This window comes from Ochotona princeps, chromosome 3, assembly GCF_030435755.1.
Source record: "Ochotona princeps isolate mOchPri1 chromosome 3, mOchPri1.hap1, whole genome shotgun sequence".
NCBI classification, from domain to species: Eukaryota; Metazoa; Chordata; class Mammalia; order Lagomorpha; family Ochotonidae; genus Ochotona; species Ochotona princeps.
This window is the reverse complement of record NC_080834.1, coordinates 50,721,308-50,838,572: the sequence shown is the minus strand read 5'-3', so window position 1 is coordinate 50,838,572 and position 117,265 is coordinate 50,721,308. Positions and strand designations below refer to the sequence as shown.

Here is a 117,265-nt window from a genome sequence, read left to right as displayed (position 1 = left end):
TAAAGGATATTAGAAGCTAAGTGATAAACTTCTGAGTGCATTTCAGGAGTATAGACAAGACTGAATCCTTACTGTGTAAATACTTAAAAGTGCCATTTCTAGTTCATTAAATTCACATACTTGGAAACGTGATTAACATTACTGAATAAAATTTCATGCCGTATGTGCACAAGTAAGTTTCCTCTAATGTTGCATCTGTCACATACATGCTGTGTTATTTTATGCACAAAGGAGATCAAGTTTTTCAATTTTTTAATACTTAATGTGGGATATCTGCTGAGAAAATGTATGCCAGGTATCAGAGTCTGCATTGCTCTGCTCATTTAGATGGAACCATTTTATATACTTTATTGTCACTTAAAACAATAAATCCATGCTGTTCTTAGACGAGAAGAGAGGCAAGCCTATGACACACCGGATTGGGATTCAGTGATTTCATGACCAATGCCATTAGTTATGTAGGCACTGGATATTTCCATTTTCCACATGCGTCTGTCAGACTACATGCAGAGAATAAGGAGGTAAATAATTCACAGAGGAGGATTTTTCTTTGCTTTCCAAAGATAAGTTGGTGCTGTTACCCGGCCTGTATTCTCCAAATCTCAAGTCCACTTGCCTATATTTGTGATCACCAAGAAGGTAAGCAAAGATAAGGACTGTTTTATGTTCCCTTAGCAGATCCTGCAACTTCTCTGTGATAAGGTATATATTTCCCTAAATTTTATCATAGGATGTCATCAATACCTTGAGCGTTCAGAGAGCTTCTTCAGCGACCATGCAGCCTATCACAGAGAGCGGAGCCATTCAAACTGTGTCAGCTGCAGGACAGGGTGCAAAGCACATCCAGAGCAAGCAGAAACTCTAGTCAAAACTGCATCTGCGAGTTGAGCAGATTTTATGGTGTGTGAGAGGCATGCCCTTAGTGTTTCATGTTGGAAAGCTATGGATAAGCAGTTCTTATGCATATTAATCATGGTTCCCCGGAGAAATGTATTTATAAATTGGACATGATGTTTCTCGCTTATTTTGAGTAATGCATACATAGCAAGGTGATTTGGAATTGTGAAAGCATCGTAAAACTAGCTTATACAGACCCGGTCTAGATGGAATAGACTGTCATACACCTAAGTTCTGTTGCTCCTAGGCTAACAACCTATAAAGCAGATTATTATATAAAATATAATAGGTGAACATATAAGGCTAAAAGCCTTTTAATCAGGCTATCATATAAAATACACTTAGTAATTGTATTGCAATGATATTTGTGTATCTAAGTCAAGCAGATACAGTAAAGGTATAGCATAAAATATTTTATGATGATCTACTTGTATATAGCATTTAACATAAATGGAGATTGCAGGACAAGAAGCTTTTCTGGGTCAGTATAATGAATAATTAGTAAATGGAAATGTCTAAGTCATGACTACAGACTACTCATCAATACTGCATACTATACTTAGGCTAATCTAAAGCTTTTCAAGATTTTATTATGTAAATGACAAATTAATTTGACCATAACTTTTCTACTCTATGAACATCATTTTTAAAATTTTTGGCATTTTTGTGATAATAATAAGCTGTGCAAAATATTTTCTTTTTTGATACCTTATTTATCAAGCACTTTGTAAACAATATATATTTTACATATTTATTACTATTAAAGAAAACTGATTTTTTTTGTATTTCATAGGTACAGTTCTAAGAAGATAATTGTATATAACTCCCTCAACTCCCTCCTTCCTTCTTTTTTATTTTAAAAGTTTTTTCAGTTGCCTGTTCACATTGCTGATGGAATAAATGAAGTGGGGAAACTGACCCACCAATTTGGGAGATATCTGAGGCTACTGCACACAAGCTCAAGTGTACTTGGTACTACAATCTTCAGAATGAGCAAGAAATCTTGACTATCCCATCCTTATTCTCACAAAGGCTTGGAAGGAATAGTTTTCTTACATCAAATTATTTGCAACCGGTCAGAAGGCTGCACATTGCTTAGCAGCAGATTAATTCACGCTATGTGTTAGGGTTCTCCAGAAACAACAAATAGAAGACCAATAGTGTGTGTGTGTGTGTGTGTGTGTGTGTGTGTGTATGCATGTATGTGTAGGGAGAAGGAATGATGAAGAGGGCAAAATAAAGAAAAAGAAATAACAGGGGATTGTCAGTTAGGAAGACTAACAAATCAAATCCCAGGAGCTGCCATTTGAAAACCCAGGAAATGTGATGGAGTGAAACCATCCATCCAGCCAGGAAGAATCCTGCCATGTATGAGGAATGATCAACCTTTGTTCCAATTTCACCTTCCCCCACTGATTAATGGCAGCTTAATTTACTCAGTTAATTTAAATATCAAATAGATCCCAGGATATTCTGACAGAACCAACTAGAAAATGTTTGACCAAGTGTCTGGATTCCATGTGGTCAAGTGAAGTGGCCGCAGATTTTGTCATCACACAGGATCAAAAGTTACTTCACTTATGTGTGGGGTCCTCCATGCAAAGTAGCTAGGAGAAAGGCTTCACTTGGCAACTCAACAAAAGGAAGGACAGGACAGGCCTCATTGGTGAGAGTTTTTAGTGGTCTTTGTTACACAGTTTTTGTCTCAGTACTGATGGGCACTATTCTCGGGCACAGGCTTCCCAAAAGACTGATTTATGGAATGTGAACTGTCATATCCCAGTGCTGAGAAAAGGAATTTAATAAACAAGAAAGTCCCTCGGAGGTTTATTTACAGCAGCTGTTGTGTTAGGAAGACTTGGCTTAAGCCAGAAAAGGAAAGTTAAGGTGTATTTGTATAACTGTTTCTTGTTCCAATCTTTTTTGTAGTATTCCTTCAGGAAGGCAGTCATTTGCTTTATTGGTTTTCATCACTTAGTATGCCCACATCCCGTATAGAGAGAAGCCTGGGTTCGCGTTCTACCTCAGCTTTCACTTCTAGCTTCCTGTTAATATGTACCTGAAGAGGCTGCAGGTGATTGCTGAAGAACTTGAATGCCTGTCACATACCTGAGAAACCTGGATTGAGTTTCTGGCTCCTTGATTTAGCCTATCCCACCCCTAGGTGTTGGAGATATTTGGAGACTGAACCATGGAATGGAAGAATGGAAGATTTGCCTCTCTTTTTTTCTTTTTCCGTATGTCTCACTGCTTTTCAAATGAATTTTTAAAATACTTAAAGGAATCAATGCTCCTGTTATTCTAGAACACTACAGGGCCCTTCAATAGCAAATATACTTGACGATTTATGCTTATGTAAATAATTTAGTAATAAATGTTGAATTAAAAAGATTTTTCTTCATTGGTTAAAAATTTACTGAACTTTCAGCTAGGAATATAAGCTAAAGCATTTTGCTTGAATTAACAATCACTGTATGCTGCATGTAGGCATATATCACACTTTTAAAAAAATGGTTCAATTGCCTGTACAATCCTTTTTTTTTTTTTTTTCCCAGAAAAACTACCCTGTCTCTTTAATCAGGGATTCTTACATTAGTAATTAGAATGCTTTGAAATTCATCTGGCATCAGCCTGGCCCTGTCCCAGTCAAAGTCAGCAGTGATGGGGTCTTCCTCTCTTTCTCTTTTTCCCCCCACTCCCTTGTCTCTGATTTTCCAATAAAAGAGAAAAAGAGCGTGGAATTTAAATTCCCTCTTGATAGATGCAGTTAGCCACTTCCTCATTGATGACTGGCAATGATATGCCACAATTTTAAAATTCCATCTTTTATTTTTGCTTGCATACATCTTACGAGATTTATTACAGAATGGATTAATGTAGACATGCACAGAAAAGCAGAAAGAGTAGTAAGCAGTTAAAGCATTTCTAAAACCTGGTACTTTTATAATAAATTACCACTTCTTTTCTTTTTTATTAATTTTACTTCTTCTTATTATTATTATCATTTTATGATATAGTTCTATAGGCCCTGGGATTTCCCTTATCCCCTCCCCAATTTCCTCTCCCCTTCCTGGGTTCCCCTATATTATTACTATAATATAGTTCTTCATAAATAGTCATATGTCCATCATTGCAGGCATAGACGATGGCAGAGTCCAGCATCCTATTGTCAAGATATACTAAACAGTTTTATTGGGAATCCATCTTTAGTCTGTAAGTAGAAATGCATACTGCATTGTGTCCTCACATCTCGATATGATACATCCCCTTAAATGATAAGCCACAAACCAAAATCACCAACAGGAAAAAAAAAAGAAATTAACAACACATAAAGTTAAATAACATGCTATTGAATGACTAATCTGTTGCTAAAGAAATGACAAAGAAAATCAAGAATCTTCTTGAAGAAAATGATGCTACTATATACCCTATAAGTCAGAGAAGAATTTAATGAGAAAAAGGTGTTTGAAGAGATGAAACTCACAAAAAATAATTAAAATCCATGAGATACAGTTTCCGTTGATCTTGGTTAGTGAAATATGTCTCCTGTAGGTGACAAATAGATTGATTTTTCTTTATTGCAGTCTACTAATATAGGAGGTTTAATTGATTTAAAGTTTAAGACATTTACATTCAGGGTTAATCTGTATGGGTGGTAATTTGGTCCTGTCATTTTAGCAATGTGTTATTTATTGATTTAGTCTTCTGTTGTTATTTTAATGGGATGTTCTTCGCATTTACTTTGGTTTTGGCGAGTGCTATTCCTCTTCTCTGCCAAGTATCATTTGTAGGGCCGGTTTGGAAGAGACATATTCTTTCAGCTTTTCTTTACTGTGGAATAATTTTATTTCATTTTCAAAGACAAAGGAAAGCTTTGGCTATGTTCTCCTGGGCCAATAATTCTTTTGTCTCTTAGAATCTGGAATATGTTACTCCATTGTCTTCTGGCCTGTAGAGTTTCCTGTGAGAGGTCTCCTGTGAGCTTAATTGCCATTCCTCTATATGTCACTTGATTTTTTTTCACATGCACATCTAAGGAGAATCAAGATGGTGGAATAGGGTAAGGACAAGCTTACACGGATGGAGGAACATTACCCAGTGTGAAGCAGAGAGGGCACATTCCAGGAATTAGGAGAAGACAGAACAACAGCAGAGGGGTACCTGGAGACTGACAGACACAGCAAAACATTTGACACAATGGTGTGGTGTTGCAGTGACGGATAACACAGCAGTATTCTGCTAGTGGCCATATGACCACTTTTTTTTTAATTTTTGATTTAAATTCTACACAATATATTCATTAAATCAGAACTTCTGTTATAAATAATGATCATCAGCCCAGCTGGTAATAATCTCTGGATTCTGTCCTAGCCAGTCTGCAAGCTTTTCTCTTCGGAAAGATCATAGTACTGGGAGCTGGCTTTTGGCACAGTAATGATTCTGCTTGGGATACCGCATCTCTTCTGTGGTTCATAGGTTCAAATCTACTTTAAATTCCACCTTCCTGCTAAGGTGAATTCTTGAAGGGAACAGAAGATGGCTCAAGTCCTTGCATGTCCATGGTTTGAGTTTTAAGTTTGTTACATCATGGGTTTTCTCCCTCTTTTTAAAGAACTTATTAATTTTGAAAAGCCAAGTGGCACACAGAGAGACTAAATGCCTAGAAGAAAGAGAAATGAAAGTTCTTCCATCTTCAGATTCATTCCTGAGCTGTTTGAGCAGCTAAGGCTATGCCAGGTTGCCAAAACCCTCGAAATCCACTCAGGTCTCCCACTTGGTTGGCAGGAACTCAACTAACTAACTAACTAACTAAGTTGACATCTCCCACTCCTCAGGTGCATGGAGAGGAAGCTGGATGGGCAGCTGAGCAGCCCAGATTCAAAGTGGCACTCTGAAGGAGATGATTGCATTCCAATTAGTGACTTAATACACTTTGCCACCATATCCAACCAGTTCTTCGAAAATTATACCAGAAGCATATAAGACAGTTCATTTTTCATCACTTACCCACAGCCTTACTAGGTATTAAAATGTCTCTAGTATTTATTGGTCAGCAATCCAATAAGCCAATAAGTTGTCTTGCTGGTATTTACATGTTTGTGCATTTTATAACAGAAACTTATAAGAGAAAAACTGCACATTTTCTTTTGTGTTGGTCATTTTATGATCCATGTGAGTTAACTCATTTGTCTATCTTCCTTTTCTATTTGAGACTAACACTTTTCAAAGTTTCATAGAATTTATTTGTAAGGCTGAGTGAAAGAGAGAGAGGGAAGTAAAAAATGAGACCGATCTTCCATCTTCTGTATTAGTCTGCAAATGATTGCAGTGGCTGAGTATGACTCACACTGAAGCTCAGAGCCAGAAACTCCGTACGGGTTTCTCTCACATGGAAGGCAGGAGCTCCCAGAGACTCCAGCTTTCCCAGATGTACAGGCAGGGAACCAAATCAAAATCTGAACATCTGGGACTTTAATCCATGCTCACATGGGATTCCAGCACCACAAACAATAGTTTAATGCACTGTGCCACAAGAGCAGCTCCTGAATTATTTTTAGGAATTATTTGTGCAGTCCAGCAAAACCACCTCGTGGTTAAAGTCCTTGCCTTGCACACACAAGGATTCCATAAGGGCATCAATTCATCTCCCAGTTGTTCCACTTCCCATCCAGCTCCCTGCTTGTAGCCTGGGAAAGCAGTTGAGGATGGGCCAAAGCCTTAGGTCCCTACACTCACATCGGAGACCCGGAAGAAGCTCCTGGTTCCTGGTTTTGGATTGGCTCAGCTCCAGCTGTTTTGGCTACTTGGAGAATAAGCCAGCTCATGGAATTGTTTTCTCTCTGTCTCTCCTTCTCTCCATAAATCTTCCTTTCCAATAGAAATAAAATATTAAAAAGGAAAAAAAAGTTATTTGTAGAGGAGTAACAACTCTGCCATTTGTATTCATTACAAATACTCTTTTCCTGTTTGCTATTTGCTGCCAATTTTATTTAGATATCTTTGATTTGGAGAATTTGGAGTTTGTACTCAAATATATTTCCTTCATTATTGTTTCTGTGTTACGTGATATCTTCAGAAGGCTTTGCAGTTATTAAATTATTTGATGATCTCTGGTTTTTCATACTGTCATTTACTGAACATTAAATATTTATATGCTTAATCTATTTAGAATAAATGTTATTGTGTGGTTTCAATTGTCATATTTTTTCTCTGAAAAATTTACTGCTAATGATTTCTTCACAATGTAATGAATGCTTGCTAATTAATTTCCAGTACTATTCCATTGAAGTCTCTGTAGTTAAAGCAATGCTGAACTGTTTTGATTATTCTGATTTTACAGTAAGATGCACTATTTCCAAAGACTGTAGCATCTGCTTAAATCACTTAAGGAAATGGAATTGCAATTAGAAATTTCTGCTAATTATTTCTTTTTTTTAAACAGAATAGCTTTCACTCAAAAAAGAATCTAAAAATAATCACCATGAGGGACCTTTTTTATTAAATTCTTTTTTAGAATTTGTAAACTAAAGTATCTACCGCATTGAATTACTCCTCACAATTTTTTTTAAATATGAAAAGGCTGCCCTCTTGTGACAGTTTAAGATATACTGTCCACAATAATATTACTTTTAAGTTAATGTTATTCAAGGTGAAGAAGATACAACAGAATTAATGTATTTGAAAATATGTATGGATAAATTATTAGAAATAAATATCAAGGAAAAGAGAACAACCTAGTTTTTTTAACTGATAGCTATGGTGACATGAAGAGTTATTTTTTTTTCTTACCAATTCTTTACCAGTTATAAAAACATGTCTACTCTATATACAGAAGAATTGACTATCATACTTTAAAAAATACCTGAATATACCTTAATCCTCAGAAGTCCATCTGTGCAAGAAGTGTTGTATCCTGGAGATAGCTGATGGGTGAAACCCTAGGGGACCCAGATTAAAAAAAACCCTACTGTGCCATGTGTATAATCAGACTTCTGGCTCAAGAGTAGAAATACTTAATGTTATTGAAGATATTCAGGTAGTAGTTAACATAGGTGAGTGTTTACAGACACTGTCTTGCAAGTGAACAAGTACATGAAAGTTACAGATTCAAAAATGCAGAAACTGGAGCAAACCAATGGGACAGTTATCTGTTCTCTCTAGGCTGCTGCGTGCATAGACAACAACCTCATCCACAAAGCTTCAACCACAAAATCTTTTCCAAGAAGGTTTTTCATATTACATAAACCCAACAATGCAGTTTTAACAATTGCTGCTTTGTACAGTTGTCTTTGAAATTAAAGGCAAAAAATGTTACAGCACCTTCTGTATTTACCTGTGTATTTTTAATTGGAGGTCTTTAATTCTTCATGTGGATTTGCGTGAGTCTAGAATCCTCTCATTTCAGCCAGCTGACATCTCAGCTGGAGATGATTTCTAGACTCCTGGTATGTGAGAATAGCTTAATCTCCACCTGAAAACACTTTTATCTTTATGATATATATTTAACACGAAGTTTGCCACTTTAACTATTTTCACATGTACAATTCACTGGTGTTATGTTGGCATTTTTGTTGCAACAATTACGACCAGGCATTTACAAAACTGTCTTGTCATTACACACAGACTTTCTGTGCATTGAAGAGTCAGTCTCCATTATCCTTGCATTCCCATACCTGGTAATCTCTAATCAATTTGGTGTATGAAGTTTCTTATTTTTTAGGTTCCTAGTGAGAGTAGAACAATATGGTATATATGCTTTTGTGTCTGGCTTATGTTGCTAGAATAATGATATCAAATTTCCACCACAGAGCCAGGCTTGATAGCTCAAATGTTGAATACTCTCCCTGAAAGTGCAGGGATCCCGTACGGGCGCAAGTTTGTGTCCCGGCTGCTCCACTTCTCATCCAGCTCCCTGCTTATGGCCTGGGAAAGCAGTAGAGGACAGCCCAAAGCCTTTGGAGCCTGCACCTACATGAAAGTTCAGAAGAAAGCTCCTGGTTCCTGGCTTTGCATAGGCTCAGCTCTAGCCATTGTGTCTATTTGGGGAGTGAACCAGCAGATGGAAGATCTTTCTTTCTGCCTCTCCTTTTCTCAGTAAATCTGATCTACCTTCCCAATAAAAATCAATGTATCTTATTTAAAAAGTTCAGCATCCTGAAACATGTAAAACAACATTGCTCTTTTCACGCTGAATGATATTTCATTGCTCTTATAAACACAATCTCTCGCTGAGAGACATTGTCTCTGGTTCTTTACACTGTGGCACTTAAGTAGCTGCTATGCCTCTCAGCATTGTGTGGGGTTAGAAAAACTTAATTCTTAATTCCCAGCTTACCAGATAGAGGGAAACCATGTCTAATGTAGTGTAAGAGTCTAAACTGGATGATGACTTATTGGAGCCAGCCTGCATACACTGCTACTATGTAGTGATAACTCAGAGCCCTGAGTGAGGATTGAGTATGTTGTGTGTTTGTGTATCATGAAAAGACCATGACACAGTAACAATGACAGTAGTCTCTCTGACATTCGTTTAAAGGAGTTTCGGGTTATGTGTCTCCTATTGGAACGGTCTCATTGAGTGCTTTGGCAGACAGAATACAGAAATTGATATTGCACAGGTCTCTGGATTCCAGCTATGAAAGAATAATATTTGTCTTTTTCACATTTCAGAACACAAATCTTTGAAATATTGAGGTTCTATGTTAGAGACTGAAGTGTCTGTGTATAGGGGTTCTCAAAATACATGGAGAGAAGGGAAGGTCCAGTTGAACCCCAGCATTCCAACAATCACTTCTAAGGTTAAAACTCTAAATACATTTATTTGAGGCCTCTGAATCTGCCTGCCACGTGTCACCAAATGACTCCACCAACACCAGAAGGAACAGAATCATGCAAAGTAGTGATTTGGGGAGAAATTATTACATTGTAATAAATAAGCTAAATGATATTTCATTACAATCGTGTTTGATCTACTACAATGTGATAGAGGCACCTGTATTGTTTTGTAGTGGGAAAGCAGAAGCATCAGGTGTGTTTGTCTTCAGCTGCAGGTATTCTCTGATGCACAATTATAAATCTCACCAGCATCATCTGTGTTAAGTTTGTGGAATTTTATCGTTTTGCAGTACAATAACTGCAAGTCATTCAGATCTCTTACCCAACTCTATTTCCTCCAAAATTTTATGTGTAACCATTGGCCTCCATCTGTCATTCGTTTTTCTTATTTTTTATTTAGGACTCAGGTAGAGATGAAGTTAGGAGAGAATTCGTTTCCATCATCCTCCAATCCACAATAAAGTGTTGCATTCTGCCAAGCCTCCTAATTTTCATGCAATCAAATTGGTTTAATTTGCTTTTACATACTTGTGCATTATCAAGGGAAAAAACAATGTGTCATGTTGCGTTAACCAACTCAAATTTCCATGTGGTTCTGGGACATTTTAAATGCACTCAGTGATCAACTTTTAATATTTTTCAAAACATAGTTATTAACTTGGAACTTTAGGTCAATATTGTACCTGTTTCTCCTTATGGCTGTAGTAGGTAAAATTATAGAATCTGAATCATTAAACTGTAAAATGTTTATCTCTGATTTTATTTAAAACATAATAGCATTCAATTTCATCATATGCTATATCCATAAACAAATGTATTTAGAATGTGGTCTGGAAAAATCTTATGAAATAGCTTGCATTAAAAATTTTAGGAAATAATTTGCATGCAAACTAATAAAAGAGTTCTTACATTCTCTTTTTAAAAGTTGCATTAAAAATTACATATCAATATGCATATTCTGCTTGTATTTACCTATTTGCCCCTGGCTGTGCCTCATAACTGCACTGTTGGTGGTGCTCTTTGTTTGAACTGAACACCCAAATCACTATCTCTTTAACATATTTGTGACAAAATTCTGTCATTTCAATGTATATCCAGCAATCCAGTTGCCTCAACTCTTTTTTTTAAAGGTTTATTTATTTTTATTAGAAAGACAGATATACAGAGAAGAGGAGAGACAGACAGAAATATCTCCCATCCGCTAATTCACTCTCCAAGTGACTTCAATGGCCAGAGCTGAGTTGTTCTGAAGCCAGGAACTAGGAGCTTTTTCCCCTTCTCCCATGCAGGTACAGGGTCCCAAGGCCTTAGGCCGTCCTCCACTGCTTTCCCAGGTCACAGACAGGGAGTTAGATGGGAAGTAGAGCCGCTGGGATTAGAACCTGCACCCATATGGGATTCCAGCGCATGCAAGCTGAGGACTTTAGCCATTGGAGTACTGCACTGGGCCCTCCTCAACTCTTCTAAGGATATCAACTCTCACCGTACTTCACTCACTTCTTCATATCTCTCCTCATAACCAAACACAACTCTCCTTATTTCAACTTCATGAAAACCACTTCTTACCCTCAATCCCCATTTTTCAAGTCATTAGAACAGGTATAAGAGAGAGATATAGGCTGTCAGAGTTTTATGTTTTAAAGTAAGCCAGCACAGGTGGAATGTATACTCCTAGAGCTATAAATATGAAGTAAATGCAATGGGATACTTTGATGTGAGTAAAAAAAAATAAACTACACATTTCATAATATCACTTTATTATTGTTAGGCATGTGAGCTGTATTTCACATTTATAGAGATGCTAGATAAACCTCGTTGCAAAACTACTGATTGCTAATAAATTACGTAACAGTACACATTTCCAAGAACTAAAATATTTAGAAAATCTGACTCTTTTGTTACAGTTAGTGTGTTGTTTGAAAGTGGTTTGCTTGCCTCAAAGGAGTCATGATGATGATTAGGGAACATAAAAGACTAATTGTGTTCTCTGTACTTCAGAATTGCTTGCATTTTTAAATAAAATTCAACATTGGTGAGTCAATTATGTGAATGATGTGAATGAAAGCATTTAGTTTGAAAAAATATAGCATATAACATCTGGGGACAGAGTGCCACGTGATTGTGGAGAGAAAAGTTCCAAAGGCGAATCTGAAACCAAGGTGAGTATTCTTTTATTCTCTAAGTGGATTAATTACTCTCTTATATTTTTTGGATTTCTCTGTTTATCATTCTGATTTTTAAAACCTTACAACAAATTAAATGTGCTTATAGATTTTCATCTGCACAACATTTAAGAAGCAATTTCCTTCTCATTAATCTTACACCAAATATGCTTCTCCTTCCTGTATTTTACTTTACATATGGGCTCCATAAAATCATCCCTTTCCTTGTTTGTCTGACTCTTAGTCAGATCTCACTTAATTTCATCCCAACCTGTGCTTTCTTTGGCATCTGCTGCCCATTTTTAATTAAGGTTGATACATCCTGTGTTCTAAAAAGTGTATAAACATGCTCATTGTCCCATTTCTTTTTTTTTAAAGATTTATTCATTTTTATTGGAATGCCAGATATACAGAGGAGGAGAGACAGAGAGGAAGATCTTCCATCCGATGATTCACTCCCCAATTGTCCCATTTCTTGCAGTGAGTGATCTCCACCCCTTTTGTAAAAGCCCATGATGATTTGCTCTCTGTTATCACACATTTTACTATATTCTCTTCTTAAAGACTGCTGTTATCATACATTTAATATATTCTCTTCTAGAAGATTATTCATTCTTACATGAGAACTTGCCCCAGTGTTTGCAAAGCTACACTGAATGAGCAATGAGCTATGCCCGTAGTCTGATGCTTCTTGCATCAGGTTGCTGTCAGGAGCATTTGTCGAGTGCATGTGTCTTTTGTTACCTCAATTTTGGATCTTTTTTGTACCTGCAGAAATGAAATGGAGTTGTCTGCATTTTCCAACCAGGTTTTTAACATTGATAACAAATAAAACACATGGCTCTTTAGCACTCTCAATGTTCACCATGATAGGAGGTCTCCCTGGTCCCAATTCTGTTTCCAATGCTTCGTTTGTATATATTATGACCTGCAGAAAATGATCACCCACCACCATCAGTTATTTTTAAGGTATCTTCATATTCTCTTCCATTTACATGATGGAAATCTGTATGTCTAATTTAATGCAAGGAAGGACGGCTTAGGATGGAGATGCTCACATGATAACATCTTGCAAATAGAGAAAGAGCTGCAAAGATTTCTATTTGATAAAAATCTGCAAGTTTCAAAATAGGAATAAAATAGCATAGCATGGAGGAAGCATGCCTTGCTTATACCCGAGGAAAATGTGATGAGTTGCTCACTTCCATCAGTCTAATGATTAGTAGAATTTTTCCCTGTTTCGGGCAAGTTGACTATGATGACTGCTATTTTACATTGTCAGGATCCACCATAGCAAATCAAATGAATTAGTCATTTAAAAAAAAGGCAAAGTGTTAGTAACTAATCAATTGTTATTCATGAAGTCTAAAAAGAAAATTAAAGCAAGCAGGTGGAGATGAAATCACATGCAGAGACTGATTTTGTTTCCAAATTATCCCTGAGGAGAATTTAAACTACTGATACATTCTGTCATTTAGGTAATCTCTTACAACAGAAAGCATTTAAATATGTACAATAGCACAATTAATTTAAGCAGAAAGAGTGAACATCTTGCAAAAATTACATTACCACTAATGACTTCTTTTAATTGCAGCCTTACATCCTAAAGAAAAGCTATCTTTTGGGTTACTGCTGTTTTGGGGGAGGACATACAGACCTTTAAATGAAATAGATGGGGTAGCTATTCTTTGTATCATTCATTTAGACCTATCATTGTTTATTAATATTTATTATCTAAGCCATGTGAGTAATGAAAAATAATTTGAGGGTAATAACAGGCATTTAAATAGACTTGTATTTTGAGTGTTTTCAAAACTTACTATGTGTGAGTTATCCTAAATTTCATAAAAAACAAATATTGTAACTCCTGGCTGTTAGTCCCCAATTTATTGTTCAGTTGGTCCTCTAATTCTCCACCTAAGTAAAAAAGTTTTAAACCCATGGCCAGAGAAGCCATGGGTTATCTCATGTTAATGCAGGCTTCTCCAGAAGAAGACATTGCGGACAGTAGGCACCAGGGTTAGAAGAATTTAGATCATTAGAGTATCAGTGAACAACAGCCTGAGTCAGGAGAGTACAATGTGCAAAACAGTGTGCTTGAATGGGCTTCTTCCAACTGCAGATAAGAATCCTCCAGGGATCTGAAATGCAGAAACTCGCTCTTGTGTGACCTAACACCCTAGCAATCTGTGCACCAAGGGGCATTGTAGAGGTGACCCATTTGCACACCAAGGGAAGATTCTGAGTTACTGCAACGGAAATCATGAGTCTCTTTCTTTCCTACAGATGCAGAGCAGTGCATCCAGCGCCCAGAACATAAGTACCCAAACAGAGAGAGAACTCATTGCCTCCCCAAGCTGGCGTCCTCCCTGGACTTTCGGGATTCCCTGGGGATAGCACTGACCTGCATGGCTCTGACCTTCTCTGTGCTCACAGCTGCAGTCTTGGGGATCTTTGTGAAGCATCATGACACGCCATCGTCGAAGCCAATAACCGGAACCTCAGCTACATCCTGCTCATTTCACTCTTTCTCTGTGTCCTCTGCCTCTCTCTCTTCATTGGTCATCCCAACACAGCCACATGCCTCCTAAGACAAATCACATTTGAATTTGTGTTCACAGTGGCTGTTTCTGCTGTGCTGGTCAAAACCATCAGTGTTGTTCTGGTATTCAAGGCCATGGAACCGGGAAGGACCATGAGGTGATTGCTGGTGTCAGGAGCACCAAACGCTGTCATTCCCATCTGCTTCTTGATCAACTGACTCTCTGTGGCTTCTTTCTGGGAGTCTCTCCTCCCTTTGTTTCGCAATGATTTTTAACTTAAACGTGCACATACATCCTTCAATTACTGAAAAAAGTTTAACAGATGTTGCGGGCTAAGGAGTTGATTAGCACTCGTTAAGCTGAGCACCACAGGGAATGGGCTTGGGGCTAAATGCACCTGGTCTAATTGGACTCATTTGTACCCAATATTCTGCTAATGAGGGTATGGGGGAAGGAGTGTACAAGGAGAGGTGAAAGGGCGATAAAGAGAGACTTCGGAGAGACTTCCACCATCACGGGTCTCCTGTGGGTGCCTCATCCCCAGATCCTCGCCATGTCCACGTTACTGGCTCTGCTGGCCGGAACAAACAGAGATGAAGCGATTGATGGTTTACAGTGATAGAGGAAGCAGTTTTGACAGGTGAGTTGCCACACCTAACTACTAGAGTAGCGATCCAGTACAGGGAGTCTTCAAAAAGTTTATGATAAGTTAGCAATAGAACTCTTCCCAAAAACAGGTTTGAGTTCATGCTGCTGTAAACAATAAGCCAAAATCAATATTGGGATAGTGAGAAGTCGATATTTGTTGTGATGCCAGAGCAAGAAGTTGGGCAGCTACTAGTTTATCCCCATAGTGAAGGCAGTGAATCTTTGAATCCAGATTTAGTGGTGACGAGTACATGGCAAGTTCATGTGTGAACCACAATACATGATATGGAGCCAGCAGATTTCCTTTGGCAGAAATGATAAAGATGTCACAGTTGAGCAACTAATTCTAGCTATGTATCACTGGTGAGGGGATTCATTTCTACCAGAGGATATTGGATATTGATAGCACTATTCACGGACAATATAAAATTATCCTCTGAAAAACTATCCTTATCTGGATGGGTTGAATTTCAAGTCCCACCTGAAGTTGATTTGGCAGGGTCAGACCAAGTGATTTTGAGGGCATTTGGGCTGCAAGGCTGGACACTCCCCGCTCCTAACTCTAGAAGAAGCAGATTACTACTCCACAAGGGGTAAAATATAAGCAGGTTTAGAAAGCTGAAGTTCCCCTCCAGAACCTCAGCATTCAAGCACACAGCGAATTGGCTGTTACTTAAAGTGTCCAGTAGATGGCGATGAGGTAACATGCGTAGCTATCCTGGGCTTTCCTGGCTGATCCAAGACAGCTTTGTTAACACTGACAGCCACCCTTCACCTGGGGAAATCAAGCCTGCGTTTCCAATTGTTAATGTTAACTTCACAGTGACCGGCGTATATATTGAAGCGAAATGTTATTGTTTGTTTCGATTTGTATATAGAAATAACAAGGTTTAGGCCTTACATTATCTTAGATTATATACATATATATTATACATGTGTGTGTGTATTTGCTGAAAATAGCGAATGGAATCATAAAAACATTTGTATAAAGAAAGTGATTGATAAATATTTTAATGAAATCAATAATCTGCTATAAATCCTTTTTCTTTGAAAGTTATATTTGAAATACTATCTATGCATTCTATTTCATTCTAGATTTAACTTTTATTCGTAGACAAGCACGTTGGCAAGTCCCATTTGATCTTTTGTAGGGAATCCCTTATCAGCTGAAATAAACAATTGATATGCTATGAAAAGCTTTTTTTAAAGATTTATATACTTTTATTGAAAAATCAGATACACAGAGACGAGGAGAGACAGAGAAGAAGGTCTTCATGATTCACTCTACAAGTGGTTCAACTGCTGGAGCTCAGCCTGGAGCTTCCTCTGGGTCTCCCACACAAGTGCAGCGTCCCAAGGCTTTGGGTCATCCTCCACTGCTTTCCTAGGTCACAAACAGGGGGCTGGATGGGAAGTGGGGCGGCTAGGATTAGAACCAGTGTCCATATGGGATCCCAGTACGTGCAAGGCAAGGACTTTAGCCACTAGGCTACCATGCTGGGCCCAGTTTTAACTGACACTTTCATATTTAAAAATCATGTTAAAAGCAAACATATGTTGCTATGAAATTAGAAAGCAGTATGTTTTAAATACATGAACTTATCTCAACTTTTTCTTGAGTTCTTACACTATTTACCTTATCCCTAAATTATTTCATTGTCACTGATACAGAAAATATATATATAAGAATGTCTCTAGGCTACCATGCCGGACGTATGAAAAGTTTTGATTTAAATTTATAAGGTTACAGATAATCACCAGCATTTGATCTGTGAAGCTGATGAGAGATTATAATATAAAAGGGTTTAATTGTGTCTAGCAAAATGGTTGAGGAAAAAGATCCAGAGACAGACAAGCCAGGTTTCAACACTGATGCTGTGTGATCTGCAGGAAGGTTGATTAGGCTTTGTTTCAGAATCTGTAAAAAGGGGTTAAGGGTTTCTTCCTGATAGGTTTCTGTGAGATAACCTGAGTGTAAACAAAGCTTTTAAGCCGTATCTACCCCATGGGAAGTGCTAAATCCCTGCTAATACTATGTATTAGTTAAATTTTTATTTCATACATTTAAAACATTGTAAACATATGTGAAATAGTTATGTTGTCTCTTTTTTCTTAATTTAAATCTTTATATAAACCAATTTTTAAAAATATTTATTATGCTTTTATTGGAAATACAGATTTGCAGAGAGAAGGGGAGAAAAGGAGCATCCATCTGCTGGTTCACTCCCCAAATGACCCCCAGCGCAGGAGCTGAACTGGTCTGAAGCTAAGAGCCAGGAGCTTCCTCCAGGTCTCCCACACGGGTACAAGGTTCCAAGGCCTTGGGCCGTCCTCCTCTCCCCTCCCAGGCATGAGTAGGCAGCCTGATGAGAAGCAGAACAGCCAGAGGCACCAGCACCCACATGGGATCCTGGTACTTGCACGTGGAGCATTAGCCAGTGAGCTATCTCACTGGCCCCTACAAATCTTCTTTCAAAACAAAATATAATGTGTTTTTAACACTTAGGACATTTTAATTGGAGTGAAATGGATTACAATGAAATCAGAATTTAATTAATTAGACTTCATCACTAACTCTTTTCGATGAATGACATACTTGTTTAACAAAGCAATATTTCTATCCTCTTAATTAAAATGAAATTGTAGGGATAACATTTAGGGATAACAAGTAGTTCAGAACCATAGTTCTATAAATAAAGAGTCTTGTAAACTTTTGTGGAAAATGAATATTCTGAAGGACCTATGCAAGGGTTTCAAGGGGTTTTTTTTGTCACCAAAAAACTCCTTATTTTAATTCTATTATTCCATGAACCTTGTGAAAGATTTAGATATTTGAAATGAGCTATCAAACGTAACAAATTCAATTGATTCTATGGCTACAATTGCAAGTGTACTTCTAGTTAAGAAAGATTTTTGCAGTTGGCTGTATGGGGGGACTAAAAAGTAATCTTCCCAGTAGTCTTATCGGTGAAGGTTGCTGTACCTTAAGCATAGATCAACAGAGGTTTAAAAATCTGATTTTATTATACTGAAAAAATCACCCTCCACTGAAATTCATATCCATATTTAACATAATCCCACAGTCAACAATTTTTAGATTTTCTAATAAAAATAAACTTGCAAGACTGTGAAATAATATTGTATGACAAATATAAAGCCCATGAATTTAATGATGAAAGTATAGTCTTTCCAATTGTAAGACATATTTTTATGCAATAATCACTAAATATTGATTATAATCCCATGAATACACGTAATAATAGTCTTCATAAAGAAAGACAGACTAGAATAACTTGACGACGATTATTTGGAACATATGGCAGTGCATATTCCTACAGTAGTGGTGAATGGGATGTTTAGTAAGTCATGTTGTAGAGGGTGACATTTTGGCACAGATGGCCAAGCCACCTCTTGCAATACTAGCATCCCCTAGCAGAATGCCATGAATTTTGGCTATTCTACTTCTGTCTCGCTTACAATGCACCTTGGAAAGCAGCAGAAAAAAGCTAAGCTTCCTAGGACTCTGCATCCATTAGCGAGATGATGGATAGGATCCCAGGTTCCTGGACTTGCCCAGACCCAGGTCTAGTTACTGAAATCATTTGGAGTGTGAACCAGTGATTGAAAAGTCTCTTAATCTTTTCCTCTTTAACACTCTGCCTTTCAAATACAGGAAACAAAATTTTAAAAATAAACAAAAATAGATACTGTTGAGATAAAATCAATGATATAGAGAAGATTATACTAGCATTCATTTAAAAATATTACTAAATATACCAGATTTATTTGATCAAATTCAAAATAATGTATTTTAATTATTGTTTCACTTATTACAAAGAGAAATATGTTAGATGATATCTCTTCTTATTTTTATTCCTTTTTGTCCATTTTGAAAGATTTTTTTTAATGTCTGAATTAGTTTCTAATTAAGAATTATTTGGAGGAGAAACTGTCAATATTTTTAATAAAAGTCTACTGCAATTAATGCTGGATAACTATGTTGGCAGTTTGAAGATCTAAGGACTTTTCTAACTTTTCTCTGTTCATTAATCTGTCATTTGTAAGACCAAAGGAGCAATACTAGTCCTTGCAAAGCTCCTGCTTTTCCTATCAGTTCATCATAATTAATGCTAATTGGCAGATAATGACTACATTCTTGTGCTATAACTACCACCCTTTCGTTAACAGAAATAGATTGATGATGGTTCCGAGTATAAGGATACTTCAAGTGGTGCAAAAATATTTTGAAATCTTGCATACATTTTCCGTTCAAATGTGGAGGCACTTAATATATCTATAAAGTGGAGACACTTAATATATCTGTAATGTTGGGGCAGGAAAGAGAAATGGTATACCAATTAATTGTGATCTGTATTCAAAGCTTTAAAATACACATATTATTATGTCTGCTTCTGGCTGTTGGGAAGGCATGCTTCATTATAAATGAGAATATTCCTTCGCACAACTTCCTCCTGCATTGAATTCCAGTGTCTGTTGTTCTTAATATGATAATACTGGATTTATGTCAGTGATTGTAAGCCTCACTATGTCTTACCACCAAGGGAATAAAAATATTATCAACAAAAGTGTCAAAGTATGCTTTAGCTAGGAGATAAATTACTTTATCCTTAGACCTCTTGTTAAGACTTCAGGCAGAAATTATATTGTGTCATGAATATGTTTACTTAAGAAAAACATATCTAAGTAAAACCAATCAATCAACATGTTTCAGCAACTTTCTTCCTTTAACACCCAACCTTCGGAATCTATTTTGAAGTCATCTTTGTTCGCACAAGTCATCCTCTCTGCTGTGAAGGACCTCAGCCAAGCCGAATGAAAGGGCTCCTGCTATTGTTTTCCTGGGTTTGTTCCAAATTAGTCACATCTGTTCTATAAGTTTTGATGCCAGGGCTTTCTTGAGCATTATCAGACAATCACGCATTTCTTGCTCCTTTTCTCAATCATTGTTTGACAGTAAAGATCCTGGAGGGATTGAGGCATGGCAACCTGGAATATGCTGCTTTGATTTGTGTGACTTGAGGTATTTGAAAAATGTTTAAAATAAATGAAGAGTGAGGTGTTGCTTCATTTCCTTTTTCTGGCTAAAGTCAGAGTCCCCCAGTTGCATCTACCAGGAATAACTGACTCATAGGAGAGGAAATTAGAAGGTAACACCACACCCAAACTTTGTCACAAACTATCACCTCTCTCACTGTTTCTTCTAGAGGGTTACTCATCTTAAGAAAAAACAAAACAAAACAAACAAACAAAAAACCTCCCCTAAGTTCTTCCGTAGATTTTCTCCATCCCCTATTAAGGTTCATAAAGCTTGAAAAGTCATTGATTGCCTTGGCTAGTCACACTGTTTTCTCCATACTGCTCATGCACATATTGTTGAAAGCTTATAAATTTTGATATTTATTTTTCGCATTGATCATAGACCAAACTTGTTGAAGGGCAAGTCTTCCCGTCCTCCAACCCTATTTCATACAGTCTTTCTTGTCCAAAAGTTGTAGCAATATTATCTGTATTGTTAATATCCTTCCAGTCATTAGTATTTTCCATAGCATTTGTTATCATCTTGCTTGAAAATGTCATTTTTTGTGTATGTGCTGTGTGTACACTAAACTGTAAGTTTCATGTAAGCAGCTATTTCCTTGTCTGTTTTTCCCCCATATCTTGTAAATTGCTTACCCTACATAGGAGCTCAATAACCATTGGATGAGTGAATAAATTATTGTTCATTTAAATGATTGGGAGTTCACAAAATATTCCAAATCCACAGGAATCTCTGTCCCTTTAAGATATGAAATTCACATTGAGAATATGCACTGCTCACCTCAACAAGCCCACCACTTTTAGTTGGCACAATGTTTCAGTAGCTGCATTAGTCCTTATATATACACAACACGCAGGCATTTGGCCGAGCAGTTTACGTGCCTACACCTCATGTAAGAGTACCTGGGATTAAAGGCAAGCTCTGACGCCTAATTGCAGTTTCCTGCAGATCCTGTGAGAAAGTGGTCATGACTCAAGTAGTTGTACCCACAGAGTACAAAAACCTACAAGGGAGACCTAGATTAACTTCCAGGTTATAGATTTTTATCTGGTCCAACCCTGACTATTGTGTATGCTTGGAGAGTAAACTAGGAAATGGGAACTAACTCTCTGTCTCTGGCTTTCTCTCAAATAACACCCACCCACCCACACACCAACACACACACACACACACACACACACACACACACACACTGGCTCCTACCTTAACATTAGCTAAAATTGCTTCTAGTCAGTTATTTAATTATCAGCCACATAATTCTCTTCAGGCTATTTAATTGTCCCTCAATTCAAAGGTTTCATGATGAAACTCAATTCAATATTAAATATAAATAAGTTAATACACCATCTGGCACACAATAGATGCGCTAAACACATTAGCTACTACTGAGTTTTCGTCTTAAGACACTCAGGGCATCTTACCTTAGTTTGGCCCAAAAGTACTGAAATCCATTTGAAGTTCATGACATACAAAAAGAGACTCACACGGATTCTTAGGATGCAGTCCAACAGAATGCATTTATATAGGAAATAATATCAACATTATCATATATGTCTCATGACACAACAATGATTCAGAAGATGGTGGGGAAAAATAGATGGAGAAATAAAACAGTATGCAACTATGCAAGTTTAGTACCATTGAATCATGGAAAAATAGGTTGCATCATAAAATGAATTTTTACAAAATTGACATCAAGAGAAGTGTTCAGGCTTCTGCCTACATTACTGCTATGCCTGAAATTGTCGTCAACTGCTTTGGCGGCTGGTTGTAGTCTGTCATGTTCTTCCCTGTTCAGTGGAACTTCCCCTACTAATCTGGAAGATGATACCTTCAAAATAATCTTATTGGCTAATACTGTATCAGTGTGTATTTATAACACCATGCTCTTTGCAGTTCCCACCAGTGTATTACTCAATAAGGACAGGAATAAGATCGTTACATTTTCAGCACCCACTTAAAGGCATGGCATACGAAGATAATCTACTGGAAGATATCTCTCTTTCTCTCTTTCTCTTCCTCTCTGTCTCTCTCTGTCTCTCCTTTCTCTCTCTTTCACCCCATATCCTGTAGCTTTCATATGAATAAATATATTTTTTACAAAGCTAGTCCAATGATAATTGGATAATTAATCAAATAAAGAGAAGCATACAGCAAAGATAAAATAAATAAAATAAGATAAAATAGCAGGAATTAAAAAAAATTCCTTGAAGAACATTTGGAAATTTCCATTTGCTCAGGGCCCAGCACAGTGACGTAGTGGTTAAGGTCCTCGTCTTGCATACCCGGGATCCCATATGGGCACCAGTTCTAATCCCAACAGCCCTGCTTTCCACCCAGCTCCTTGCTTGCGGCCTGGGAAAGCAGTCAAAGACGGCCCAAAGCTTTGGAACCCTGCACCTGCATGGGAGACCTGGAAGAAGCTCCTGGTTCCTGGCTTTGGATTGGCTCAGCTCCAGAAGTTGCGGCTGCTTGGGGAGTGAATCATCAGAGGGAAGATCTTCCTCTCTGTCTCTCCTCTCTCTGTATATCTGACTTTCCAATAAAAATACATAAATCTTTTTTAAAAATTACATTTGCTCAATCAGGTACACGTAACTATGAGGTCACAGCAAAATTTTAAATAAATTGTTTCCCATTACTAATGTAAGGACAAGTTGATTTTTATTGTCTTTCACATTTGGAAATCTGTAGCTATCTGAGATAAAAGGAAACTGTTTTGGACAGTGGAAACCAAACTCAAAAAATCTTAGATTAAAGGGAATCTGATGTTTTTCTCTGGCTTTCCTTCTCACTGTAATGTTAGATATATTGTTGAAGTCTCTTGGCCCCATCTTTCCCTTGTGACAGGCTAGATTTGGAATAAGTCCTATGAACTTTGTCATCCTTTCTAATAATGTTTAGCTTTAAATTTTCACCATGCTTTCAACTTTTGTAAAATAGTCCTCAACAGTGCAAGTTGTATTTGATTTTTTTCTTATTAAGGATTTATTTATTTTTATTGCAAAGTCAGAGAGGAGGGGAGACAGAGAGGGAGATCTTCCATCCAATGACTCACTCCCCAAGTGGCTGCAACGACTGGAGCTCAGCTGATCTGAAGCCAGGAGCCAGGAACCTACTTGAGGTCTCCCACACAGGTACAGGACCCCAAGGCTTTGGGCCGTCTTTGACTGCTTTCCCAGGTCACAAGCAGGGAGCTAGATGGGAAGCGGGGCTGCTGGGATTAGAACTGGCACCCATATGGGATCCCACGCATTTAAGGTGAGGACTTCAGTGGCTAGGCTACCATGCCAGGCCCTTTTATTTGCTTTTGTAGTGAGCAGAACCATAAGTAAGCAGTATGGCACTGTTTCTACCTTTATTTTACTTGCGGTCTTCATCTCAGTAGAATCGAAGGGTAAAGGGCAGGAGATTTTGCCAAGGCTATAAGATCCTGAGGTCTAAAATTCAGAGATGAGCCTTTGCTTACTTCGTGGACATAAACCCAGAATTTCCCACTTAAAGCATTTGATTCTTTCTGGAGAAAATAACATGCATCTTTTTGCTACTAAAAACTATTATTCTGCTTAGTTTTGAAGTTCTAAGTCATTCAGCTATGCTAGCCATGTTCAGTAAAGGATAAAGCCGCAGACCCTAAACAGCAGGTCTATTTCACATTGTTATACCCTATAAAAGAAAATCAGATTCACCTTTACCCAGCCACACTCTGTTGGTACAGACAGTAGCGTAGTGCTAGACCTGTTGTGGCAAGGAAATATTTAGAATCACCAGCTGGTGACTGATTTTCTAAACAAAACTTAGCTTTATCCTCCTCGAGGCACTCAGCACTTTGACCTCCTGTCTCCAGTTCCTTATAACTTTCAGCTTCATCTTCTCTTCTGTTCAGACCAAACAAATTTGTGACACCTGGATTCCTGTGACCACTCTTGATTCTTGGCATTCTTCCGATACTTCCCAGCTCCCCTATGTGGAGTCAATTCAGTTACTCCCTTTGCTTTCCTGCCCGGTTCTAATTGTATTTATGAAAGCAGCTTTGTAGTTGTGCCCTCACATTGTTCAGCAGTGTCAGCTGAGCCTATTAACCTTTAGACTTTCTAAGATATAGCTATAAATGTAAAAATGATTGCAACATTTCCTGAGTGCCCCTGCTATGCTACATTCAGTGTCTAGTTTAGTACTTACAGTGTTGTGCGAGGTCAAAATAAAGCTGAAGAGACTAAGGCTAAGAAACAAGAGGATCAAGCAATTTGTCTTGTTTGGCATGGTCAGCAAATGCCACTGATATTCACCCTCTTTGCCTCCTTGGCACTCGAGGCCTTGTTTTCAACCGTGACCCCTGAATTTCCTCCCTTCTTGTGTTGTTAACACTTGGTAAAGTATGGAGGGTGGTGAGGCATGAACAAAGGATTTCCAAACCAGGTGTTGAAGAAAGAAGAACTTATCAGAAGCATTAGGAAGCTAATGAAGAAAACTCAGCTAATACATATTTTATTTGCTTTTTAAAACTAATGTTTGGTTTCTGGGGACCGACGCGTTGGCTTAGTGGCTGAAGTCCTCGCCTTGAACGCACCACGATCTCGTATGGGCACCAATTCTGATCCTGACAGCCCCATTTCCCATCCAGCTCCCTGCTTGTGGCCTGGGAAGGCAGGCAAGGACTGCCCAAAGCCTTGGTATCCTGCACCTGTGTGGGAAACGTGGAGGAGGTTCCTGGTTCCTGGCTTCAGATGGGCTCAGCTCCAGTCACTGCCGTCACTTGGGGAGTGAGTCATCAACAGAAGATCTTCCTCTCTGTCTCTCCTCCTCTCTGTATATCTGACTTTGCGATAAAAATAAATACATCTTTAAAAAAACTAATGTATGTGTTCTGTTCCAAAATAGGTAAATAAGAAGAAAAAAAATCATTCACAATCCCACTGTCTAAGGGCAGCAACTGTTGACTTCTAATAGCTTGTGTGATGGGATAGGCAGTGCACACAAAGTGCTTTATACTGTTTCATAAAGTGTAATACTAGCCTTTGGCAAAACACTTCTATTGTTGTTTGAACACTGGATATTGTGGTATAAGGTATTTACCAACCATTACTAAACACAATTTTGTCACACCTCACATGGGTTAGTTTTGCTGGAAAATAAAAGTAATTGTTTTTACAATCTAGCTTGCATGAAAAATCAGTGAGTCACAATGTCAACATTGTGCTAAGGTTCTACTCCCACCAAATCCTTTCATTCTATACTGTCTATTCCCTACCTAAACAAATCTGATTAATTTACCCAGTTTTCCTTAGATAAGCCTCGAAAATGAAGTTTTGTGTGTGTGTGTGTGTGTGTGTGTGTTTGCTGACAAGCATTCACACCTTCCCTCTCATTTGCACACACTGATCCTCCATGTCCCACAACCTAAAGAAACTTGGCATTGTAAGGTAACCTTTGTTACTCACTGTGGTGTTCTAGGGATCTTCTTCCAATTCCATGGTGTGATGTGTCCTTGAAGGCCTATCATCCTCCTCAACTTTTACTCAGTAACCTTGGATATCCCTCCTCTCCCCATCAGAGTCATATTGCATCTATAAAACTGTGCAACAGTAAAAATATTTCTGCTTCCACTGATTAGAACAGACTTCCTGAGAGGGTTGACAACCAAAGCAGGAAAGTAATTGTAGCCTTTAGAGAATGAGCTGTTTTTAGTCTTCCTTTTATTAAAGAGCCTTCCTCTTCAATAGTGCAGGTTCAAAGTTTCTGTTTGCCATGTGACTATGTTTGATCATGAGAAGACCTAGTGATTTTACCATAGAATTCATAGGATGTGTAGAATGAAAGTACAGCAAGGGTGTGAGGCCCCTGGAGCTGAGGCTGTGGAGCAAACAAGAGATGGCCCCAAATGAGGGTGTGGATTTGTGGGAAAACTGAAAGGAAGTGAAACAATGCTTTCAAACCCTACAAACTCTCGATTCCTTGCATATACGCAGTTATTTTAAAGGTAAACTTACGCTTTTTGTCTGAAAAATAGACTGTAAGAAATAAGAAAATCGGTGTTCAAAGCATCCCTTGGGTCGTTAATTTCATGAGTGTAACATGCTCCAGTTTCATTTAGAAGGCTGCTTTTTGCAGTTGGACCCAACTTTCGTCAAGTCCAAATTCTCAGGTATAATCTTTGAGCTGCTAACTCAGCTGGACTTCTTGGGTCCAACATCTTCAGCTCTCCCTGTCGACCTATAACATCAAGCCTAAGCAGTAGGCAGAATGTTACTTCGTTATGAAATTTAATAACCACCATATTAAAATATTAGTGCCCTATCTTTATTTCTATTACATATTTGGAAGTCCTAAGATTCTTCCCCCCTGCTGTTTTGGATGCTAAAGGAAACAAAACAGTCAGTCCAATGGCACCTGTCTCAGTGCTTGAGAGTAACTGTACAGTATGCCAATACTACCCTACAGAAGGTTCACGAAATCTAAATATTCACAACATTAACATTCAAGCTGTCATCTATTTATTCTCACATTCCTCTTTCCTCATGTTTCAGCTTTGATTCTTTGTTAATCCTTGTTTCTATTAAATTTTCCCGCATATCTAGCTTGATACCTAAATTATAAAGTGATACTTATATAGAACATATTGTAAAATTATGGAAATTACAATATTCAGAACTCCCTACCTCTCTAATATTAAGGTAAATTTTATTCAATGTATTTTTAAGGTGTTTTTTTTCTTTTTTGAACAAACTTTTTAAATGAACCAATGAATGTGTAGTGATAATAATTAGAGGTTTTAACATATGGAAAATTTGGTTTTAAGCTTTCTAAGTCATAGTGACTTCACTGAAAACCATCAGTTTTCATTCCATTCGGTAAAATAAAATGATATTTTGGCTGGAACATTGCACTGACAAGGCAGAAGGTCATGCCACTGTGATGATGGTCAGACAGTAACCAAAAAAAGTTTCCATTCTGTAAGAAATTCGCTCCCTCAAATTCCACTTATTGTCGTTTACAGTTTCCTGTAGGACACAGGTACAAGATTCGACTTGCAGACAAATGGCACCACAGGAAGAGGGGGCTTTGCACCTCCTTTATAAGTGAAACGGGGATTTTCCCCATATAGCAGCCCAGGAAATGTGAAAGCAAAGAACTGCTGAAACAAGTGTAAACTTCCCACTAGGGAGGCGTTCTCTGATTCTGGGCAGGTACTCCGTCATCGCAAACACACCCAATGCCACCCACACCCGGCCTGGGAGGGGCAGGCAGCTGGCAGGGCACACGTGACCAGTGCCTCCTCCCACATTCCCAGCTCGGGGAGGATGATTCCCCTGCCGGGAAAAGTGACTGTACCTAGCAGCAGCTCTCTCTTGTCCTAGCCTTTTCTGGAGCCCAGCAGAACATGTTTTCCAGCCTGCTGAGGTGGGGCTCCCGTCGCTTCTATCAGCGGGTGCCGGTGGGACTGAATACTCAGGTAAAACTCCTTCACTATTTCTGCTGGGGAGAGGCGGGGCAAATTTCCCGCCCCTCTGGGTCAGGGAGTGGAATCTGGGAACCTGGAGGTGCTCTAATGTTTTAGACTTTTAGCAGAAATCTCTCTCTCTCTCTCTCTCCCTCTCTCTCTCTCTCTCTCTCTCTCTCTCACACACACACACACACACACACACACGCGTCGCAAGGATTATGTGAAACCTGGTGTTGGCTGGATGTGAGAATACATCATCTTTCAAGATATAACTCATTCCAGGTAACAAGAAATAAGAAATTAAACAAGAGAACTGTCATCGCTGAAGAGGTGAAGGTTGGAGGAGAATTCTGCAAGTGTTAGATCTGGTTGAAATTTCCTGAGTGATTCGTATTAAAATGACTGTGTCAACGGACATGGATTTTGGGACCGTGAGATCTGGGGCAATTCAAGAACTGAAGACAATCGCATCACTCTGCGGGGTGATTACGTGTGATTCTTCGACAACCGGAGTCATGTGTTAACTTAGCGGTCAGCAAAGTGAACCCTCAGTTGGCTGTTAGGAGCAATTTTCTTTAACAAAAGTTTCATTTGTCTCACTTACTACTTACACATGGCATGGTTTAACACTTGTAGCTCTGTAGTCCTAGTAAATAAATACGTCAGATTCAGAGGATGTTGCTCTAATTCTGGCTTATGTTGATGATTTCAAGTGTAAAAACGTGATAGCTGTTTTTCTGATACTATCTACAGAAAAACTATATATTACTTAATAATAAATTGCTGATCACCAATAATGAATTGAAGCTAAGTCCTTGAAGCTGTAAAAAGCCCCTCAAGGTTATCTTCCTTATATACATACACTGGTGATGCCTGGCAGGGGCAAGTACTGGTTTAATATCACGAGTATAATGGCCAAAGTGACTGAAAGCAGAACATGGAGCTTAGAAAGTGATAAAACTCCAACCACTTCCTCATCCCAAGATTTCCTGTGTTCTTCCTTGACGATTTGAACCAGGTGTATTTCCTTTGCTGTTATTCAACGTTGAGAGCCTCCATAGGTCAGAAATCCATTTAGGATTGAACATATTTCTGTTAAATGGATTTTCTTGGTTTCTTTTCTTTTTTTTGAATTTGTATTACAAATTTTTAAAAATCTTGATGGATCCAAAGCACATTGCAAAACTTACATGATTGCATTTTTGTGTTGGAAATTATGTTATTAACATAATAGATCTCAGGTAAAAATTCCCATCTAATCCATTTCCAAAGATAGCATGGTGATCTGCAAATAGAATATTTCTAAACATTTTTCTTGTGAGTGGTGAACATCCCATCTGTTCATTTAGTCATTTATCCAAAACATCTTTAAAATGAGCCAAGCTCTGAAATGAAATTGGAAGAGGAATCAACTATAGATTAGAAAAATCATGAATGCATTTTTTGTGTTAGTCAGGATTGATTTCCTTCACCAGATATTTTAGCTGGCTGCAGCTTCTAAAATGGCAAAATATAATGGGAATTTCCTGTGATGAAATCAGCATAAGATGCTTGATCTAAATCTGAGAGACTGTTTACAAGGACTCAAAGATCTCACATAGTATAAAATACAACACTGGATTATCTTTCTACTGAAGTAGACATATGCATTAGATTTATATGATTTCAGTACTTAAAGGGCAAACATTTCCCTCAGTTCACGATCTCCGATCAGTTGGATTATGTCTTGGATTGGATCAGCTTTGCTGCTATATATGAGGCATCTTTTGCATCTACAACTAGCTGTCAGGCTGGCTGGCAGGTGGATAACCTACTACCCTCCTACTTATGGCTGACAGTTGAGCATTATGACAAACTGTCCTATAAATGCCTGGGTTCTCCCTCATGTGGTTTGTCATTCCATAGCAAGCTAGCTTGAACTCAGTCATATGGCGGGTGCTTGAGTTCTCAGCAAGCATTCAGAAAGCCCCAAGGAGCACAATGAACGTCACTCCTATTGCATTTTTATTAATTAGAAAAAATAAAATTTGTTTTTTTTTAAGGATCTTAACATGTTTATTTTACTGCTATTTGACACTATGATACAAAAATAAGAGGATTTACTTGACATTTTTAATAAATATCTCATGGGCTGTTGAGTGCCTTACTGGTGAAAAGATTTAACTGGCTAATCTCATCAATCCATTTTGTACATTTAGTAAGCATCATCTCTGCCCTACATAACTCTTAATGCAATTCACAGCACACAAATGGTTATCATATTAAATACATAATCAACTCGGACTTCTCAACAACAAGGAAATTAGTAAACCATCAAATGGACTGCTTACCATACACTTTCCTCATAACTAAATAACACACAAAAAAATCAAAATAATATTTGTCATCACTCTAAACTATTGCCAGCAACTGACAGAAACTGCCAATTTGCCATATTCATGTTCACAACATGCTAAATATACTCTGCCGTTACTTCATCCATGAAATGCCAACATGCCTAGAACAGAGAATTTTCACCATCTCTTGCCGTGGGACCTGACTTGCAGCAATCTATATTTAGATCAGAACTCCATGGGCACTTGATGAACTCTACCTTTCCATGTTGGCTTTCTTATATGAGAGAGAATATATGGTATTTATTCTTTTGTGATTGACTCATTTCACTGAGCATAATAGTTTCTAGTTGGGACCACCTGGTTTTGAATAGAATAATATCGTTCAATTAGAAAAAATAAAATTTGTTATATATTTGGGAGGGAGGGGAGACCGAGCAAACGAGAGATAGAGAAAGAGAACTCATTTTTTGGTTCACTCCTGTAACAGAGCTAGCAGTTGAGACTGGGCAAAGTCTGGAGCCCAGAACACAAGGTAGTGCTTCTGCGGGACCCAGGAGCTCGTGCCATCACTTTCTTCCTCCCAGAGAACTCATTAACAGGAAGTCGAAATCAAATGCTAAGCTGAGACTCAAACCCAAGGGCTCCGATTTTAACTGCTGGGTCAAATGACTGTCTCTGGATTGCACAACTTGGTGCGAAAAGCTGCTGTGAGTCTGTAACCAATTTCAGTGTGCCACAAAAGAATAGTGTGTTTGGGATGGAAAAAGAAACTTTCATTGGTGGCAAGTTATCAAATTGTCAACGTTCTGTGAAATTTGAATACACATTGTAAGATATGTTACCCAGGTTAGAGAATGTTCACAACATCTTCCCTAATTATAACAGTAGTAATAATAACATCATAGTATATACATCAAAGTGTTTGTGTTGGGTAACAATTTAATAAATATCTTACATTTGTCATTGTATTTAGTTCATGCAGAATCTATGAAAGCAGATTCCATTTAATGTAATGTTTGGATTTCAATTGATTCAAATGGCATTTGGCATCAAAAAGAGAAAGATCTCAGATAAAAACTCCTGCTTTCTCTTGTGTACTTAAGGACATTGTCCTGTGTAGGATGGAATTTACTTTGTCTAGATTTAGAACTTTTTTAATGTATTAAGCAGTTTTCAACTTTGAATACAGATCCAGCCTTGGGTTAGGGAGGATCAATACAAAAGCTACTAAAAGTGAGACAGCTCTAATAAGCAAATTAACTAAGTGATCAATTTTGTATTTAAAATCAGAGATTGATGGTGACTCTTTAAAGCAAAAGGATTAATTTTAGACTTTTCCTTTTTAAAACCCCTTCCTGAACTCATTTGTACCAAGCCAAAGGGAAAAATTTCTAGAACTGTTATCATTATATAATTATAAAAATAGGTAGGTAAATATTTATGTGTAAATACACCAAATTTCTATTAAAAGTCTCTTCTCTTTTATAACAAATAAGACTAATTAAAGATATTTAATTATCAAATAAAATAAATATATTTAAATATCAAATAAAGTATTAATTAAATGTGTTTAATTAAGCAATTGATTTGTTTTACATGTAATGCATATGTATGTGCCAAATATGTGCTATTGTATGTATGTAAATATGTGTTTACAGAGTGCTTCAAAAACGTCAAGAAAGAATTTCAAAATAATATTATTTTGTTCAAAAAATTTAAACCACGAATGTATGAGGAATCTTCCAAAAATGCATGGAAAATTACATTGTGAGAAAACTGCTCACAGATTTCAATATTTTTGCATCTAAATGAGCCTGTGTTTTAATTCTAGTTCCATTTAATTCTGTTTCTATTAACTTTGTGAATGAGCATATCATTTAATTCCATTGTGTGATGAACTCTCACATAATTGTACTAACTGTAAATGCCTGGCATGTGCTAATAAGTTCAAGGAAATAGAGATTTCATGAAAAGTGGGGCGAAAAGGGGCTTTTAGAAGTGGTTTTATTATCCAACATGATTTATTACTATGTAATCAGTCATAATGTTGGAAGAAAAGTTAAAATTCCTCTAGTTCAACTACCATTCAAGAATTTCTCCACTTACTCTCTTCCTTAAGGATTATGATATCCACATATTTATAACTATTGTAATAAATTATATTGCATTTTCATCTACAGATTTTTCAACTGTAAAGAGGTTTACTTCCATGTCCTACTTGACGTATTTTTCTTTTTAGAAAGAAAATCCAGAGAAAACTGCTTCACTTTTCAGTAGGCTGACATACTCCTGGTTTACCAGGTAGGATTTTTATGAATTTACTTGTAGTACAGTATGTTGAGGAAGAGATCCAGAGAAATGACACCTGAACATAATTTATTTAATATAAGTATGTAGATTTTTACAGTGTAACTTGGTTAAGATTTTTTGTTTATTACTTACTAGAAAGAAATTATAGGCAATAAAACTCCAAAATAGTTCCATAGGTAACAGTGCTGTAAGTTTCTAAGATTTGTGCTTTGTTTGCACCACAGAGGGACAGAACAAGTAAACTTCTTCTACATAATTTACATTTTCAGATGAGAAAATGAGAAAATTAGAGCTTGGGGAGAAGACTTTCTTCTTTTTCCTCTTCTTTTTTTTTTTCATTTGAGGGGAAGTAAAGAGAGAACGAGAGAGAGAAGAGGAGATATCTTCCATCTGCTGGCTCATTTTCAAATGCCTGCAACAGCTAGGGTTGGGCCAGACTGAAGCCAGGAGCACAGAACTCAATCTATGTTTCATCTGAGTCAGCATCTGCTATCTCCCAGGGTGTGTGTTAGCAAGAGGCTAGGATTAGAAAGAGAGCCAGGACTCAAACGACAATGTTCCAACGTAAGTTACAGCCATATCAAGCAATGTCTTTTTTTTTCTAAGATTTGTTTGTTTATTTTTTTATTGGAAAGGCAGATATACAGAGAGGAGGAGACACAGAGAGGAAGATTTTTTGGCTATGGATTCATTCCCCAAGTGGCCACAAGGGCCAGAGCTGAACTGATCTGAAGCCAGGAGCCAGGAGCCTCTTCCAGGTCTCCCACAGATGTGCAGGATCCCAAGGCTTTGGTTCCATCCACTACTGCTTTCCCATGCCACAAGCAGGGAGCTGGATGGGAAGTAGGGCCGCTGGGATTAGAATAGACACCCATATGGGATCCTGACACATGCAAGGCAAGGACTTCAGCTGCTAGGCTATGGCACTGGGCCCCAAGCAATGGTCTTAATGGTGATTCTGAACATCCACACCAAGAGGATACTCATAGATAATCATATCTAGATTTGAATCCCAGTCACAGTTTTAATCCATATTCCTGCTAACACACACTCTCAGTGGCAGAAGACTAAATTTCCATTACCTAGTACCTTGCCACCTACATGGAGACCTTTGTTAAATTCTTGGCTTCTTGTTTTGGCCTAATCCTTCTCAGCTGATAGGTTCTAGTCCTGGCTCTGCTCCCAATTCAATTCCAGCTTCCCAATCACCTGTACTTCAGGAGGCAGGAGATGTTATTTCATCTGCTTGGGTTTCTTCTACCAACATGGGAGTTGGATCCAGCGTCTGCCTGCTGATTTCAGACTGGCCTAACCCTAGTTTAACATATGTTGGAGTGGACCAGGTAGCATTCCTCATCCAGGGACAGAGGTAAGACAGGTCTGATCTCTCACACACTCGAGTGTTACAGTGGCAAGAGATTAAGGTGGACAGAGAGATGATGAGGCATTTCTAGGACACACTGCAGACAGTGGGAAATCACTGAACAAGTGTCAACAGAGTGACGTGTGGTCATAGTGTATTTACTCAAAGGGTCTTTTCATTATTTTCTCAATCTCCATTTTTGTCTTTAAAATCCCATCTTAACCAGATTACAAAGATGATTTTCTGAACTACACCATGAGCACATCTCTCCTCTATTAACACTTCTTCAGTTTTTATTTAACTTACTCTTTTTGGCCAAACAAATCAATTTGTTTTCCATTTTGTTTGTTTGTTTCTCTTCCTTGAGCTGCTTGCTGTGTGTGTCCCTTACATTCTGAGTATCTTAATGTAACCTTCTTTGAGCTCCCACTCTGCTCCACCATTTAAATACTAAGGAGTCCTAATGTTTAATTTGTCCTTTTTTTCTAATCTCTTAGTGGATCAGTTCATTCATCCCCATGATTTAACTACTGACATTTATTGTCAGCGGTTCCCAAATCTGTATTCTTGGGTCAGAGTTTTATCACTGGCTGAACACCACCTATCTAAACACTATTCCTGTGATGCTTCACTTAATCTTAACATTTAAGCCTTTACTTTCTATCTGTTCGATTTCTTCATCCAATCAGCTCTCATCTAAACAGTACTTTCCGTTCACCATTTCTTCGTTATCATAGATCACTTTGTGACCTGACTTTTTCAGGAAAATGAAGTGTTTTGTATAGACATGTTTTTTTAAAAAGGAGTAAATTAAATGAGAACTGAATATTCTACTCAAACCTGAGCAATTTATTGATTAATAAGACAGTTTAAGGTACAAAGATACACATATGTACATCTATACAACTTAAGTTGAATCAAAAGGATTAAAAGCTAAACTGAACAATCAATGTAGCAAAATAAAAAAAATTGCACTAATATAATACCATTAGGCAACACACAAGGCAAAAGAATGGTGAGAGAGACATTGCATAAATGTGAGCGTGGCACAACACCTCAATTAACTATTTCTCTCCCTGCAAGCACCAAGATCACGTATGACTGTCGGTTCATGTAACAGCCATCCAGCTCCTTGCTCCTTGCTGTGGTCCGGGATGGCAGCAGAGGATGGCCCAAGTATTTAGGACCCTACTCCTATGTGGGAGACCCCAAAGAAGCTCCTGCTTCCTGGGTTTGGATCCACTTAGCTCTGATTGTTGTGGTCACTTGGGAAGTGAACCAGCAAATGGAATATCTTTCCCTTTCTCTGTCTCTGCTCACTGTAAATCTGCCTTTCCAGTAAAAGTAAATAAATCTTTTAAAAAAAGAACTATAAATGTCAAGTATTTACTGTTAATGATTTTCACTATATAGATTTTTACATCTGACTTGTGTTTAATCTATCTGACTTATGTTTTATCTAACAGTAAAAAGAATAAAATTTACTCCAATTACTAAAATATTCAATGTCATTAAAACATTGTAGGTAGAGGAGTCTAAATAACACAAATAAAATATACCTGAAAATATAGTTTTTTTTAAAGATAAATTTATTTTTATTACAAAGTCAGATATACAGAGAGGAGAGACAGAGAGGAAGATCTTCCATCTGATGATTCACTCCCCAGGTGAGCCACAATGGGCAGGTGCGCGCTGATCCGATGCGGGGAACCAGGAACCTCTTCCAGGTCTCCCACACGGGTGCAGGGTCCCAGTGCACTGGGCCGTCCTCAACTGCTTTCCCAGGCCACAAGCAGAGAGCTGGATGGGAAGTGGAGCTGCCAGGATTAGAACCAGTGCCCATGTGGGATCCCGGGGCTCTCAACGCGAGGACTTTAGCCGCTAGGTCACGCCGCCGGGCCCTGAAAATACAGTTTTGAAAGTATACCACACTATAAAAACTAATAGACATTGAAAACAGTCCTCTGCTGAAATACAAAACAAAGTAAATTTGATAAGCAAAGAGCAAATTTTAAAATATGACAGTTTCTTATCTTAAACGGTTGTGTCTTACTTTGTTCAGGCAAATGAACAAGCTACAATTATTGAATACCACATTTTCTTACTGTTTAAATGTAGCATCTGAAACTAGATAGGAAATATTTTTGTGACATAATGTTATTTGAAACTGACATTGTCCTGAGTCTAATTTTGAGTTCTTATCTGGTGATTGAATGACAGCAGTGGAAGTAGCAGTATTGTTCAAGAGAATGTTCCTTTGAAGAAAATAGTAAATTATATTCTGGAATCTGCTTTTAGAATTACAGACCTAGTCAAAAGTTACTTTCTCAGCCAAATTTAAGGTCTAAAATTGAATGAATAATTCAATTAAAATGTTCTCAGATGATACAATAATTAAGAACTTGCTTATGAGTCTTAATTCCTAAGGCAGTAGCTGTCGAAATAATTTCAATGCTCAAATAATTACCAAGCCATCAGCAGCAAATAAAATCTGTCATCAGTGTATAAGAATCATGGTAATAAAACAATTCTATATACATATATATATATATATATGGAAAATCAAATTAAAAATTTTTCAGTCACAATCGGGTCATTACTTTAACCAAGTATACACTATTCAGTATGTCCTAACTTTTGACATACGTTAACAAAATACATGCATTAGCTTGTCCCATTGTATAATTTTTGGATTGGCTGATTTTTTTTTTCATAGTACAATTACTCCTTTCAAGAAATATTTTGACTCACTAATAGTAATAAAATTATCATTTTTAGGTGCTCAAATATAACTTATCGACAAAAGTATGTATTTTGCCTCCTTATTTTTCAAGAGCACTACTCTTTGCTCCTTGAAAAATATTGATTAATATTTGTCAATGCTAAATATACCCAAAATTCTTTCTACGTTAACACAATTAAAACCAGAATGGCAATATTTCTTTTCAGGGCACTGTCTGTCATTTGCTAAATTGACATTGCTTAAGTGACCCATCTCTGGATATTTTATGTTCAAAAATGCGTGTGAAAAGAACAAATTCACACTGATTTGCCTCAGTGGGGAATTGTGAGGATCCAACCAACTGGAATGAATTCCTTTGAAAAGATGAAAAACAAGAGATGCATGTATGAACCTTATGATTGCTTCCAGAATGTAGCACAATATTGACCTTTCTGTTGCATGTTGCTTGTCACTCATGATCAAGACCTGTTTTTGGAGCTAGTTGCTCCCCCCAAAATAGCTTTAATGTCCAATAAAACAAAAAACAAATTAACAAAAATGCTGCATCTTTGCCTTTGTCCCGAATTATCATTTGGGAAGAGCAGACAAATCCATATAATGCAATTGTGCTACAAGACAGCAAGAGATGGGGAAGAAGTTCCTACGTGGAAGAAGGGAAGTCAAGGTAGCTGAAGAACTGAGCCATAAGGATCACAATCGATGCAGCTGAGGTGTCATGTCTGCACACTGCATTATTTGGAGACTCAGCATGAAAGCCGGGTCACTTATCCCTGAACCCAAACTGCTGAGTTTTGCACAGTTCTAACTCAAGATGCTGAGGCAGTAAATGTTATTAAAAATGCTTTTGTGAAAATCAATACAATCTTATTTTGAAAGTGAATATGCATTTTATAGAATGAAAGAGAACAACTTAATATGGCATGAAAGGAGTTTATCGCTTAATATGTTTTTAAAAGTACACTGGGGAAAAGTGTTCAGTGTAGAGTCAATAGAACTATTATCATTGGAAGTCCTTTCCTTTTACACATAAGCTTTTTGTTACATATGAATGGGGGTATCATATGACAATAGTGAAATTAAAGTAGGATGCAGACTGCGCCTACTATAGGGTTTTAATTAACCCAAGAATCAATCATTTAAGAGTGTAGAGTAACAATGACAATGAAAGCAGTTCCATTTTGAAGTGGAGTACACTTGGTTATGCTAATGTACTAGTCTGCAAACAATTCAGTCTACAAAATCAGAGTACTTAATTTCTTTTGAAGATTTATTGATTTATTTATGTGGAAGTTAGTGTGATAGAGGCATGGAAAAAAGAGTCTTCTGTCCACTGATTCACTACCAAATGACCACGACAGCTATTTGGGCCTAGAGGAAGTCAGGAGTCACATACTGCACATAGATGTCCCACAGTTGACAGAGACCCAAGAACTTGGATAATCATCTGTTGCCTTCCCAGACAAGGGAAAGCAGAGGTCAGGCTCAAAGTGGAGCAATCAGGACTTCAATTGGTATGCTGATTTGGGATGGTGGTATTGCAAGTGTTTTAACCATCTCTTCCAATATTGGTCACACATCATACAAAAACACATGTTAGTTACAAACAGCAATGTATGCTTGTGTATACTGTGGGAGACAATGCTCAGTCACTGAATGGCAAGAAAAATATGACATATTTTCAGTGGTTTGAAAGAATTTTTGGATTAAATTTGAAGCAACCTTACATGACAATGCTGTCCCCATAATTTTTCTTTTATAAAAGAATGTGTATGTTTACTTAAATAACAGAGAGAGAGAGAGAGAGAGAGAGAGAGAGAGAGAGAGAGAGAGCGCCTCATTGGTCTGAGCTGAATCACATGGAAGAAAAAAGCCTAGGATTCCAACTGGACCTCCCTTGTGAATGACAGGGTCCCATGCACTTGGCTCATCATCAACTGCTTTTCCCAAACACAATAGTTAGGAGTGAGATCAAAACTAGCACTGTAATGTGGGATTCAGGCATAAACACCCTAGCCTTAACCCTAACCATATCACAATGCTAAATAGAGGAAACAACACCAAGTACATTTCTCTCCCTGATACTCTCTGCTAACCAGAGCATTCCAGTAATAGCAGATTGATTTATTTTTTTAATGAGAACCTTCTTGGCATCTCTTAAAGATCCTACTTTTTTATTTTTTTATTTTTTAATGATTTGGTTTCATAGACTCAGGGATTTCCCCTTCCACCCTTTCCATTCCCCCTCCCCTCAACTGTTTTTCTTTTAAATTATTACAATAGCATAGTCCTTCTGCAACACTCATAAGTCTGTCATTCTGCCATTTAAGTGTATGAAGATTAGATATAGATAATAGTAGAAACCCCAGTATCCTATTGTAAAGATATATTTAACAATTTCATTGGAAGTTCTTCTTTTATTTGGGAGTAGAGACACATACTACGATGTATCTTCACTTCTCAGTATGCTATTTTCCATTATATAATTCCTTAATGCTGTTAACAATGACAAATCACATTAGTTTTGGAGGGAGCATTCAAACCTCAGTACATGGCTTTTGTATCTCTCAGCACCCATGTCTTCATTTCATTAGAAAGAGGAATAGGAAGACAAAGTGAGGTAAAACATTTCCCCTCTTAATGTTTTAGCTATAAACAAAGTTTTCCCCCAAGCAAATTTAAGTTATATTATTAACCCCAAAACAGGAGCAATGGAGTTATTATGACTGGTATAGCCCAAACATAATTCATGGCCCTGTGGCTGGAGAAGAGCTTATGCTAAGTTCAAGACATTTTCTGTTGAGTAAATAAAAAATCCATTTGGTTAAGTTGATGGGGCAGGAATGACTCTGGGCAAGTATGCTTCCTTATCCCCCACAATAGCTCTTTTGCTGTAACTAAATTCTGCATCTTAGTTTGCTTCTGAATTTAGATCCATGATTCTTGCATGATTATTCACAGTGACCCCAAGGCCAAGTTCTTTGAATGATAAGAAGTGGAAACACCAGAACATAGCAGAAAACCACCATGTTTCTTAAGAAATAATCTCAGGAATGGTACTTCTCACATTCTATTCATCAGAAGAAGCCATGTGGCCAAAACTGACCGGGTGGAAACATACTCTACACCTAGTTGGCTGGTCTATAACATTTAGTGACAAAAGGTATATAAAGTCTCAGAAGAACAAAGGAAAGTGGCAAGTTGAAAGGTTGTTTCCATTTCTCCTTTGATAAAAAGCTAAAAAGCAAAGATAAATTCTCAAGTGCTTGAATGAATAGCTTACTGTAAGCAATTGCTATTCAAACTTCAGTAAGGGATGGAGGAGGGGAGTGATACATTTTCAAAATTTGAGATGAGTAAGTGGAGTTGGTATATCAATAAAAATGTAGCCATCTAAGCAGCCCTTAAAAACTGCAATGATCATGGCTTATTATTGAATTCTAAAATATAATTGCATGCTTTTCAAAATGTACAATTTAGTCCTTGAAATGTTCCACACAATAATTTAGATATCAAGGAATGAAGTTAGTGCATAAAAATATTTTAACTGGTTATTGATCTTGATCAATTGTTCACCTTATTCTTCCATTTTTCAGAATAATTACCTTAGGCTATAAAAAACCTTTGGAAAGAGAAGATCTTGTTGAACTAAATGAGAGTGATTCCTCTTACACTGTGTGTCCCATCTTTGAAAAACAATGGAAGAAGGAGGTTTTTAGACATCAAGAAAGGCAAAAAGGATGGGTAAGTAATTATTAAATCTTAATATACATAGGTACTACTTACAATTAGATAAAAAACTTTTTTTCAAATATGAGTTATGATTGGTATTAATGTAAGTGATGATTCCAGCAGACCATTTCTGTTGTCAAACCATGCAGCATGGCTTACCTTTAATATTCAGGAACAAATGTGCTGATCTTGGCATTCATACATATCTTGGCACTGGTGGTACCAATGCCTTCTGTATCTCAGAGCATTCTGTGCAGGTCAAAGCCAATCAAATTTTTAGGAAAGCCAGGTTTCCTCAGCTGGTGTCATGTGTTCAAACATACAAATCTTTCAGATTTTCAAAGAAAGTTTTATTTTAAAACTTCATTAATATCAAGTAAATAGTTTTAATACTCAGCAAAGTGATAGCTACTACTCTTATACTTTAAGCATTTCCATTTTATGACATGTGAAATAACTAATAAAAATTAGTCTGGATATTTTTAGTGATATGGGTTATATTTTCAAGTTTAACTGAATTTGTTCTATTTTTGTTATGTATTGTCTTGAAGTTTAAAAGCACTGATCATTTTACAATTAATCTGCATGCATGTTGCTTTTATTCACTGTAATTTGGTCAACCTTTCTCATGGTTTCTTTTTTCTTTAATTATGAAGGGATCTTTTCACAAAGAGACACATGCCAAGAAGCCATCTCTACTTCATGCTTTGTGGAACACCTTTAAGTCTGTCTTGATTCAAGTTGCTTTATTCAAAGTGTTTGCTGATATTTTGTCCTTCACCAGCCCACTTGTAATGAAGTAAGTTGATTTTTTAAAACATTTTCTTCCCCACAATTAAACAATGAATAGATACTCTATAGTAAAAATTCTATTACAAAAGAATAGAGAAGTTTTGTATTGAAAATTGTGTTTAGCATGTGAACATTTCGTTTGGGTTATCTATGAGACAGGTCATAACAATATATAAATAACACAGATTAGTATATCATTAATACATAAAACAATATTTAATGATACCAACCATGTACCAGTCACTGTCATGGCATTTTTACATTAATTGTATTTAGTCAGGATTCCCCAGAGAAAACCTATCAGGAGAGAATGCGAAGGAAAGAGAAAGAGGGAAAAAAAAAATTCATTCTGCAAATTGACTCATGAGGGTATGGAGGCCAAGAAGTGCCATAGTCGGCCATGTGCAAACTGCAGACCCAGGAAGCTAGATGCCCAAACCCCAAAAGTGGGAGCTCTAATATCAAAGGGCAGGAGAAGGAGGGTGCCTCAGCAAGGAGAGGGAACTCACTCTTCCTCCACCTGTTTGATGGATGAGTCCCTGTACCCTCAGATCTTCTTTCCTCAGTGAACTGGCTCGCATGCTGATCTCTCTGGAAATCCTCTAACAAACACAGTTAGAAATAATGCTTTACCACCTAATTGGTATCCCTTTGTTGACTCGGGTTGGCACATAGCATTCATCGCATTATTTATCTCATTTAACCTTTAACAAAAATTCCAGTACAATTAGTACTGGAGATAATTTCCAGTGTTTTAGCATTTTAATAACTGTTTAATTGAAGAAAATATGATTAAGCCTGAATTATGTGAACTGTAAATAGCATCAGGAAAGCATTCATCTAACTTTTAGTGAACACCTACTATATGGTAAATATTGTTGTAGAGGGCTGTGGGGGAATATCTCAAAAGTCAAGGTAAAGTCCCTGCTCTGATGACACTAACAAAGAAGAGATGATAATAAATGGGTAAATTCAAGCAAGATAAAAGATCATCAATGCTTAGGAGCTAAGTAGAGCAAGATGAGGGAATGCCAGATTGAACAATTGAAAGTTGTTTCTTTATGGCAACTGATAGGGAAGAGATTGGTGATAACTGACCTATAAGTCAAGGTCCAAAGAAGGGTCAAAGGAAGCCAAGGTGATAGTTGGTGCAGATACAGGAAAGAGGAAGGGCAGCAGCCACCAGTTAGGAGTTTTCATGGTATCTTTTAAGGCCTACACTGAACCAGATGAGGTTATCACAGAGCAACTGAGCTGAGTGTCAGAAAGATTAGAGCGAGTGAGCAAGTTATTGGACGGCCTTATAGAATCTGATGAGGATATTACACATTTTATTCTGAATTATCAAGGAAGTCCTTAGAAAATTCTAGGCAGACAAGGATATAATTAAACTCTGATTTAAAGGTAGCACTGTATGGAGAATCACTCAACAGGCTAATCCCTTGCCTGATGTGCTGGCATCCCGCTTAGGCACTGGTTCTAGTCGCAGCTTCTCCACCTTTGACCCAGCTCCCTACTTATGACCTGGGAAAGCTTGAGAGGATGACTCAGGTCTTTGGAACATTGAACCCAGGTGAGACCTGTAAGAAGTTTCTGGTTCCCAAATTCAGATTGGCTGAGCTCCAGCTGTTGTGAACACTTGGGGAGTAAACCAGCAGTTGGAAGATATCTCTGTCCCTCCTTTTCTCTATAAATTTGCTTTTCAAATAAAAATAAATATATCTTTCTGAAACAGAAGAAAAAATACCAGTTAGAAATCTACCAGGATGCTCCAGCCAAAATCAATGATCTTAAGTGAAGTTACTGTGATGAAGATGATAGGAGATTGTCATATTCTGACTCTGTTTTACAAGAGAGAAAGCGGGAACGGGCATTGTGGTACAGCACGTTATTTTGCCATTGCCTAATTCAAGTATTGGCTATGCCACTTCTGCTCTAGCTTTTTGATAATGCACACCCTTAAAGGCAGAGAATGATGGTTCAAAATACTTGAGCCCCCTGCCACCTATGTGGGAGATCCTGATTGACTCCTGGGCTCCTGCCTTTGGACTAGTTCAGCCACTGCTGTTGTGGGCATTAAGAATAGAAACCAAATCTGGCTTTCAAATAAAAATGAAAAAAAAATAATAAATAACACACACACACAGAAAACAGAAACACTGATGGACAGAGAGAATTTGAGAGAGGAAGAAAGGAGTCATGGAATTCCTTCAGAGTTTTCTTGCTTTTAGTTAACGAGGTAAATGAATCGGTGTATATTGTGACATTAAAACTCAGGAAAGGCTAGAAGAGGTAATGGAATTTGCTTGCTCAATTCGAAAGCATCCTTTTTTGAGGGTCCTTCAAAAAGTTTAGGAAACAATAGAAATAACTGTACACATTTTCAGTGAACTTTCTGAAAATCCCTTATATATAACCTTATATAGTGCAATATAAAAAATGATTATCACTGCAGACCTGACTGAATTTTACAAGGCCTTTTACAAGACATCTACTACTTCAATTTCAAGACAGTTGATGTTACACTGATAGCCTGGCTCAGTCTCTCAGAATTGTTCATACACACAGCAGGGTTAAGGCTGAACATTTGATTTGCTGCTGGGAATGTGGCATTTTGATATATGCTAAGAAGGTACCTATCAGAGCAGCCTTCAACAAAACTTCTGTATGCTGAGCTTGGAATGAGGTTGCCAGTGAGACAACATATCGCATATGTTTCTGCCTATTGTTGAAGTGGTGAAGCATATTCTGTGTGACTCCAGTGCAAGGGGATTAGTATTTCTGGAACCTTCCATGTGTCTCCCTTCAGACTTCACCCATGTATCTCCTCTTTTGATGATTTTCCTATGTATCCCTTCACCATATTAAGTGATTGTCAGAGGTATGATCATATGTCAAGTCCTATGGAGTGACCACAGGGTCACTGATACAAGAATAGGTTTTTTTTTTTAAGTTGAATAAATATTGCCTATGTACTTCTCGAGTTAGGGAAGATAAAGGCTAGAATTTGAATTGCTCTGAATTTTACTAGATATGTCAAGTCATTGTTTTGAAAGAGATCACTTTAGTGTAAGTAAAGAGAAATAAAATTCCATAGAAGATATCAGTTATTCCAATGTTACACGTGCTGCAGACAGGAAAATCTATTAGATGATATTAAAGAGGAGTGGATAATGCAGGAAGAATTCATCAAGAGAGACTGGTATCATGAAAGAACAAGACAAGATATGTATTCTTGTTAGAATAATAAAAAGGGACTTGTGACTGTTGTGAAAGGATTATTATATTTTTACAGGGGAAAACAGTGAGAGGAGGGGAAAAGAAGAAATCTCTAAAGGTTATTTTCACTCCAATTTCAGTTAGGCTTCCTTGTCCATAGAACTATAAATCAGCTCTCTCTTAGATTAACCCCTCCAACTCCAGATAACAGATATTTTCTTTTGCTTCAATCCCTCATGTCATTGTCTTATGTGTTAGCAGAAATCTCAGTAACAGTAGCAATGACCAGCATTTTCCTTTCTTGCTCTGTTCTGGTATCTAATGTTGCAGAGTGAACTATGTCAAAGCTTAGTTACATCAAACAGCAAGAGATTCATTTATGGTTTGAGGCATCAAACAGGAATGGATTTTTCTTTTCACAATGTTTGGGACCTTATTTCAGTAGCTTAAATAGCTGGATACAGTGGGAGCAACTCCAATGAAACCATGGGTCTTGTTACTTGGCTTTGGTTGTTGGCTGGATTAACTTAGTTAGCCACAGCGGCTTGTGCTGGAATTTTCAGAATTGCTTCTTGGCTTAACTGCCTTGTGCCTAAGTAAGACTGGTAGAAATGGTCTAACATCATCCCCTATCTCTTCCAAGAATCTCTGTAAATGTTTTTATTGGGCATAGAACTCTCCAGGTAGTTGGACTTATATAGCAACCAAATTTCCTTAGGTTGAATATTCATGAATGCTCAGAAAAGTCTTTTGCTGCAGAAACTAGGTTGTTTATTCATGTAAATCCCTAGTTCAGTCCACATTAGTCCAAACTAAGAAAATGTAATTCAGTTTCTCAACTAGTAGAGTAGTAAGGGTTCCTCAATCATTTTTAGAGACGTTCTGATTTGCATTGACCAATGCCAATGCTCAAGAAATTGGAAAATTCTACTGTTACAACAGTCATTCTTAAAATAGCAGCGTCATAGTGATTCAGTATCTCTGTTTCCCTCAAATTTGCAATATCTGGATAAGGCAGAACATCTGAGGCTTGGAGAATGATGTCCTTATATTGTGAAATATTTTTGCAACACCTTGTTTGGTCAGACTTGCAAAACAGTGAGTCAGTTGATATGTCTCTTCTCCTTGCCTAGATAACTAACAAAATACTCTTCCAGAAAAAGCCCCTGTTTTATTCAGTTCTAGTACCCAAGCTGCCAAACTCATAGAACTCAAATACATTTCACCTTATGAAGTTTTTGTTCATACAATGTAGAAGATTGAATAAATGAAAGATGGACTTATCCAAAGCTATGTTTTTCTAAGAGACTCACCAGAGCACATGAATAACCTAAAAAGTTTTATGCTAAGAAACGCTTCAGCAATCTGAAGGGATTTTATGAGTTTATATGGACGAATTTGGGCCTGGGCCAGTTAACTTTATATGGTAGTTTGGAGACATATTTTTTTATATAAAAAGGAAATGCTTTGGAGAGGAATATATCTTGAGAGGACATCATTTCATTATTACAACTCAGATGTAATCATATATATGTAATAATCTCTTTTATCTGCAAAGGATACATTTCAGTACCCCATTTCAATACCATCAAATCATGGATAGTGCTAAACATTTTATGTATTTTTCCTCTACACGCATACCATTAAAAACCCTCATTTATAAATTAAGCACAGTAAGAAGTTAGCAAGCAAATCCAATTTAAAAAGAACAACCATAACAATGTGCTATAAGAAAATTATTTTAACCTTATAGATGTTTCTTTATGAAATTTCCCACTAAGTGCTTTCAGACTGTAGTTGTATATACATACCTAAAATACAGAAAGTGAAACCGTAGATAAAAGGAGACTATTGTGAAAATATAGCCTTCATTAATTTCCTAGCAGAAGAGGCATGGTCCTATTTGATTGCTGTGTTTGCTCTTCCCTCTCCCAACTTTATGTCATTCAAACAAAACAGAATCTATGTCTAATTCATCAACCTAGTTTTACTGTTCCTTTCTATAAATGAAACATAGTCTATTTTTAGTATTTCCTGATTTAGTTTTGTAGAAACACGCAGATACCTGCTAACAGGCACTGAGTTTCTTGCTTTTCTGAGGAAATCAAATGGCTAATGATAGATATTTTCACAATAGTGTGACTAGTACTCCTCTTTCAGGAAATTTAACTCTTAGGCACTTAGTAAGTTGCTTTTGTGAAGATGATTTTGTGTTCCGAAGGATAGCATCTCCTAAAAACCCTTTTAGCAGCACAGAACTGGCGTTGGCAAGGAAGATCCACGTAGGATCCTGTTCAGTCCTTGTGCCTACCCTCGCCCACAGTTCCAATCTCTGCATATGATGTCCAAGTTCCTGAAACCCTGCCACCCACAACAGAGAACCCGAAGTGCCTGGCTCCTGCCCTTAGGAGTGAGCCAGTGGATGGAAGATCTCTCTGTGTCTCTTAACCCTCTGTCACCTGCCTTCCAACTATAGTAAATAAACCTTTATGGAATCTCCTGTTGCTAAAATATCCACACCAGGTATGGAATAAATTGAGTCACCTACAATATTCAATGTTTCAATTAATTCTCAGTAAATAGAGACCTTCATATTAGTTTGAAAACACTGGCATACTTGATTCTAAAGTCTGATTTTAATAAAATATTTTTGAAGAATTCTTAAAAATTTTGCCTGCTTGAAAATTTGCCAGTCAACATAGCTTTTGATTGCTTACATGTTACCTATGTGTTCAAACCTTCAACAAAAGATAGAAAATAATAGAAATTTACTTTAAATGCTCTCTTTAAAAATAAGAATATATATATAAAGAATGAGCTTTACAATTCAATATTCATCAAGAAAAATTTACATAAATAGCCTTACTCAATATGATTTCCTTTTGGTTCTGATAAACTGATGATTTACTCACAAATGGCTATTTATAATAATTATTATAATTTTTTATTTATTATTTTTATAGCTATTTATAATGGCAAAGGTATTTTTATTATCTCTTGAGTTCATGAGAAGAAGCTATATATATTTTTTAAGATTTATTTATTTTTTTATTGGAAAGTCAGGTATACAGAGAGGAGGAGAGACAGAGAGGAAGATCTTCCCTCCGATGGTTCACTCCCCAAGCAGCTGCAACTTCTAGAGCTGAGTCAATCCAAAGCCAGGAACCAGGAGCTTCTCTCCCATGCAGGTGCAGGGTCCCAAAGCTTTGGGCCGTCCTCGACTGCTTTCCCAGGCCACAAGCAGGGAGCTGGATGGAAAGCGGGGCTGCTGGGATTAGAACCAGTGCCCATGTGGGATCCCGGGTATGCAAGGCGAGGACCTTAACCATTACGCTATCGTGCTGGGCCCAAGAAGCTATATTTACAAAATAGCTTACATTATTCCTCTTATCTAGGAAATAAATGAAATAGTTAAATAAACTAAGAGTGGCAAAATATTAACATACGATATCTGAATATAAGCTAAAATATATTCACCATTAGGTGAAATAATGAAACTGCAGATATGCAGAATTGTATTGTTTTCAATTACATAAATGCAGTTTTAAAAGTGAGATCACATGTAAAATTTCAATATAATGTGGATATCATAGGGCACAGCACAGTGGCCTAGCAGCTATAGTCCTCGCGTTGAGAGTGTTAGGATCCCATATGAGTGCTGGTTCTAATCCAGGGAGCCCCGTTACTCATCCAGCTCCCTGGATCCTGTACCTGCATGGGAGACCTAGAAGAAGTTCCTGGCTCCTGGCTTCAGATCAGCACAGTCCAGCAGTTGCAGTCACCTGGGGAGGGAATATTCGGAAGGAAAATCTTCTTCTCTATCTCTACTCCTCTTTGTGTATCTGGCTTTCCAATAATTTTTTTAAGGTGGTTATCATAAATTCTGTATTTTAATCATCATTTTAGCTGAGATTCAGAAGAAACCAAGAGAATTATAATGAGAACCATCTTCATTTGGGTACTCACACTAGGTCCTAATCAGAGTGAACATGGCATCTGTAAACTTAAGAGTAAATCAGGAAAGCAGAAGAGAGAAATTAGACAAGCTTAAAGTAATGCCTTGGGCTCCTGCCATCCACCTCCTTGAATTGCATGCTGGGGTCCCTGACTTCCAGCCTCAATCCTCTTTCTTGCTCTTTCTCTCTCTCTCTCACCTCTCTTCACCCCATCTTCACCCTGACAATATCTCTCTCCTCAAATTAAAAAAAAATCCAAACTTAAACTATAAATTAAACCATCAAAAACACTGAATACATGTTCCATCATTAATGGTCAACCTCTTTAAATTCTGATTGTCATATCTGGAAGAATGAATCACTTTCAAAAAGAAGAAGCTTTAAATGTCTCTGTCTCAAATTTTCTCACATTAGATTAGAGCAATTATTTAATAAGATGAACATAATTATAGATTTCATTCATTGTCTAATGCCTGAATTTTAACAAAAGGAAAAGATGAAAGATGCTAAATTCAGCAAATAATTTTAAAAAGAACCTACAGGAAACTCTGTGTGTGTGTGTGTGTGTGTGATTGCATAATGTTTTTACAGTAGTTATCATTCACTAAGATTTAATTATTTCAAATGCTTGACATTTCTTTCTATTTCTTAATTTTTCTGACATTCAGGCAAATGATCATTTTCTGTGAACAGAGCTCAGAATCTGGCTGGAGTGGATATGGTTATGCAGTGGCACTTTTTGTTGTAGTGTTTTTGCAAAGTCTGATTCTTCAGCAATATCAGCGTTTTAACTTGCTCACCTCTGCAAAAATAAGAACAGCTGTAATTGGATTGATCTACAAAAAGGTAAAGAACCTAATGAATTTCCAATTTATAAATGGACTGCTCCCTTATACATGCATAAAGTGATTAGAAAAAATAGAACACTGTAGTTTAACATCCTTATTCTTTGTACATGCATTTGTCTTTCTTTACAAGAAGTTTGACTCAACAATATTCAAATTTCTCTGTTGCTACTTTTTCCTTTGGTCTTTATGCCTTCTATTTAACCCTAATCTATTAAATTGAATGATAACCATTGTCTAACATTATATCACTTAACAAGTTAATGGCTACATAATATTTTTACATTGTAGCTCTCATCCTAATTTATTAATTCCTCATAAAGTATGTTGTACTATATGTATATATACACATTTGTCACAAAAATATATCTGTGCTTTGGTCTCAGCAATGAGCTATGTGAATTTAAAGATAAATGGACTTAATTTTAATAGATTTAAGATATTATTCAAATTTCTAGAACAATGTTTATTTTCATTGGTTAGATATTTAAATACCCTCTCACAGACCCCAGGTTCCACTGTTACCATTCTTCCTACCAATTTGAAGGTGTGACAGAGGGGAAACCACACTTCCATCATCACCATCTCATGATGACCTGTCCTATTCAGATTACTTTTCTTGTTTGGGTGATTTTCAGGATGTCTATTTATCCTTATAATTAATAAATTTGACCAAGATAACAGCAAGTGATTTTTAAAATTAGTTTAGCAAGTACTTTCAAGACTCTTAGAAAATTTCTTTCATTCACAGAAAACATTTACTATTTTTCTGTAATGATTTCTCAGCATTCTTGTAAAATGTGTGTGGGTGTGTGCACATGTATTATTTTGGATTTCTTTATTTTTACATGATACTTTAAAATATGGTATTTATGGATATCATCTGAGCTTTGATACATGCACATATTTTGCATATGTTCAAATCAGGATAGACATTAATTTTGTTCTTTGTGGTTAAAACATGCAGAGTCTTTTCTTCTATAAAAATACACAGTACAATATCATTTTCTATGGTTATACATTTTATACATAAGCACATATTTCTGTGTATTATTTTAAACACTTTTATGTTCATAGAGTTGTATTTAGTTCTAGCTGTAGCTATAATGTCAATATATATAAAAAATAACTTCCACTGAGGGCAATTGAGCTGCCTATGGTCAATAAAAGTCATTAAAATGTAGAGATGGAGCTTGCATGTTGTGGCCTTTTGTTCTAGAGACTGTGTCTTCATTGTTCTAAATGTTAAAGAATTGTAAATTGGAATAAATATGTGTATATTCATATAGATACAGTATTATATAAATATCCTTATATCCTTATGTGCACACATACGTGTGTGTGAAGGTGAATGCATGTGCTAGACCTTGAAACTTATCTGTATTCCTTGAACTTTTTTTCATCATTTCACTTTCTGAAATGCATTTTTTTCTAATTTGGGAGAAAGTTTTTTTCTAAACTTCCAATTCCACACAGATATATATTTCTTAAGTATACTGCAATTTTGTGTACAGTTGTGAGCAGAAATTGAGCTATAGGCATCCCTTTGTATTGTTAAAAAATGTATTTTTAATGGAAAATTATTGCTTGACATACCCCACATACCAGAGACTGGAGGTATTTACTAGTCCAGGATTCTGTAATGTTTTTGACACATTCAGTTTTGAAATGATAAACAATTGCGATTTTCTTATTAAAATTAGAAACAGCACTTAGATTTCTCTTGTTTAATTTGCAATATTAGCTTGTCATCAACCTCCAAGGGAAAGTTACTGAGCTCTATTTGGAGGAGATATTGATGAACTCGTAACTATTGAAGTTGGCTAGCTTTTCTCATGTCTCATATAGCAGTTTTATTCTTTTTTTTTTACATTTCATTTTTCATAATACAGCTGCATAGGTTCAGGGGTTTCTGTTTTGTCATACACAACTTCCCCTGACTAGTTAGTAGCAGAAATGTCTGTGCTTTACTGTGTCAAACATGAAAACAAGGATTGAATATTACCCTAGCCGTGAAGTTCCACATTTGTGGGGATGCCGTTATACAACAACTCTCAAAGCTATACCACCACCACTCTGCTTGGTGCTGTGGCCCATCTTGGTTTAAGCCCTTTTGCTACTAGTTAGACAATGTTAAAAAGGAGTTCCACTGAGGATCCTTGATAATTATTTTCCATCTAGGCTTCTCCTCTCTGCTATTCATTCACTTAATAAACAAAATTCGAGTCTCGTATCTCATTTATGATTGCTATCCCCAGCTTCATCAAATCAATGCAATGGAAACTGCCAAAAGGTTTTGCTATATGAATGACTGCTTGCCTCATTGCCCAGTATAGGTATGATTTCCTCAGTACGTGGGTGTTCACTGGCAATGCTATACGGGCAGAGAATCAAACTAACGGATTTCTATCAGAACTCTTAGTTCCAGGTTAGCATTAGTTATGCTTAAGGATGTTGGATTCAGCACACAGGCACAAAATAGTCATAATATACACAGGTGGAAAGGTAAGCTCCACAAAGCTTTTTCAGCTTTCCATGGCTATTTCGAGCCGGTTTTACACTGAAAATCCACCTATGTGTGTATATGTGCGGTGGGTGTTTTTCACTACACAAGCACGCAGTCTCTACCTTGAAAACTGAGATTCTGTTTTAAAGTTCTGCACCTTTTAGAAAAGTGCATTCATCAGTACTCATTGATTGGTTGGTATGCTTTAATACTCAAGGCATTTGAACGGTGTGGCATTACAGAGGGGCTATCAATGGAGAGGTTCACTATAGAAATCACCAGAGGTTTGTAACTTAACAACTTATTGAGGGCGTTTAATCACTTGGGAAGAAATCTTGACCGCAAGATTTAGCTAAATGTGACTCTGTGAACACACTCAGTAGATTCCAGTGCTGTAAATTTTGGTCAGTAATTTTATCTCCTTGGTTTGTTGTCTGTTTACATATGATCCCAGTACTTTAATATTTGTGCATATTTTCTAAATATATAAAATGTATATTAAAAATTTTCATTCCTTGATTATAAACATGCCTCACAATCTGCAGAATTCTCAAATATTTTGATTTTTATTTTATCAGGCCCTTGTTTTATCAAACGCTTCTCGGCAAAAAAACTCCACAGGGGAAATTATTAACTTAATGTCATCAGATGCCCAGCAGCTCATGGATTTCACAGCTAGCTTCAATCTCCTTTGGTCAGCTCCATTTCAAATCCTGCTGACCATATTACTACTCTGGCAGGAGCTGGGTCCAGCAGTGTTAGCAGGCATGGCAATCCTGGTGCTTGTTATACCAATAAATGTTTTCGTGGCTATTAGAATAAAAAAGCTAAAGGTAAGGAACTGGCTGTCTCATTACACATGTCAAACAAGCTGGATTTCTGGTTTGAGTTGAAAACAACCATCTAGCTAACTATATGTGTGTGTGTGTGTGTGTGTGTGTGTGTGTGTGTGTATGAATTCTGTACTTATATATTATATGGAAAATAAAAGTTCTAAATGGAAACTTTCCAAAATTACTCACTCATTCAAGCAATATGGGAAAGATATTTATCCTTAAGTCAAATCCCAGCTCCTATAGGGCTGAAGGGTCCGATGGACATCAAACAAGTAAAAAAAAGAAAAAGAAAGGAACTAGATCCATACAGAGGTGGACATTGTGGCTACAGCTTAGGACATCTACTTCTCATATCAGACTGCCTGGTTCCAGGCCTGCTACTTCCATGCTAACAACTCAGTTTCCTGCTAATGATCTTGGGAGGCAGTGGATTACAGCCCAAATTCTAGGCTTCCTGCTGCCAATGCGAGAGATCCAGATGGAGTTCTAGGATCCTTGATTTAGTCAGGCTTAACCATGATCATCACAAGCACTTGAGGAATGAAATAGCACATTGAAATCTCTTCCTCTGTGTCTTCCATAGAGGTAGTTGTGGTAGTTTCTTTATGAAGAAATGTAGCAAGGTATTAGGGGAAACAAGCATGCCATATTACTTACAGCAGCAGGAAGGTTCTGGGAAGAAAATGATCTATCACTAGGGCAGGGGAGTAATCTAAGTGAGCATCTGAGCCAAAGATACATGAAGCAGTGGGTTCAGAATATGCACAGCCTTGGATCAGACATGTGGGGTTGTCTGAAGGTGGGGACCCGTGGCTTGCAGAGAGCAAAGGGTGACACATGCAGAAGGTTCATTGCAGTCCTTCACAGGATTAATTCATTTTATCATTCACCTTACTGTCAACAAATGTTTTGATATTCTACCATATGTCAGGCACAGGGCACTATGCTATAGGAATAGAGACATCACAACTCACTGTGATGAAGTTAATTTAAGAAACATACACATGTGGATACCAGGCCTTCCTTAGTTGCCAGGATTTTCTGACAAAAGGATGATTCAAATCCCAATACAAATGAAGTGGATCATCAGTTTTCATGACAATACTCAGAAGAGCACAGAATTTAATGTTTCCCAAGCATTGATTCGTGGAATTTTAATTTCTCATTTTTAGGCCATGGTTGATCATGGGTAACTGAAATGACAGAAAGTGCAACCCTAGCGTAAGGAAGGACTCCACTAAAAAACTAACTCACACATCCACAAATGTGTCATGAATATAAATAAACATATCATTAGTCTAGTTTTTAAAATGTGTTTCCTATGCACAGGTGTGTAATGAATAATAAATGAAGATAAATACCAGAAAACTATGTGTATCAGCACAGAAGTACTCTAGAAATAAAGGAGCAATAGTGGAATTATATGGAAGGAGAAGATTTTGGTTTACAATTTAAATATGTTTAAAGGGTGAAAATTTACATTGCATTTCAACAGTTCTTTGAAATTTTCAAACAAATTACAGCTTGTCAGTAAAGATGAAACCTAAAAGCAATAAGTATAAACAAGAAGTATTAAGCACTAGTACTTAGAATGGCAGGTTTGCTTTTAATTAAAATGAACATGTTTTAATTAGTTTTTACAAATATATATCTCATTTTAAGCAATAACATTTAAATCTGTTTATTAGAAATGGAAATACGTTATTGGGATGATCTAGAGCTTTAAAATGGTCATGGAATCTAGTGTTATGTGCAAAGATACTTAAGAGTATGCTTTTAAATAGCAAAAGCAGTATTATTAGAGTACTGACTTGTAAATGGGGCCTTTGGAAGATACAGCCATTTGTATTATAATACAAAGTGTCTATGTTACTGCAGGGGATCCTTATAAGAAATACATATAAAATTAAAATATTGTGATTTGGTAACTACACATTCATACAGAATTGGCATAAATAAAAAGTTGACATTGGCAAATGTACATTCTGAAAATGTTGGGCATTTAGTACAGTCATTGAGACACTGCTTGGCCCATCGCATCCCATTAGGACTCCCTGAATCCAACCCTGACTCTGCTTTGGATTACACCCTTACAAGAATGTTCACTCTGAGGGACCACAGGCGGCAGCTTAAATACTCAGGCCCTTGTCATCCAATCAGGAGGCTCAAAATGAGTTTTGGACACTTGAGTTCAGAATGTCTCAGCCCTAGTACTGAAGACAATTGGTAGTGAGCCAGGGAATACGCAATGAATCTCTTACTCTCCTTCCCTGTCTCCAAGAAAAAGAAATAGATAAATAAAATACGCATTTTAATTGCTTAATTGACAAAGAACTAATGAAAGATTTAGAAATTTTTAGTTTTGTGTCATTTCTGTTACAGAAAAATATTGATCTATTTAGATTATATGGAGGTTTTTGGAAATTTAGGCCATTTTAGTAGAACATGAACATTATTTTGATTATCCATTGCAAGCAACTGCTTTTACCTTGAGTTCAATGTAACTACTGCTACTTTTAAGTTACCTGTTTATAAATATTTTTTAACATGGTCAAAGAATAACAATGTTTAAATATTAAAATGCTTTTCCAAACTAAGTCTTATATAAAAAAACTTGACTGTATTTTGAAAATATGTGAATATTAAGTACAAAATTTACTCCACAATATGATTTTCCTTTTTTTCCATTAAATAGAAAAGCCAAACGAAGAACAAAGATAAACAGATAAAACTACTCAAAGAAATCTTTCATGGAATTAAGGTAATAACAAAAGATAGTTTTGATTTTACTATTCAGAGTATGGCAATAAAGTATTCAGTATGTGAAGTTCACACTGATCTCACAATAATAGCCAAGAGATTATTTAAAAGGTGATGTTAAATACATATTGTGAAATAAATGCAAAGGTTTCAGATTTTGCAACAAAGTGAATTAATCATTTGGTGTCATTTTCCATGAGCTTTTGATGCCTCCTAATGTATGTCACTGTTGAGGACGGATTTTGGATTAAAGGGAGTCTTTTACTAAAATATGATTTAAATGCAAAGCTAAGTAGAAATGCAGCCATTTTCTTTTTATGTCACTCAGCCAAATATGTATATCCTATAAGATAAAAAATCTTGCTCATTTTAAGAAAATATGTGGAAAAGAGGAAATGAAGTGTATAAGAGTGGCAATAACATTGTTATCAGTGTGAAGGCAGATTTATAAATGGGATATGTTATGTATTATTAGAATTCTTTTATATCAGGTAGAAATAATCTTACAGATGAAATTCCACAAAAGCTACATTGCAAATTAATTTTGTTCAGGAAAGCTGCCCAATTTACTTGTCTAACCTAAAATGAATGAAACTTCACAAATGTTTCCTTTAATTATATGTATCATTTCAAATTCTGTTGCACCGGTATCATAAACTTAAAATATACTGTCTTCTTTTCATGGGGCAAAATCTGCATTGAAAATTGCGTAAGAATTCCCTCTTTATGGCACTTACATTATTTAATGCACAAGATATAATTTACACATACATACACACACAGATTTGCTGGAATTTCTAAATGCTCTGTGTACTGTACTTCAGAATTTTCATCAATGTATGAATTAATGAGCTAAAATTTACTGTTAGATCAAAGGTGCCATGAAAGGGAAGTCATGCATCCTTGAGAAATTAAGTGTAACCTTAAGCTGCTCTGAAATTTTGCTGATTATTTAGGATGGTTCTACATCCCAGTTCTAAATGTGTCTCTTGGTAGGTTAGCTAGTCCAAAAACCTATATCACAGTGTATATGTGTACATGTTAAATACTGATATTCTCAAAGCCAAATTTTGCATTATCAGCTAGACTAGATCATGTAGACAAAAAAGAAAAATATTTCCCCAAGAGTTGATCAAACTCCAACACTTCAGATAGAAACTCCGGCTTTATTAGCCTAGAAAATCATTCCAAATGCCAATCAATTATGATAGCTTAAAAGTGGAAGCAGCAGGCTAGACACCGTAGCCCAGTGTTTAAATTCCTGGCCTTTCACATGCCTGCGTCCCATATGGGTGCCGGTTCCTATCCCAATTGCTTCATTTCCTGCCCAGCTCCCTGCTTGTGGCCTGGGAAAGCAGTAGACACTGGCCCAAAGCCGAGGAACCCTGCACCTGCATGGGAGACTCTAGAAGAAACTCCTGGCTCCTGACTTCAGATTGACTCAGTTGGTCCTTGTGGCAACTTGGAGTGAGAGCCAACAGATGAAAGATGTTTCTCTAAGTCTCTTCTTTCTGTAAATCTGCCTTTCCAATACAAAATAATACATCTTTAAAAGTGGAAGAAGCCAGAAATCCCTGAGGTCTGATAACAAGTGTCCCAAATCCCTCTCTGAAAAGATTGATAATAGCTACCATTTATGGAACATTTTCTATTTGCCAGACATTATGTTTATCACTTTATGTTTGCTGAAATATATATCATATACCCCAATACTGAGCTTTTAAAGTGACATCTCAATGTTTACAAAGCCAATGAAAGCCAGAGTGCAAATGAGATTTATCTGAAAGAATTGATACATGTGTTTCAGGAGACTGATTAATCTGACATCCGTAGAACATTCTGGTAACACTTGCTGCTGCCATCTTGAGTCTGAATGCTTTGTCTGGAGCTTGATTTCCTTCTCATTAAGGAACTTCTGCTTTTCTTACTAGACCTTTGACTGATAGCATGGGCAGTGATGTGCTTTACTCAAAGACTGCCAAGTTAAATATTAAAAACATCCCAAAAATGCCTGAGGGTCAACTCTAGACTAATGTCTGACCAAACAGCTGGACATTGCAGCTCAATCAGATTCATGAAGTGAAAAACAGTTGCAATGTGAATGTGTGCCTATCTCACTCCACAATATACACAATGTGCCAGTGAGAGATCCCACTTCCCCAAAGATGACAGAAAATACCTCACTATCTCAAAACACCAGTCCTCATGGGAGCATCAGTTGAACTCTCCAAACATCATTTGTAGGGAAATTGCAAAGACAATGAGCTTAGCTAGAAAGAATAAAGGAGTAGACAGAGGTGAGAAGTAGGCCGGCCACCAGGGGGATAGATTTAGCCAGACAGAAACTGCTCTGGACTAACAGCCTGAAGCTGGGAAGTTGCCAGAGTGTATCAGAAATAAGTTGTTGATGAGTAGTAACAGGGTCAAAGTGATTCCCTTCCCTCCCACCCTTCAAAAAAATCTGTAATTTAAGGAAACGTTTTGATTCAGCTAAAAGTAAAAGCGTTTTTCTTTTCTGTACATACCATCTTTAGTACTTTCACAATTGTGTGTGTCTGGTGTATTGTGTTTGTTTGTTTGTTTTCTCTTCTGTGATGTTGACTGCCAAATGGTGACTGATTCCTTTACAGATCTTGAAACTTTATGCGTGGGAACCTGCCTACAGAAAAAAGGTTGTAGAAATTCGAGATGATGAACTGAAGTTTCAAAAATCAACTAGGTATCTTGCTGTGTTTACTATGCTGGCATTAACTTTCATGCCCTTCTTGGTAAGTGTACATAATATCGCCTATTTTAATTTCAAAATTTAATGTACAAATTGATCCCAAAATTATCTATAATTAAGGTGAATATGATAAAAGTTATCTAAGCCTGAATTAAAAATTTCAAGAAATACAGTGTTGGAGAATGGAAAAATATCATTTGCAATCTCATTGTTTTATAGTTTTCATATGTAGGATTTCATCTATTTACACGTTTCTCACAAATTGAGCATATATCTTCCTCATTCTCAAAAATATAATCTGTGTTTCAGAGTTTCATTCCAGTTTGATTATGAAATCCAGCTTTATTTCATTCCAGTTTATTTTGATTTAAAGTTTGATTTGTAAGCGGTATTCAAAGGCACATAATGTAGAGGTGGAAAGTAGCATCAATTAAACATTTTTATTGTGTACCAGACAAATTATATACATTACTCTTATTCATTCTCAGAATAATATGGCATTGGTTTTATGACTACAAAAGAGGAAATGGAATTTGATAGCTATTGGAACACCCTGAGTGGCCTGGAGTTAGTATTTGTGGGTGAATCCATATGTGATAAGGCCGTACTCCTTCTACTATAACCTGTAAACCTCAGAGAACTATGTTGTTAAAATTAGGGGTTGAAACAATGGGGGAAGAGCCACAGAATAACCAATGCATCTGTAACTGGGGCATCAGTTTTTATCTGAATTATTATTCAGGGTGCAGGAGAAATAAAGGAGAGTCCGAAGTGTCACCATTATTGACAAATTTAAAATGTTTTTGTTTAAATAAGCAGGTGAGTATTATGAATAAGAAAGCAATATCCATATTTGAAACATTTTGGTCAAAGGACAAAGTGGCATTAACTTTAGCCTGTACTATGTATGTGATATATTCTGATGTATAAATGAATGTTGGTTTTCTTTTCCAAAAGAGCAAATTAAAAATTAAAAGAATAAATATTCATCTTGACATATCTTAACATGTTATTGCTTTATATGTTTTTCAGTTAATTCAATATTCAACATAAACATTATTGCATACAAGTTATAATACACACATGCAATGTGGAAATATGTGTATATAAAACTATTTTAGAGACAATACAAATTTGTATATCTATTTAGCAATATTATTATTTATTTCTTTTATTTGAAAGAAAGAGAGAGAGGGAGATTCTATTTGGTTCCTTCCCTAAATGCCCTAAGCCAGGAGCCTAAAGTCAATCCTGGCTCTCCTATGCAAGTTGCAGGGACCCAAATGCTTGAGCCATGGTGTGCATTACCAGAAAGATGGATGTCCACAGGTATATACAAGCCTCCAACCAGGCACTCTAATATGAGATGTGGACATCCCAAACAGCAATGGAATCACTACTTCAAATTCCCACACATGGTGCATATTTTAAATGATAGTATTTCTTTCAGTAAAATATGTCATGTCTGAAAAGAGCTGAGTCATGTGGTGTCAAGGGTATCCTCGTCTAAGATCCATGATTTCATGATGTGTCCTAAATCTGTGTATTTTGCTCAGCTATAGTATCATGTTTCAGTAAACAAACGAAAAGATCAATTTTTAATGACTAATTCAATGTTATTAGCAACACATATGTGAGAAAAAATAACATTTGCCTTTTTTAGGTATCTCTGTCTACCTTTGGTATCTATTTCTTACTGGATGAAGGAAACATTTTAACAGCCACTAAAGTGTTCACATCTGTGTCTTTGTTTAATATTTTGAGGATTCCTCTGTTTGATTTGCCAGAAGTAATTTCGGCTGTGGTCCAGGTATAGTCAGAGTATCATTACTAAGAACCATCCTTCTATTGAATTCTACAAACTTTCTTTCTTTAAATGTTCATTGTATCTTTTAGTTGGGGTTTTAGTAAATACCCTAATACATGTATATAATATGTGATGGATCAATCAGTAATGGTTAATATATCCATACATAGACATAATTTTTTGATTAACATAAATTGTGTTTTCTCCCTCAGTCTGATTTCATTTGTGATTGTTTAATGCAACTGTCAAAATCAGTATCCCTATATCTGGGGCACAAGATGCAATAGAAAGAATTATCTCTTCCTTCCTTACGTTCCCCCCATAAAAATAACTTTTAAATATTTTATTATATAACATTCCTTAAATGTTATTTTCTTTTGCTTAGCTTTTTGAAAACTGGTGTTAGCCACTATGCCATCACAAGGTTCATTTTTTGCTTGCACCTGTGAATTTCTAAGCAGATGCTTTGCAGGAAACTAGATTTGAATGTTGTCTCAGGGTTCAGAACAATCCATCTGTAATGAATGAAAAAGCAGGGAGAAAAGTGTGCTGATAATAATAGTCTGTCAACAGCCGGACTGCAAGATACTGGGTTATCTTCCATCTCTGGAGTCTATTTAGATACCACAATGAGCAGGAGACTGGTAAGAACACAGGGAATCCAGAACTGTGAGTGCCTTGACTGTTTTGTAATAAAAATATTTATTGTACATACTTCACTGAATGCTTTTCCCTCAAACCTTGGTTCAAAGAAAGAAAGAAAGTAAAAGAGAGAAAAGAAAGAAGACAGAGAGAAAGAAAGAAAGAAAGAAAGAAAGAAAGAAAGAAAGAAAGAAAGAAAGAAAGAAAGAAAGAAAGAGGGAAAGAAAAGAAAGGAAGGAAGAATTTGCTTATTGGCATCAACTCTTTGGCCTAAGAATTTGTCTTCAAATTATTGTGTTGTTATTTGAATAAAGCAAAACAACTCAAGAGTAAATAACAACTAAGTCATGTCTGTGTTGTTAAACCCTATTTTTTCATATTACATTTACATTTACATGTAATAGCCAACAGAAGGCATGGAAGTGCTACCAATGTGATACTTTTGACGTCTGTTTTCACAACAGATTTCTCTTTTAAAAATATGCCAGTTGTTAATTCCATAATGCTGTAAATTGTTGTTGATGTTATGCGGGGGCTTCTAATTGATCGGGATGATATTCTGCCAGCTCTGCCTTCAGACCAGAGATGGTCTTCCCAAGAAACTGTTGAATTTATCTGGACAATAAGATGCTGGACTCTATGCTTGGTATATGTTTGCAATGAAAGAATCTTGACTAAATTCGAACTGTAATACTGCAACAAGGTGGAGGAATCCACCATGGGGGAGGGTACGGGGAGGGTTGGGGCAATCCCAGAGCCTATGAAACTGTGTTAAGTGACTTTTTAAAATTAGAATCTGGTTAAAGTATACAATTCTAAACTGTTGCTTAGTTCCTAGCAATAGTCTGCCACCTTCAGTTAATAAATAAGGAGAACCGAAACATCAGAGAAGAAAAAACTAAGCATGAGTACTGAGTGACACATGGTAAAAAAAAAAAAAAACTTAGTTCTGTTACAAACCGAAGTCTCCTAGCACAGCATAAACAAAAATGTACTTATAATTTTATTTAAATAACTTCCAGGGAAAAATGCTGTTTCACTTATGTTAATAGTAACTACATTTTTCTTTTTTTTAGCTATATTGGACATTTATTATTATTAAACCAAACAACAGTTTGATTTATTGTTAGATTTCATTCAACAATTTCAAGGTTGTTATTAAAACCTTATCTGATTTATCCCAAAGAAATATCACATCATACCTCTTAATTATGATAGTTATTATCAAAAACATCAGAAGCAAGCAAGTGTTGGTGAAAAGGAGTAAAAAAGGAGCTTTCACTTGCTAGTGTCAGGAGAGCGAACTGTCACAGCCATAATGGAAGACAGGGTATATTTTCCTGAAAAGGTTGAAAATAGGCATAAATATGTCCCATGAATCTCACATCTAAGCCTATCTCCAAATAAAATAAAATAATGACCGTGAAAATATAGCTCTCCCATGTTTATCACAGCTTTATTAACAGTAGCTGATTTTTAAGCAGAACATAAGTGTTCATTGATAAATAAATAGACCCAGAAAATGCATATTGTATATAAGTATATGGATAAAATAAAATATACATAATTCATATGCAATATAATGCATATATATGTGTGCATGTATGTCTTCCTTATTGCTATTATATATGTACATACATATATACACACATGCAAATATTTCCTAGTCTTATAAAAATGATATGCTATCACTTCCGGCTACTTAGCACTATGTTATGCTCAGCAGAATAAGTCAGACGCAAATTGACGGCTACTGCATGATCTCACATACAGCATCTGAAAAGTCTTGTTGGGAAGTGTGGGAAAATGAGAAGTTAGTGGATGGATACAAGTTTTCAGTTTTAAAGTGAGTAAGTTGTGGAAGCCTAATGTTGAGCAGGTTAATGCTGTTAAAAAAGTGCTTTACTCAATGTTTCTTAAGAAAGTACATGTTAAGTTTTCTCACTACCCATAGAAAAGGTAATACATATGTGAATTATCATGTGACTCCTGTGATCATTAAAAAGCTAAGTATATGTAAACACATCACACTGTGTACCTTAAGTACAATTTTGATTTTTCAGCTACCTCCGTAAAGCTGGAGAAAAGCTAATCTTTCTATCATTAAACAGTTAAGATGGGTTTTCTAAAACAGTAAGGAAATTCTGCTTCTTCACATGCCTTCCTTAATAGGTGGCATAACAGTTTCTGTCGTCCAACCTCAAAGCCCCCTTTTCGTTTAGGAAACATGATGCCTGCAGCACGGAAACAATTCAAGCCATGCTTTCCATGGCACATGAACATCTTCAGTTTTCATCAGATATCTTATTCAGGCTCTAAATTATAACAAATGCTTTGTAGTTTCCATTCTACTTGAACTTCAAATAAATTCTATGTGCTTATTTTCTTAGACTAAGATATCATTGGGTCGGTTGGAAGACTTTCTCAACACTGAGGAGTTTCTTCCTCAGAATATTGAAACAAGCTATGCAGGAGGTCAGCATTTTCTCTTCACAGTCAATATGTATTTGACTTTTGGGATAGGATAAATACTTCTAAAATCCATTCTTGTCCTTTTTCTTCTTCTTCTTCATAGACTATGCCATTGGATTCACAAATGCATCCTTCTCTTGGGATAACACAGGGATTCCAGTATTAAAACAGTAAGTGATGTTCTCCAGAATAGATTTCTTAGAATATTTAATGTTGGGTTCTGTAATATCCACAACTTTTATTTATTAAAGTGTAAGAAGACAAATTTATGGAAATTAATATAACAGTGGCCTAGCAGTTAAAGTTAAAGTCCTCGCCTTAAAAGTGCCGGGATCCCATATGGGTGCCGGTTCTAATCCCGGCAGCTCCCTGCTGTGGCCTGGGAAAGCAGTTGATGACAGCCCAAAGCCTTGGGACCCTGCATCCATGTGGGAGACCTGGAGGAGGTTCTTGGCTCCTAGCTTCGGATTGGCATAGCACCGACCATTGTGGTCACTTGGAGAGTGAATCATCGGACAGAAGATCTTCCTCTCTGTCTCTCCTCCTCTCTGTATATCTGACTTTGCATTAAAAATAAATAGAAATCTTTTAAAAAATCACTATAAGTTTCAATTTCGTGGTATGTACCACCCTTTTCTTTTTATTTCTCTACTTGCAGCATTTTATTGCTTATGCATGGTTTGCATTTTGGAAGCCTGTTTTTTTTTTTTTTCTTTCTTTTAAAGAACCAGAAGCTGTGAGCACTTTCCTTTATCTAAAGACTTTTTCAAACACCGTAACAGAGAGTTTCAATGTCATCTTTTTCCTTTTCTTGTTTTGCAGTTTGAATATGAAGATTCCAGAGGGAGCTTTGGTGGCTGTGGTCGGGCAGGTTGGGTCTGGAAAGTCTTCTGTGCTTTCTGCCATTCTAGGGGAAATGGAGAAACTTACAGGAGTCGTCCAAAGAAAGGTAGAGATAATGTTGCATTCTATCATCATCTTCTAGACTAAGAGGCTAATGAGAGCATGTCATCGGTAGCATTTGTCAAATTGAATTGATGCAAATATTTAATGGGCATTTCTAATTTACAACCAATATTTCTGTTTCCATTGAAATTTAATAACCATGGTTGGATTAGTTACAATTCTGAACTCCAAATACCTTAGCAAATCAGTTATGAATGCTTGTAGTAACTGAAGGTCTTGGCTGAATTGCAGCCAATCATACAGAAATAATGGTGAGTTATACTGTGCTTTGATCAGGTTTACAAATGTTACTCATTGCACAATTCTGTAAGTAAGCAGGGCCATTTCATTTCTGTGCCACCTCCTAGATGCTCCTGGGTAGAATTTTTGCCATGAAAGAATCTCAAAAACAACAATATTAACGATCAATTTAAAATTCAGTCTTTGTTCCACGGTGAGATCCATTACCAATCATATGTTCTATTTTTAAAGGTCTTTGATAAGCAGGAAATAAGCTCTTTATCTATTCTTTCTCTTTTGAAACACTGGACTAGCATCCAATGAGCATTTCTCCAGTCTTAATTAATTCACATAAAACTGCTCAGTAGCTCCTTTCCATCTCTCATAAGATGTGGAATGTTTATACCTAAGATTACCTTAAAAAAACTTTTTGAACAGATATCAATTTTAGCTTCTTTTTTATTTCTTTGCAATGTATCATTCTTCCTATCCTTTTGTCTTTCATGATCCCAAAACTGTCATGAAAGGCTAATTTTTAATATTACTTTTCTCTCAACATGCCTCTCATCTAACATAGACTTTTTCTGATAATATCAGACAATGAGCAGAATTGCTTTTTAATGTATAATATCTTCATAGCCTTGCATACTTTGTAATTTTTGCTATCCAGTATTTTTCTATAAATCATCAGTCTTCACTTTTCCTCTACCACTGAATATTCTTTTAAAAATATAATACCCTATTATATTCTGATAGGTTTTTTTTAGCTGCTCTCATCATGTAATTACTATGCACATACTATGCACCTAGTACTTACAACCAAGAACACAGGATTGCAGCCTGTATAAGATATTGCCTTCCTTCTTTCACAGTTCATAGTCTGATGAGCAAAATATAAAAGAAATGTGTATGGCAAGCCTTAGATCAAATACACAACATGAAATAGAACATTAACAACCAGTAAATTTTACTTTGAAAGAGTTAGAAAAACAATTAGAGATGAACTGACCTTTTATCTGGAAATAGCTAAGAATTAATTAAAATGATGTAAATTCTAGCTTACACTTTTATACATTAATAGTGGCAATGAGTTGAAAAGTCTGGGGTGAACACTGAATATGATTGCATAGACATAACCTAGTTGCTGCCACAGAACCTTCCAGTTCCCTATAAATTATTGTGCTTATCAGTATTTTCTTTGTGATAATTGAGACTGTCATAGTAAGATTTAGGGATTATCTTCTGTCTCTTTGAGAATCTATAATTAAGAAAGTGCTCATACTGGTAAAAAGGAACCTAACAATGCATTGCTAATGATAAAGCTGAGAACACACTTTATCTAAATCACACATGTTCATGTCAGAGGAAATCATCTGTCTTATACCTGGCCACTTTGGCTTTCAGGAGGTCTCTGATCTCTGAAATACTATGCCAGATATCTCTGTGCTGAATTTACAAGTCAAATCTTTGTTATCTTGATTCTGTCTAGTTAAGTGATCGTTATGATGATTTGACCAACTTAACCTTTAGAGCTTAGAGATTTTTTTTGAGTGTATCTTTCTGATTTTTTTGTGTTTCACTTGACCACATTAGTAGGTATTTTTTAACCACAAAATTTTTAATGATTTATTTATTTTTATTGGAAAGTCAGATATGCAGAGATGAGGAGAGACAGAGAGGAACTGGAACTGCCAGGATTAGAATGGGCACCTATATGGGATTCCAGCATGTGCTAGGCGTGAACGTTAGCCACTAGGCTACTATGCCAGACCCTTTAATCACAATTTTTTTAATTCTAAGACTACCGAATTCAAAATCTATTGCCTAGATTTATAAGACCCATTCTCTTTTTTTCCTTCTGTTTTATTTTTTATTTTATGATACAATTCCATAAGCTCTGGGATTTTTCTTATACCCTTGCCAAAATGTCCCTCCCTTCCGCTGATATCCCCCATATTATTACCACAGTATAGACATTCTTAAGCAGTCATAAGTCCATCTTTCTGCTGTATAAGTGTATCCTGACCTTGCAGAAGATCCATATTCTTGTTAACATCAAAAGTCCACAGTGGACACCATTCATACAAAGTGTTCAGTATTTATTGCTATTTTTTAGAACATCAGAGTTTAGGAGACCGTTAGCTAGTTAGCAAAATTCCTATTGTAATCTCATTATTTAGAAAGAAACAAAAATGTATTTCCTTTGTGAAAAGCAAACCATAGTCATAATAATAATAAAGGAAAAATCTGCATCTCTTTGGGAATTAATTAACTATTTTTCCTCACAATAATACCGATACAAGGTTACACTTTCCAATGCGATGTTTAGAATCTATTTAATATTATATTCCATTGTCATGATCATCAGTTTCTGTTCTTGTATTATTTAACTCTTTAACTTTTTTTAAATATGTAGCAGGTATTCACATTCTCTTTCAGCTGTGAACTAAATTAATGTGCTATTGTATTCAAAAGCTACACCACTCCACAAAACAATTCAAGAGCAATTTTTTTGTGTGCATGATCAGGGCAGATTAAAACTATATTATCTTTTGATCAAAGATCGTTCATTGTGTTACATGCTCAACAACAACGAAAAAAAGAATTAAATATCAAACCTTGATCTGGAGATCTTGCATAGTTGGAAGAAATCAAAAGGCTAATAGTTACAAACATGTCTACTTCAGAAAGTGCTTTAAATGTCTCATATTGTTGTAGAGTGTGAAGTAGTCAAAATGCTCTAAAATCAGTGTTCAGATAGTTTATACCGCAGGTTGAAAGATAAGTCTCCACCTCAAATACTGTAACTTCTTTTCCAGAAGGAAAAAGCTACTCACGGGACTATCTTCCCTAGCAATTTTCAACCCATAAAGTTGTCAAAAACACAGTGGGGATGTGTGCTGTTCAGATTCTCCTTTTGGGAGGAGCTTGCCTCTCACCCACTGGAGTTCTTTCAACACATCATTTCCTTCCATTTGGCCTTGACTGCACTGTGGTCCCCGCTCTTCCCAGCCTAGCACGAGAACTCTGAGTCTGATCCGCCTCAGTAGCTCTCTGGAGGGCTGCCCAGGGCTCAGTCAGGTCTGCACTGCAGTGTGATTTTCTCTCTTTATCTAATCTCTCTTCATTCTTGCACAATGGTTGGTCCCAAATATGCATTTGAAAATCTGTCTTGGTGACATGAACTGGACTGTGTTCTTTTTAAATTCATATAGTGAAGTTTTCACTCCCAGGACCTTATACTAGAACTCTTTTTTTGAGATGGTATATCCAAAGAATTAATTAGCATCCTAAGATGGGCCCTAAACTAGTAGAGGACTATTGTCCATATGAAAAGAGACTATTATTAGGACACACGTGCATACACGGAGGAGAGATCTTATGAAACACAGACAGAAGGCAGTCATTTACAAACCAGAGTGAGGCCGCCAAAGAAATCAGACCTGTGATACCTTCCTCTCAAATCTACAGCCTCTAGAACTGCGAGGAAATTTGTATTGTCTAAGTAACGCAGTCATGGTATCTTGTTCTTGCAGTCCCAGCAAACAAACACACTGAGTTTCTTTCAGAAAACCCTGCCTAGGACAGACAACTTTGATACAACTTACAGAAAAAGTAAAAACCTCACGTTACCATTGAAAAGGAGCTCCTGTTAGCATGTGCAGCATTAGGACACTATGATCTGTGAATCGACACTTAAAAGTAACCTACAGGATTTTAAAAATGAAATTCTAAAGATAATTGGCAAAATCATGTGTTTTTTCCTTTTTGTAGATGTATGTAACTTCTCCTGTTCCCGTGTTAATAATACTCTTTAAAAAATACTATTTTACTTCTTCCTTTTTTTTTTTTCAGGGCTCTGTGGCTTATGTTTCCCAGCAGGCATGGATTCAGAATTGCATTTTGCAAGAAAACATCCTCTTTGGCTCCACAATGCAGAAGCAATTTTACGAGCAAATTTTGGAAGCCTGTGCTCTCCTTCCTGATTTGGAGCAGTTACCAAATGGAGATCAAACTGAAGTTGGAGAAAGAGTAAGGAAAGTATAATCTGTTATATGCAGGAATGAACCTTACTCAGCTCTGCTAATCAAAGATATCTTATTTTACTGACAGTTGAAGACCTCTGAAAATACACATTTCAGAAAATACTGAAGTACTCCTGTGAAAGAGATGGCACTATTCATAATAACATAATTATTTACAATTGACTATCTGGAAGTCAGGGTCAAGGGCAATAGGAAACTGTTGTTTGTATCCATATGGAGGTGTGAAAATCCTTCTGATTAGATCAGTGCCCTTTTGTTTTAATTGCTGGCACAATGTTGACCTTTTTCTAGTAAGTGGACAAAGTTAAGGCAAGGGTGAGCTCAATAGGACACCTGTCTCCAGGGCTGGCACCTAGCTCAGGTTCTGCAGAGGCCCCAAGAAGTTGCTTTTAGAAATGTGTCTTGGCTTGGTTCTGACTTAAAAAGAACTTGTTTACCAATTGACTCACTCTTTGGCCTATATTTCATTCACATTGCAGTAATAATTTAATGTCTCTCAGTGAAAACAAAATAAGAGAGGACCCAGTGAGTGAACCTTGAGAGATTACTCCAACCCATGACAAAAAAAATCTGATTTAATTAGCAGTAAATACAAAAGTATATTATATGTATAACTTCTGTGTGCTGTATAGATTGACAAATAATTTTCACAGAGTAATTTTACTTCTGGGAAGAAAGCAAGCATAACCCATTATATTGATTGATTGATGAAAGATATGCAATAAAATTCTAAAAAGTAAGAATATAGGAAATGCAAAAACTTACCTTGTAGCTTGGCTTACTTTATTCAAACCCCATTACTTTGCAGATGTACCTTATCAATAGTATCGTGTGAACTTTTCTTCCTCTCCCTGAATATTTTCTGACATTTTGTGACTCTCTAAGCAAAGTTGTGCCATAACTAGAATTATACAAAAATGTGACTTCTTCAAACATTTTCTCAATACATTGAATAATATGTTAATAAAACAATCTATAAAAATATGTGATGTCACATAGTATATAACTACAAACAACAGGAAAAATGTCTAACACGAAATAATTCAGTGTAGGTATTAAGTACTATTTCCATTTATAGCTTTTATTTTTATAATTAAATTCTTTCTCATATAATGTACTTAGAGGAAACACGTAACTTAATATTTTAAAGCAAAATTAATGTAGAGTTTTGTATGAGACAACCAAGACAGTGAGGAGTTATTTTCTGTTTTATTTGAATTTCCACTTGATAGCCATTAATGACCACACACATTTTATTGTATGTTACACACATACTTCATTATATGTCCTTGTTCTGCTGTGGGGTCCACAACAATGAGTGAGATTATCTGTCACTCTGCCTCCAAGGGACTTGCCGTCCATTGGGTCTCTGCCAATGAGATTAGTCAGTAATTGTCAGATGCACAATATTGAGTGTAGAAGGATGACTCAGCAGCTCATAGACTGGTGAGTGCTTGATCTAGGTATTGTCAGTTCTACCAATGGGGCAAATAAGACAGGTTGGGAAGAGTGAAAATTATATCCTATGTTGGGATATTTCAAGGAATATGACTTTCAAAGGGGATTTCACAGCTTGAGTAGATTTTAAGTTGGAAAAGTGGGGTTGTGGGATCCACAACAGCATGGGTAGTTTAAAAGGACTAGACACCTACAAACAAGAACATTTGACTTATACTCAGAAATTTTTACTGCTCATGAATTATGAGAAAAAGAGAGAGGGGTGGGAATCCAAGGTTCTTAAGCAAAATGATGGCATCATGATAAGACAGGTGATGACAAAGGAGAGGAAGAATTGGGGAAGGGGGTGACAGCATGATAATTGCTAACATTCATCTTCCTTAGAACTGGATTTGTTCACAATATCTTTGCCTTTATTGACTATTCCATGAGTTGAAGACTAACAATCACACACAAACACATACCTTGTACATTGCTGTGTGATTTTTCTTTCCTATATTCCATATCAAACTATGAATTCTCATGATAGAAATTCTGCTTCATTTATCTTTAAATTCCAAATATAAGCCTAGCACCATGAATAAAAACAAACTTAGGATAAGAAATGTGAAGAAGCCGTGATATTTTACAATTACAGGTGATTCGGTAAGTCCTCTGCTCTACTGAGAACTTACACTAAATATGTGAATAATAAGTAAAATAAATCAAGTAAATTAGGCCTTGCCTCATAATTCTCCATACATGGTCATACATGTCAAATGTAATTCTCACATGCTATGATATATATTCCCCAATTTTGCTTCTTAGAGTTGTACTTTTACCAACAAGACTTGTACTAATCTTTCTCCAAGAGAAAACAGGATATGTTGATGACGGTTTTCATAATTTAGTTATTATTCTTAATTTCCTAAATGCCAATTTTAAAATGATCACCGGTGTCAGTATACAGGTGGCAGCCAACAAACCTGTTTAATATTCCACTGGCATAACTTTTCCAAGTGAGGGATTTGAAAATTCTTTTTCTCTTCATTTTTAGCCTCTCTCCTTTGGAGAATAAGCAGTTAAGAAAAAGCAGAATTACCTATTTTGTGCAAACCAGGAATACTAGGAATAGGATGGAATAGACCTAGAGATCCATGGGTACATTAAGAGTTGAATTTCCTGGATGGATTATCATCTGTCATGCTACAAACGAGGGTTTGGATGCAGCTGTGTGTACTCTGAGATGTCCACATGTTTGTCTGATTTGGTTTTGTTGCTGCTCTGTTTTTAGGGTGTAACTCTCAGTGGAGGCCAGAAGCAGCGAGTCAGTCTGGCTAGAGCTGTTTATAGCAGGGCTGATGTCTATCTCCTGGACGATCCCTTGTCTGCTGTGGATGTTTACGTCGGAAAGCAGCTCTTTGAAAACGTGATAGGATCTTCAGGCCTGCTGAGAAACAAGGTCGCCATCATGGCATTTATGCTTTTCTTCGGGGAGGCAAGGAGCAGAATGTGTCTAAAGATCCAATTATTTTGCTTGTGACTTTAAGTGGACAAATCTCACAGGGAACTAAACAGGATGCATGTATCACTACTTTGCACACACTTTTTTAAGAGCTTTACTTGATTTTTATTTCATTTGCTTTTTTAACTTAAAGGGTTTATTAACATATTAAATCCCAGGGGTTACAGCAAATGCATAATTATTACAACGTAAGTCTCATGAATTCTTGTGATAGAGTGATATTAACACGAAGAGATTCGATGTAATTCATAGATACAATTCTACCACTACAATAATACTTTCTCCTTTCTTTCCTTCCTTTATCCTTTCTTTCCTTCCTTTCTTGCTTCCTTTCTTAATTTTTCAAAAACAACATACTCAAAATTTTTTCCAGATAATTTATAACTTCCACCTTTTACACTAATTTTTAAAGCTTGACTTGTGAATTTTCTCTGGTGACAATATATGTGCTTCTTATGTCATCAACTAACACAATATCCTAAGGAGATTCATGCTTCCAAGAGTTGTTTCAAAATTGGTTGAAAATTTTTTGAAAAATTATAGTTGTCTCCATGCTATTTTTTAAAAAAGATTTATTTTTATTGGAAAGTCAGATATACAGAGAGAGAAAGAGAGACAAAGAGAAAGGTATTCTGTCTGATGATTCACTCCCCAAGCAGCCGCAATGGCCAAAGCTGTGCTGATCTGAAGCCAGGAGCCAGGAACTTCTTCCAGGTCTCCCATGCACGTGCAGGGTCCCAAGGCTTTGGGCCATCTTCGACTGCCTTCCCAGGGTATAAACAAGGAGCTTGATAAGAAGTGGAGCTGCTGGGATTAGAAGCGGTACCCATATGGGATCCTGGAGCGTTCAAGGCGAGGACTTTAGCCGCTAGGTTACTGCTTCGGGTCCTGCATGCTACTTTTTAAATTTTTTTTCATTGGCTATTTAGACTTAAGATTTGGTAGTGTTAACATGGCATTGTACCAATTCAAGTATTTTTTCAAAGGGACTAAGGAAACAGGAATTTGTATTATCAAGCTTGTTCCATGCTTGACACTTTAAATCAGTTCCTGTAATTATTATAGCAAATGTCTAAATCTAGGAGATAATACTATTCCTATTGTAAATATATAGGAACCTTTCATGTGTCCAAATAATGTGAAAATGTCTTACTGAGTTATGCCCAAGATAAGAACGTCTCATTCACTCCTGTTCATGTGTGTATGTATATTATGTGTGTGTGTGAAATATGAATAATTTAAAACAAAGAACATGAATTTTGATTTGTGTCAAAGTCTCTTTGGTAACAGAGACATACATTTTAAAAAACAAGCAAGGTTTACATCTATTGCATTGTTTTGAATTTTCTATGAAATTGGTTCATTCGTAATGAATGGAAATTACCTGAACCAAAGTGTTAAAGTCCCATTTGCAAGCTATTTCTTTTTCTTGCTGTCTGCCATCATTAAATGTGAAGTGTATAGATGTAGTCTTAAACTAACAATGAATAAAAATTGTATGTTGAGATAGTACAAAATTACTGTAGTTTTCTTTGAAATAGGTAATTCATGCCATTTTTTGGTAAACATGGAATAAAATATTTTCTTTTTCAGACTCGTATTTTAGTGACACACAACCTCACACTTTTGCCTCAGATGGATCTTATTGTTGTCTTGGAAAATGGCCAAATTACACAAATGGGAACATACCAGGAGCTGCTATCTAAAAATACAATTAATCTGCTCCAGGTCTGCAGCGAAGAAAATGGTAAGGATATGAAGAAAAATAAACCTGGGACACAATTTGTCTACTCATTGTAGAAGTTCATTACTTGACTTCTGCTGTACATTTTTCCTTATCCATTCTGTTGGGAAATGGGCACCTTCTTTCTATATTTGTACACATCAATTAAATTTCAATTCATTTATGATTTTTCAGAAAAATTTCACTCTCCCAAAGTCTCTTCTTTCTTCTATGAACTATGAAATCGGAAATCTACAAATAACATTTCAAATCTAGATAATAATAGTTGTAAAAATTCCATTTCCTTTGAATTTTTTTTTAATTTTCATGATATAGTTCCTTAGACTCAGGGATTTCTCTTTTCATTTCTCCATTCATCCACTGTTTTCCCCTATACTGTTCCAGTAATATAGTGTAACAACAGTCACAATTCCACCATTCTTCTATTTAAGAGTATCCTGATACTGTAGATAAAGAAACTTCCTTTGAAATTTGTAACAGGAAATATAAGTTTGTGTGAAATAAATATTTGAACACCTGAGTGTTATTATCTAACACAGACAGGGGAAGAAACAAAATTAAATAATCTATGGCAAGACAGAAGACAAGGATATTTGCTCAATATATTTTTCAAAGATCTATGTATTTTAATTGGAAAGGCAGACTTATAGAGAGAAGACAAACAGAAAGATCTTCAGCCTGCTGGTTCACTCTCCAGCAACCAGAGCTGAGCTGCTCCGAAGCTTGGAGCTTTTTCCAGGTCTCCCATGTGGGCACAGGGTCCTAAGTCTTTTGCCCAATATTTTTTAAGATTTATTTTATTTGAAAGTCAGAGTAGCAGACAGAAAGTGAAAGCAGAGAGAGAGAGATTGAGAGAGAGTGTAGGGTGGCGTGCTGGTTCATTCTCCAAGGGACCACAATTGTCAAGTACAAACTAGGCTAAAGCCAGGGATAGGAACTCCATCCCAATCTTCCAGAAGTTAGCAGACCAAGCACTTGAGCAATGTTCTGTTGCCTTCCTCGGCACATTAACAGGAAGCTGTATCAGAAGTGGAGTAGATAGGAACTAGACCTGGCACTATGATATGGAATGACTGTATCATAAATGATTGATTAATCCACTGTGTTAAAATGCTGGCCCTATTTCTTCGGCTTTTACAACTGATGATTGTTTTCTATTTATTAATGTTTGTCACTGCAGTCCTGGACCTGAAATTTCATATCTGTGTATATTTTAAAACAAATTGAGTGGTTTGTTCTTTATATAATGTTTAGGATGTGGTGCTGTTTGAAATCCAATGTAATTGTAAAACTGTTGAGAGATCCACTCTGTTCATGATTACTGTTCATTTACAGCTATAGAGGGTTCTTACGTAGACTTTTGTGTCATGATCCTTTCCCAAATACAACACCACCGACTAACTCTACAATTGGCTATCTTGAAATTTGAGGCTTGAAGAAGGAATGCAAAGCTATGTCTCATTGTTTTCTGCATCAGTTGATATTTAGTAACTCTATTTACCCTTACCTAGACTTAAGACATTAACAAGACCAGTGCAATTTATTATTTTATTTTACTATCATGAAATCTAAAGTCAAAATTATTCTTCTGACATATTCTTCTTTTGAGGCTAAGCTAAGCTAATACACAAGTTGTATAGTGCTATTTCTTACTCCTTGTTTTTACTCCATTTTCAAATTGCAAATATTCTACTTATAGGTACATTCAATGTTTTGATGCAGCCTCCCATGACTGTAGCTGTTCTTCGTAAAAGAAACAGCTCTCATTTCCTTTATGGGTGGTGGGAGTGCTTCCTTGTCTTCTCAGGCTAACATTAATTTATTTTATGTGTTGGACAGAGATGGCAACAAGTACCTTTCAGAACTAGATTCAGATAGTACTATATTAATTTCTCATTTTTCAGAACTCACATAGTCTCATGTTAGGCAAACACTAAATGTACACTTGATCTTTGTTTAAAAGTTGAATCCATAAATAAAATTTCCTCAGGAATTAACAGGAAGGCTTGGAATGCTATGAGTGAATATCTTTTTTTTTTTTTTGAAAAATTACTCATACATAGATACATCCCATAGACACAATTCCAAGGTAACCACACTTCCTTCAATCCCCTGCTACACCTGACACCACAAACCCTTCCAAATGTAAGGGTGTTTCAAAAAGTTCATAAAAACGTAAAGTAAAATATAAGCTTATTTTTGTGCACTTTTTTTGAAATTCACATATAATGTTTTTTAATACATATTTCCCATGGATGTTTTAGAGACCCCTCTATGCATGAATTTCAATTTTTTTCTACCCAAATAAATTGTTCTTTGAAGTTCATTGTCCACACACTCTTTGCAGTACCTTGAGTAATTTGCATTGTTTCAAAAAGTACATCTCTAATATCAGACGGTGTGTAAATTTTAAAATTTGATCTGAGTCTCTGTTAATGTGCCTGGGAGAGCACCCTCTAAACCCACACAGGAGACCTGGAAGAAGAACTGCTGATCCTGGCTCCTGGCATCAGCCTTGCACAGCCCTGATAATTGAGGCCACCTGAGGAATCAGTCAATGCATTTTTTTTTCTCTCCCTCTCTCAACTCTGCCATTAAAATAAATAAAATATTTTTAAACATAGAATAAACTAAATAAAGTTTGTAAAAAACTGAGAAAAAATATTCACTATGCAAATAGGGCCATAGCTAAACGCCAATTGCATTGTTTGATGCTCCTGCAGTATTTCCATTGGCCCGGGGTCCATCTGACTGCATTCTGTGTTCATTACAGTGTCTGTTATAACTTTGTCTGCTTGGCTCTCTATCTGAAAGACCAAGAGATTGTGTCCCCAAGAGGATTTTCTCTATCCATTCCTTTTGGCTGCATCAAATGCTCAAGTCCTAGAACTCTAAATAACAAAAGCTTGCTTCTGGACCCGGCTACCAGGGAAAGTACCCCACAGGCAGATTGCTCTGCTGGAATGCACAGCTCTTTAGAACAAGGATATATATATATATATATATATATATATATATATATATATATATATATATATATATTATAATATAATATATAATATATATAATTATAATATAATATATAAATTATTTTTATATGTATAAATAATTTTATATATATATAAATAATTTTTTTTTCTTGAGAGTAAGTTTGGGTGGAGCACAGGATCTGGACATGTGCCCACAGGTGCATAGGGGCAAGTTCTGGTTACACAGAATAAAGACTGTTTGGAGAGTTGCTGTTTCCAATACGAAGTCTCAGAAATCCAGGTGCCCCACCTGGACCATGCAGAGAGTTGGGAAGCTTCTTTTATGGCCAAAAATAGGATCTGTTGTTGGCTCCAAATTAATATTTTAAAAAAAGAAATTCTAATTTGTGTATGTGGCACAACATTGTAAGGGAAACAAGTGGATCAATTGTGAAAACCTGGGAGTCAGTGTTCACATGAATGGTAATGTCAGCCTTGATGGAAACGACTGGACGCTCTGGTTCTTCCCATTCATGAAATACTGCCCTTGAGCTGGTGCTGGGTTACCTCATGTTTCACATAGAACCAAAATGCACATCTTAATCCTTCCTTTTCCTCAAAATAGTTCATTTTTGTGCCACTCTTCCAATTTCCAGGTTATTCTGAATATCAATGATGATATCAGTTATAAATAACTCATCAAGTAATCAAATGTATTTTAGTTTGGGCTTGTATTCAAACCGGGTCTAAAAAATCTGTAAGTCTAATTTTATGGACTAATTCTTCACATAATCAGGGATAAGAAATAGGTTTATGAAAAAAGATGTAAGAGAACTGGTCAAGTTTACACATTTTTTGGCCTAGTTTTGCCCAATTCTTGTTTTGTTTAAAAATATTAACTAGATTTAATTTTGATTCTAGATTTGAATATTTTATTCTATGAAATCAAAAAAGTATCACCTTGGCAAATTCTTGTTGGCACTGCTGCGATTCATGGAAGCAACTTTGCCTTGGCTATTTTTTTTTATAAAGATTTATTTTTATTACAAAGTCAGATATACAGAGGAGGAGAGACAGAGCGGGAGATCTTCCATCTGATGATTCACTCCCCAAGTGAGCCGCAACGGGCCGGTGCGCACCGATCCAATGCCGGGAACCAGGAACCTCTTCCGGGTCTCCCACACGGGTGCAGTGTCCCAATGCATTGGGCCGTCCTGGACTGCTTTCCCAGGCCACAAGCAGGGAGCTGGATGGGAAGTGGAGCTGCCGGGATTAGAACAGGCACCCATATGGGATCCCAGCAAGTTCAAGGTGAGGACTTTAGCCGCTAGGCCACGCTGCCGGGCCCTGCCTTGGCTATTAATTACTCCTGCATATTCATGTATGTGACATTTAGTTAAGCACCTCCAAAACAACTAAAATTGCGTGGTCTTCATTTTGACAGCAACAACAAAGATTAGTTTCTCGAACAAACTAATATAGATTCTAAGTGAGAAAATTAGATCATGATGCTTCTTTTCTTTCATGCTTTTGATCACTTAAACTTTGAAATATTGTACCTTACAGTTTGGAGCAACCACAATGATTTAGGATGAAAAGTCGGTGGTACATAGGGAGACCCAGCTCCTACTTGCTTGGCCTGTTTCCCCTCTTTTGTGTTTCTCTTTCAAACTCTGGCTTTCAAGCAAACCTTTTTTTTTTTTTTTTTTTTTTTTGAGATTTATTTATTTTTATTGGAAAGTCAGATTTACAGGGCCCGGTGGCGTGGCCTAGCGGCTAAAAGTCCTCGCTGTGAACGCTCTGGGATCCCATATGGGCGCCGGTTCTAATCCCGGCAGCTCCACTTCCCATCCAGCTCCCTGCTTGTGGCCTGGGAAAGCAGTCGAGGATGACCCAAAACTTTGGGACCCTGCACCCGTGTGGGAGACCTGGAAGAGGTTTCTGGTTCCCGGCATTGGATCGGCACGCTCTGGCCTGTTGCAGCTCACTTGGGGAGTGAAACATCGGATGGAAAATCTCCCTCTCTCTGTCTCTCCTCCTCTCTGTATATCCTGGCTTTCCAGTAATAATAAAAATCTTTAAAAAAAAAAAAACTAAAGGAAAGTCAGATTTACAAAGTGAAGGAGTGACAGAGACAAAGATCTTCCAACTGCTGGCTCACTCCCCAAGTGGCTACAAAAGTCAGAGCCGAACCAGTTCAAAGTCAAGAACCAGGAGCTTCTTCCACATCTCCCACAGTGGTAATGGTCCCAAGGCTTTGAGCCATCCTCTACTGTTTTCCCAGGTCACAAGCAGGGAGCTGGATGGGAAGTAGAGCAGACAGGATACGAACTGGTGTCTATATGAGATCCCAGGTGTGTAAGGTGAGGGTTTTAGCCAATATGCTACCATGCCAGGCCCTCAGGCAAATTTTTTAATCTTTAACTTTTTTCTCCTATAAAGTACAGGTTAACTTTTCTGATTGTTTTTTGTTGTATTGATCCATTTTAGTCCTTAGTTGGTGGAGAGTCTGTAAAATACCCTATAGATTGTAAGGGTGCATTGAAATATTCATGGCAGCTGTGGAAATGAGAGTGCATCCTAGGAGGAGAGACTGAGACAGCTTGACACTGAAATGTCCATTCCCTGAACCTGGAATTTTTTGTGCTGGGAACGGCTGTAAATTAGATTCTCCCTTTGAGGGTTAAGGGTATAGAATTTATGTAAGACACCTTAGAAACCTCAGAGTTGAATTCCTTCCTTTTGGAGATAAGAGATCTGAAATTCAAGGAGTTAGCATCATATCTGGGAAACACACACACACACAGACACACACACACAGACACACACACACAGACACACAGTTCTGCCTAACTCTGAGGTGTTGGCTAGCAAAGTTACAAACAGTGGCTTAAACCTCAGTCTCTGACAGTGCCAACTATGTGATCTTGATTAGCTGCGTCTACTTAAACTAATTAAGTTATATCCCTTCTCTGAAGTCCAAAAAGAGATTTCTCTCAGCTGTTTCACGGTAGAATCTCATTTTCACCAAGATGTCATCAGCTATCATAGATGATGCTGAAGTAGTATGAATAATCAAAGACTTCCCAGGATATCTGTGGAACACTCAAACATGTCTCCAACAAGTGTCATCCTTCAGTGTTTGTCTCTGCAATTGTGAATCATATCTTTGCATTAACATGCAAGCACTGACCATCTTCTTCTCCAGCACACACTTTAAGGCAAATTGATGTAATCGACTGCAAGACTATACCAAAAGATCAAGATCTGGAGCACAATTGTAGGTAAGTATCAGGACAAAACCAGTTCTAGTATTTCAGAACAATTAATTACATTTCTTAACACTTAAAAAATTCATTCTGTATATAGGTTTCATAATAAAAAATGTTCAGTATGTGTATTTGGTGTTCTCCAATTCCAAACTATAAATTAAATGAATGTGTCTACATATTTAAGTGAGATGGATGTGGTTCAGTTGTGGAAACATATGCTCATTAGACACCTGTCTATTTCTAGCCAAATTCACAGTGGAAATCTAATCCAATTGTTTCTGTGCCAAACACACCTTTACCCATGGTGTTTATATGCTCTACAGATGTGATCGTGCAATGGGCTTTAGACATGGGGGGAAAAAGTTGCACCATAGATTAGAATGATTCTCAGGCCAGGATAGTGACCAAGAGCAAGGCCTTAGGGTAGCATCTAAAGAGTCTGCTTAGAAAAGCAAGAGGAATGAAATGGGAAGATAAAGAGAAAAGAGGAGAGGAGGGAGGAAAATTAGGAAAGACCGGGAGAAGACAGAGTAAAACTTCGGTGCTAGAATTCGTATCGTATTATGCTTCATTTTGCTATTGTTGTTCTGGTAAGTAAAATGAACAGTGGCTGAGGTAGATTATCCGAAGTCCTTTTCCTCAACATTTACGCCAATAGTTGACAAATTAGGAGACTGAAAATAATTGTAAATAACAGGAATGCAGAATTTAAATATCAGTGGCTAAGTTATAGGAAGCAGCTGTGGATCAAACTGCTAAAATGGAAAATATTGAATAGATAAAAGGATAGGACATATTTTAGGATCCTGTAACTCAGAAATTGATAGATTTGACTTTGATTAAAAGAACAAACCTTGAATTCATTATTTTTGTAAGGGCTTGGATATGTCTTAAAGTATGTGCGTGACATGGATGTGCAAGTGGCCTGATGGAGCTTGGTGAGTGTGCTAGAGATTTAGGTGACTCAAGTGCTCAATTAAATTGGTTCTTGTTGATTTATAAAGACCTTAAAGATCATAAAGTTTCTTTTGTTTATCTACTGTCCTGATGTTGTCTGTCTATGGTCATCCAATCTCATGACTCTCCTTTTATGTTTAAATGACACTTCCAACTTGCATGTCAAAATGGAAATCACACTCTTCCTATAACCTGTGCAAACCTGGTCTGCATACTGTCTTTTCTGTCTCAGCTATGGCAACACTGCTGTGCCAGTTGGTCAGGTAACTACATCTTACAGACATCCTTGGTCTCCCTAACTCTACATCTGCTCCATCACCAAATTCCATTGAGCTTGTCTTCAAAATGTGTCCAGTAAAGTGCAAATCAACTTCTACTCATCACCTTCGTAACTATCACGTTTGTTCAAATCATTACCATTTATCACAAATATTTTCATATTTTTCTTTTTACATTTCTTCCTTTTTCTTATCCCAAACACACTGCTTGTTACACAATGTTTGGGTGTTTTTTTTTTTACAGTTATTATGAACCAGGCACATCATTTTTAATATCAGAGCTTTCAAAAGATTCACATATCAGAGTAAATCACAGGTTCTTGCACTGATTAAGTAAAGTCCTCTGGGACCTGAGCCTGTTTTTCCAGGTAAACACATGGTTCCGTCATCCCCCTTCTATTGTGTCCTCATTAAAATGTCACACCATTATTAAAAACCTAGTTAGCCATCCTATTTCAAGTCCATCTTCCTACCACATTTCCAACTTTATATTTTTAAGCTTTTTGAAGAAGACTTATTTTATTTTGATTGGATAGAAATATCTACAGAGAGGAGAAACAGAAAGATTTTCTATCCACTGGTTCACTTCCCAAGTGGCCACAAGGGCCAAAGCTGAGCCAATCCAAAGCCAGGAACCAGCATCTTCCTCCACGTCTGCCACATGGTTGTAGTGTTCCAAAGCTTTGGACCATCCTCCACTGCTCTCCCAGGCCACAAGCAGGGTGCTGAATGGGAAGTGGAGTAGCCAGGACACAAACAAGGTGAGAATCCAGCCACTGAACCATCACACTGGGTCCAATACTTTTAAGTTTTTAGCTATTTTTCAAAAGCCATCTTCATTTCCAACGAACTGGAAATCTGTCTCACAGACTTTTAGTTTGTATTTTTTGCAAGAAAGGCTAGATACTGTATGCAGAAATAAGAAAATAGAGAGAGTCCAGCACAGTAGGCAGATCTTTCTGTCTCTCCTCCTCTCCATAAATCTGACTTTCCAATAAAAATAAATAAGTCTTAAAAAGAAGGATTCAATTCATGGAGGATATTTTAGAAATCTCTACATCTCCTGTGTCCCATCCCTTCCTTTGTGAATTAGAAATGAGAACACTGTTGATCATAATTTCTGGAATATAAGTATTATAATGGCAAGTAGTAAGATGTTGAAAGTTTTGTTCAGGGGGGTACTCACACCTCTAAATCATAAGTACCAATTTTCACTTATCTGTGGTCTCATATGCACTTAGCAAATGGTCTGACAAAAACTTAAGTTAAAAGACATTACATACTGTAATAAATAGAATCATACATTATATATAAATAATTTTTCCTGATTTATAATTTTGCTGTCCAAAGAGAACTCCTGGAGCTTTTATGTACCACTCTGAAGAAATTATTCCCCTTCTTTTTTCTAGGAAAAAAAAAAAAGATTCATTTACAGACTTGATTTCTAAACATTTCTTATTTTGCAGAGACTCAAACAGAACCTTCATTCTAACTTCCTTTTTCAATTAATGCTTAAGGAAGTTTTCCTCTTCCAATATGGTATGTCCTTATCAACAAGCCTCAGAATCTTGCTTTTCTTTTAAGAAATTTGTAAAAACCCCTTGGTTTTAGCCTGGTGCACATCTGTGAAATCTCACCTGCCCATCTCTCCTCCTTTGCAGACAGGCTATTGCATCATTTTTATCTCATGTTTTAAACATCTACTTTATTTTTTTTTCCTGATTATTTGTTACTCTAGTTCATTACTTTCTATGCTATCTTCCATGATCACTTTGGTTGTCATTTTTATTATCACTTTTGTCTTTATCTGCTTGACTCTTTGATAACATGATAACGTATCAAGAGAATCTCTCAGAATTGCTCAGTTATTTCCAGTGAGTGCAGATTTGAGATGAACTAGGATTTGGAAAATACCTGCAGACAAGAACATTTCAGTTACCGGGAGTTCTCCACAGTGGGACAAGCTGAGGTAAATTAACATGAGTCTTCCTCATGCAAAGGTTTCCAAGGAAATTGGCTAACTTTTCATTAGGAGCAGAGCAGAACAGGAGTGAGGTTGAAATAATCCCTACAAATTCCTCACTTATCAGTTCAAAAATTAGAGCTGTTTAACGACAATAGTTAAGTTTTCTAATAAGAATCGAAATATTTTGAACTGCAACCACAACTTTTTGTCTAAATGGAGCTTATGCATATTCGCTATTTCCTTAGAATTCTATTACTATGTTCTCTAAATGAAATGTATTGGGTCTCTTAACATTTATACAACTCCTTTGTGCTTTTCATGCCAAACATTGTTACTCTAATCCTGCCATATAGGCTCTACCTTTGTGACGAAGTGCTCAGTTTTGTAATAGTGGCTTCAAAGTGTTAGTTTTATAGGTTTGTACAAAAATATATAGTGACTCGTGACAAATTTTTTTAAGAATACCTGAAGAACAGACAAGCCTCAATTTCAAAGCTTAACAGCATGAAAATTTGCCTGCCTATATAAACATCTCACATAAAACCTATTTAGAATAAAGTGTCAAAAAGGTACTGCAAAGCTTGTCTGAAAAAAAGAATAACACTTCATTTTAGGAAAGCAATAGTTTCCTATATTGTATCTAATAAATTAGTGCTCTTTGTTATGTCTAATTAGGAAGCTTTAATTTCCTTTTAACAGTAGGATTTCATAGCATTTTATGTCCAGCTACATTAGGGATTAATTTTTTTGGCTTGACACCAGTGCTAAATTTGCTTATCCAAACAGAAGCCATGCCAAAAGGGTTGAAAGATGATGACAGCAATTAACCCAAATCGTATGCCAGGAACTAGTCCAATGAAAGTGTCTGTTAAATGGTGTATCTTCTCCTGTTGCTGAGGCTGACCCTACAAAGGGCATGTACTGCAGTCTCCCACAGAATGTTTCTTAACAATACTGCTAGAGTCAGGTGTATTTGTTGTTCTGAGAGACAGAATGGAAAACAGAGATAGAGAAGTTCTCAAGATCTTCCGAGGATGGCATGCATCAGTTCCGTATTGTCTAGGGGGCCAGCTGATAGTAGATATATCAATCAACCATGTGATTTTATTACAGGTTTCAGAGATCTGTGTAAAGCATGAATAGTACAGAAACAGTTAAAATATGTTAAAAACACATTTAGATAATTATTGACATTAAATAAAATTCATACATGATAGAACATTATAGATTATACTGCTATAATACAGCAATGTTATAGAATAATTGATCCCTTTACCTGTAAAACTGTATTGTGAAAATAATAAAAAAGGAGAAGATTTGATCATATATGGAGTCTTCATAAAGTTCATGGAAAGTATATATTAAAGAAAAAAACAGTCCATGCATTTCTGAATTTTTCTGTGCCACAATAAACATATCATTTAATTCATTTTCTATGAACTTTATGATGATATCTTATATATACTGAGTTGCAAAATTATGTATACATTTAACAAAAATCTCAGTTATAGATCAACATTTATACAACACTGCATACATGCAAAGAAAAGAATACAACAGCGTGCATCAGTGTGTTCTCACATATAGCCTATGATATAGGCTTGTAAATTGCTTTTCCTTTCTCTTCTTATTCTTAAGATTTATTCAATTTGAAAGACAGATTGTTATAGAGAAAGAAGGAAACATAAACGGACTTCCATCCTCTGGTTCACTCTCTAAATGGCAGCAATGGCCAGAGCTGAGCTGACTCAAAGCTAGGAGCCAGCGGTTTTTTGTGGGACTCCCATTGGGGTCTAGAGTCCCAAGGCCTTTGCCATTATCTGCTGCTTTTCTAGGGCATAAGCAGAGAGTTGGATCACAAGTGGAACTGGTAGGACATGGACTGGTGCACATACAGGATGCCAGTGCCACACGGTAGAGGATTAACATGCAGCGCCACCATGCCAGCCATACTCTGGCATCTTTTTTTTTTTTTAAGATTTATTTATTTTTATTGGAAAGGAAGATTTACAGAAAGAAAAAAAGACAGTGGATAAGAGTTTCTATCTACTGGTTGACTTCCCGAGTGGCTGTGGCCAGAGCTGAGCCAATCTGAAGACAGGAGTCAGGAGCTTCTTCCAGGTCTCCCACATGAGGGCAGGGTCCCTTCTGCTCTCCCAGGCCACAAGCAGGGAGCTGTATGGGAAGTGGAGCAGCCGGGACACAAGTATGAGCTCATATTGGACTCCGGGTTATGCAAGGAAAGGATTTAATCACTGAGCCAATTCACTAGGCCCTCACTTCATTTTTTTTTTTATTCTCTGCCTCCTTCCCCCCCCCCCTTTTCCCTCTTGTTCATGCTGATTGGTGTTTCATAATTATTTCCCTCAAAACAAATACAGAGTTATTTAGAAAATTGAGTTGGCAGTTAGTGATTCATTAGAAATATGCTGTGACTGAAATGGAGGAAGGTTTTGTTTTGTTTTGTTTTGTTTTGTTTTGTTTTGTTTTGTTTTGTCTTGCTTTGTCTTGCTTTGCTTTGCTTTTTAGTTCTTTGCACAAAGAAGAAAACTAACAGGTTCAGTTTCTTTGGTAAACAATGAAAAAAAGTAGATGAAAATAGAAGTTTTTCATATGAAATTAGAATTCAGGGAAAGGTTTCAGAGTAGACATACTAAGTTAATTGTGATATGCAAAGAATTTTAATGAAACTGTGAGTGTGAATTGCATTGCATAGGGACATGCAAAGGTGACAAAGCAAATAATGGCTAGATTTAATTTTGAGGACATGCACTTTTAAGAAAGCAGAAAGAGTAGCCTAACAGAAATCAATGCAGGATAATACAAGAGCAAGGGAAATACAAAATTTGGTGGCATAAAAATTTAAAGGGAAGAATGCTCAAACATGAATGGACTCATCAAGGTCAAATGCCTTAAAGACGTTAAGTGGAGGAATTTTCAGGGTATCCAATGGATATGTCAGTAAGAGTTTATTTGTGTCCTTTCTGAAAAAAATTTTGCCAGATGCTGGAAAATTTGGGAAGGAAAAGGTGGTTTGAAGGGAAAAAAACTTCACTACAAAACAAGAACAGTAGCACAGGTGGGCAGGAAGAGTTACATAAAGTTGACAGTATGGTTATTTTTATGGTGATGATATTGGTTTATAATGAGAAGATTGTGCTTTTCCCTATGGGTTGATGGGAGGGAGTCTGTATAAAGGAAATAGAGATTGTAGGATTTCCAGGAGCAGAGGTATTTCCTAAAATGTGGAACAGGCAATGCTAAAGAAAGAAAAAAATCCTTGGTAAACCAGGACCATTGATCATGTAAGTGAACAAAAATGACAGAAAGTTGGATTTGGGCTCAGGGAATCTAGTTGGAATAACATGAGCTGGGAGTTAGTGGATTTAAAACTGAGCTATATCAGTTATGACCAAAGTTTCAAATATCTAGTCTTGTGCACAGGTGGGTGCACACTCCTGGTGATAACACTGATGATTGTAGGTCATGAGCATAGCTTGCCAAAGCAGAATGCAGATAAATGGCCCTGGGTATGTGGAGATCATAAAGTTAGTGGAATTTGAGTTTAACACAGTTGTCTGTGTAAGTTATGGCATTATCCAGGATTATGGCAGAATGAAATAGAAAAGCAGAGTTTGAATCTGATTTATTGATATACCAGGAAACAAGTACAGTATCGTATAGTTTCATGGCATTACTAAAATGATCCCCCAACTTGCCTTGACTCTGATGGACAGTTATTAATAAGAAACTGAAAAATCAGATAATAATGTCCTGACTTTAAATTATTTGAGGGATGAAGCAATTACTAGTTTCTTTTCAATAATACTCAAGTAACAACATTCCCAACTGAGCAAACTAGGGTTTTTTTTTTGTTTGTTTTTTTAAGGTAAGGAAGTAGAATTCACAATAAAATTCTTGGGACCGTATAACTTTAAAAAATATTTGGTTCATTTAAAATCTAAAATACAAATGTTGTATTGCTTTATAAGACCCTCATTGGATCAAAGGAAACAGTTCTCAATGAAAAAAGAAAAGATCCCTGTTGGCGGTGTAAGTATCACAAGAATTAACATTGCTTATTATTAATCATTGAAATACAAAATATTACATAATTGATAAGTCATGGATTTTTTAATTTGAGGGAAGTTACTATAAAAAGTTTGAAAATCAAATTGCTGCATATCTTATCTGTATGTAATTAGTGACTGTTACATGAATTTTTACTTCTTTTAAGTGCTTAGGGTAATGCTTGATATTTTATAGACACTTGTAAGGAGGCTCCTATTATTTTTTTAAAGATGTATTTATTTTTATTGGTAAGGCAGATATACACAGAGGAGGAGAGACAGAGAGGAAGATATGCCATCCAATAATTCACTCCCCAAGCAGCCACAACGGCTGGAACTGAGCCAATCCGATGCCAGGAGCCAGGAGCCAGGAGTTCTTCCGGGTCTCCCATGGGAGTGCGGGGTCCCAAGGTTCGGGGCCGTCCTCAACTGCTCTCTCAGGTGACAAGCAGGAAACTGGATGGGAAGTGGAGCGCCGGGATTAGAATCGGCACCCACATGGGATCCCAGCGCGTGCAAGGCAAGAAATTTAACCACTATGCTATAGCGCCGGGCCCATTATTATTTCAGTCTACAAATGAATAAACTGAGGCCAAGAGGAGTTAGTATTTTGACCAAGAACACAAAAGTTAGGAAATGTTGTAGTACTATTTAAATTTAGTCTGCTTTATTTTAAAGTACAGCTTTAAAATTCAGTGGTACAATTTCTGTATAAATGGTGCTAATCAGGAATAAATCTTATTCAAAAATGGCTTGTCACATTATAGTATTTCTTAGCGCTTCTAAAGCTTGTACCAATTGTATCTTTAGGTGAAGCTTTCCATCATTCTCAAGTACCTGCAAGCCTTTGGCTGGCTCTGGGTATGGCTGATGGTGGTCATTCTCTTAGGAAAGCATCTGATGGGCATTGGACAGAATCTATGGCTTAGTGCCTGGGCAAAGGAAGCAAAGCACGTGAATGACGCTACGGAATGGAAGAAAATTAGAAACAAAAACCTTAATATCTATGGAGTATTGGGATTGATACAAGGTAAAAAATAATTCCGGCTGCTCTTTTATTTCTTTTTCTGATGTCACTGATTCAGACATAAGCATATGCATCATGATATTTCAAATAAGTCATGCCTTTTTTTTTTTACAGAAACAAACAGAAATATTCCATTCATTTTGCGTTTCTTACTTAAACTGGAAGATGGGAGTAAAAGGCTCTTTAGCATTAGATCAGGGAGATTGGGATTCCTCTGTTAACTGTTACAGGTGTTTTCCATCCATCCTTATGCCTGTGGGAGAAAGATGTGTCATATGCCAGCTTTCCAAATATTTGAGAATAATTCAAATGTGTATGTTTTCCATTTATTATATTTTGGAGAATAACCCAGTAGTTAATGTTAGTGTCAGCTATTAGTAATTTACAGATGTTCTAATTTAATTGTGATAGCAATTATTTCAAAAGATATTTTCCCTATTGCATAATGAAGGAAATTGAGGCATGGATATTTAGACATGTAGGCTTCCAAATTCTTGACTGTATGGCCACTCTTTGTGCATGTGACAGTTTTAAGTGATATGAAGACCAAGAGGTGATTATGCTAAGGAGCTTAAAGTCCAATAATGAGGAGCAGTCCTTGTAGCCTGGCTGTTAGAGATTCTCATGATTCCATGGGAGATTACTGGGATTTTAATCCTGGTGCTGGCTCCCAGCTTGCGAATGCACATTCTGAGAGGCAGCGGGCAATGGCTCACTGTGATGTGTGCCTGCCACCCACATAGGAAACCTACTTCCACGTTTAATCCAGCTCAGCCCAAGCCATTGGGAGCATGTGGAGAGTGAACCAACAGGTGATACTTCTCTCTGTCTCTCTTTTTCTCTCAAGTTAAAAATACCTTAAAGCAAAGCTCTAGTGAGCTTAGAACAAGTGAAGAAATAAACTTTATGGCAAGCAATAAGTTCCATCAACATAGTAAAAGACTGATGATTCAGGGTAGGCGGAGGGCATATTTGGTTGAAAATGAGATGACATTCAAAGTATGACTGGGCTGGGAACTTATAAGAACATAGCTTAATTAAGCAGTGAGACTTAAGAGACAAGTTTTTTGTAAGATCTGTACAGAATTCTACAATTTCAGCTCATGGTCTTTGAGGATAAGTACGTTGTTTTCTTTCTGATATAGGATAATATCTTTCACGTGAGAATCATCTCCTGATTTCTGGGAACACAACGCAGGCCAGGGTATTCGTGTAGCTGCCATCTTTCAAATGGCTTTAACTCAAAATAGTGACTGAGCCAGTCAGTTCCTTCAGATGCTTTCAGTAAGATGAAATGAAGGTAGGATGAAAAACTATACAATCAAATCAGAGCTTACCTTCTCTGTTCTCCTCTTTCACCTTGTTTTCAAAATTGGCCCATAGTATTGGGTATAAATATCTCCATTAGAAGTAATCATCTCCATTAGAAAATTTGCAAATATTATGACACATTTTTTATTCTATCATTCCGGTAATAACATCCATTGAGTAAAGTATTAGTAATTAGAGTGAGAATTAAGGATTGTCTATAACATGAAAAGAACTGGACTTCACAAGGTGGTTTTAAATCAGTGAGCAGATTCCATTTTCTATAATAGATAAGATGTTAGGTTTAACATTCACAACATTACTTGTGCAAAATTGTATTTTCAATTAACTGATATTTAAATGGAGTAAGTATTTTTCTAACACAATAAATTACACCTTTCATGAGTTGAATCATAAGGATTTTTCCTGACAGGCCAAGCTGTTTATTTAGGCTGTGGTAATTAAAGCATAAATATTCTCTAATATTTCACTTCATTTTTAATTTATTACATTTAAAAGATTGAATTTTTCAAGGCTTGTTAGTAAACACAGTTATAGGTTGCATTTTCATAAATCAAGTGAATGTTTCCAACAAAGGTCTTTAATTTCTGATTTTCAAAAGTGTCTTGTTCTCTTGATTCTTTGGGTTTCCTGTGTCTACACATAGCCATCTGTGTGTCTGATGTGATAGCTCCTTCCTGTTTATGGCATAAGCTTTGTTAGAAAGCTAATTTTCTTTGTTTCAATGGCACATAGCGTATCACTTCGGTTGTTTCTTTGGTTTTGGTTCTATTAGGGCCCATAAGTGTATCCTATAATGGTTTAGTTGATTATATCCACTCTTGGCAGTATTTCCTTTTTTCTAGTTTGTGGCAGTTCCTAGAGTTAGTAGGATGACTTTGAGGTAGAAGTAGACTTCCAAAGATGGGAGTCTTCAGTATGCAGAGAGTTGTATGTCAGTCACACTAGGGATTACAATAGCTATATCCACATTTCTGGAGTTGTGGGACACTAAGAAAGCTGTCTCTTACCTCATCAGGCAAGCATGAGTGATATTGGGAACAGTGGGGCTATGTGATGTGGATGGGACCCTCAGATCAGGCTGGGTGACCGTGACTAATGTTAGGGCTTAAAGAACCACAGCCCTAGTCCCAGCAGTGGGGGATTTTAAGAACTGTTCCAGGTTATGTGGACATTGTAAACTGGCAGGTGTCAGCCTGGTGCGATGAAGATAGGTTCTTCTCTAGATACCAGAGGTTAGATTTTGGTGACATGAGGAATTTGGACTAATATAACAGCCCTGGTACTACAAGACACAGTGGAATCCAGTTATGCTGTGGACTGGAGAATAGAAACCAGAAGCATGAATATAGGAACGAGGACCTTCCCTTCAATTCCCACAGGTGAGCATGAGTTACTCCAGTTATTGTACAATGTCAGTACCAGAGGAACAGAATTCAGTGGGATCTGCCTCAAGTTCTCGTATGGCATGCAAGGATGATGTTGGAGTTTGTGCTCTGGTCTCTTCATATGTTATACCAAGATATACAAAGTGAACTTCCTTGGGCCAGGTCACATGTTATCCTCTGTGGGATGCTGCTGACACTGAGCCAAGTGAAGCTGAAGAGACCTTCCCTGGATCCTGTAGAGTCAGTAATTGTAGCTCTGGGACATGTGCTGAAAATCTCACAGCTGCAGGATGCAGGGACCTTTTCTCTGCCTTGAAAAGTGCCCTAAATCTGTCCTTGGGTCCCCTAGCATTGGGCAGGCTACTTACTGTTCCCTAATAGAAAGGAACGTAGTAGTCTCTGTACTGCAGCAGCTCAGGTCTGATACTTTCGGGGGCAGAAGGAGGTAAAGTGGGTTACAGTTTCAACAAAGCAGTCATAAGGGCACAATCTGTTTTCTACCCTGGATTTAAAGGCAGTGCCACTCTCCCATATTAAGGGCTGCCAATCTGCAGAGGTGGCAGAAGTCATGGTATATTGTATGCATCTGTTCCTGGCAAGGTGACATCCTGTCTGGCCACGGAGTTAGGGGAGAAGCCCTGTGCTTTGTTCCTCTCTCTTTTTCCCTGTCTGCTAGATCAGATTCCAGTTTTGCCTCAATCTCCTTTACTGTCCTGATACATTCCTGTGACTGGGGTGAATGAACAATATACTCAGTTTACCTTATTTCATTGCTACATCTAATGAATTATGCTCCAATTTCAGGCTGCAATGACTAACATTAGCTTAGCCCACAATTTTTTTCTTTATCTTATAAGCAGCATTCTTTCATGTTGATTTCAAAGACCTACTATGACTAATACAGAAGGCCAATATACAATTAAAATTATGGGACTGAGGTTGCCATACATATTTTATGACAACAATGTTTTTGCTTCGTTTTCAAAAAAGAAGGAAGAAGAGATGGAAGGGAAGGAGGGAGGGGTGAAGGGAGGGAGGAACGATGGCTTTCTGGCATACGTGAATGCAAAGAAGAAAGGTCCCTGATTGTGAATTTGGAGAAGCCTCAACATACACATATGGATCCCAGTATGTTAACAGCCAGGGTCGGACCCATCCTTCCCCTGAAGCAGAGCCTGCAAACCCTTGCATTCAAGGACACAGACATGTTGGGAGTAATTAATGTAACCAATAGCTGAAAAAAATCCACATAAAGTATATTAATTAATTAAGTCACCTTGCCTCAGATGCTTAAACTGATGATGAATTCACTTCATCAAGCTAACAGTTTAGAGTCAACTAATGGAGCAAAGGAACCCAGAAGTCAAGAAATCATATATGGAATAGAAGAGAAGCTTGACATAGTTCAATTAATATCTCCAGAGATTCAATATATTACATCCATAAATTAGGTGGAGAAAAAGACAATGTGAAGGATTTAAAAGGATGTCACAAGTGAAAGAACATAAATTAAAGGAATTATTTCAAAGGTACATCAAAAACAGACATGGAAAATGAAAGATTAGAAGAAAATTAAAGTAAAAATTTAGGAGTTCAAGTCTCATGTTATATAAGTTTCGATAAATGTATAAGAAAATTATAAAGCACAAACCATGTTAAAATAGTAACTAATGAAACACAAATGCCTATTTTAACATATATTATAGTTTAGACTAGTAAGAAAGGATTTCAAGAAAGCATTTTGAGTTGCAAAGAGGAAAAAGATAAATAGGATCAGGAAACTTACAGAATATATGATGGCTGAGTATATTAAAAAAAAAAAGATTTGCTAGCTACTAAAGTGATTGGGAATAAGCTAAGGGTTCAATGCACAGAAAGCTGTCTATGTGGAAAACCAGTAATGCATGCATTATAAATTTACTAAACTTCATGAATATTATGAAAGAGAAAAAGAGAAATGTGGGGAAAGGAGAATAATAATTGAAAATATTTAACACCGAGAAATCAGTAAATAGAAGTAGGTGATACTATTTACAAACACAAAGATAGCTAAGAGAATGTAAGGTGAGAAGGGTTACTATTTAAATAGTAACAAAATACATCTTTTTCCAACAATTTCTGCAGTATACTGTGGAGAGTTGTTTTTGAACTTTTCCTTTACTTGTCATATTTTTACAAATGATACTCTCAGGATGAACAAAGAACTATTTTCTAACCTCTTCCACTGAAGTTACAGATAAACTTATGGGCACACACACATACATATGTATCTTACAGTTATTGGAAAAATTTCAAGGATTCTTTTACTTATGTGTAAGGTGTGACATCATAAATTCCAATTATAAAAGTCCAAGATTTAGAATTAAATTTAAAAATGAATTATATACTAAACACAACCCCAGTTTTCTAGTCTAAATTTTTTTTACAAATCAGATTGTAAAAAAAAATTAAATGTTTTATGTGTCTTTGAATATATAAATCTATACAGGAATATAGGGACCAGTGTCATAGAATAATAGGCAAAAGCTGCTACTTTTGTCACTAGCATCCCCTATGGGTGCTGATTCAAGTCCTGGCTCCTCTACTTCTCATCTAACTACAAGGTAATGTGCATAGGAAAGCAGCCGCCCATGTGAGAGACCTGGAAGAAGTTCCCAGCTCCTGGCTTCAGAATGGTTCAGCTCCACCCATCGTAGCCACTGGGGAGTAAATAATGAATGAAAAACTTCCCTCATTCTCTCTCTCTCTTCTCTCTCTCTCTCTCTCTCTCTCTCTCTCTCTCTCTCTCTCTCTCTCTCTCTCTCTCTCTCTCTAACTCTGCCTTTCAAATAAGTCAACCTTTACAATGTATATAAATATAGAAATACACATATAATCTGCCACCAATCAAATCTCAGAAGTACATGCATCAAAACAACAAAATAAGTTTTCTTAATTCATATCACATGTTCCCCATTAGGTCAGGAAAGGAACTCTGCCAACCCTAGGATCTCAAGCAGTAGGAGAAGTCAAGCCACCATTTAAACATTGGCAGGCATTGCACAAAGGGAATAGCAGCTGGAGCAAGTGTGACATCAGCTCAGATCTGGAAATGTCTTGTGTCACATCTCGGTTCATTATCCAGAATCCAACCATCAGTCACAAAGGGGTCAGCAGGTGCAACTTCATTGTGAGCTGTGAATCTGAAAAAACTGAACTGTTTAACAATAATAGTAGCCACCACACTGTCCCTCCAAACATCATGAGGATAATGGATCTGGAAAGTCTGTAAGTCAGGTTGACCGCTTATTTCTATGCATTTCTCTAAAACCTACAACTGTGAAAAGAAAAATACTGTGAGCTGGCAACATGATAAACCAACAGAAATATATATATGTATTTTATTTTATATGTACCTTTTTGGGCATTGGTCCACAATTACACACACTTTTAAGTTTGGGATTTCTCTTTCTTTCTTTCTTTCTTTCTTTCTTTCTTTCTTTCTTTCTTTCTTTCTTTCTCTTTCTGTGTCTTTTTTCTTTTTTCTATTTTTTTAATTTATGGTACAATTCCATAGGTTTTCAGGTTTTCAATTTTAAAATGCTATTGCAAGTTTTAAGAATAAAGCACGACATTTCATTAAGATGCTACTCTGACCCTGGAAGTAATTCATGTTTAGGTCTTTTTGTCTGCTCTGGAGCCTACGTTCTCAGCGAAGGATCGTTGGCTGCCTCAAGAACCTTGTATTCTCAGCTGTTGAATAATGTGCTGCATCTCCCACTCCAGTTTTTTGAAACCAACCCCATAGGCCAGATCATTAGTCGATTCACCAAGGTAAGTGGTGCATTAAGTTTGTGAGTATATACTGGACTGAAATTATGTTTTTGCAAATATTAAGGGAAAGAAGGAGAGAGGTTGAGATAGGAAGAATGATAGCCAAGAATGCTTAGATTCTTAGAATTGTGCATATGAAATACATGAAATTTGTTTTTTATATTAATTTTTTAAACCCACATATAAAAATCATGACCCACATTTACCTATAATCCCACTTATAAAAATATGTTAGTCAAGAAAGTTGAATTTGTGTTTAGCACAAATATTATTCTCAAACTTATTTATAAATCTTTGACATTTGCAATTTTATTTATAATATCATACCTTACACATATAGTTGCAAGAATCCTTGAAAGGTTCTCAGAGAACATAAGTACATAGACTTTGCAATGTGCAATTTATACATTTAGGAATCACTGAATTAGATCAAGAAACAAAAAAATAATTCAAAGTCAGAGGACATCCAGACTTTGGATATGTTTGGATATGTTTGTTTTCATTGTGTCTGCTCCCCCAAAGGGATTTCCTCATGGCGTTGGGTTTGCAATGTCAAATAAAGATACAATACAACAGGTTGTTTTGAATTGTCAGTAGCCACCATAAAAGAAAACTGCTATTATTATAATTTATGTAACACAAAAAAGCCAAAAGAGGACTCTAAAGTGTCATGAATATTAAGTTGTTATACACTCATATCCTTCTCATGAGAAGTTTTTAACATTTAATTTGCTATATAAAAGCAACTTAAAATTATGAAAAATGAATCTAAAAAGGTAAATTTATTTTGTGAGAAAAAATTTTGAAATTCATGCATAATTATATCATAATTTACATTTCCACAAATTTTTGGAAGTCCTCTAATATACTTATAGCATATTTCAATTTGCAGTAGGAACATTTCAAGTGCTCAATAATCATATATTTCTATAATGTAATTATTATATGTAATATTATTTCTCAATAATCATATATCTCTAGTGGCTTCTATATTAAGTAGCATAAGCATGCAATATCAAGATATGTTAATACCTATATGTGTCTATATATAAAATAAATTTGAAGTCTATGAAAGAAAGTGAAGATAAGGCATGAATATGTCATACTAAAATCTTGCTGGGACATTAAGCCTTCTTAATTTTACCAATGTGCACATGGTTCTTAAAACTCATAGAATAGCTTGATTTCCAGCATCCTGTATCCCCCAGTGAACATTTCCTACTGGAACCCTATATTTTTATACAGTGACATTTCAAATGGCTGAATCTTGGGAAAATGGAAATGTTAGAAAACAAATTGTAAACAGGAAGTTACTTATGAATAAGAGACTGTTATTTAGTATATTATTTAGTAAACCAAATATCGAAGGAAAAGCAAAACAGAGTTAATAAAATTCTATCTGTACTCTCTGTATCCATTTTGTTCTGCACCTAGTAATTATTCTCCTATTCTTTGGAATCCCTTAGGTCAGACCTTGTAACATAACTAGATCTGATTGCCTCTTTTGATCATCTTTTGCCTCTTTTCCACTTCCATCTTTCAGTTTCTGATTTTGTAAAGAAAGATTATAGAATTTTCCTTTATAGGTATGATCTGGCTCCCCAAGAAGGATACTGGGCACATACTTAGGGCATAACAATGACCTGGAGGCTTTTGATACATTTTTTAAATTAATTGGTTTTTGACACAATTTAGTTGGCTCAGGGCTCTCCCTTCCACTTCCCCCAAGTGTCTTCCCCTTCTCTCTATACGCCCCTCCAAGTTCACAATGGTTGTCTTTCGTGAATTTTCCCAAATCCATCATGCTGCCACTGGAGTGTCTCCCAACCATGTAAGAGACTGTCAGTCATCTTGTTGTGGGTTCATTTCTGTATCCTGGGACCCTAAGGTAGGTACAATTAGGATTAGATCTTCATTATTTTGGGGCAGTACCATAGAAGTAGCCCAGTGCATCACACACTGGATTTGAAAACTCCACCTACTGGAATCTAAGGTTTTGCATTTACTTTGTTCTTTCACAGACATCTTTGTATAATTAGTTGTTATATAGTTGTCATGGGAAAATAAAAATTACATGTTCATAGACAATCACTTTATTATTATGAGAGCTTCTTGTTACAATTGACTATGGCAGAAAAATAAATAGCAAAGAAAAAAGGCTGTGTAGTTAGACTTACTAATCATAAAAGTGTCACACATGAGTAAACATTTCCCACTTTTCTGGGAACTATTATTGTTTGGCCTTGCGTGATGGCTCAGTTGACTAATCCTCTAGTTCCTGGTGCCGGGATTTTGTATGGGCACCAATTTGTGCCATGGCTGCTCCACGTCCTGTCCAGCTCCCTACTTATGGCCTAGGAAACCAGTCCAGGAGGTCCGAAATCCCTGCATTCATTTAGAAAACCCGGAGGAATTTCCAGGCTCCTGGCTTCTGATCAGATCAGCTCCAGCCATTGCAGCAATTTGGGAAGTGAACTAGCAGATGAAAGATCTTTCATTCTCTCTGCAAATCTTCCTTTCCAATAAAACTAAATATTTTTTTTTAAATCCCTCTTCCAGTGAATGATATGTTTCTGTTTCACTGATTTAGGAACTAAGTGACTTGCTATCATCTTTTTCAGGATATATTTATAATTGATGTGCGTTTCCATTACTACTTACGGACCTGGTTGGACTGTACACTGGATGTGATTGGAACAGTTTTGGTCATTGTGGGAGCCTTGCCACTCTTCATAGTGGCTGTTATTCCAATAATTATCTTCTATTTCACCATACAAGTAAGTTATCGGATTTTTATTTGTATTAATATCTGATATGTCCATTATCAAATGTAGTGTTGGAATGCATTTTTATTCATATTGAAGGCTAGTCTGCTAATGCCACGGATATTAATCACTTTCTCGTTGACTTATCTATGTTGTGATCATTCTTTCTATTTCAAATATATTCTTTATTTTCTCCAATTGTTTGTGCATTGTTTTGTCTTTACAACCTCGATCTTATTCCATATTTTTCTGTGAAATTTGCTCTACCAAAATAGTACAGAGACCTGATTTACCCATGTTTTGCACTATTATATTGCTAGCATAGGAAATAGTAGTAAGCTATTTTTTGGAGAACACTGACACCTGCTTAATCAACAAACTAAGTTCTCTGGGAACAGAGACTCTCATATTTAACATTCATTGGAATAAAAAGATGATATTAACCATCAATTATGTCTGATATTAAGCAAAAGTTGGAAGTGAAATTTTACTGATGGGTGGCCCGGCGGCCTGGGCTAGCAGTTAAAGTCTTCACCTTGAATGAGCCAGAATCCCATATGGGCGCCGGTTCTAATCCCGGCAGCTCCACTTCCCATCCAGCTCCCTGCTTGTGGCCTGGGAAAGCAGTCGAGGACGGCCCAATGCATTGGGACCCTGCACCCGCGTGGGAGACCCGGAAGAGGTTCCAGGTCCCGGCATCGGATCAGCGCGTACCGGCCTGTTGCAGCTCACTTGGGGAGTGAAACATCGGATGGAAGATCTTCCTCTCTGTCTCTCCTCCTCTCTGAATATCCGGCTTTCCAATAATAATAAAATCTTTAAAAAAAAAAAAAAAAAGCTTCACTTCTCATTCAGCTCCCTGATTGTGGCCTGAAAAAGCTGTAGAGGATGACCCAAAGTCTCAGAACCCTATATCCGCATAGGAAACTTGAAAGGGACTCAGGCCAGTGCTGCGCTGATTCGAAGCCAGGAACCAGGAACTTCTTTCGGGTCTCCCACGCGGGTGCAGGGTCCCAAGGCCTTGGGCTGTCCTCCACTGCTTTCCCAGGCCACAAGTAGGGAGCTGGATGGGAAGTGGAGCTGCCAGGATTAGAACCGGCACCCATATGGGATCCCAGGGCTTTCAAGGCAGGACTTTTAGCCGCTAGGCCATGCCGCCAGGCCCTGAGAAGGGAAGCTTTTGAGATCTGAACCAGTACCCAATTGGAATCCTGGCCCATGCAATTCAAATTTAGCCACTGAGTCAACACACTGCGCCAGTGTTTTATTTTATTTTATTTTATTTTATTTTATTTTATTTTATTTTATTTTATTTTATTTTATTTTATTTTACTATAATTCCAACAAGGATTTTACATAAAATTCCATATCTGAATATTTTTGGCATGCAAGTTTGAGTGCCGTCTGAGTTTTGTTTGCTGTTGAGGACAGTGTTCCGGGACTGATTAATGATGACCTGGTAACCTGGGCAGTGTTTCTTTTCAGCTCTCCACAGACCATACACATCCCAGTTAACATATAGTTGTGGCCAAGTGAGTAGCCAGTTTGTCATTGTGGTTGTGTTTGTGTTATTTGAAGAGAAAAAGAAAAGATTAATGTAATTATATTTGAGTGTAAAACTATTATTGTTTGTACTGTTGCTGAGCTTCCCTCATGTTATAGGTTATCTGATTGGTCCTAGCTTCAATCACTGACAGAGTTTTTTCCCTGGCACATGCGCGGTTGTGATCATTTGAGAGTGTTGTCTAAGTGGTTTGTTGCCCCATTACATTCCACATGTGTTCTGTAGAATTAGGACTTTTCAGTTTTATAAGAAGGTATTTGTTCCCTGAGGCTCCAGTAACACAGTGCTATAAACTTGGTGGCTTCAACAGCAGGAATTTGTTCTCTCATTTCAATCGTGGCAAGTAGAAGTTCAAGATTAATATGTTGGCAGGGTTTATTATTCTAGAAACTGTGAGGGAGACTCTGTTTCCTGCTTCCTCCTAGCTCCTTGTGCTTATCCACATGCTCTGATATTTTCCTTGACTTGGTGACAGGGCTCTCTAATTTCTGCCACCATCTTCACATGACATCCTCCGTGTGTCTGTGGCTTTTCCTCTCTCTCCTGTAAGGACATCCACTATTCCATTTAGGCTCTGCCCAAATCTCATCTGGAGATATTTAATTTATATTTACAAATATCCTATTTCCACATACAGCAGTGTTCCCAGATACTGGAGGTTGGGACAAGGTTGTAGAAGGTCGATCTTTAATTCATTGTACAAGACCCCTACAGTCTCAAAATCATGGAGTTCTTCTCCACCACATCTCTCCAATTGGATCTTTGTGTCTCCTAAATAGAGATACTATGTGGCAAGTTCACGACAAATTCGAAGACTGGCAGGAGCATCTCGCTCACCTGTCATTTCCCATTTTGGTGAGACCTTATCAGGCGTGTCTACCATCAGAGCATTCGGACATGAACAGAGATTCATCCAGCAAAACAAAGAGGTGGTGAATGAGAACTTGGTCTGTTTCTACAATAACATAATTGCCAACAGGTAAATCATATCAATGCCTCGATATGTGAAAGCCTTAAAAGTTTTCTCACAGTTAATATACTTTTAAGTTAAGTATATATATTTATAGTCACACAAAGGCTTTTATTTAGCTTCACACGTTGAATGAAAACCATGGGTTCGATTTTTTAAGAATATGTAGGATGCTACTAGAACTGCTAATGATACAATAATTCTGTGTTGTATTTTATATTGTAGACTGTATCTACATATAACACTTTAAATTGTGAAGTTGTAATTCACACAACGAAGGAAAAAACCAAAATAGTAAGAGACATTTTAAAACATTTTAGCATTTAGAGACTACATAATATAAAATGCATTTGAAATATAGAAAGTAAATTCATTATTGTTTTCTCAGAAAAAAATTGAAAATGCCTTTGCTCATTTTGACCAGCATTCTTATCTCTTGCTTTGTCATTCTGATTAAGTTTTAAAGCAAAGAACTGCACAAGTAAGGTATATTTTTGGCAGAGGAATCCGTTGAGCTGTCATTGTGACAGTGTGCTGTTTTTAACTGAATTGCAGGTAAGCTGTGGCAGGAGGAAAAAGCAACGATCGATGTACACTTTTGATTTCCCAGAGGCAAACTGGCACTAGATGCATTCAGCTTTCTTTTCCTTGGTCCCTCAGAATATGTTTTACATATTGCAGGTGGCTGGCTGTTAGACTTGAATTTCTTGGAAATTTAATGGTGTTCTTTGCTGCACTGCTTGCTATGCTGGCTGACAATTCCATAGATTCAGCAATAGTTGGTTTATCTATCTCCTATGCTCTAAATGTAAGTAATAATGATTTTTCTGGTATATGATATGTTTATAATCCAATTAATTAAACTCTCTTCTCCTTTGCCTGTCTGAAATATAGATTCTATTAGCTAAGTAATGGGAGGCAGATTTGGATTGCTCTGGAGGCTCATTTCTTTCTCTCTTTTGGTGGCAGAAGGAAACTGGCTCAGCAGTTTTTAAGTTAGCTCACAAGCAAAGGCCAGATACCCAAGGCTGGGCTTAGGGAGGGCCAGAAGAATCTGCTATTACACAATTTGCAGCAGTCACCTGCTCCCCTATCGTTGTTATAGATTTATGGAGTGTTAAAAAGATGAGACCTGCTCCCCAAGGATTGTGAATCAAATTTGCCCTGTGTAACAGAGATAATGGAAACTCTTTGGAACATGTATGTGCTGTTTGTTCTCTGAATATCAATTTTCCCCAATAAGCCCTATTTTGTTTTACACCACAAGGCACTACTTCAATGAAAGGCTTTGTGCACCTTTGCTAAATGGCAAATGTTACTTAAACCACTAGATGCAATTAAATATTATTTAAGTCTAAATGATTTGAGTACATATCCTCAGTTTTGTATTCATAACTTCAAAGGTCAATTGCACTTTAGAATTCAGAACTTAGACTTCTAGAAGGGCAAGATAGTACATGTACCTAAGTAAGGGCTGGAGTAGTACCAAAAGACCAATTGTTATGGTTAGGCTGGTTAAATATGTTAATACAAATCATAGGTGAGTTAAATAAACACTTTTAAATGTCCCCACATCTGTTTAAGCTGGGTAGATCATCAAATTGAATTGCAGTGAACTCAGGAAGAAAACTAGTTCAAAGTTTTTTCAATTTTTCTTTTAATGAACATGCAATTCTTGGAAATATTTATATTTAAGTCATGTGAAGCTTTTACACATACATAGCATGAACTTGTCACATCAGAGTAATTAGTTTCTATTTCCTTAGCATTTCTTTATGTCTGGAGTCTTCAAGTGTCTCCCTTCTATTTTACCAATAAATATATTATAGACAATAGAACATGAAATAATGGAAACAAAAGGAACGGAAAGGAATGCAAAAAAAAGGGAAGGGAAGGGAAGAGAAGGAGAGAGAGAGGAGAGAAGAGCTTACTCCTTTATATCCTACTATGTTTTCTAGTGCCCATTATACAATATCCTTTATGCATTCCTGCCACTACCCCCTTCTCAACATGTTATAATCTAGATTCTACATTCAGACCTGTATTTCTAAGCTTCCACTTAGGAGAGAAAGCATTAAGCATGTGCAAAACACCCCTAACAGATAATTAGAAATTGCATAAATTATCTGAATAGACATTTCTCAAAAAGATGCAAATGGTTGAAAAATATAAAAAAAAAATCACAATCAAAACAGCCATGAGATATGATCTTCACATGGTCACAATAGCTATTATTAAAAACAAAACAAAACAAAAAGAAATACTTATAAGACTGGGCCTAAGAGGAACGCCTATATACTATAAAACTTTTTAACCTTCAATATTGAGTTTAATATTGAATCATTGAAGATTCTGCATTGCGAGGCAGAAGGAGAAGTTTAAAAGAGCACGAAGGAGAACTGTGAATGGCCAGAATGCTAGAAGAATCTTCCTTATGAAGAAAAGCATTGAAAAACCACAAAGTGTCTCTTGCACTGGTTTTTTTTTTGCCTTACTAAGATTGTACATTTTTTTACATCTATGCCATTAATCTTAGAATTCTTCATTCTTTACATCAAGTATGTAAGTGTACTTCAAGATGTATGTGAAAAAAATGGAATCAAAAGAAATTTCTGATGCAAAAAAATTTTTAGTGTATGTGATATTTATTCATAAAACAAATTTTTCATGAACTTTTGATAAGCTTCTGTGTGCGTGGATCTCACTTTTTAACCATAGTAATTTAACTTTCTGCCATGTACTTCTATTGTGCATGATATAGATGAGCTTAATATACTTAAATATATGCAGGAGTGAATGTGTGCTTAGGCTTACTTCTATATTTGTTAAATAATCAAGAGATAATTGATTCTCGGCCTTTTGGCTAAGATCATGTGTAAATAACTAAGAAATAAAGAATACAAAAATTCTGAAAAATAAAGCTTTCCAAAAAATACAGTTTATGTTATGTAAAAGCCAACTAACATGCTTTAAACTTTTGTTTTTTCTCCCATTGCCTCCAGATTACTCACTCACTGAACTTTTGGGTAAGGAAAGCATGTGAAATCGAAACCAATGCAGTCTCCATTGAAAGAGTTTGTGAATACGCAAATATCGAGAAAGAGGTAAGAACTATAGTGAGCCTTAAATTGACACAAAAATAATGTTTGGACAAAACTTCCATTTCCAAATTCATGTTTTTATTAGGATGTCAATGAAACAAAAACCAAAATGACAGTAAAAAGCACAAGAACTTTATATACCATTAAAATGGAAGCAGAAACACTGCTATATTAAATCAGGACACTCTATAAATGATTTGTCCTTTGCTGCTATAAGGTTAGATATACACCTAAGAACATGGTTAGTGATCATTTACATTGTGAAAAGTATAATAGAGTCATCTTAAAATTACCTAGGGTTTTTAAATTGTACAGTTTTTAAATTGATTGACATTTCCATGCATGAGAAGGAGGAAACTTCTTAACTGTAATTTATGAGGATAAAATTACAATACATGGTACTGTAGTATTTGAAGGTATTCTATATTTTACTCATCTGGGCTACTTCTACATACAAGTTCTATTCATGAATTGGACAAATTATAATGGTGAGTTGAATTTTAATGTACTTTTAAAGATTTATTTTTCTTATTTGAAAGAGATAGAGAGAAAGAGATGTCTTGATTCACGCTCCAAATGGTGCAATGATCAGAGCTTGGCTGATCTGGGAGCCAGGAGCTTCTTCTGGGTCTCCTAGGTAGGTGCAGGGGCCCAAGGACTTGAGCTTTCCTTTGCTGCCTCCCAGGCCTTTAACAGGGAACTAGATTAGAAATGGAGCAACTGGGACTCAAACCAGCATCCATATGGGATGCCAACACTGCAAGCAGGAAATGAGTGTGCCACACCTCACATTTTTGTGTCTTTCTAAACCTATGTTTGAAGATATCTTTTCTCTTTTGCTCCTCTTTCCTCCAGAGGAAGTCATGTCCCTCTTCTACATAAAATCCAAGTACCAATATTTTGCATAGTTGTTAAGAAACTGAAACAGTGCATTGCATCCTGAAATGCAAGTCCTGGTTGCACTTCCTAGGCCAGCTTAATGATAAGTTGCACCCTTAGAAGCAGCAGGCTCAAGTGTTTGAGCTTCTGCCAAGCATATGGGGGCTGCTCAGTCCTGCAGGCAATACAGGCATTGAAGAGTGAATACACACATAAGAGGGTTTCTCTCTCTCCCTCCCTCTCTCTATGTCTTTCTCTTTCTCCCTCTCTTTTCCTTGTAAATAAATATAAAACTAAATCATCTTTAACAGTTGTAACACTTGCTGTTGTCTTTCTGATAGTCTCTCTACTTTTCTCAAACCATTAAGCACCTCTTCCGGTTCCTACATCTTGGTATCACTGCCTTCTTGTTCTTCACAGTCTCTAAATGGGTTACCATATTTCTTCATCCCTCATTACCTATTTGAACATTGACTCTTCCTTTAAATTCTTCCCTAGATTTCATCTTATCCTCTAATACAAATCCTGAAACATTAAGCTGCCTTCACAACCTCTAGCTACCAGAATTCCATTCAACATGCTCAGTCTAATTTGCCAGGTGATGCCTAACACAAAACATTATTTTCTATCCTTTCTAAGCTTTGTATCATTTTGCATGTGTATTCCCTTCAAACTGTAAGAAGATAATATGTGTATGTATATACAAGATCTAATATCTAACAAGATCATCATCCTTTCTTTATGTCATATGTATACTTTGATATGGAGGGAGCCTCCCATGCTTGCAAAAGTTCACACCCCTAAGGACAGGCACCACCCTCTCCTGTTGCTTTCCAAGTAGTTGCCTTTTACTGATAATTCATGTAGTTTCTTCCCTCACCTTGTCCAATCATGCTTTTCGTATCTACCCTACTTAAAGTGACACTCCACTTCTCACCAACCCTCCTCATTTCCTAGTCCTTAAGCTTTATCAGCATCTAACCCTTTGCTTGTTCACTGTTGATCCTCATTCTCCCCTCTACAAGTACTCAGGTACTCTCCATTGAGGAGAGAGTTTTTCCCTGTTTGCCTTACTGCTGAATCTCCCGGCAATCAAAACAGCAACTGACATTATAAGCTCTCAGTATTGAATGAATTGATGACAAACTCATCTCATCTCAGCTTACATGCCAGGTTGTCTCCTTGACAACATTTTAGAAAGTGTTTTCTCAATAACCTGACAGGAGATGGGAAGATACATTAACTCTAAAAATTCTCTAAGAAGATGTTTGTTTGTTTGTTTTTGTTTTTACATGTTGTATTTGAAATGCAAACTGACAGAGAAAGAGAAAGAGAGGGAGAAATGAGATCTTCCATTCACTGCTTTACTCCCCAAACAGGAACAGCCGGGGCTGGGCCAGGTGGAAGCCAGGGTAACTCCTTTTGTGTCTGCCATGTGGGTAGGAGGGGTCCAGTCACTTGAACCATCCTCTGTTGCTTTCTCGGATACATTTGTTATTAGCACGGAGCTGGACTGGAAGTGGAGCAGCCTGACTTAAGTACCTGGTTGTAGACAGCATGCAGTCGTCAGAGATGGCTGTTTAATTTGCTATTCACAGTTTCAGCTCCTTGAAGAATTTGTTAGAATTCGATGAGAACTTTCATCTTGATTATGTTTACACTATTTTCAGATAATGAATATCTACAAATATCTTTTATCACTCATCCTCACTTTTGTTTTTATAGAAATGAGAAAAATTTGTGTGTGTATGGAAGAGAAAGTATTTTATTTTTACTATGCTTATAATTTCAAAAACATTTCTTTGTTTCAAGGCCCCTTGGATTATGCCTAAAAGGCCTCCATTACAATGGCCCAGTAAAGGAGTAGTGGAATTTGTAAATTATCAGGCTCGGTATCGAGATGATCTTGGTTTAGCACTGCACGACATCACGTTCCAGACTCAGGCGGAGGAGAAGGTATCATCTTTGTCTTGTATGTTTTGTTTTGCCTTTTATCTGAATACAGCCATTGCTATGTGCAACATGGCATTCACTGTAAAATAATCTTTTTAAAAATGATCTGTGGAGAAGTTTTCCTTGCATAAAGGAATATATATTATGTATCACATATCATATATCAGATATATTATATATATTCTTCTATGTCTCATATAATATCGTGAAATGTTATTTTAGTACACTTCATTTTTACTTCCTTTATTATCTGAATTTCAATAGTAAATAAGTATTTAAAATATGCCAAATTCGTGACAGGATGTTTGCACAGTCAATGACATGGTTTCCAAGATAATTTATGATAAAAGAAAATTCTTGAGATAAATTAGTTACTGAAAACTACCTACAAAACTGCTGATAATATATCCATTTTGGTTTTTAAAAATTCAAACAAAATAAAAAATATTAAAATAACAATAAAATATAAATAATAAGTATTAATCTGATATGGAATTTTAGATGAACTTTCTGCTTTCTTCCATATTTTCACCATTTCTTTTTCCAAAATGATTCGTAAAGACATGTTATTGTCCTAATAACAAAGATATTACTCAAACAAATATAAGATTAAAAAACCAAACAGAAAAAAATGTCAGTGTCTCACATTTTCTATCTCAAAGGTCCTTTATAATCCCTGATATGCACTTTTCTAACCCTATTAATGGTCTCCTGCACTGATATCTACAACAGAAATATCTTCGAAATAAATTAAAGCATCGTCAAATATTGATTATGCCAATTATTTCAGCACACTTCTGGTTTTTTTTTTCTGATTTGTATGTTTGTTTGTTAGATTTGAGATTCTTTTACTCAGGCAAGCAAACTACATCACCCTTCCTTCTAATGTTCCTAGAATACAACCAAAGCATGAATCAGTAGCCAAAAGGATTTCTGTACTTTCATGGTCAAAGGAACATACTCAATCAAATGGTTTTGGCCAGGAGCCCAGGATCCTTAAATACTATCCACAGCCCCTTTCCATCACTCTGATACAAAGTTGTTTTGATACACCCAGAAAGTAAATACACCCCTTTGGATTTTCTGGGCCATCTGGCAAAAATTTCCAGCAGCCTGTGTTTGCTTGTTTGAGAAAGGAAAAGGAGGAAATAGAACCCATCTGGAAACTCCAAAGAAGTGCCTCATGATCAGTGCCTCCTCTTCCACACATTGATTGCTCAGGGACAGATCAGGAATGACCAGGAATGGTTCTAGAGGTTCAAGTCTGGTGACATGCTTTTGTTGGCAGAGTCCTGAGGCTGTACTAGTTGTTCCTTGCCAACAGATAGGGAGTCTCTGAGTGTGTTATCTGGTCTCCCTCTTCCTAGAATCCACCAGGAATCAGTCATGAGGGCCAAGCCACAGCAAACTTCTATAATTCTAACCACCCCCATCCCTCTGCCAGGAGACCCCACCTCTATATGGTTAGATCAAGTTTTTACCTTCTTACTACCTCATAATGGCTTACTTGCAACACTTGAATCTTGAGCTATACATTCACATCATATCCAAACGAAGAAAAATGGCAACACAAGGGGGTAGGGAGGTAGGATGTAATAGTTTGTTTCATCCTGGAGCATATTTGGTAGAGATATTGAATCCTTAGTAGCCAAATTGTATTTTCCATAGCATTTAAGGTTATTCTGGTTGGCAAAATTACTTCCAACTAACCTGACATCACACCTATCTTTTATGACGATAAGGCTCTGTTCTGTTTTCAAGTCCTCATTGTGGACTGTTGATCATCATTTTCTTACAGATTGGAATTGTGGGAAGGACTGGAGCAGGCAAGTCAACCCTGTCAAACTGCTTATTTAGAATCCTGGAGCCAGCAGGAGGCAAAATTTTCATTGATGGTATTGACATATCAACTATTGGACTTCATGATCTTCGTGGAAAACTTAACATAATTCCACAGGTAAGACTTGTTTTGCCAGTAGTCTTTCTTGGCACTTTCCAAGAGATTTTTTTTCCTAAAAATAAATTGGGTGTTCGTGTTGTGATGCAGAGGTTAAAACTGCTGCTTACAATGCTTCAAGTCCCACCTGACCCTCTTCCAATCCAGCTCCCAGGTAACAGTTAGGGAGAAACAGCTGAAGTTGGCTCAAATCCCTTGGTCCCATGTGGGAGATATGGAAGAACTCCTGATTCCTGGTATTGTTCTGGCCCAGCCCCAGCCAATGCATTCACCTGTGGAGTGAACCTACAGATCAAAGATCTCTCTCCTTCTGTCTCTCCCTTTCTGTCTCTCTGTGTATTTTGCCTTTCAAATACAGAAATAAATCTTTAAAAATGTTGCCCTGACACTCTGACCCCATTGGACGGTTTAGAAGGGCCGGTGGAGTCTATGCAGGAGGCATGACAGTCTATAGGACGCTCTGGGCTGACCAGAGCAACCTCTGGCATAGTTAACACTGGCTGGCAACAGGCCTGGTTGGAGAGCGTGGTGGAGGCCTTGGCTGCGTGGAGCCTACCACTAAGGGGCACAGGAACTGGAGGGAGGCTGAGTTCTGGTCGGGTCACAGTTGTAATCCCTTGGCACAAATATCAATTCGGCTTTGACGCACCATGCCGGATTAGACCACAGCACAGTTTGGTGCTCTGGAGGACCAGGATAGACGTTGGACGGGCTCGGCTAGGCCTCAACCCCATCTGAGCCATATATGAGATATGCGTGGGTATGGACGAGCCGTGGCTGGGCTGAAACTCTCAACAGCAGGAACCAGAATGGATTGAAGAGCGGAGCTGGCCGAAGGACCTGCTGGAATGCGTGAAGCCCGACACCATGAAGGAGTCGGAGGGAGGAACCTGAACAGATCCTCTGACAGGACACTGACTCTACAAATAAACGCAAGAAGCATGGAGGTAAATAACCCAGAAGAGGCTTTGGAATGTGACCCACTGGAATACACTTGGCTCGGGTTGGGACAGACCAGGCTGAGTCAGTTCACGTCATCCACTGGCAAGCCCAAGTGCTGAAACTGTGTGGGGGCCTGGCCGTGTTTGGTTGCGAAAAAAAAAAACAAAAAAAAACAGTACAAAACACAAAATGCCAAGGTGAAATGGCCTGTGCTAGCAGGGAATGCAACACCCGACCAGCACTCCTCCCACTGGTTTAGGTGAGGGACAAGAGTGTGATGGGCAGAGCCGGGGAGAGATGCGATACTCATTGGTTCCAATAGAGGTCGGGGCTCAGAAGAGAACCAACCCAGGGGTTAAAACCATCAGCTGATCGGAGTGATGGACTGTGGCGGGCACTGTGCTTACTAGTAATACATGTAGGAGCCTGGACTGGGAATGCCTCAAAGTTTTTTTTAGGGGGATTCCCCTGAACAAAATGGAGGAATCAAAGCATTAATCAAAAAAAGATGGAAAATGGAGTAGATGAATCAACCACCTCAGCTTTATGCTTGCAGCGGAAAACTGGACAAGGGGAAACCCTAAGACGGACTATGTCAATCAGTGGACTCTGCACCAGCCTCATCATACCTGGACTGTTGCTGATGATATGTTGGTGCTTCTAATTGATCGAGGTGACGCTCTGCTGGCTCTGCCTACAAACCTGAGAGGGCCTCCCTAAGAGGCGGTTGAACTTGAACTGGACAAGTGGGATGCTGGACTCTGTATAGTGTAAACTTTTAATTAGGGAATCTCAACGGAACTTGAGCTGTGGTTATGCATCAAGGTGAAGGAATTCATGATGGGGGAAGGGTTTGGGGTGAAGGGGGGGGAATCCCAGTACCTATGAAATTGTGTCATGTAATGCAATGTAATTAATGAATAAATGAATATTTAAAAAAAAAATGTATCCTTCCAAAACTGCCCTACAAATGATACTTAAAGATGTTCTGTTGAAAGAGAAGAGGAATAGAACCCATCGAAACTAAAGGCAAATGTGAGCTTCCCAGTAAAACAACAACAGAAGACAAAATCAGTTAACAATCCATTGCTAAAATGACAGAACCAATGTAAATAGCTTAAACTCATCAATCAAACATCATAGATATGTGGATTGGATTAAAATAACAAAATCCATCGATTTGTTGCCTACAGGAGACATATCTGACAAAAAAAATCAATGGAAACTCTCATGGATTTTGATTTTTTTTTGTTTCATCTCTTCAAAACACTTCTTTTCTCATTAAATTCTTCACGGACTCATAGATCATACAGTAGCATCCTTTTCGTCAAGAAGATTCTTGATTTTCTTTTTCATTTCTTCAGCAACACATTAGTCATTTGGTAGCATGTTATTTAACTTCATGGAGTTTTTAATTCCTTTTTTTCTTCCTGTTGTTGATTTTGTTTTGTGGCTTTTCATTTAAGCGGATGTACAGTAACTATGTAATGGAGACTATCATATCCAGTAGCATGTATTTAACTTTATGGCATTGTAAATTTCCGGTTTTCTTCCTGTTGTTGATTTTGTATTGTGATTTTTCATTTAAATGGATGTATAGTAACTGTGTAATGAAGACTATCAAACCCAGATGTGAGGATACAATGCAGTATGCATCTCTACTTCCAGATCAGAGATGGATTCCCAATGAAACTGTTAACTGTATCTTCACAGTAAGATGCTGGACTCTCTGCCAATGTCCATGCCCACAATGATGGACATATGACTATTTACGAAGAACTATGTGATAGTAATAATATAAGGGAACTTAGGAGATGGGGAGGTGACCTGCAGAGGGGGTAAGGGAAATCCCGGGGCCTATGAAACTGTATCATAAAATGATATCACTAATAATAAAGAAGTAAAATATTTTTTCAAAAAACATGTACTCCTTTCAAGTACATCAATTCAGTTTTGAAAGCATATTTTCAATATGTTTGGATCCTATTTAACTCTATGATTGTGCAACTGTCTTCCTAAAAGTACTTATCTACTTGAAACCTCAATATATTGCTTTTTTAATTTCCATCACAAAAGTAAGTGCAAATTAAACTCCAATGAATAAAACAGGCTGAAATACATTGGTCATTTTTAAAAGAAATATTATTTAGGGCTTTGATTAGTTGGTAGCATCAATGTAGGATTTTAACTCTTTTAGCTTGAATTTAGAAAATATATATTAAAACACAGTAATTTGGTTAAACTCTTTCTAAAGTCCTTTGATTTGTCCATGTGTGGAATCAGAAATACTTGCTCATTAACAAGAATGCAAATTAGCACAAGAATATTCTTCTAAAATAAAAGGTGATTTATTCAGCTGAGTTTGAGGACCTAAGCTATTTGCTGGATGAAGCAGTGTATTCTAATGATATTTAAAACTAAATGTCTGTCATATTATTTAGACATAAAATTTGTATTATTGTTCAGACACATGTATGTATTATTTACCTCAAAATAATTTGAATACCATCCAAAATTCTGGAGAGGGAAAAATCAGCAGAAACCAAAGACATTATTGTTTTTGTCATAAATAATTGGAGGTATATTGAAATATGGGTTTATAGGCATTGTAGTGAAAATCGATACCCCTAGCCCCACTTAGAGGCTTATTTGCTGATTTGCATTGGCCAAGAGCTCTTTGCATCTTTCAATTCACTATCTATAAAACAGGAATAATAAAATTCCACATTTCTGCGTTGGTGTGGTGACAATATTATATTCAAACTATGTTTCATTATTTATATACCTGAGTAGATGGTATTTCTCATCATCATGGTGATGATGGTTGTACTGAGAGTAAAAACAGGGGAAGAAATAGGATCAGAAACATGACAGTGATTTAATCAGGATAGTAGGCCACCTTGTCTTCAGTGGCTGCGTTCTCACATCTCCAGCAAATCCGCCAGTGGTAGAAACCTTGTACTGTCTTTTTAACCTATATATACATATCTTTGAAATTTTTGATTTATAAGTTAACGCAATAAGAAAACAATTGATAGTGATATATAATTATAGCAATATAGTTTGATATGCATTTTATAAAAAAACAGAATTTTTCTATAAAGTTTTTTCCGCAAAAAAATTGATTCCAAAATATTGGTCATTTTTCCTCTATGAGCCATGGGCTTTTGTTGTTGCTGTTGTTAGCAGTTTGAAAGTGTGAAGTGCAGCCGTAACATCAACAATACAGATTATTTGCATATATTGTGCTACTTTGACTGTAGGTCTAACAACAGATATGGCCCCTGAGTACCTAATTCATGGGGGTGGGGGAGCGATGGTGAATATGATATGCAAAGTCATGATTCACATTCTGGGTGGGACAGGGGCATAGCACACATTTGCAACATGCTACCCAGGATGGTCCATACAGTAACACTTATGACTTAACTTATTTCTGAAATATTTTAGGAACTTGCTTGCCAAAGGATGAGTCTAAGAAAGTGAAACCAGAGATCACTCTGTTCCTTCACATATAATAACTTTGACAGCAGTATTCTGTCTGAGCATTCTGTTTTCCCCCCATGTATTTTCTGAGTCTGCTTTTTAATGTAATAATGTCTTGCATAATAGATTACAGGGGAGTACATTATTTTCCAGGATCCTATGTTATTTTCTGGAACCCTTCAGATGAACCTGGATCCTCTGGACAAGTGTTCTGACAGAGAACTGTGGGAAGCCCTGGAGCTGTGTCACCTAAAGCAGTTTGTGCAGTCTCTCCCTGAGAAGCTGCTCCACGAGATTTCAGAAGGTGGTGACAACCTCAGGTAGGCTGCCGTGCTAGGAGCCAGCCAGGCATCCTCAGGCACCTGAATAAGAATGTAGGCTTTTTCCCTCACTTTCTGCTCATTGTCGTGAGCTCCATGCTATGCGTTTTACTGTCGCTGTTTTCAAGAAAATATAGCTTATATGTCTATGTGTTTAATATCTACATGTGGAATGAAGATTGCAAAATGCTAGGCACTTTTAAATCTTAATGTAAATTTTAAAACAAGGGAAAAAAGAAACTGAAATTGACCTACGGGGGAAATGGCTCCTGAACCCCTCGGGAGCTCCTTTGCTGTATCAGTAACATCTCATTGTTGGGTCCCTTTAAAAGAAGAAACATTGGATTGGAAGACAAAAGCACCACTGAATTGACTGACTAGTACTCTAATACTCTTCAACACTGTTTGCTATCCTAAGGCAGTCTCCTTTGTGTGATTAGAAATCAATGAATAAAAAAATAAAATAATAATAAAAAAGAAATACAAAGAAAGTGAGCTAGGAGCCTCTAACCTATCCCCAGGACATCCCTTCTTCTCAGTCACTTTCCCCCTTCTCCTATCCATTTCTCCACCTCCTGCTACAGGAGTTTCCTTTGCCCTGGTTGGCTCTGGTTGGCTCCAGAGATTTTATATCTGTTGCTGCCTTTGCCTCAAACACAAGATTCTTGAAAGAAAATCTACTTGGCGTATTCTTCATTTCCCTCAGGCCTTGAGCTAAGATACCTTCTCCCAGAAAAGTTACTTTGCCCTGCTTCTCAGCAAATCTACCTCCCACCTTAACATCTACACATTAGGCACCAACCCCTTCAGCACTTTCAAATTTTTCTCCAGTTCATTTTTACATCTATCTATCTCATCTATTATCTATCTAATCTGTCTACCATCTGTCCTCTATTACCTTAGCTGTCTACCTATACCTAATGCATAAAGATAACGTATGCACTTTTGTACATTTATATGCCTCCTCTTATTAGTATAAATTTTAACCAATTAGGGTTTTCCTCCCTTCCGCAATAGAAGCTTTATACAAAGGTCTTTGGCTTATTTATTTTTTTCACTACTCTGTTCCCAGAATGAACACGAGTAAGTCCCTAGTACACAGTAATCACTCAATAAATATTTCCTGAATAAAAGAATAATGAAATTGTGAGTGAGAAAAATAATGAATAGCAATATAAGCAGGATTTTGGAGCAACAATTAGGCTACCCTAAATGCATATTCAAATTATTCTAGTTGATTGTTCACTTGTTTGCAGCGTTGGGCAGCGGCAACTCATCTGCCTTGCTCGTGCTTTGCTTCGTAAAACAAAAATTCTCATCTTGGATGAGGCAACGGCCTCCATTGATTTTGAAACGGACAACTTGGTACAGAGCACCATCAGGAAAGAGTTTTCCGACTGTACTATCCTGACGGTTGCTCACAGGCTCCACTCTGTCATTGATTCAGACAGGTAAGCTTGTTTTCTCTGAGGAAACAAAGTGATTTCTATGGAGACGGATACTAAATGTAAGAGGTACACTAAATTACCTGCCGCTTAGAATGGATTTCATCTGCACTGAGAGAAAATTTTCCTTCATGGTACAGAAGATATTTTCCAAAATGATTAGAGGATGTCTTGAATGCTGAAAGAATATTAGAACATGATTGTTTCCTGATGTAACCTCTATTTGTATAAAAACAACTCGTGTAATAATTTATCTAGTTTGTAGTAGCAAAACCAAAAATGACTGTTACCTAACTGGATTCTTTACCCATTTCAGGGTGCTTGTTCTTGATTCTGGGAGGATTGTGGAATTTGGAACACCAGAGAATTTGATACGTCAGAAGGGACTGTTCTTTGCAATGACAACAAAAGCTGGAATAACACAAGATTCAGAGACAAAAAATTCAATTACTTTAACCTTATGTTGATTACATACACACACACACACACACACACACACACACACACACACACAAATACCTAAGTGAAATAACATTAAAAAAAAGAAGAAGAAAAAGAAGAATAACAATGATAACAGAGAAAAGCAGAGACCTGACTCTGGCCGGCCCACAAAACAATAATCTCCCTCATTTGTAACCCTCCCAGGTCATCATCAGATTTCTTTCCTGCACTCATACAGGGCTTCAGCCACGACCCAAAGTGCCCCATGCCACCCTTCAAGATTGTAATTTAGTTCATGAGTCACGTCTTCAGTGAAGAATCCCCAGGTTCCTTCCCTCCCCAGCCCCTGCTCCTGTACTGTGCTCTTATTAGCCTCGCCTGTGTACTGTTATCATGACAGGACCATACTGGTTTCATTCTTTGTGTCTGTTCTCTCCCTAGCCCTGCTCCCAAAAGAGCAACTTGAAGACAGTGTCCAGTTTTAATTGTTTTGTGTTTGAGGTGCCTATCACAGTGCTTTTCACACTGTTGACACCCAACTCATGTTTATAGAATGATGACCATACACAGTGTGATGTAAGCACATATATGCACACATGATATGTGTTGAGTCTGTACAGTTTATGAAATAATACAGGAATCCTAAAAAGGGTATTACGCAGCTGCTTTTTTCAAAAGGGAATCTTTATAGTAAGGTCTATTTTATTTTAAAATAATGGTTTACAATATTTTTAGCATTTGCCTTTGTGGTTTTAAAAAAAGCCACAGTATTTTCTATACAACATTGATTGTTGGCCGGATCCACCTTAGTCAGATATATGTTAGATTGCATATCTTTATGAAAACATTGTTGATTTTTTGTAGTAGTTTATTTGGAAAGGCTTTTTCATGTTACAGTTTTAAATAATAAAAGCAATATTATGCCTACAAACAGCCTTGAAATTTGAAGTGTTCAGGCTTCAAAGATACATTCATTGTCATATAATTTTAATAAAATATTTTAAGATGTTTGTTAGAACCCATCGATCATTTCCTTTACCTTCCTTTTCTACTTTCTGTGCAATCTTACTTAACTGCCTGCAGGTGTTTGTGAAAAGTTATCTTAGCCATAAATCTTCATACAGTTGTCCCTCAGAATCTACAGGGTTTGGATCCAGGAGCCTTGAGGATATCCATAGCCACAGATGCTCAATGCCTTGTACAAACTGCTGGAGTCTTCCCACATGACTTTAACTTATGTCTTGTTCAGTTGCTATGTTTGCAGTTTTTGTGTTGTGTTCATTATAGAATAATGTTTGAATAAATTATTGTTTACATGTTCAGCACAGAGTTCTTTATTTGTTGGAAAAATTTCCATCTGTGTTTGACAGATTCCAAGGATATAGAACTTGCTGATACATAAGGTTGATGCAGTTATCTGAAGTTCCCATTAGAATGCAAGCTACTTGAAGTGAGGTCCTGTTTTTTTAGCCCTACCACTACATATCTGAGAAATTAAAATATAATTTAGATATCTGATATCAAAGAAGGTATCTGATCTTAAAATCTAATGGGAAATAAAAATAGTGGTGGTTTTCACACAATGGAACATTGTACAACTATAAAAACCAATGCAGGGCCCGGGCCATGTTATGGCACATTAAGCTTTCACCTGAGGTGCAGCATCCCATTTGGGCACTGTTTCAAACCCACGTTGCTTCATTTCAGATTGAGTTCCCCACTAACGTGTCTAGGAAAAGAGTGGAAGATGGCCCAAGTGCTTGGACACCTGCACCCATGTGATGCTCCTGAATTCCGGTCAGGCACTGGCTCCTATTAGCTTTTGGGGGATAGACCAGTAGATCAAAGACCTACCTCTCTGTCTCCTCTTCTCTGTGACTCTGCCTTTCAATAAAAATAATAAATCTTAAAATAAATGTATAAAAGTTGCAGACCACATGATGCATCTCACACAATATTGAGTGATAGAAACTAGTGACAAAGGGTTATTGTAGCATGGCTCCATGTTTCTTTTTATATAAAAATTAAACAAAAAAAGGAAAAACTTATTTCAGCTTTCAGAAGTACATATACTGGTTTTCCTTGATGGGGAGCCATGATGCTAAGCCCAAGGTGAGCTTCTAGGGTCACTGCTTTATATGAAATGTGACTGTATGCATCAGTAGAACCCTTGAAAAATCATACAGCTTCATATATAGGATAAGCACCTTTCTGTGTAAACAAATGTATATAAATTATCCTTATAATTGTATATTTTTATACAAAATAGTCATGGGTAAAAGGAAAGTCAAAAGTTTTAAATATATATAAAAAAATGACTAATAGTCAGTGATGGACATCTGCCTGTTAAGGACCTGTATCCCAACCTGAGGTGCCTGGATGGAGCTCCCTGCTGTGCCTCATGGTTCCAGTTTCCTGATAAGGTGGACCACTATTCCAATAGTAATTTCGGTCTTGTTCATTCTACTAAGAGAACTAGACAGGTCCTGACTCCTAGCCTCAGCCATTGCTGCCACTGGGCAGCGAACCAGCAGATGGGAGCCTTGTCTCTCTGTCTCTGTCTCTCAAACAAAAAGATTAGAAATTTGAGAAGCAACAATCACGACTACATTAAAAAAAAAACTTACTGCATCCTAAGAAACTAGTATTTTATTCTCATTTCAATTATGTATGTTAAGCTTGCTCAATCATTGAAATACAGTGGCAATAAACTGCAGGATAATCGAATTGACTTTATTACACACAGAGGCTGTATATTTTTATTTAGGAAAAGGACATTCATAAAACAAATATGTATCATTTTTTTAAAAAATCAACTAGCAAATATTCTTCTGTCCCATTAGTCAGAATTTAAATGTCATATGGCCACCAATAGTTTCAAGTGAGGCTTGAAAATGCAATTTTTGAAATGGAGGATATGGTTCTTCAGATAAAACTGTTCTGGAAGTACTGTGATAGCATTTAGCAGGGTCTGCTATACACACTTACAGGATTTCTCAACGTTGTCAAACTGTCTTAACTTGGAAGAATAGTGATTGCAACTTCAATTTGAGACCCGGTTTCCAGTTTCCAATAGGCCATGTTAGAGAATTTAAGGTGAAGAGATGAACCCCTAATGAGAGAAACTTATGTGTATATTCCTATGAGCGGACTTCAGGAAGTTTATGGAAACTGAAATTGTTTATTTTGGTGAATTCAATAAGTATTTCTCACAAAGCTTTTGAAAACCATTCATAGAATCAGTTCTTTATCCAAAAGATGCACATCTGTGGATTCAGCAAATTTTGGATTGAAAATATTCAGGGACCCGGCGCCGTGCCCTAACGGCTAAAGTCCTCGCCTTGAACACGCTGGCAAGTTCCCATATGGGCGCTGGTTCTAATCCCGGCAGCTCCATTTCCCATCCAGCTCCCTGCCTGTGGCCTGGGGAAGCAGTTGAGGACGGCCCAAGGCTTTGGGACCCTGCACCCGTGTGGGAGACCTGGAAGAGGTTCCTGGTTCTTGGCTTCGGATTGGCGCCACTTGGGGAGTGAATCATCGGATGGAACATCTTCCTCTCTGTCTCTCCTCCTCTGTCTCTCCTCCTCTGTCTCTCCTCCTCTCAGTATATCTGACTTTGTAATAAAAATAAATAAATCTTTTAAAAAAAGAGAAAATATTCAGAAAAATATACATCACTCTTTTGCTTGTACTCATTCTCTTTTGCAGGGCATTTATATTGTGTTACATAGTGTATCTGGAGGAGGTTTAAATTGCAGGAGCAGATACAGGCTATATGCAAATACTGTACCGTTTTAAACAAGGTCA

The 117,265-nt window shown here is 36.9% G+C and overlaps 1 protein-coding gene across 2 annotated transcripts; it reads left to right on the top strand.

Annotated features, from left to right (window-relative positions):
* Positions 1-27,463: 27,463 nt before the first annotated feature.
* On the top strand, positions 27,464-114,705 carry LOC101535776 (ATP-binding cassette sub-family C member 2-like). 2 transcript variants are annotated; one of them, XM_058661758.1, is made up of 28 exons: positions 27,464-27,597; positions 32,164-32,225; positions 39,934-40,081; positions 40,726-40,868; positions 48,705-48,882; positions 51,966-52,220; positions 54,919-54,984; positions 57,614-57,751; positions 59,372-59,518; positions 62,548-62,632; positions 62,733-62,799; positions 63,452-63,578; positions 67,670-67,846; positions 70,592-70,759; positions 72,416-72,569; positions 78,744-78,819; positions 86,001-86,061; positions 86,889-87,108; positions 93,481-93,635; positions 96,257-96,412; positions 98,744-98,943; positions 99,616-99,742; positions 101,937-102,038; positions 104,727-104,870; positions 106,666-106,824; positions 111,406-111,572; positions 112,829-113,023; positions 113,334-114,705. In XM_058661758.1, the coding sequence occupies exons 1-28, from the start codon at positions 27,526-27,528 to the stop codon at positions 113,482-113,484; spliced, it is 3,900 nt and encodes a 1,299-aa protein (XP_058517741.1). In that variant the 5' UTR covers positions 27,464-27,525; the 3' UTR covers positions 113,485-114,705. The 2 variants fall into 2 exon arrangements, with proteins under 2 accessions (XP_058517741.1, XP_058517742.1); XM_058661759.1 differs by lacking the exons at positions 27,464-27,597; positions 32,164-32,225; positions 39,934-40,081; positions 40,726-40,868 and adding an exon at positions 43,347-43,493.
* Positions 114,706-117,265: the final 2,560 nt, after the last annotated feature.

What these genes read in the sequence shown, in the direction of transcription:
- LOC101535776 (XM_058661758.1), top strand. Translation starts at nt 27,526, where the DNA reads ATGTTTTCCAGCCTGCTGAGGTGGGGCTCCCGTCGCTTCTATCAGCGG. An exon ending in AAAAGATCCCTGTTGGCGGT is followed by an intron (nt 86,062 to 86,888) that starts GTAAGTATCACA and finishes TTGTATCTTTAG; the next exon opens with GTGAAGCTTTCCATCATTCT. An exon ending in AGACTCAGGCGGAGGAGAAG is followed by an intron (nt 104,871 to 106,665) that starts GTATCATCTTTG and finishes ATTTTCTTACAG; the next exon opens with ATTGGAATTGTGGGAAGGAC.